Source organism: Gouania willdenowi, chromosome 11 (assembly GCF_900634775.1).
Source record: "Gouania willdenowi chromosome 11, fGouWil2.1, whole genome shotgun sequence".
NCBI classification, from domain to species: domain Eukaryota; kingdom Metazoa; phylum Chordata; class Actinopteri; order Blenniiformes; family Gobiesocidae; genus Gouania; species Gouania willdenowi.
This window is the reverse complement of record NC_041054.1, coordinates 14,133,199-14,276,096: the sequence shown is the minus strand read 5'-3', so window position 1 is coordinate 14,276,096 and position 142,898 is coordinate 14,133,199. Positions and strand designations below refer to the sequence as shown.

Sequence of the window (142,898 nt, the reverse complement as noted above, 5' to 3'; positions counted from 1 at the left end):
CACTCAGCCCCTTAAAACCAGTCAAGGTAGCCAAGTAGTGGATTTGGCTATTTCACTGTATACTGATTACAGCTACAAAAACGCATCGCCAGAGAAGACATAAGATATGACGTGGATTGATAGTGTGATTCTGCATCTTTCTGTTTAGAGTAATGTTTATATTTTGTTTCAATCGTCTAATTGTAATATCACTGCATATATAATCATTTAGAACCATCAAAGTGCAAAAATCTTGTTTTTTTAATTACAGTAAAGACTGATTTACCCGACAAGAATCCTTCAAGATTGAAAGATAAGATGTATATTCATGTAATGCTCTTTGTTGTTAGTACTTTGTAGTTCAGGGTGCTCAGTGTGTTCATTTGCCAGTGTTGTGGTTGAATGAGCTTCTCTTGAGACGTGTATGAAGTGTTTTGTTGGTGAGAAACACTAATGTTATGTTGATAGGAGTAACTGTTGATGCATGATAGACATGAAGGCTGTGTTAAGAGTTTTGAACATGTGACCAGTTTGGACCAATGCTTGTTAGCAATGGAATGGTCAATGGTTTGGGTGAAAAACGAGAATTGAAGAGAAAACACACGGCAACATTTAATTGTGACAAGTTACTTTATATTTCAAATTGTTTGAGAGAAAAAAAAAACATTGGTTACATGAATGTTTACGTATAGATCCAAAGCCTAATTGAACTAAAAGCAGGAGTTAAGCAGCTGTTGAAGCTTTATACATCCATCTATGACACTTAAATGCTCAGTGTCTTTATGGACAGGCTGTGCGAGAAGCGCAGACAAAGGGAAGCAAGTTAAAACACATAGAGTGCTTCCATTTCCACTCTGAGCCCCAGTTGGTGTGGACACAGTGCTGTAGTCCATCATCATCGTTCCTTGGCTCCACGGTTTCCCAGTACACAAAATTGACCTTGGATCCATCGGACCACATCCATCTCTCGTCCTTGTGATTGTCACTGAGCCCAATCCAGGTGTGTTCCTGAGCTGGGTCTAAGTTCTTAATCAGTGAGTTGACGAATGCATGCTCCTCCAGGCTGTGGATGGACGCCAGGTTGGCTCCTTCTGACAAACACTGGAGCTCCGCATCCGCCCAGCTCATAGCTGTAGCGATGTACTTGTAGCACCGACTCCTGAAAGCGAACCAATACATGGAACATTTCCCACGTCGCAGCTGCACCTCCTGCTCGTGTTCCGAGGGCGACACGTCAGCCAGACAGAGGCTAAAGAGGAGGAGAAACAAGACGGCCATGCTGGACGAAGTCCCTCAATCTTACGATGGGTTGATGTCACGTTGAAGTTGACCTGCTCAGGTGGAGGTTTGAAAGAAAAGTGGCACCTGTTTGAGGGAGCTGGTTTTTTATAGACGTTAGTATTACCACCTTTTCATGAACCTTCTGCTTGATAAAAGCCTCTTTTGTGTTTCAGATAACAGTGGAAAGGCTTGAGTTTGACCCCTCGACTTAAATACCACAAATTTCACACCTGCATTCTTCACATAATGTTTGCGTTTCTATTTACAATGGGGTCTATTCTCCCATGTGAGTAAGTCAAAAAAGCCACCCAGCGGCGCGGTTTTGGGTTGCGTGCTGTTCTCCCCCTGTACTTAAGTCAGTCGCTGCGCGCCTCAAATCCCAGTTACGCGCGATGGGCGCGTCAGGAACCTGGACCGGAGAATACGCGCAGTAGAGGAGTGCATAAAAAGCGCTTAAAGCTGATATCCGGAGTCTCTGAGAAATCTATGTCTATGCATGATTCTTTTGAAACGTTTGCATGTTGTGCTTTGAAAGAGTTGCACACTTTCATGCTTTAATGCAAACGTTAATGGGTTTAGATACGCTGATAATAATATTAATATTCAATATGATTATCTAAACGGACCAGTGGAGTGAACGGAATAGTCGCAGCTCTCTCTCTAAACGACTCTGGTTTAGGTCAAGATAATATGTGGGCGGGGCCATTACATACATTTTGATTAGCTAAAAACCGACATGTTATGTAACTGAGATTATGAAGTTGCACCTTGTAGAGGTGGTGTGGTTCAAGGGTAGAGTCAGAGAAGGGGCAGATGTGTTTTAATTCAGGAAATAACAAATTCAGGTAGTTATTAATTACAAATGAACACTGATTCAGTGGCATTCCCAGATTTGCCTAAAAGTGGATCAAGTTTAGCACAAAGACAGCAGGACTAATTCAATCATAAACCTCAGAACCAAAAAAAAAAAAAAAAAAAAAAAGTTTGGATTGTCCGTGAGATTTCTGCTGATACACATTATGTATTAAATCAAGATACCACACTTCTGGACATATCACAGAAAACCTATCATTTATTCGTTTTCAGTAAAATTTAGACATAGGAAAAAGTCGTTTAAAAAAGACTGGTGGAGGTTACACATCGAAATACGTATTGCTTTTTGGCTGACATTTTTCCATTTACAATAGATAAATAACAACATAACAAATTTAGGCAGAAATTTACACACCAACAATATTGTAACCATACAAATCCTCCCTGTCTCGCATTGTCAACTTTGTGTACTTTTTTTTTCTTTTTAGCTTCATCATGCAAACAGGTTTTTAAACAACATTGTTAAGTTAAAAATAAAAACTTTCATGAACTCAAAAAACACTGAGAAAAAGCCTCCTCTTGGGGGGTTTTCTTCTTCTTCTATGGCAAAAAAAAACAAGAAACGTCATCACCTGGATCATTTATATGCTGCCATTACGTGGTTGCAAAACAATATTGCAAGGACTTTTACATTCCTGCCGAGCAGCTCTAAAACTGCTTTTTCTCAAGTGTGAACGTCTACATTGTTCAATCTCTGAGCAGCATGGCACAAAAACTGAGACAAACTACCTCTGAAGCACTCCAGTAAACTATATTGTACAATAAATAACTTGTATAACAGCTATTCTGCTCCTGGAGCATTGTGAACAGGTGTGTGTGTGTGTGTGTGTGCGTGACTGTGCGTGTGTGTATGCGTGACCACGACATGGCCTTCCTGTGACACTGAAAATAACAAATCACAGCTCTGCTCTATGAACTCTGACAGTCAACAAATAACCACTGACTTCAATAAAAAGATGATAAGTTAAAGGAGCTAAAAATATAATGCAATAGGGTCACCATTTACATCTTGTATTCTTTTTTGGCTACTTTATCAATTAGAACGTTAAAAATTTCAGATTTCGCAGTCATATAAAATCAATGTTGTCTGAAAAGTCAGCTGAAGAAAACAGAGAGTGACTCATCAATGCACAACTTCACACTTGTTGTTTAACGCTAACAAGTCACTATAGACTTATATGTACCTTTAGGGACATTTTTGCTCTCTTTATGGAACACTTGCAGGTGAAAACAATTTCTCTCTCAACTTATTAAAACACGGTATACATTGATAATAACATTTCAGATTGAATCTCATAAAACAAAAGTTAGGAGTTTAACAGTTAAGATGCAAGTTTAAAGACTTAACATCACCAATGTTAAAATGAATGCTTCAGAAAGCAAAAAAAAAAAAAAAGACTTTGATGGAGAATGGAGACTAGATTAATTTATTACCATTATTTCACAAGCGTCCCATATATTGTTTTAATTAGACTGCATTTAAAAATTATTTAAATTCAATTTAGATTCATGTTAATCTGAGAGTGAAAACAACAGTTTAAAAATGAAAAGTAACTGGCATGTTTGTTGGTTTTAAGCAGGGCAAAATGGTTTAAGAGAAAATAAAAATATTGGTTATTTGACTTATCCACGCCAACATGTATTTCAAAATATAAACAATACAGGGACTTTATGTTTTTAAATGTTGTTCCTTTATGTCATGATGAAAAAGCAGCTCAGTGGTTTGAGAATCTTATTGACGTTTTTCACTGCATTGCCCTTCCCTCGTTTTCTTTTGCACACAACTAAGCAGAAATGTACCTCTAAATTGACCTGATGGGAGGCATTACAAAATCAAACACTAAAAGGTTTACAAACACAAAAGAGTACTTCTAGTAAGCATCATAATTGCTGGATTTCCTAAACGCTTCCTTTCCTCTGAAATTGTACTTTTCTGGTCTGATCCCTCAGATACAATAGATGCTTTCCCCAAGTTTTTGGGATGATGCCATGATTTCAGAAATGCTCGAGAACCCATAGAAGATTACTTTAAGCAACGTGTCGTGCAGTGAAAGTTAAGAATTATTAATGCAAATACTAAAGTTGATATTAAACTCACAACAGATCATTGACTTCCTTGTGCTTCTCGGTCTCTCCCAGTTGTGTTTCAGTTCTGAGTTTGAGTTTCCATACAATCCCACTTCAGTCACTCGTCATCACAAATCAGTCCCTGTCTGAGAGACCGCTCAGTGAATCCCTCGCTTTGAGTCCAACTCTGGAAAAACAACTACAAACAGTAGATCTACGCCGCAGAATCTCTACTCTACTTTGGCACTGAAGAATGTATAGGTCCATTATATACAATGTAAAACTGTGAGCATCTATTTACACAAGCATGAGGCCAAAATATTCACATGGACTTCAAAATGAAATGAGAGACCAATAACCTTCAACGTTCCACTGATTTTTTTTTTTAAAAACTCCGACATGATCAGACGAGTTCAGGTCAGTCAGTGCAACTCATACCTTCATAAAAGCTATCAATCCTGAGCCTTTTATGGCAACGCAGGAGAAGTTTCAGAAATGTTCAAAGTAATCCAAATTACTCCACGTCTCTCGTTTGCTTGTGAGTAAAAGCTATCGAGATCTGCTGTGGTTCGATCCTTTAGCAAAACGAAAAACAACAAAAAACAGCAGATGTATTCATCTTGGCAAATGAAATGATGAAGAGGTAATCAAGTTTTGGATGACCTTCAGCAGGCGTGATAAAAGATAACAAAACACATAAATAACTAAAAATCAACAAAAAAAAAAAAAAAAAAAAAAGGACAAACTCTGTCCAATAGATACTATACAAACTAATTACAATCTCTTATCAAACTCTCGTTTTGCCTCAAATCTGCTCCAGCAGAAGCTTGACGAGTCTTTCTGAACGCTGAGCGTTCCACCATGAACATCCCAGCGCTTTTAGTCCTTGTGCCACTCTGTTGGTCCCTCATCCAGTTGCCATATAAGCACACCACACATATTTCCATTGTGAAGTGTCCTGTGCATGTTTTGTCCTTGTGCACGTGTGTGTGCGCCTGTGTGTGTGTGTGGGCTCAAGCACGGGGCTCCAGTTTGTGCGACAGTTCAAAAAGTGTCTGTTGATTGTCGATGATGTGCAGATGTTGGACACTCGCCCTCACTTCTGCACTGTCGACTCCAATCACCTCGTTGCCTGCAGACAACACACACACACACACACACACACACACATTAGCCAAACAGCTAACTGGGTCACACAAGGACACACACATCATAGGCCGTTATGAATCAAAGAGTGTCTGCAGACGGTTGCTTGGAAACTAGGAAGGGTAAAAAAAAATGTACGTTTGGTTTTTAGCTGTGCAGGTGCAGTGTAGCAACTCAGCTGTGGAGAGCCTTAGTTCACCCTTTTCTACACACATTTGTTGTTTTTAAACTCAGTTTGAACTCAAACGACCTGGATTAAAAAAACATTTATTTAAAGGTTTTTTGGAGTAAAAACAAAAAACTAAATAAAAAAATAAAAAATGGAGAGACTCACCGGGTTGGTCACTTTGACAGTGACGAATCATTCTCACCGTGTCTGCTATCATATGCTGTAGGATTAAAGGAAAACATCCTGCATCAGGCATCAGGGTGAGGTTTTCATTAGTCTCTACAGCAGTGTAACAGTCTTGCATGTTTTGAATACAATCCTGCTACAAAAATGCACAAAAACTGTTGTATTTGGAAGATCTACAGTGTAGATATTAGGTAGCTCCATGGCACAGTGAAAACAATAACTTTTTAATTGAATGCATTGTGTTTGATCAACACTCATATATACACAAAATCTCCATCTAACTCTTAATAATTTCTTAATAACTGGAAAATCAATCAACCATGGGCAGAATGGGCTTTTTAATTTTTGTTATTATATTAGTACATTTTTATTATTTCTATTTTAGTATTTTTTTTTATCTATTTTTCTACTGTAATGTGTGCACTTTTATTTAATTAACTTTCTTTTACTTAATTATGTACGTTTTCTGTTTTTTTTTCTGTCTTTGTTCAGTGTTTAAGTAATTTCCCCCTGGGATAAATAAAGTATTTCTGATTCTGATCATTCATCAAATGTCCAAGAATCCAGTACCTAATACTTTAGTTAAACACATTTATTTATTTTTAAACTGAAGTCAAGGTAAGTATTTCTTGTTTAGGTTTGTTGTGCATGAACATATAACAGATGTTTTACAGATGTTATCTCACAATGGACTATTTGTTACCCTTGATCATGTTTTTCTACACAGACTTCAAAGGTTTGAACTAAAAAAAAAAAAAAAAACACTTAAAAAAGGTTTTAAGGGAAAGATTCAGTTCCTGAGGGACACAGAGCGCGCTCGACTCACCAGCTTCTCAAAGTTGACCAGATTATCATGGAAGGTCTTATTTCCCTCATGGATGAAAGTGATGTCTAAAAGCAGGAGACACACATCAAAATATTAGCTCCTGTTCATGAGAAATGAATAGTCTTTCTACAAATCCATGTGTCTGAAAATGATACCTTTAAGAAGAAGAGGCATGAATGGGATCTTGGGAGGTTTCATCCTCTTGAAAGCTTCTCTGTAGGCTTTGTGATTCAGAGAGGGATCCTGGTAGAACAAAGACCCACAGGGACATGTAACAGTCTGACTGCAAAAAGCTAGAAAAGAGCCGACTTTAAAGCCAGCCTCTCTGTCTCTGCTCAGCAGTTCCTACCGTGATGAGCTCCAGCTCTGAAAAAAGCTTTTTGAACTTTCCTGGACATTTCTGCGAGAAAGAAAAAAAAAAAAAAAAAGGATTTCAATAAGAGCTTTGAGTTAATAACATATACTGAATCCAACACACACACACACACACACACACACACACACACACACACACACCTCCCAAGTTTGATTGAGCCGGCTGACAGCTGCTGTGTTTAGACCCATGATGATGGCAAAAGCAGAGTTCAGGTTCCTTTGAGCTTTACAGCTAAACACAAACAAATTAAGGTTACACAATGGAAAGAAATCTTAACCAGGGTTGGGGTCAATTACATTTTTTCCAGTTACAGTTACATTTCTAATTACAATCCAATTACAATCATTTTTTTATCCTCAAAAATTACTACTAATCACAATTACTGAGCCTTTAATAAATAACTTAATAAAAGTGAACCTCTCTCTCGTGTCATAAATCATCTGTAAAATACACTAAAAACAAATGTCTATAATCTAATTTATTTCCAATCTATTGGTCACCTTGTTAGGCTTCCTAATCAATGAAAATATAGGTTTTAATATTTTTGGTGTTGACATCTGAGCCTTTTTTGAGTCAGTATACCCCTCGATTTACCATTTTTTATATGGTAAAATGTGGGAAAGCTTGATATGAAACATATTAATAATTGTTAACTACATGTGTAGAACTGTACATAGAACTGTAACGTTATTCCCCAGTTTTGCGTTAAGTTATAATTGACAATTTTCATAGAATTTTCATGGCAATTACAATTAAACTACGATTACAACAGCAAAATATCATTTCTTACTGAGCGGCGATCTTGATGAACTTCTTGAGCAGCTGCACCCTCTTGTTGAGAGAGACACACATGAGTACTTCGGACATGACCCACTGCTGGACCTCGTTGCAGCGCTGCAGCAGCACCGAGAGCGCAGCTCTGTGGCTGGTGCCAGGAATGCGGCTTAGTGTGTAGTAGACCAGCTCATGCTGTGTGGAAACAACACATTTATGTCTTTGCATGTTCTGCTACTCCTAACGTGTACAGCCAATACTTTGCAATCATTTAAGTGTAGAATATGTTAAGGTGTCATCTCAACGTGTCAGACTAATATCTCAGCCTCGTAGGATGCAGCTAGTGCCCGACACTGCAGCTCATCCTAAAAGCGGCTCAGCTGCAGACTCAGCTCTTACTTTGGTCTTGCGGAGCATTTGCATCTTTAATGCTGAACATTTCAGCCTGTCATGAATTTATTAAAGACGAGCTGTGCAGATGTGTGTGTGTGTGTGTGTGTGTGTGTATGTGCATGTGTGTGTACCTCGTGAATGGATTTAAAGAGGCTCCAATCCAAGTGTGTGAGAGCAGCTGCCACATCCCAGGTGTTGATGCCCAGGAGTCGTACGGTCCTCCTGCTGAGCTCAGCGTTGTCCGTTAAAGGAGGCTGCAAATGGAAACACAGGTAAAGAATATTAATAGCATGCATACAAAGAGGGATACAATGTTTCAGTGTATTCGAAAAAGGTATTTGTGCATATATAACATTTAGTTTTTATGAGTCAGTTAAGTTTTAGGTTATTATTTACTCATTGTAAGCATTTTTAAATAAACGCTCAAGATGTTTGTCTTCCTTACATCCTGATTGAAAAGTGAAGGAACCAGAACACCCAAAAATAACCCACAGATCATCTTGTTTTCTTTATGACAAATGTAATGTATTACAAAGTGTAATATAATAAGCCTCAGCAATAACAATCTACCTCACTTTTGTAAATATCTTTTTTTATGGCAGCTTTTGCACTCAACCTGATTTTTTCTTTTGCACTCTTATCTTTGTTTCTTATTTATTCTATTTAAAATGCTTGTTGTTTGCACTGACTGAAGGGCTTTTGCAATTTTGTTGTAACAAATGTTCTATTCTATTCTAACTGATGCATTCCTCATGAATGTGATGCTTAACGGGAAAATTGGAAGTCAATTAAAGTCAGCCAGCCATTCACCATCCAGAGGCTTTTAGTCATCAAATTGATGATAATGACACTTAAAAACAAAAATGGACGTAGTTGGGGCACTAAGAGCTCTGATTTAAGCCTTTTACTACTGATAAAACCAAACATTAATATTTGGTATTTGGTTGTATTTTCATCTCAAGTTAAATTACCCACAAAAAAAGCTCCCAAAATAAACACGAATGTTACTTTTACTTAGTTGCCTTTAACAGCGCATTGAAATATAACCTGACATTCAGGATTAGCTGGAGGTTAAACATTTCCTATGTTAAGTCCAGAAAACGTAATAATAATAAAATCAAAAATACAACTAAGCTCCACTTGGGAAAGCTTGCCATTACAATTTGTTGCTCTTGTCCTTTCACAGCTGGTAAATTAAATCAACTGATTTACTCTTGAGCAAGCATTTACATCAAGCACCTGGTGAACAGCCTGTTTATGCTGTGGCACACAGGCAAAAAACACTCTTGCTGATAATGATAACGCAGGAGCGTCAAACTCATTTTAGTTCAGGGGCCAAATATGGACCAGTTTTAACTCAATTGGGCCACTGATTTTAGGTGGGGGGGCAATTTTAACATCATTGTATATCAGACATTCACTTTATAAATTCTTCAATTTATAACCAATTTTTGTGTAGTTTAAAGGAATTTTGTGGAAAAATGTAGACATATATATATATATATTTTCATTTGCTTACATATATATAAGCAAATGAAAACGGCAAGCCCATAAAAATATTGTGCAGTTTCATTTTATTTGTGAATTTAAGAAACAGTATCTACAAACTGGATAATCTGGTAATTTACACAATAATTTCTCTGTAATTTTTACCGTCCCCCGTGGGGCGAATTTGATGCTCTAAAGGGCCAGATTTGGCACCCGGATCTTTGTTTGACACGTGTGATAAGGAGAAAGGAGGAAAACACTTTAGCGTACCAAGATCTCTGTGAGATCCCTGCGACAGGCCACGAGCTTTCCCTGTGGGGTCAGAGACTCTGAATACACGCAGTCGCTTGGTTGCAGCATTCGTCGCTCTGCAGGAAGGAACACATACAGGAAAACAGGATATTCATTTCCAACCTCATCGTTCATTTAAATCAGCTAAACAGAATATCTAAGATAACTTGAAACACAAACATCTACTGATTTCTTATGGCTGTGTTTTCTCGTTACCTCCGGTCTGCAACACCACAGCCAGGATCATGTCTTCATCTGCTTTGTCCATTTTTAGTCCCACAATCCGCAGCAGCTCGTGGGCCTCCAGTGACGGGTGAGTTTGGACACTCAGGTAAGAGTCAGCACTCACATACACACAGCAAATGACTGAAAGAGAGATGAAAAATGCCATCATACCAACAAATCATAGGGAAAAAAACCACAAGATGCAGAACAACGCTGGTTAATCTTTGTCGAGTACAAAACGACTGGGGAAAAAAAAGGCATGTGCACAATTTGCATGCACTCACTGAAATTAGACTTCACAGATTGTCTTTAATGCAGATTTTTTACAGCTTCCAGCAATCTGCTGTGATGCATGCATCAATGTGTGACTCACCCTGCCGTGTTTCAGTCGGTGGACTGCGAAGTTGTAAAGAGCTTTCTTTCAAACTCAACTGCTGATACATTGGTTTGCTCTGGCAGAACGAGCGAGAAAAGAGGAAATTAGAAAACAAACTCTGGATATAATGGGTCACTGAAAGCAACTATAACAACCAGGTTAAAATGTTATATTCTAACTTATTTATCTTTTATGCAAATTATTCTGATTCAACCATCATTGGACACTCAACAAGACATACACTCATTTGCTAATATATTAACACATCTTAAAATAACAGGAAAACAGGAATCACTGGTTCTTTTGTCATACCTTTTGGTTTGGAGGGCAGTCATCCACAGTGCTGCAATTAGAAAACCCCCACAGCATTTTACATCAGACAGAAATATCCCTTCTCCTAAAGTCAACTTCATCATTAATTTAGAACATGTGCTTACTGTCTGCGGCGGAGAAGCTTCTGAAACTCCTTCAAATCTTTCTCCAGCGTTGGAAACTCATACAGATCCTCCAAAACACATCTGTACAGAGTCTAACAGGGAGAGAGAAAGAGAACATCAGCGTGTATTAATCCTCAACACTTTTTTAAAAATCAAAAGATAGTAAATGACAGCAGCAGCTCCAATTATCGTGGGTTAATTTTAGACACACAGACCTTTTATTTAGCCTCATGCGTCATCATCTACTTTGTTTATTAGCACATGTGTCAAGCCCAATCGAGCCCACATTTTCGTGCTATAGTAGCAGGAAAGCCTCCATAAAAATGCAGCAAAGCGGTGTCAGATCCATAACATGATTTGATTAGAGGGAGGACTCCTGTGTAGCCCATTCACAAAACATGATCAGGAAGAAATGATCCAGTGTTAGTTTGTTCAAAAGCATGTGCCTCCCTTCCCAAGGTTCGTCTCATCTCTCTGTTACTAGGCAACCGTCACCAGGGTTACACACTATGAGATTATACTCATGCCAACCCTACCATTTTGGTATCCATGGAAACCCTGCACCGATCATGAGATGGGAGACAATTCTGTGTGTGTGTGTGAGAGCTTTATCTGTTTGGCGTCATGGTGTTATGGTCCTTATCCTGATCTTCATGTGAAGATAAAGGAGTAGAATGCGTATGTATGATCAATTAAATATCTGACAGTGATGCAAACGTTAGGAATCTGTGCATCATTGCCTGTGTAGTATGTTGTCTAAAGAAGATACAAATGCCAGTTGTTTAATTTACACAGATTTACCATTATTTACTGTGAAAGAATTCACTCAAATGTAATCATACTTAAAAACAGCTGGTGGGGGGGAAATTGTTATATACAAATTTGATGCCAGGCCAGCACTGCTGTACCTTCATGAAACTCCTAACGTGCTCCTCGTCTTTGAGATGGTCCCTGTAGAGCCTGCTCCAGTGGGACACCAGCTGCAGTACTTTACGTTTCCTGAAGAGGGCGTCTTTGCCTTCTTCTTGGCCTCTGCAGCGGGCACTGCTATAGGTGGCTGTGGTCAAGGACAGCACACAGGAGAACATTGGGCCTAAAGGCTACGTGCGTGTGCCTCTGTGTGCTGTGCGTGTCTATAAGGATATTGTCCCAGCAGGGCTTGACAGAGGTCGTGGGTGGACATGAACACCAGGTAAGTCAACAGGAAGTCATCCAGGAGCATTTCTAAAACAGAGAAAACATATTGTTCAATTCTCACTTTATTTACAGCTCCGAAGCTTTCACTGTGAAAATAACTCTTTTAAAAGCAGTATGTGGCACTCAGCATTGAATCACAGTGGGAACGACATATGAATGGCACAAATACATTAAACAGTTACTGATAATTACTCAAACTTATTAAACTTGCACATTCAGGAGAAATATTGAATCTAAAAAAGAAAACTTTTCCTGCCCGGGTCGATCCTCCTAAAACAATGATAGGTTCATAATCAATCAGTGATTGGGATCATTGAGGAGAATTGAGTCGATTGATTACAGCTCAACACTTAGTGTCAGAGAACGTACAATTCTAGTCTTGTGTCAGAGCAGGTTGATTCATAAAATCACATTAATGAATAAACTAAATCCAGCAGCTATAGGTAGTACCCAGAGATGTGTAGTGGTGCCAATCGGGCACGTTCTAAAGATATGTTGGCTTTACTTCGAGGCAGTGCTGGTAACCAGCTCATCCTCTTTATTTGAACTGGTAGATCATAATACAGTGCAGTGGTACCTCTTAGTCTTCTCCTAATGGCTGCATGGTCAATTAAACACAGAAGCAACTGAAAATGTGACCAAAGGGGTCGGTTAGTTATGCTCTGGATCTCAGATACACAGACTGGGGATTGTGTACCCCTAGGGGTATGTGAGCCCATTGCACTCAATGAAGTACTCTTACAACAAAAAGCTCATTTTTCCTCAGTTTCTGTCAGTCAATTTTCAGCAAAGTAACTGTAAGAAATCCCTCAATTTCTGTTCCGTGTTGTAGGATTTTTGTCAGCAGGCTTGCCCGAATCCTCTCCTCTTCACGGATTATGCACCTATTCATGGCAATTTCATATTTTAGACTTTGTAGTGCAACGCTTTAACGTCGTTTCCAAAATGCCATTTATATTTTCCCATTAGTACCACTAAGCTCCCGTACCACTGGTTGCCTCTGCCTAATTCAAATATTATAAAATGTTCTTTAGCTGCCACAAGCCTAAGACATTTAGTCTGATTAAAACACAAGATTAAGAGAACCAGCACTGCTCAGCTTAATCTGTATTAGTAGTATGCTAAATCAATGTATTGCAAGTTAAAATCTCTCTTTCTCTATACTGCTTATGATTGGGAGGGAGATTTATATTCATTTTATTGTTAATTTCAAACTAATGTTTTTAATGTTTATATTGTTAATTTCAATCTATGTTTAGTATATTTAATGATTTTATTGATGATTTTTAAACTCTGTTTATTATTTTCTGCTTTGAATGCATTGAAACACACCACATTTCAACATTATTGCACTACATACTGCCTCCTATTAACACAGAATAATGAACTGAAGTCTCATGCAAAGTAATGTAAGTAAAGTATCACTACTAATTTCAGGAAGTACATTGTTAAGGCATGTTGCTCTGCCTAATAAAGACAACAGACGTACAGCTGAACAGCTTAAGTGCTGTTGCGGCATTATTTAATGTGGTATTACAGTTGGTCGTAGCGTGAGCCGGTTAAGAACAAGACTCAGCAGGTAACGTAACAATAACAGCTACTTCAAATATCTTTAGTGGTAATTAACGGTGTAATTGAAATGCGTGTGGGAAAGCATGTGATGTCAAAGTCTTTCCCCTGGGAAAATATTTGACCTAAATATGAGTCCGCAAGGCAGAGAGAAAATAAATCATTTATAAAGAAGTGCATGGGTCGTGTTATCAATATTTGATTGAATGTCATCTATTTAAAAAGGAAAACTTTCTGCAGGAATATTTTTAGGCAGCGCTGGCGGTGCTTATCACTTTTTCAAAAGTCCATTAACTCCCTTTCCTGTCCATGTCTCTTTTATGTCCCTCTTTTCTGTTCAGCCGTTTTCAGGAGGTTGCAGATGTTTGGTGAAATGTTCTAAATGTAGAGAGTGAATACTGTATATATACATCTAACAATAGGTGGCAGTAATTTGGTATTAGCGCTTCATTAACTTCATTAATTTAATTTGTGCGTTTTTTTCAGGTAAACCATCATACTTGGACTTCTGTGATGAACAACTGTGAAATAAACAATGAGTTAGGTCAAAATACAACATGGTTTCAATTAAAAGCATTTACAAATACAAAATAACTCCTACATTTGTGTGTCAGCTCTCTATTTAGAAACCTACTACTACTACTACTACTTCACTATCTTCGTCTGCCCTTTTCTCCTTCACCTCCATCTTTCATTTTCTGCTTGTAGGCGGTCATGTTTTTGGCCAAATACGTTTCCTTTCTAGTCCTTTCTCAGCTAACTGTGATGATAAATATCCATTTTCAACTTCAACATACACCCTCTGTATTTGCCTGCTGGCACAAACAAAGTCAAGCGCATACCACAATAGACACACTGCTGTGCGTACAAAGGCAACACACATACACTCACAGCCCCCTGATGAATAAGTCGGTGCGTACTGACCTTGGGGAACATTATCTGTAGCAAAAAGAGGAGGTTAATGTGTGTGTGCTGAACTAATCGCTGTAAACTGCTGCTGTGTGTGTCTACATGTACTGTATATGTGTGGAGGAGCGGATGGAGTAATCACTTTCTCCCTGTGAACGCATGTTTGAGCCTGTTCAACATGCTGCTCGGCTTAGCTGGCTGATGCCACACTGGTGCTCACACTATACCAGAGGGCCTAAGATGCACCCACACACATGCAATCCGTAACACAAATCCCTCTGACGCACAAACGCACAACTATGCAAACCTTGCACACCCAATGCTTGTCACTTCTTCTAAAAATGAATATCCCATGGCATATATCTGAGTAAATATCAGGCACGTTTTTCTTTCCTACAAAAGGCCATCTCAGTCCTCTCTCTTTCTACCACATTTATCTCTCCTCCTTCATTTGGTTACTTTCTGAAATTCAGAGAAATGGCTCCCAGAGGACTGCTGTGAGCTTGTTGTACTGGGACGTTACCGCATAAAAGAGCCTTGTCTTAAAGCAGAATAAAAAAAAAAAAAAAACTGTATCGCATTATAAAAGCATCACTGTGTTGTACCTGGGTTTTGTCATGACCGCAAGTCTAAAACAAGTTTTAAAAGGAGAAAAAGAACAAAACATCACATTGTTGTTGTTGTTGGCCTCTTTTGCTGACAAAGAAATCATGCTTTATTATCCATTAATAAACATATTTGCAGATGTGAAAATGTATAATGCACAAAGCATGTGTATTATATGGGAGAATTCTAGGTATATTATTAACTCCTACATATAAAATATGTAATATAATTACACAAATTTTAACATCTTATCACCGTAGCCAGTAGTCTATCAGTTAAAACAAGCACAAAATGAATGTACAGTAACACAGTAAGAAGAACCTGACTTCGACTGTGTGGAGTTTGCATGTTTTCCTAGTTCTTGTGTAGATAATCTCCTGGGATGGTCTCTAAATATCATCTCTGCTTCCTTTACTACTAAAGTGAACATATATAACAGAAGACTCGGTTGTTATTCCGTAACTAGTGAGTTTTTCCAAGAACGCCTCTGCCATCATGAAGAGAGGACTGTGGAAATGAGAAATGACAGTTCACAGCCCACTGAAATCATTTGCAGCAGAAATTGCTCAGAGCACCCCGTGGCAATCATTTTACCAACTCATTAGATCAGTTAACCCCCCTGAATGTTTTCCCACATCCAGAGGCAATGACATGGCTGAATGAATACACATTCACACCTGCAAGTGTTATGGAGGGGCTTACTCATGCAGCTGCATGCTCACACACACATTCACTTGCAGACACTGGAATACAGAGGGGAAGTGCCCATCTATGGGTTTCATCCCACTTTGAGAAGAAAAAAAAAACCAGAATGGTCCAGACTGGGCTGTGCAGTAACTTGTTATGGTGCGATGATAACAACATTCCCCAGAAAGGAGGTGCACACTACTTTATATTTCAATAAAGACAATTTTTACCCCGTTTCTTCATGCAAAAACATTAGATGTATCAATATGTAATGTATCAATACGCAAAATTTACTTCCTTCTGGATACAGCTCAGGAACAGTATAGAGAAAGCTATTGGTGTGGCCGTACCATATGACTTTTTGACTTTATATTTAGGGAAGAGAGAAGTTCAGATGAGGGGAAATGTGAATAAATATTTGTGCAATATTCCAATGGTGGTTGCAAAGAAATCGATTGCTAGAAAATGGCTTTGTGATAGAATTCCCACTATTGATTAATTAATCTGCATTGTTCAATATATATATATGTAATGGAAAAGCCGATATTGGCTGTAAGATTAGACCACAGAGAAGGTTTACATCAGCACCACAGATGTAACTGCACCGACGTATCACTACTGAAGAATTGGAACAATGTTTATTTCTTTACTTTATCATACAACTACGTATGCATATTTGTTGTTTTTCTTGATACTGTATACATATTTAAAAACGTGGGACTGAAAGATGTAAAGTCATATTATATTTGTACTGTTTCCAATAAAAAAAAATTTAATTACAAAAAAGAAAAAGTATCAATACGTACCACTCTCTCTGTTCTCTGGTGCCCCTCTTTGGTCATCCAGCTGGAGGTCACTCAGCAGATGCTCCAGGATCTTCAGGGGTGTTCCCGACACGACCACATATCTGGAACATGAAAAGTCAGCACAATGTTCCTCACTAGAGCCAAAGCACAAAGTACGACCACTACCACGTCCCCATTCCTGGTTGCACCTATTTTCCTCCTCGATATTATCATCATCAATGTAGCGAAAGTAGGGAACGTCAAATGCACGGATTTCATCATCAGGATAGCTACTCCCATCAAAGTCTTTGTCATATTCTTCCAATTCCTCCTCCGCCTCTGCGAGTGTAGCTAGCTCAGATGCCATCTTCATTTCCAAACGCCTCCGAGGAATCAGCACTTGGCAGACTAAGGACAGGTGCTCCTCTGCAGGCTAAACTGATGTCCCATCTGCCTCTGTTAGCTGAGAGTTCTACAGATTAAACCTATCTCTGCGACTGCTCTTTGAGCACCGAGAGGAAAGTGAAAGCTACAAAATAAGGTAAACTCCAGACACAAACACATACCCACTTAACCTGCTCGTCACTGACACTCCCTGCACATTACACAAAGAGATTCTTCATGCAAGCTGCAAAAACATACCAACTCTGGAAGAAGTTTTTTTCTTTCCTTTCTGCAGTCAAATAACACATATTACAATTTCAACAACATGCGCTGACATGCTCAAAGAAAAGAAACCCAAACTAGTGTAAGGTCATTTGCCTTTTCAGCTAAAAACAAAGGCTTTTCTGCCTTTTCTTCTGCTGAGAGCAGGAAGTTAAAGAATAAACATCTTAGACCAGCATACACACACACATATCCTAGTGCACCAACTTTGACCACATTGCTCAAACAATGCATGTGTGTGCAGAATTAAAATTAAAAGCAAAACTATGATTGTGGTTGTTATGCGCTGTCAAATTAGGGAAGATTTTTTTTTATTAAAGGAGGAGGAACTCACCTCTTATCGCAATCCTCTCCCCTGGACCCGCCCACTGACGATGTGGGCGACGGCCTGTCGGACGGTGATGTGACCGATGACGTCACTCTTTGTAAAACCAATACATCCCGTCCTCTTTCTTTGAGACAAACCCTCCCGAGCGCCTCCTAAAAAAAGGACACAGAAACAGAGACTTTCAAACACACAGGTGAGGGGATTCTTAGTGGGAAACAAACGAGAGAGATCTTCACATGGTTCTTTAAAACCATTAACAAATTCAGCTAAAAAAAAAAAAATATTTAATAATGCAAACCATCTGTACTTTACACTCTCTTTAATATACACATTTTTACATAATATTTTAAACTTCAAAAATTGCAGTTTCATTCCTTTTTTATTGCATTTTTTACTACATTGTCCCAGAACCAAAAATGAGAGCCACTCGTTTCATATAAAACCCCAGATTACAATACACGTTTTTCACCTTTACTTGTCTTTCTGACACAGAATATGTTCAAACAAACAAAGGGAAGCACCATGTACACCTTTAGAAAAACAAAAAACAATACCGTACTGTATGACACAATACGCCCACATACCGAGACAGATGGTCTCATGTTAGACACGCAGTTTCAGATTAACAAAGGTGCATCATAAGATGCTGCCAGAGTGGCAGAGCGAAAGATCAAAGGTGGAGGAATGTAGCCGAAGAAGGAAAATAATTATTACCAACGATGCAACAAGGACCATCTTTCAACTGTGTTTCGAAACAACAATTTCGGTGCACACTTGTCAAAAACGTATGTTGATTATTATGTGAAGAAGCCTAAACTGAACAAGAGCTGATGTTTATAACACTGGCAACAGAAAGGTCATCAGTAACAGTGATCAAAACGTTTTTTGTAGCCACTCCACAGACAACAGTCAGACATTCTAGTGTGTATATGTATATATTCTGTTTTATTGTTTTTGTTGTGAAATTTCCTTTCTTGCAACATGTCTTCCCCCTTTCTATCTGTACTGTGTACAGGCCCATGTTTATATATATTCCTATACATCTGCTGCTGAAACTCTGCAAATTTTAATGGGACAAATAAAGGTTATCTTTATCTTTTTATAATAACGACATGTAGAAAACACAGAGGAATCCTTTCTAGTCCGTACCAGTGACCTGAAAGTACTCAAGGCCCCATGTCAGGTGACACAAATCATCCAGAAACTTTGGTTTCATCCTGCAGCCATCTAAAAATCATAATATAAACAGAAGTGTGGATCTACTACATTTCGGCTATTTTTGACATGCAAAATTAATTGTTCTTATAGATGGATTTTTCTTTGTTGTGTAGAACAAACACTTTGCCCAGTAGTCCTGTTAAAATATTCCAGGGGACGTTAATTAAAAAATAACTGAGAGCATCACAGAGGAACAAATTAAGGATGCCGAGTTAGGTCAAGTACTTCCATCTTGTGCTTTTAATTTTATTCAGATACTTCTGCCTAAATTCTTTGAAGTAGATTAAACAAAAACCTGTGCATTGGTAGTATGATATCAGTGTTCTGGGGATCTTGTGTAGGGTATGTTATACTATGACAGAACAAATATTTTTGCACAAATCAAAACATTAAATTTATGACCGATTTTAGGAAAAAAACATTTGAGCTTTTCGTGAGCAATTTCCAAGCAAATATTATCTCTTATTTTTTTGTAAAGTGTAGGCAACACCAAGATACAACAAAATAAACTCAACAGTGCTGGGTGAATCAAGGAGATCTGATGCATGTTGCCATTATTTACACTTTGGACCACACCCCGCTGCTCAGATGTGGAGATAAGTTTGCAAAGCGATCAAAGGGTGAAATGTGATCACATGGTTAATGTTTTGAAAACAAAACAGGAGCAGCCTTAAGCCCAGTCTAAACCTCTCCATCTCCTCAGGGTTTTTTAGAAAATCTTAAAATTAGACATATTCGGTAACCAGGCACAAATACTAAACACAAATGGCAAAGGTTATTTTTACATTACCAAAATAACAACCAACCTGAGGTTTTCAACAATTTAGGCAGTGTTTACACTGAGGCCAAGATAAACAGCCGAGCCCAGCAGGGAAGGAGTGTTTGAAAAAAACAAAACAAATCTACAATACATAGATCAAAAAGCCTAAAATGTACACAAAACATTACTATTATGCAAATACAACTAACAGTGCATGTTCACTTTTATTCCCCTGTCATGTCTGTGCTTGAATTTGTTCTTGTCAGAGAGGATAACTTAACAGATTGTGGTAGTAAGTGGGGGTCTGAGGTGTTATGTAATAACAAAAGAAACAAACTGAGAAAGGAAGTGTAAAGGACTGAGACGTAGGAGTGCAAGAACACCAAGAAGTACAACAAGTAGAGACTGACAGCCGATCGAACTGCTGTAGGACTTTAATCCAAGCTGTTCCAAGTTGCCAACATCTTAATGTAACCACTTCAGACAATCTTACTTACTCTTCAATGACTGACTGTCGTTAAAAGGGCAGTTTCAACAAATTTTACTCCATTATGAAGTAAAAACCATTGTCATTTTTCCTTGTAAGATTATAGACAATCCTCTTGGTGCCAACATTGAATCACTAAAAACTTACATAACCTCAAATATTTCCCATCCTCCTTGCATTCAGTCTCTGTTTCAGACTTTTAATAGGCACACTTAATACCCAGGAGGGGTGAGATTTGGGAACTGAAAACAAACTGAAGGACAAGGGAACGCTGTGATACACAGAGGGTCAAGTTATTTCAGTGCAAAGCAAAGATTGTGTTCCTTTTTTGAACAGTTTAGTATAAGACACCGATTTTTTTTTTTTCTGCATCCATCCCTCATTCTGTCTGTCTTGTTTGTTTCTCATACATACAGAGTGTGATATAATACTGTTCAGAGGAAAGGAGGGTCTCGTGGAAAGCCTAAAGGAAGCACTCTCTGTTCCTTTCCTGTTCCAAACAGTCTGTGTGCGTGTATCGCCGTCTGTGCCGATGGTGCCGAAGCCATATCTGTGTTGTCATAGCTCTGGCCGTGATTCCCGGAAATAACGGATAAGAACTTAAAAACACAATGCCTTCAGGTCAGCAGCACACGTACTTCATGTACAACCACACACCCCATGATGTGGTTCCCACAGTTAGACCCTGAAACAAAAAGACATTCCTGTGTGTGTGTATGTGCATCCTATGACCTTCTAGAATCTACTCTGCTTGGTTGACCTCTGGCCATACTTGACAGATTGATTCAATGTAAACCAGTACAAATGCAAGTCAGAAGTGACTTGCAACCACAGCTGTGACACACGCTGTATATGTCACTATGGAAACAATCCGCAGAGCTAATCTGTCATGGAAAGAAGATTAAATGAAGGGAAAAAAAAATCACTATGGTTACTCAGTATAAAGAGAATGGTCTCTGGGGTGGATGTGGATGATACTTGATTTGGGTTTTGTGAGTTGAACAGTAGGTCATTTCTATTTTCTTGATAAGACCTGTTCAAATACAAGGAAAGTTTAGCTTAATGTGTCACATGTTCAATTTAATAAATAAATGTACTTAGACGGATACTTCGACTAAACTCATGCCATTCACCAACATGATCTCGAATTGTTTTCATAACTCACATTAAGAGGAGAGCGTGTCAGTTTAGTTTAATTTTTATAACCCATAATGATGCATTTCTTATAATATTTCTATATCTACACTAAAGTTATTTATGTTAAGCCCATTCACATGTCTGTGTGACATTCCTAGTCTTGTACTTTACTTTTCAAGTGTATTCTAAAGGCAATACCTTGACATTTGCTTGTATATTGGCGTGTTTTTCTTGTGTTATTTTAATTTAGATATTCACAAAAAGCGTTTAACATGAATGGGAATGTAATGTCGTTCGGATGAGCACGACTGACAATTAAAAATCCTTCAACTAATATGCTGTGGAATAACATTCAGTTTGATTCATACTCAACATTTACAAAAGTAGTTTAACCATCCAATCAGCAACCAGTCAGTGGTTCCCCGGGTTCTTTTAGAAGACATTAATCTTTATAAGTGTAGTGAAGACAGTATGAGAGTAAACCATATTAACTATCTATTACACAAAGATCCATGTCATTTAATAATTAACACTAGGCTACTCAAGATATGTCGCATGGCATCAAATTAGACTTAAATACAGTGGAAATTGTAATGCTGTTAAATGCAATAGGCAACATTTGTTAGGTGTGTGTGCATTTCAATCCAACGTCCCTATTTTAACAATTCTGTATGCACATTATTCCATTTGCAGGAATAGGGCAGTGACTTTGTAATTTTGCATGCATACAAAGAATGCAAGTCAAATTATGCAAAATTCCCAAGGCTGATTTTTAAACTCCTGAAACTGAGCAGACAACAATAAATCTCACTGACACACTGTTCTTGAAGATGTAGGGTGAAATTAAAACTGCCGCCTTACTTGGCTTCGTCCCCCTTAGGTCTACAGAGGAGCAGGATTATAGAGTATGTACAGCGTTTCACTAACACAGCTCATTATGAGCGCACACCAACTCTGTGTCAGCAGTGCATTAGCCCGCACACACCAGCACAACAAGCTCCTACAAATTATACAGCAACTTAACAGACTCTTCAAAAAAAAGTGTGAAATCACGTTGCACTAAGCCAATATTAACACCCACATTAGAGGAGCTAAAGAACTGCTGATTGTTAATCTGCAGTGATCTCTGTGGAGCTAAAATCAGTGCTTTTGCCAATTGCAGTTAATGTCGATGCCAACTTTCCAAAGATGTGCCCTTGTGCTCCAAGACAGTGGTTCTCAACCTTTTCAGCCCACGACCCCCAAAATAAAGGTGCCAGAAACCGGGGACCCCCACTGTACCTGAAGGTGGTTGAACACAGACATGAACATTGAAGAACAGGGCCATCGATAAGGGGGGATAAAGGGGAGAGCTTTTTAGGGCCCATCCATAAAGTCAGCCTTTATCTGAATAATATTCACTGTTAACCAGGAAGTGTATTATTTGCATCATAGTATATAGCCATCTTAAAGATGTAAATACGTGTTTTAAACAAAAATAAAACGGGTTAAAAAAAATTGACCAAAAATGGTGGGAAAGGTGAAGAAATGGGATTTTAAAAACACAGGAAATTAATGAAAAGTTGCAAACAAAAAAACTGGTAAAAAGGGTTTAAAGCGTCATTATTGGAACAATTACTTTAAACTGGCAAATAATGGGGGTGACAAATCATGAATGTGGTTAAATTGGCAAAAATAAGTATGACATATGGTGAAAAGACCATAATACCCCATATACCCTAAAATTCGCAGAAAAGGCATTGAAATTTGATGGAAAAGTGGCAGAAATGGGAGTAATGTAGAAAACATGTATTAAAAAGAGCAAACATACTGCAAGAAAAAGTGATGTTGTGAAGTTTAGTGTGGTTGCATGATGGGCAATTTTTAAAAAAAATATTCTTAGTTTCATGAAGGCATCTGGCGACCCCCTATCAGTGTCTCCCGACCCCAAGGTCGAGAACCCCTGCTCTAAGATGATGAATAAACAGTAGAACTGGAAAAGTTCAGAAAGTCATAGTTGTGAACTCTGTAAATTAACACACACCTGTGATGACTGTGCATGAGGAGTCAGACGTATGATCCCTCGCCAAGTGTGGCTTTACACAGAAATTACAGTCGTGACAACAGACACCTCATGACGTCTGTTACTTTCTACTCACGCTGACCAGAAAACCACAGCTGGCTTTACAGATTACATGGCAACATCTTACAGAGCATCATCATCAACCCCAGTGATGTCCTGCATGACTTTAGTGAGACTCCATGATAAAACAATGATGATAAAATGTCTACTCACTGCTGGGCTTCTGTCAGGGAGTCGATAATTGTGGTTCTGAAGCAGCCGACAGCCGTCCTTTGCCAGCCGCTGAACAGCCTCGAGTCCGAGTCGGCTTGTTAGCTCCTCGCGTCCACACACCGACCCCATCCCTCCGCTGCCGCTGCCCCTGCTGTCCCGCAAGGCACACACACTACCCAGCTGCAACACAGGAGGCATGAAGATGTATCTCAATCCGCAGCCCCAAGACATGACATTAAAAAAATGGGGAAGAAAGTTTGTTGCAGAAACTTTATGTCCATCTGAAGAGTACAAAAAAAATCCTTGAAATCCTCGTGCTCTCCTTTTTATCTCTTCTCTGCGTTATTCTTCCTCTTCTGTCATTTGTTCTGTAAAAGCTGTTAATTCCTTTTACCTGCTGAACTTCTCTCATTGTCCTGGTCTAGATGCTTACTGTCAGAGACTCTGGCAGAGACGGAGTGAGAGCGGATGAGATTAGTAGTGGAAGTGGGCGGGCGTGGGTGTCTATGTGAGAAAACAGTGTGCGCCGAGTCTGTCTCCTCCCCTTCACAAACCACACTTAGAAACCTGTGACCATCAGGCAGGCAAGTGAGCTAAAGATGACAGGGGATGGCAACAACTATAAAACGAGTCTAAAAATGTAAAAGTAGAGATGTTAAACAAAAAGTGTTTGGGGACTGTGCTACTGAAGTGACATGATGCTAACATAGAGGTGTTGCATCCATTTGAGAGTTGGGCAACTATTCCTGTGGGCTTAACTTTCCTGCAGTCTCATGCAGCACTTGCACCCATGCAGTACGTCATTATTTTGTCTCTTTCTTCATGTCAACTTTTACTCTGGCAAAGGCAAACATCGACACGTCACACACAGCCTGCTTTTCTTGCTGTTTTCTGTGTATCTGACTCCAGCTTCTATTCTGAGATACAAAGCACACCATGAGGAATCTGTCTGTTCTCTGCATGTGTTTGCTTGTATTGTTACTTGTCCTTGACAATATCAAAACCCCATTGTTTGTTTTTTCAGATTATTTTTAAACAGCTTGTGTAGGGAGCTTGCATAATGCATGTGATATTGCATACTGATGTAAAGCTGGAATCTAATGCCACAAAAGGTTATTTTCTAAAACTATGAAATGAGCAAAGACTTTTTTGGTAAATTACAAAATTGCCTAAAATCAAAACCTTAAAGGGAAGGTATGATTAAAAAAAATCACTTTCTAATGGTTTTTCTACAGTAATGTACATCCCTTTAACCTCATTCAGAGGGCCAAAGTTGAAAAAGTTGTGTTTCCTCCCTCCTTTGTTATTCCACATTTTGTAAAAAGTCAGCTCCAAAATGGCGAGTTCAATTTTGGCCGGCAGTTGACGTCACCTGCCGAAACTCCTCCTACTGACAATCCTCTCTCCTCCTAACACGGACACAATACACGCCTCCTAGAATGTGAGCAGTTTTTTGGCTGAAAACAATAACAAGAGTGTGTGGATAGCAAAAGATAATTGCTAGTGATAGCGGTTGTGTGTGGAGTCAGAGTCTACAGACACGCACATTCATGAATATACATAAGTAGGCCACGAATCAGCCCATTTTAAGGAATTGCTCAGAATGTGGCTTTTCAAAAGGCTGAAACTCCAGACACTGGAACTCCATTAAAAACAAAAAAAAAGTGCCTTCATTGTGTGTGTTTTGGTGTGTGTCTTACAGGACTGCTCTCTTCACTTGGCGTACAAGGTTCCTGGAAGTTTGTTGTCGTCTCAGATTCCTGCTCTGACACTACAACCAATGAAAAACAGCAGCATATTACAGCATACACGTTGGTCACATACAATTTAAAAAATAAATAATCTTGTTAATTGAGGTACAGAAATGGCAGTGAAATGTAAATGCTACTGAATGGAAAAACAATAAAACACTTACAAGCTTTGCGAGTTTTTCGGGCGAGCGCTGCAGCCAGCTCATTTTGTACCTGTTAGAAAAATCATAAACATGTTACAATGTCACACTAAGATTATATAAGACTTTTACTTTACTAGTTTACATTGACAAACTTTCCCATTGTGTGATGCTACTTTAATAAATCCTTGGTTTAATGGGCAAACACTGACCGTAGAAGTGAGCCTCTCCAGTGCTTTCATTTGAAGCATTTCACTGCAAATGTCCCTGTTGCCTTCAGCATCTTCCCCTGAACTTATAGAGAAAAAAAAGAAAAAGTTTGCAAGTTAGTGAAGCACCTTTCCTACAAACAAGTGCAGTCCAAAGTGCTTTGACATTTAAAGAAAGGAAACATTTAAAACAGAATATTTAGAGCAACAAGTCACAGAAATAAAAAAATATGGTTTAAAAGATACAACAAGAACAGAAATATTGTACACATAACCCTAATGATCACAAGGAGATTAAAAAATAAAAAAAAAATTTACCTTTAACTCACTCAGTGCCATTGACGAGATAACTCGTCATTTCAAATCCAAACGCTCAGTGCCATTGACGTGATAACTCGTCATTTGCGTTTTTTTGGGGGCGGTACAAAATACCCCCAGCCTGTGAGCCAGATAGCAAAACAATAGGTGACACGTAGGAAATAGCAGTGCACCTTTGGATGAGAGATCATCCATGCTCAGCAGAGCAAAAAACGGGGAACACAGTGAAACTCTGCATGTCCAGGAGGAAGAGGAAGTTGTGTACAGACTGATGGGAGAGAAACTTAGAGGAATGCCAAAATACAGTAAGAAATCCATTCAATTTTGACCCAGATAGCAAAATAATAATAATAATTTTGCCATCAAAAGCCCTGTCTCAGTGTTTCTTTTTTGTTTTATATAAGGAAACACTGTTCAGATGTTAGAGTTGTCACTAAAGCAAAAAAAAAAAAAAAAAAAATAGCTTTAAAGTCACTGACAGGGTTTTTTTTTAGAAAAAGGCTGTTTTCTCACCTTTTTGCTCTGACAACTGAAGATATGTGTAAATCTTGCTCTATTCAACGGCTGATTACAAAAGAACGAAACAAGCCAGAAACAAATTATTTTTGATCAAAGTAGAGGCTTCAATCTTTCAGAATCTGGTGTCAGATTTCAGATAGTCACAGTAGAAAATATTCTGTGGGTCTTTAAAATCAGGCAAAATGCTCAAAAACGGCTGGCACTGAGGGGGGTAGAAAATCTGGCTGGCACTGAATGAGTTAATAATAAAATGGCATAAAATTAGGAAATTAAAGCAAATTTGAGATTTAAAAGCATTTTCAAAGAGACCTAATTCAATTGCACAGATGTGGCTTTCTTCGCTGCCCCCTGGGAAAAAAGAAAAGTATCGCAGCCTACAGCTGAAATCTTTTACATAGACTATTACATGTTGAGGGAAAGTGGCCCTTAAACTTTAATACAAATTTGTGACAAATGTTTTTTATGTGAATAGCCCAATTTATTAAGTCACTGTGTGTTTTCATGCAAAACAGCTTGGAGAAACATTTGGCTGAGGATGGCTTGGTACCCACTACATGTATGTATATTATTAATATTGTTTATGACAAAATGAACTACAATATATTATTGGTCTTTGTGGATGCAGTGTATTAACTATACATATTTTACTGATGCTCTTTTTTTCTGATTTATATTTCTTATTTATATAGTTACAAATGTCTAATTGTGTTAAAATACACTTGTATAATTGGCTATTTGTAACTCAATAATTATTATCTATTTTACTATTGAGAAGTAGATAAATTGGTACAAACTGGAATAGTTCTCCATAAAGTGCTGTTGTTTTTCTCTCATTTTATCACGTCTGCTGGAGGAAATGTTCAGACTAGACTGTCAATGAATGTTGAATCACATTTTCTCATTTCATCTTACTTGAACTTCTGAAATAAAATGAAAACAAACTTTTGACAGACGTCACTGTATCCTCTGAACAACATCATCACAAATGTCACAGTTCATTTGGAGATTAAGATATTTCATTCTGAGCCATCGCGCTGAATTTATTCACATCGGGGTCATTAATTTCCACTGGAGTCTAGATGGTAATTTGGTGACTCACCCACAGCCTGAATATTCCCCCCATTGAAAGCGAGGCTCTGTTGGTGGTTCGTCACCAGTCATTAGGCAACACAGAGTGCTATCAGAGAATTATAGTGATTGGTGGCTTCATTGACTCCAAGTTCAAACCATTAAAGGTGTAGGCTGGGAGCATTAGTCATGGGTGCCAATAATTTGTGTGTCCACCCTAAAATACTATTGACACATTGCCAAAGTAAGCTACATTTTAAATTTTTTCCAATTAGGGCCACTTGGGATGTACATGTTCCTCAAAAATTTAGGACAATTAGCACTTAAGTAATTTTAAAGCAAATGATGGTTATTAAAAGCCTTTGACAGCAGTGAAATGTCAGGATTTGAGCACTATGCGAAGCAAGCAATGCTTTCTTTTTAATATAACGTTTCATTGTTTAGCTCTGGGCAATTGTGATCTTGCTGCAGAGAACTGTTTTTTCTAAAGGGTAAAAAAACAACTTAACTGCAATTGACTGGCCGTTTATTTACACCAAATAACAAGTTCATGACATCCTTCCGTACATAATGTAGCGTTTAAAGAGGTAACAAAGAGGGAAATTGGAGTGAGGAAGCGAAAGAGTCATGTAATAAAACTCAGTCAGAAGCCTTCAGGAATATTTCCAACAATGTGGTTTGTGTTGTTCTGTGAATACAAACAGCACAATGACCCTGGGTAATATTTACCCCACACCCTCCAATGTTTTTGTTGCACAGCCTATTGATTTGAATGACATGATAGGGAAAATGTGCTCGTGTTACTTTCTCTCAACCTTATGCTCCATGTGTATGTGGAAGTGGCATGTAATCGATATACAGTTAGACGAAAGGCTTAGTGCATACACTCATTGAATATTATTTCCTTTATTATGGGCGAACATTGAAAATGTGAGTTCTGTTAAGTGCAGCTTCCTGTCAGCAGAGTTAAGAGAAACATCCTGGGCATTTGGAGGTAAACATTAGTCTCTTCATGATTTGTTCAGTGTGACAGGAAACAAACTGTAAATGAGTAAATATAAAGACTTCCACAGTAGCTAGCAAATAACCACAGTTAAAGTTCAAAGGTTTTTCTCACAAAGGTTTTCCAACGTTTTTTGTTTTGGTTGTTTTTTTTGTTTTTTTTTGTTTTTTTAAATAAAGTTATTTTGCAAGTTTTGCCTGACACACCTGACCTTCACGGTTTGTGAAACAAGGCAAAGTTGAAATGAGATTCTCATGTAAATTAAACTGCATTCAAGAGAGTGCGATCTTCAGTTATTTGTTCTATTAGTTTATGTGTGACGAACCGTGTACAATATGGTCACAGTACTAAAATGCTCCGTACTGAGCAAACCCAGAGCTGATGTGTTTGAGCGTTCACTCATCCATTCTTTACACATGCAAACCCACATAGAAGGCCGCCAATTCACAAAGCTTATCTTAAAATACGGAGCTACGTTTAAAGCAGAACTAAGTAACTTACGCTTAGCACGCCCCCTAAAAGTCCCACCCCACAGCTACATGCACACCTTTGCTCTCCCAAGACGGTAGCAACTGATCACTGAAAAATCCTAATACAACAGTGACACTAAGGGTGCTTCCACACATATAGTCCCATGTGACCATGTGAACAGTATGAGGATGAGAGACAAGTTAAACAAATGAATGATGTGGGAGTAATACGAAAGGGAGTGTGGAAATGTGTGTGTTGTGTTTGTTTGTGTGCTGACAAAGTGGCTCTGAAAATGGATGGATGGATGGATGGATATTTGTGTGTGTGCTGCCTGATGACGCGCTGGGTTGCAAGTGTGCGTGCGTGCCTGTTTCCACGACGACAGTGTGTGATTGCTGTGTGTTGCTGCCTAGCTGTCACTGCATGAAGTTGCAACATTCCTCGGACAAAGGTTTTCTCTGCCTTTTTTTTTGCTGGCTCCGCTGGTCATAATCTAGCAATAGTTTATATTGGGCTGCCGCAAAGCAGTACGTCATGTCACCGGGTCGGAGGCAGGCAAGAAAATAATAATAATAAATAAATAATATAAAATGTGCCGATTTTCAACTTTATTATCTGCAAAGAATTAGGAGAGTGTTTTTATATGGATACTCCATTATGCCAACAGAGCCTTTGCTTCCAATGAGTAAATGACAAACAGCAATCAAACCCAGCATTTTCAAGCTTTCCACTTTCAAAAATGAACCAACTCTGGAAACCAGTGGAGGATGAACATGCTCTGAGCAGAACATGTTAAAAATTGATTTTCTTGGCAAAAACACATCCCTGTCTTCTCTACTCATTTTCCACCCTAAGCCTTTTAGCTAGTGCAGACATCATGGTTCAGTACCCCTGAGTATATGTGTTAGCACCTGTTATATATGGTATGTATAATGTAATTGATGGATATCATAAAAGCACAAACCATATGATACATGAGATTTACATTAGTACAACACTAAACTCCACTTGCTGTCAAATGCTTTCCATGGTCTCTGTGAAAACTTCGTTTGAAGCTGATATACAGACAAATGTACTGACGTGTGCTCTCGTTCCTTCGCTTTATTATTTTATTTATTTATTTTATTTATTCAGTTTATTTCCGACATGGTTACATTCACTTTTTTTTTTTTTTTTTTTTTTTTTTTTTCTTTCCATACTTTCACTTCATTTTGTTTTAGCACCTCACACCAAGAGTCTTATAGTGACAGAATGAGTTCAATCACATCATATATGATATAGCTGAAGAGTAGGGAACTCTGGCCAACACTGTCCTGCATGCTGCTGTGCATGTGTGTGCATGCGTCAAATCCCGTACCACGCATGCGTCTGTGCATCAGTTTTTAAGCACGAATGACGTGGTGTGTAGGTGTCTGTAAATGGATGCATCTGCAACAAAGGACACTATTTTAAACAACAAAGCTTGATGGGATTTTGAGAGGAACATTTCACAAGAATGTGTGATGAATACAATCTTGCAAGGACAGAGAGTGCCACTCAACTCAGTTACACTAAACCCTCAGACAATGACCTTGATTCTAATGTAAGGGCATGGCAGTGTAGCTATGATGTTCCACTGAAGATGTGAGCATTTGTTTTGGCCAGACTTGGAGTGTTTCCAATCAAATTAACACCTCCAAATTTTATTGAAAACAAGTCGGCCAAAGCAATCACTCTCTAGCAGCTCTAGACTTTGTTTGCGTGTTTACATTGGCCAAACAAAGAAGGGCAAATGAATCCTAGAGCGCCTTAAATGTCTACTAAATCTTAATCAAACACAGTCACACATTTTGTAAGGGTGGAGTTTTTTGTTGTAAACACTGGCTTTAGCTGAACTTTCACTAGAGCAGTTTTTTACTGCCTTTAAATAAAAGATGCATTAAGATTACTTAATGGCGTTGCACTAATAATCTTGCATTTACTGTGCAATGAAATATATAAACTGCTAACTGACAGCTCCTTGACAGCCATATATCACTGGAGCAATGTTGGTTGGCACTTACGGGCTATTGGCTCCTCCTCCAGAGCGAAACTGGACATATGGTGCGAGTTGTAGGAGGAGCTTAACTGCTTCTGGCCACTCCCCCTCATTGCAGCGGAACTCACAGGACGGAGAGTCGCACTCCTCAAAACTGAACTGGTAATAAGAGTTGGAGTCTGAAAACACCACGCGCTGATCCACTGAAAATGAAGGAAAATGTGTAATGGTTAAAAATATCATCACCATGCTAACTTACTGTATTAACAGTAATTTCAAAATAGGATCTTTCACTGATCAATTCATTCATATGGTTGGACAGTGCAATAATATTCAGCCCGACAAGAAGTACCCTTTAAATCATCACCTACTTTCCTAAAACCCAGTTAATCTTATCATGATTGCAATGTTTCATTTATGAATGAAATGATGCTTAATTGTAAAAAAAACTTTAATACAGACACAATTGAAGAAAAAAAACTACACCAAACATTTGTTTAAAGTGCCTTCATTGTGTCTCCAAAAATATGTCTAGTCTTTATTCTACACATATTTGTTACTGTAATGAAATCTGCTTTGTTGTGAAGGACACTGCTATATTAAGATCCAATAGACCCTGAGTAAACTTAATGTAGAAGCTTTTTGGGACTGCCAGCTAAAATGGAATTTCTAATAACTCTATACTTATCAATAGCATGAAGACAAGTTTAACTCAACAGCCACTCCCAATGACAAAATGTTTAATTTAAACCCAGTGACACGCAGAATGTAGGCTCAGATTGTAATTTGCAGCAACATTATTCATTGACCTTGAATATCACTGATAACTCACTAATCAGGTTGATTCAACACCATTGTTGATAGCCAGGTAACATTTTATTAGATGTGCCTCTTCTTCTATATGTATATAACATGTGCTCGTCAATCATTATGGCTTTTTACTGTATTTGGCATGTTGCCATGGTCAACATTACCAGCCTCACACAGTGGGAATTCTCAGATGTTTTACTTTTTTTTTCAGAATTTTGCATAGGATCCATCCTGTATTAACAGTTCAGTGTAGGAGATAGTTTGTTGAAACTCAATATCAACCAAGTATCTTTAAATGTTCCACTCCTCCTAAAGTGGAAAGTGTATTCTAATCATTAGCATATTGGATTTGTAGCAAACAAATCTAGAGTTAAACTTATTATAACTTAGTTAAGTTACAAAAACATTGGATTCAATTGGCGGTCGTCAGACCAAGTATATATTTGGATTAATTTGAGCCCATTTTTGCTTATTTTTACTTTTTTTTTTTCTGCAACTACACCAAACTTATTATATTTTCATCACATTCTTGCTACATTACTCCCATTTCTGACACTTTTCCATCATATTTCAATGCCTTTTCCAAACATTTTTTCCCACTTTCAAGACATTTTTGCACTTATAAACCCTTTCCACCACTTTTCCCACCTAATGTTGCCCCATTATTGTAACTTTTAACCTCTTTTCACCATATTTCATGCTTATTTTTTGCCAATTTCTGTCACTGCTTCAGGACAGACAATAAAGTCTACAGTATCTATTTATTTATCCACATTCACAATTTGTCATGCCTATTATTTGCCAGTTTAAACTAACTGTTTCTACTTTTTACACATTACCACATTTTATTCAGATAAATAATTAACATATTTTCACCGATTCATATAACAATGGACCATTATTTTGTTGACTTTATGGATGGCCTTATTGATGGCCCTGTCTCCACATGTCTGTGTTCAACCACCTTCAGGTACAGTGGGGGTCCCCACTCTATCTTTATTTTGGGGGTCATTCTAATGCATGATAATCATGAAAAAAAAGCCAGATTCAAAATGTTTTGTAGAGAAACCTCACTTTTTATTAAAAACCTGAATGAACCTCCCTAAACTTTACCTGTTTGTATCTGTAAACATGTGGGCATTGCTGTGGACATCGTTGGAAAGTGTTTAATTGTAGAATCGACTAAACTCCAGTCATGCTTGTATTCATGGGCTCTTACCAGACAGCAGGACTCCCAGCTCCAGCAGAACCTGCCAGACACGCACAGCGGCCGTCCGGCAGCGCACATACACACACTGCTCACAGAGCCACTGCACCAGCTCCACTCCAACATAGCTACGCCTGTACACAATACACACACAGGCCTGTGATGCATGATGCACTACCTACCACACAGAAGCGGGCACATCCCCAGTCTTCTTATTTAATCAATATCTATTGATTATTCATTAGGTCTCTGTAAGCCTTTTCCTGAGAAACATGAATACTTTCCGTCTGCCTTTCCCAAGTGTAAACAGTGTGTGTGTGTGTAGTTCTTTGAGTGTACAATTACAATGAGAGTATCTATTTATATCCGTATCCAGATGTTCAAATGATTATGCATGCATATAAAGTGGACTGTATGTTCAGAACACTGCATTGAAGAACATGTATTTCCAAACCACTTTGTGTTCTACTATGTAACATTCCTCGTCCCACTTTGCCCATCTCACTGCAAAAACAGCTTTACTGGCCAATGAAGAACAGACCCCACAACGACTGGTGAGTCATTGAACATGCTTCACTGGAATCATTGATTCACTGAGACACACAAACAGGCAAAAGCAAGTGTACCGTATGATCCTGGCTAGGTGTATCTTGTCTTTAGCTGGGTATGGTCCGTGAGAGAGAAAGGCATTCCTCACGGTTCGACCCGCACATGGAAAACTCTGGGAGCAAGACTGACAGAGACAAAAAATAAAGGTGCAAACATTAGTGGAGGCTTTGACTTCCAAATGAGCGCAAAACAATTATTTTAGCTAAAAAGGAAATCTCAGGAATAAAAGCCTTGATTCCATTTTATTGAAATATTCCTACACATTCCTGTTTATGCAATATCAGTTTGGCACCAAACACATTAGGTTACAACATAAGCCCAGGCATTACACAGTGTTTGCTGAGCCTTGATTAGGATACCTTTCAATGGATCCTTTACAAATGAAGAGCAAATCCCACTTTTGAGTTGGGAGTTTTGCTTCAAGATTTCATGACATTTGCTACATGCTTGACTTACTGGGGCAGGAGTTAAGTCATTTTAAATATTGTTATTCTATTACCATTGATCATGATCTGAAATAGCTATAAGGTATATATACTGTAATTCAACACAGTACTTTAACTGATACAAACCTTGTAGTCATTACTTATTGTATGATGCAGCATTTAAGAACAATATTCATTGTGTAATCAGAAAATAGGGTTTTTCCTTGTTTAGAATTTGAGGTAAAGTTTAAATATGTCTGAGCTAAATGTGCACAAGAGAGTAAATTAAAAAATAATTTGTCACACTAACAGCTTCTTTGGTCTTTGATTAAATGTTAATGCATTTCTTTTTATGTCTTTCTCTCATGGTTTTAGTTTTGAATTTAAGAATCCTTTTTTTCAAAAATGTAGGCCATTCAGCCTTTTCAGAGTGCAGCCCTTAACCATTTACCAAAGCCCATTACAGTAATGCCCAGCAAAAACGACAATTCCTAAAGTGTGTGTTTGTACAAACCATCAGACTATCGCAGACAAAGCTGGAGGTTATATTCCAAAATTACATCATGTGTGTTCGGGATAAACAAGTGCTCGCACTTTACAGCAAAGCTAAACAGATGACATCACCCGAATGCTGCATTTCCTCACCTTGTGTACTGTGGGACCAGTGCTGGGTCCAGGGATGGTGTCAGGTGATTGCTGTTGAAACGAAAAGCACACAAGCCATCAGAGCCAAGGCACACAAAATGACACAAAGTGCAAATACACTGAACAAACTCCGCTCAAGTAAGACGGACCAGTTTTCCCGATTACAAAAGGGTTGTGTTTGCACTAATACAATAATGCACACACTGCTGAGATGAATATATTTACATTACAATCAGCTAAGCAAAGTGGCAACACAAAAATGGGCTGGAGGCACAAAATGCACAGGCATTTATTTATTATTTTTAACCCTGATGAGTTGCTACTGTCACACCATCGTGGTTGAACCTCTGCCCTTGATGTGTCCACTCCACCTAGATTTCCTTATCAACCTTTAATCTTTATGGATTACTGTATTACCAGGGGAGCAAGATGACAATGCTGTTGACATTGAGGTAACACGCTGGTGATAAAATAGATTAAAAATGATATTGTTGGATCAAGTGAAGCGGAAGGGTGCGATACGAAGTGATGTTATTTGCTCACACCTTTTCCTGTTTTTTATTAAATCAATGTATGACTGAAATGTCATAAATTGATTGTTTTAAAGCTTTAATACAAAGATTTTCTTGATTGCAAAATGTTTTAGAAAAAAAAAAATCCAGATTCAGCCCAAACAACAAAGAAAGCAAACAAAGAAATTATTACACCCCAGTGGTGGGAGTCAGGCGTCAAATAGGTTTGAATGTTGCAGATTTTACATCTCGCACTCCCCCCATCAGTGATATATCTTGTGACATTTTAATCTCTCAATATGTTGTCACACGATTCATTGTCCCGTCCTTAAGGTTTATCACACATTGGAACACAAACTAATTAAAAGATTGCATGTGTTTAGGAAAAAAGGGAGAAGTGAGGTATTGCAATCCAAGTGCAACTTATCTGTGGTATCAGTCGCTGTCATCAGTCTCTATTGCAGTTTGATTCTCTCGAATCCTCCTTAGAAGCCTCAGATTGTAACTGTTGCTAACCTACTTCTTTCACAGGCTGGCAGAAAAAAACCCACTGGATGATGACAGCTTGATAGAATCACAGCTATTGAATGAACAAATGAGAAGCCTCCGAGCAGCCATCAAAGGACAGTAGTGCAAATACAAAAAGAATAGAGAAAGACTGAGTAATTCAGTAAATGACTATATGACCATGGATAAGAGCATGACAGATGGAGGGAAGAGATGAGGCAGGAAAATAATTTGAACAATAACAATTGAGGAGTTTTGACAAAGACAAAGATGGAGAGGAACAAAAATTATTGGGCGCAAATTAGAAGTAAGAAGATGAAATGGGTGATGATTTGAGTGATGTGAGGCAGGGTGTGTGATCCTTTTTAAAGCTGTGATACTCATTACTATCTGTGATCCACATACGCTTTTTTTTTTTTTAAAGAAGAAGAATAAGAATTTAATTTGCCGCCAACGACTCATTATTTGAATGGATTCCCATTTAAGTCAACTAATACAGTGCCCGTCGGAAGTATGTATTCATGTGGGAGCTTAAGTAGAGTTGTCAATTATGGCCAAATGAGTTTGTGTTTGAAGAAGGAATGCAGAAAGAGGTGTATATACTCTGTAGTCTTATAAAGGGGTATATATGCAGGTGCAAAGTAAAATAGCATGTGCAATTTCCCTGAGTTAATTCTATGGGACATGCGCATGATAAAAGACACATGAATTCGTCCAAATAAAACTATTTATTTAGCATTTAACATTTTTTAGCGCAGGGGTGCTTATCATCAAAGATTAGTAATTAATAACAAACAGATGTATCTTAGCGAGCAGACTGAGAATAACTTCATCTATAAATCATGTGGGTGGCGTGGCTCACACTTCCAGAGGAATCATGGTGTGTGTGTGTGTCGCTACCTGTCCAACTCTCTTCCGTGGGCTCCACCCACGCGCATCAGCCGCGCACATGCATGCACTCAGCGACTCACATCAGGTTGAATAACGTGTGTCTCACGCCCAATGCGTGAGACTTGAGAGCTTTGCTAATATATGTGTGAGTGCGGCTGCTCAGATGACCCTCCCCCCTCTCCGGTCTAACCCTCCGTGCGGTGTAATCAGCATTCATTTCGTGGTGAAATGAACGTTATGTGCAAGCTTTTAAAAAAGTTTCAGGTGGAACAGACATCGTGTCAGGGAGATATGCGTTCCACAGACAGACGGTCCATGCTTTAATAGATAGATATGCTTCTTTGCTTACTTACTGGTTATTAGATAATGGAAAATCAATAGCTCCTAATTTTATGAAGCTAGAACCACAAACTAGCTCACTTGGTAACATTCTCCGAGCTTTACCTTTGAAATTGAATAATTTAATTTTAAACTCTGTTCATTATATTTAAGACCCATTGTTATTGTAGGCGCTACTCTGACATTGATCAAAGAGAAAAGCCTGCACAGAGCATTTGGCTGTAAACTTTACGCCCTCACCAAGACCCACTCCTAGATATCAGTGCAGATAGAGCTAGGACCTTTATCTGGAGAGTGATTGAACTGGTGGTTAAGTAGAGCACACTGACCAATCGCGTACAGTTGCCAAATAAATTGCTTCCTTCTCCTGCTTCTTCTGTCTCACTATCTTCTATCTCAATCTCTTTGTCTCCTTGTCTGGTGAACACATATTTCTCAAGAGGGCTTTGTTTCTCTGCGTACACCTCTTCTCATAAACACACTTCAGACACACAGTAGCACCAGAGGCAGAGGTAATTCATTGTCACCGTATCACACAATGTGAAGACTCCCGTCATGTCTGTTTGATCCTCTTTGTCTATGCTTTGGTTCTCTTTCAGAGAAGCATAGCATACGTTCCCGTTACCCAATCTTTAAATTGCATGTTGCACCAAATGAAAGTCAGAAAACTGGAAGAAGAGACGAGAAGAGCAGATGAATCAATGCTGTATAGAGAGAGGGCATGCTGACACGCTCATCTGTGTGATGACTTCAAAGTGCGCGGGCAGAGGGAGAGAGAGGGAGCAGGAGAGAGCGAGGTCATTATCTGCAAGAAATGGATTACTCTCAGATTAGATTGCTGAGCACAGTGAAGAGCTGCGGCACAATGTGCTTGGCAAGCCCCCCTGTCACACTCACACACACGTACAAGCTCCTGTCGACTCCTCCACACCTTCTTTTTTCAGAAATGGAATTCAAAAATCACACTAACAACCTAATGTAGTGTTACACCCGTGCTCACAAATCCAGGATGTAACCTTGGACAAAGACAATGGTAAAAAACTAATTCAGAAACATTAATTCTGGATTTTTCTAGAAAAAACTACAGTTCACTTGTTGTACTTGCTTTCGGTATAGATTTACTGTTAACACACTGAATCTGGAAAGCTATATCATTAGGACTAGGGCTGAACAATTTTGGAAAATAATCTAATTGCGATTTTTTTTCCTCAATATTGCGATTGCGATTTAATATGCGATTTTTTTTCAAGAGCCTCTTGTCATGTTTTTTTCAATTTGTTACATAATAAACAATTTCAGATTTATTTAAACTTTAAATAAATATAAAATACACATTTTAAAGCACAGATTACAACAACAAAGCAAACAAATCTGTGGCTTTACCTCTTCAACATATCAACTCACTTCACATTTCATGAAACATGTCGACTGCACTTCCTAAACACTCTCTGAACTTAACTGGACAGTACAAGACAGGACAAGAAAGAAAAAAAAATGCAGTCTTTGCAATTAGAAAATTGCATTTTATGATATTGCAATAATATCACAAATGCAATGAATCGTTCAGCCCTAATTAGGACAACACATTTTAGTTTACCACCACGATGTTTTCCTAACTGAGCAGTTTTGCTTGATCTACGTCAGTGGTTGGCAACCTTCCACAGACGGGATCACTTTTTCGTCACAGATACTAGTGTCATTCATAAATGAGACGGCTACCTATGCTTGGTCGTCTCAGACATATGTCTAGGTATAAACTAAAGCATTGTTCTAAAGATTATCCCATGTGCGAAATCTAATACCTGGTTGAGCATGAATGGTACAGATATGTAAAAGCAGGGACGTTGCAGAAATGACTGCGTAGCACTGACATAACTGGAAGGGAAATACTCTGGAAACCTCATGTAAAAAAGATAACTAGCAAGCTAAGTGATAGTCAAACTACAAAACATACTATTTTTTGAAGTAGACTTAATTTGGAGCACGTTGTGCAACAACTGCTGACGGTGAAGGACAAAATTTAGAAAAAAATACAATTCACATCAACCAATCAAAGGCTGATGCCTGCAGGACACAGTTGTATACAACATTGCAAAGCAGCATTAACAGTTTACTTATTTCTCGATTTTTTTTTACAATAAATAGTTTTGCTCTGAAGCCAAGTAATATAACCTGGTCAGGAACAAAAAAAAAGGTCACACTAATATTTCATTGGACCGCCTTTAGCTTTGATTGAGGCATCGTTTCCACAAGCTTCTGCAATGTAACATTTATATCTGTCCAGAGTTGTATTAATTATTCACTTAGAACCACTCCTCAAAGTCTTCTCCAGCACGCCCAAAGGTTCTCAATGGGGTTCAGGTCCGGACTCTGTGGTGACACACAAATGGCCACGTTTACATGATGTTTTTTTTAATTCCGAATTAGTAACTCCGAATTAAATCATACGGAATTAAAATGCTCTGATTCGTGTTGACATGGAAATAGTAATTCCCGAATTGAGGTTTACATGGAAAACCAGTTTATTCGCCTTTATTCAATTCTGCTTTCGGTCTGGGGTTGGGAAGGCTCTGGTTGGACAGGGGGAGAACGTGACGTCTTCAAGTCTATTGGGAAAAACGACCGGAATTAACTTAAAGAGGAATTAAGTGTTTACAAGATAGAGGCATTATTTAATTTGGAATTAAAATCGGAATAAACCAGCCACCTAATTCAGATTTAAGTTTAAAATCGGAATTAAATTACCATTAGGAATTAAGTGTTTACAAGGCCAGTTTATAGAGGAATCCACTTTTATTCTGCTTTAAAGAGGAATTAAAGCTCCCATGTAAACGTGGCCAATGCTGCTCCCTGAAGCACTCTTTGAGAATTTTACTCCTTTTAAATAGATTAACATATTTTCCACAACCACAGGATGCCTCTTTCAACATGGCTCTTTGACAAATGAGAAACTAGTCACTGCATCAGTTTAGATTAGACAAGTTGTTGCAACTGAAACATCATCACCCATGCAGTATTATTCAAATGGGTTAGTTTTACCCGACCTTTTCTTTATTTTGGCCAGCCAGTGTATATTATATTGAAAAAGAAATATTTTATATTACATTTTAGATTTTTTGTTGTGCTGCAAAAAAAAAGAATAAAAAGTTAAAAAATGATCTATAATGTAAATGCACTAAAATATTGCTCGTAGAAAAATAAACACAAGGTGCTTGATGACTCAAATATATTTTCTGCAATATGTCTGCAGAATAGATATGAGTCATCATATTTAGCCCTCAACGGGAATGAGAATGTCTACATTTTTACTCAACTTTATAGTTTTTTAAATGAACCTCTATGAAATCAAAGTGTTATATAATATGTATTGTTTAAAACTAATTCCAAAGCTCTAGAAACTTGCTGTAAAATAGCAAACCTCAGCACAATTAAATTTTCCCTCTCATTGAACACACTATAATGCTAACTGAAAACATTCTCAAACACATGGCAGTGCTCCATCTACACTAGTATCAAGACATAATGCTTTGCTATGATTTGAAACCTTGCACTACATACATAAAGAAACTTGACTATAGCCTGAGATTATAATTTACTATGAACAAGCCACTCATAGTTCACAAAAAGATCTGCGACAGTAAGAAGACAGTGTTGTTCCTTCGCCTCCATGCTTTTATTTTGGTGGCACAGCAGTCTAACATTCAGGTTCTACTTTAAAAAATTATACATATTCTATGCTTCATGGTTAGACTGGTTGCACAACATTAAACTGTGCCTCGAAGGCAGTGTTTGATCATTTAACGGACATTTTCATTCAGCAGGACCAGCGGGATCCATTTTTGTGCGAGTGTGTGCGTTTCCTGTGTTTCTTTGGTAACATTTTCTCAACAGTGGACAAATGCGAGTGGGTTTTACCTCGCAAACCAACAATGCTCTTTGTGCAAATAATGCAATACTTTGATCGTAGCAGACCATTAGGCAGCTTCAAGGAGCATGACAGGCGAGGGTCAACTCTTTGAGGGGAGAGGAAGAAGAGAGCAAACGAGCCAAGTAGTATTCTTTGCCGTTAAATTAAAAACCAAAGCAAATGGGAATCGGGACAAAAGCTGAAGAGTCAGCAGAATGTCTGCACCTTTTGTACTGATGCCAATATGAGCCAAATAATTGCAAACAAAAACAAGTCACAACTGGTAATTGAGTCAGACTGAATCCTCAGAGGTGAGGCTGGAACCAAAGAGGACAGATGGCTCTGAGCAATAAAGCCATTCCAACGCTGTCAGCAAACATCAGTGCAGCATATTACATCTGAGGGAAAACTTATGCCTGACGTTTTACACCTTTATTTTTTATAAGTTCTTCAATCCCATGTGACGTCTCACAGAGCAAACCATTCTGACAATATTCTCACAATCTAACGCCATCAGTGAAGCATTTTCTAGGGAGAGGATTAGAGTAATGTACTCATAACAGGCACACCTTAACATCAATGGTTCATGACACACCCCAAAACAGGAAGTCCCATTGGAAATCAGCTGGTTTAATATATGAGCACTTACAGAGAAAGAAAAATATTTCTTTTTAAAAGACTTAGAAAGCTAATTACTAATAGTCCACTTATATAGAAAAGTAAATGTATTCATTTCAAAACAATCATGTGGTCCCCATAATTCCCGTGATGTTGACATATGTTTTACACACGATATCCCATGGGGAAAAAAACATGTCAACAGTTGAACAATAGCATTATTGTATTTAAAACAAACAAAGCATATAGATCAGGGGTCACCAACCTTTCTGAAACTGTGAGGTACTGTATAGTCCAAAGGGCTACCAGTTTAGAAAGAGCTTCTTAAATACTACATTTTCACAGTTTTACTTTAACTAGAGGGTAAGATAATAAGGAAGGCTAGCAGACACTTAAAAACGTCGGAAAAGTTGAAGTTTCAACATGCAACACTTTATTTCTCGTAAGTTTTTCAACTGTTTCATTCTCTACATTTAATAGAACATCCCCATGTTGTCATTTTACTAGCTACAAACAAACAACTTTTACATGTGAAATACTATATATATATATATATATACATACCACTACCCATACACCATATTTGTAGCATTTAAAAACATTTGTTATAAACATAAACATTTAAAGACAGTTTTTTTTTTTTTTTTTTAATTCAGCCAGTGGCCGATCTCTAAAGCCGATTTTGGAAACCAATATACTTTTCTTTTTTTTTTTTTAAAGCACATTGATTATGAAAGACAATTGAAACACTCATTTGATATAAATGTATATATTAGAAATTAGATTAAACACACCAATAGAACTCTTAACATTTATTGAACTTCAAATATACCTGTACACAACAAATAAAACAAAAAATCCTTATCCTATTAAGATATTTGATCAGGCACTATTATCATATATCCTTATCCTATTATATCAGCTTTTTTTTATTTGTAAGCCTATTGGTTTCTATCTCTCCCATGCACATGCTGTTATATTACTACATTTTTTCCGAATGGATGTTATTTTATGTTCTTTCTTTTTTCTTTTAATGGCTACTCTAACGTGCTAAAAAATAATAATAATATTAACAAATAAAAATGATCGGCCAATATCCGATATTGAAAAAGTCCATATATCAGTCGTCCTCTAGGGGCCCGCGAGCACCGTGTTTGTGACCCCTGGTGTAGATAATAACATAGTGTATGTTAAAAAATGTCAACCCAACAATTTTTTTTTTTTGTTTTTTTTTTTTTTAAATCAATTAACACATGGCTCCCTTATTTAAGATTGATACTCCTCCAATATTATAGCATGTTTGAGAGAGTAACGTCATCGTTTTTGTCTTTCTATAACATTCATAGGTACTAGGAAACCTTGCCTAAAATAACCAGACATAATTAACACGGCACATAGCGATGGTCTTCTTTGTCTTGCTCGTCTTTGTACTGCCAATGATATTTTTAGCACATCTGGCTCCAGAGAAAAAAGAAAGTCCTTCCACTCCCACAGAGGGAGACTGTGACCGCCACCGATAATGAAGACGAACAGAGCCGACGCTCGTCAGGTATGTCTGATCAACAATGGTTTACGCTGAAGAAGACAAATTCACTAATGCACTACTAAGTCGTGTAGTTAGTGTGGAAAAACACCCAGATCACCAACATCCATCCCCTAAATCTAATAGAGAAAAGGTGCTGCAATTAAAAATAATAATCAGGAATTCAGTACTAATACTAAATACTAATAATTATTCAGAGGTAAAAAAAAAAATGTAAACGTGTTCTATTTAACCATCTGAAAGTGAACATTTAGCGGAAATAGAATCCAAGCTCACAGGAAGATTTTAACACAGGATAGAGAATATATCAATATAATGAACAGAATGTTTAGCTTAAAATCAACAATTTGAGTTTATTAAAGTGCACCGGTTCTATTCACGTTTACAACATCAACTATCTATTATGCATTACTAGTAAACAAATGACAAGCACATTTACACATATATAAAGAGGAAAAACACATTTAAAAGTGTTCTACTGAAGGTAACAGATTGCGTGTTATCTGCTGCAGGTACACAAGTCAAACAGTGTTCTGAAAATTTACAAAACAAAAAAAATACAAACTATAGCAGAATTTGAATACCTTGGATTGTTACTCCAAAAATGCAACTTAATAAGCTTTGAAAGCGTTATTGATTTACGTTTTCTCATATTAATTTTCCAGAGTATAAAAAAAAAACTTAACACCTGAGCCACTTGGTTCAATTATTATTATTATCATTATGGTGTCAAGTGAATCCCTGTTCTCCTTGTCTGGAGACAAAAAAAAACAAGAATCACGTAATTAAAGGCACACTGTGTAACTTTTGGCCACTAGACTGGTAACTTTCACGCAAGCGCCCCTAGTGGCCACAAGCGCCACAGCATTGTCGCAGAAATCAACAAACAATTGGGCCAGCCTCCCTTGTCTTTTGATTGTGTAAGCAGCCCCACCCCAACCAGGTTGCCCGTCCCCTCCGACCCCCCGGCGAAGGGGGCCGACAACGGCGGAGAGGCGCCACAGATGGCGGGGAGAAGAGTGCGGCGGTGGCGGCTGCTCCTCCAGCCCATAGACTGCAGCCACAGCGCGAGCACAGCCCCGCATCACACCCCAGCCCTTAGAGCCAATCCTTATCCCGAAGTTACGGATCTGACTTGTCGACTTCCCTTACTAAATAATCCACGTTTAACTCATCTATCGCGGTGATTAGTGCACCATTAACCAAACACGAAACTACCATATTGTGCTCTTTTGGCTGTAAACAGAGGCTGTCGTTTCAGCTGCCCACAGCAATGGCGCCGGGTCGGGAAATGCCCGTATGTTGTGACGTCACGTGGGAACTTCATATATCCGAGCCTTTGGTCACGTGACTGCCGTAAAGTGAAACATTCTCCAGGCATTCTCCAGGTCACATGACCTGGTGAAAGACGGTCCTTCTCCTCCAAACTTACATAGTCAGTATTTCATGATTGAAGCCTCGCTCGGAGCATTGATACTGTCTAGTGCTGTATATTGGCCTGAGGAATCATTGAAAATAACTCATATGGGTCAATTCTTTAGGTCAAAAAGTCTGCGGTGTGCCTTTAAAAAAAAAAAAAAACAGTTCAATGCATCTGTTAACGCGACTCCACATCCCACAATGCAATGTGCAACAAACAGAATGTTCAGGATGGAGATGAACACAAACTTTCAAGTGGAATTTCAACCTTTTTAATTTCTTTTTGGAGTAAAGAATGTTCGATTCATTGCTCTGAGGCCATGATTTTAATTCAGGCCTTTACATCCAACATCAGTGCCTGATCCTCTCAAGAATATGATAGCAGAAATCCTCATAAACACTTGTATGATAGGGCAGCTCAGTAGCACAGCGATTATTAGCTTTGCTGCCTCTCAGTATAGAGATTAATAGTTTGAGTAATGGAGATTGGTGTCCCATCTATAGGAGGGGTTACACTGCCTTGCACCAAAAGCAGCAGGGACATGCTCCAACAACCCCATGACTGTCCATGATATGCAGGTAAAGAAGATGAGATGAGACACTGAAAGCTTTAATTGTGAGTATAAGAAAGACTTGATCATATTTATAATTAGAGAGAGAAGGGGAATATAATTTAAGAGGAAAACTACATTATTTCAAGATACAATATGCGAGAACAACACTGAAAAGTATGAGTATAATAATAGCAGAGGTTAAATTATGGAACTGCCTTTTATTAAGGATGAAATAAAACATGGCACCAACATAAACCAGTTTACAAAGCTTTTTACAGCATATCATTAGTAAGTATAAGAAAGAACAGCAACAATTTTACCTAGGACAGCAATAATATATAATATGTGTATAATGGTGTGAAATATATTACTACTTAACATGATAAAATGTAATTAAATTATTTATTGCCACACTAAATTTAATTGATGAAAATTGTGTCATAGATATGAAATAGTATAATATTAATATTATGTACATGTCATGTGTATGTATGTATGTATATATATATATATATATATATTTGATGTGCATGTATAAACTGACCCATTTATTATTAATACACATTTTTTTTTATAATTCACCCAAAAAAAATATTTTTTTTTTTTTTTAAATAGCTGTTGAAAAAAAACAGAACCACATATTTTCCTGTGCAACTTGCCTGTCAAAGGAAAAGTGTATTTCAAAATAAAAGACAAGTCCAACATGAGAGACATTAAGTAGTTGTTTTTTTGCCCAGCTACTATATCTTATTTGTGAGGACTTTGTGTGTCTGCGTGAATGTGATATGCTGCATAATAAATAAATGTATCCAATTAAACTGATGCTACAGCTCTCTGGTATAGGAGAGTGTGTAAAAACGTGTAACCCAGTGTGTGTGTGTGTGTGTGTGTGGGGTGAATCTGATGTTGGGGGGAGGGGGAGGGGGGTTGCCTTGACTACCAAAGCGTAAAGGTATGATCTTCACCAGTAGTTCTGGTTATGATGGATGTAAGAACCCATGCCTGTGTAGTAGTTGAACACCATGCTCTCCTACACACGCACGCGCGCGCGCCACACGCACGCCCTCAGCCTCTGCGACAGCAGCGCTCGAGGCACAATGAAAACACCTGAGTCGTGACGGGGTTATGAAACGGCCTCAGAGCGCGGAGAAGGTGTGAATCCCCCGTCAGTAGACGTTAAACACGCAGCAAACATTCACACAGACAGACAGACAGTCAGTCAGTCAGTCAGCCCCTCGGGGCCAGTAGGATATACTCACGCTCTTCTTCCGCAGGTGCAGCCCGTGTTTGAGGAGTCCGGGCAGGTCCCGGATTTTGTGTTTGAGCTGAGCCTGGTCCCGCGTGCTCCTGTTCCACCGCATACCCGCGAGCAAGCCGTCCTCCGCGGGCTCCGAGTCCTCCATGTCTCACCCGGTGTGTCCTCCAGCTGCCGCCCGCCTACCGTGTCCTGCTGGCGGGGAGCTCCGCTGCCTCCTGCACCATTGCCCCCACCTCGCACCCACACTCCGCGAGCTGCATCTGCAACTAAACCGCGCGCGCTGTTACCGACAGTCGGTACACCGCAGCACGCGACGCTGCTACTGCTGCTGCTGCTGCGTGAAAGGAGGAGGGGGTGTTACAGGTGCACAGGAACATTGCATCACTTCCACCTTTTCTTTTATTCTTTCACATCCACTGTAGAGACCGACTGCTGCACGAGGGAGGGAGTTTACTTTGTTATTGTGTGAAGCTAAAACAGCATTAATGATAAAAGCCCACGGGATTAAAGGACAGGCGAGGCTACGTCATCACTTCACCTGCCTCTGATTTCCATAGGTAAACAAAGAGTAGCCGTGTTATGTCCCTTTCTGTTATGGAACAAACCAAAGATGGGCTTAGTCCTGACACCTGAGGTACTCCTTACTTACTGCCGCTCTATGATGACCAGAAAGTATACAGCCTAAATCCCTGCAACCTTTTGCACAGATCAGTGTTTCTCAAATGGAGGTACGTGTACCTCAAGAGGTACTCAATGGCGCCACAGGGGGGTCCGAGAGAGAGAGTGGAAAATGAACAAATAAAGTGTGAGTCTTGGTCCCACCCCAGACATGCAATTACTGGAAATTATAAAAGCTATAGAGATAAATCTATTCAGGAGCCACCAAATCAGTTTTTTGTTTTTCAATATTGGAGTCGGCACCCCATGTAGGGTCGCCTGGAGTTTGAATGGGGTCGCCTGAAATGTCTGGAAAATTCAAATAGATTTTTGAAATTTTTAAATTATTCTTTTGAAAAAATAAATAAATAAAACAACACATATTGTTAAACAACTGTATTTCTATACTTTCACTTTGTGAAATATAAATCTAGTTACACTAAAATGCAGTAAAAAAAATAAAAATAAAATAAAAGTCTGATCTCAAACATGATAAAAAAAAAATGTCTTTGGGGTCACTCGTTCACTCGTTCATTCCATTATTATGTTCTATAGTTGTTTTTAAATAGTTTTCTAAGCAAAATGTTGTAGTCGGACAAAGGGGGTACTTAGATTCAGCAATGTGGGTACTTGAGCCAAAAAAAAGTTATATTTGGTATTTATTTTTGTTCTTACTGTCTGGTCTTCTATTGTGCTGCTGCAACGTACACATTTTCCCACTGGGGATCAATACAGGTCATTCTATTCTATTCTATTCTAAATTGCCAAATAATTCAGTTGTAGGTATATCAGTCCCACCAAATGTATACATTCATTGAAACTCCAGAATATGTGCAGGACCTTGCTAATTTTCCCACCCGTATATCGCATGATTGCGGTCACAAATTGTCAAAAGAACTCCCAATTTTATTAAAATCCTGCAAGTTCCCACAAACAAAATGCCCTAAATTACAGAAAAAATTGTCACAGAATCAAGAATTGTCATTTATTGCTCGGATATAGTCGGCGCCTTAAAAAACTGTTTACATCAGTGATACATGGAAGTGTAAAATAGGGAACAATAGGGAAATTGATGGGGGTTTTTTTTCCCAAATCTGTGGCCCACTTAACATCAAACTATATTTGGCCCTTGAGCAAAAATTATTTTGACAGCCCTGATCTAGATAAAAGCTTTTAGACCTAATTGTGCCTTATGAAATATTGTAATTCTCTAAAAATGTAAACAAACTGTAAACTTTCTTCTGTCTGGGGGATCTGATGATCTTTTTTTACATTACAACACCAGAAAATGTATTTTTCTACAGGTGACTATATTAAACAAAACTAGGTATAGAGTGCGTGCAAACGTCATATCAGGGGGTTCACACTGATACATACGGTAAACCTTCATCTTGTATGAGGAAGAATAAGCAGAGCTTTTGAAATGATTTGAAAAAAAGTTGTGACGTTCTCTTTCTTCTTCTTAGTAAGATTTGAATTCAATTTCCCCAAGCAACCTAGAGGAGATACGGAAAAAAAGGACAGTGAGGAGGAGTAACAACAGGAACAATGACTGTAGACGAGAACGCATCACATAAAAAAGGACAAAAACAAAAAAAAAACGTTAATGATGAAATTATGTTTGACAAGGGAAGAAACGAGGTTTGATGTAAAATTATCTGTGTTCAAATCAGGGGACGGATCTGGATAAGCATAATGCTTTTTTCCGTCGCCCTTTCCGGCATGCAAAAGGACAAAAAACAAAACAAAAAAAACAAAAAAACAATGATGTGATTTTGCTCTGAATGTCAAAATGAATTTCTGTGATTGCAACCATGTCGGAAATGAACTGAATAAATAAAAATAAATAAAACCTACAGTATGTGTAATCAATAAAAAAAAAAAAAAAATGAATTACTTGTTGTGGCTTTGAAAACTGAAGATTAATGAGACTAAGAAGATAAAAGCTAAAGAACACAACCTCCTCTGGAACTGGAAGTATACATCCACTAATTTGATATTCAAATAAATATGAAAAGGAATTCATTTGAATTCAGAGCTCCAAGCAGATCTGAGCCTGGTGCTCCTCTTTGACACCCAGCTGAGCCGAGTTCAGCTCCAGTGCAGAGGGTTCAGTTGAATAAATCAGATGTTGAGTCGGCATCTCGATAAGACTTGTAATCTCGTATAATTGCCTTCATTCAGGGCCTGGGATTATGCCAACGCTATCGCAGTCAGAGATAATAGGGCAGCTGAAAAACACAATGCATACACTCAAGAGTTTCCACACAACACTGCTTTATTATGAGGGTTTTATTTGTCATCTCTTATGACGAGGAGGCTCCTTATTAAGTGACCGTAAAGATAACTTTGTTTAGTTTATTCACGATGTTTGAGTATTTGGTTGTGGATGACAGAGATTAGAGCTTTAAATGAATGAGGTTTAATCTCATGTACAGTTTGTGTGATGCACATAATCAAATAGAACTTAATTTGCTATGATATTATTTTGTATATATATTGTATCTATTGAGACAAAAAAGGCCAATATCAGTGTTTCTTAACCCAAGAAACAAATATTAACAGACCATATGAGCAGCCAGTTCAAAAAAAGTGAATTTTTATATGTTTATTAGGGGTGTCCCGATCCGATATTGATATTGATATCGGTCCGATATCAGCCAGAAAACAAATATCGGATTTTATCGGACTGCATCTAAAATCTCCGATATCATAACCGATATGATCAAGTATTTTATTCAATTGTAGAATACTGTAGATATTGTGTTGAAGGTAAAAATGTATGAAACCAATTGTTTAATAATAAATGGGTCAGTTTTTCCTCGTACCTACTAGGGATGTTGCGATACAACTTTTTCGCTTCCGATATGATACCTGCCTGGCGTATCGGCCGATACCGATATTGTTCCGATATCAGCACAAATCATACTTTTATGACTTATTTTATAGTGTGGAACGTTAGAAAAGGCTTGATTAAGTGATGTTACTCAAACATGGAACAATAGTCAGCAACAATAGGTTACATTGTTGGAGTGTGAACCACAATCACCTATGGATAGATGTGTTGGAGCTGAAATTTATCGGAGAGCTTATATCGGTGATTTTAAATGCAGTCCGATAAAATCCGATATTTGTTTTCTGGCTGATATCGAATCAATGTCCAATATCAATATCGGATCGGGACACCCCTAATAAACATATAAAAATTCACTTTTTTTCACATCTAATACCTTGCTGACTATTGTTCTCTGTTTGAGTAACATCACTTGATCGAGCCTTTTCTAACACTCCACACTATAAAATAAGTCATAAAAGTATGTATGATTCGTGCTGTTATCGTATCGGATTCATATCAGTATCGGTCAATGCACAAGGCTGCAATATTGTTATCGGATCGGAAGTGAAAAAGTTGTCTCGGGACATCCCAATGTTTACAATATTTAGTATTTTAAAATCTAAAACTAGTACATTTAATTTACTGTTAGTTAAAAAAAAATAAATAAAAAAATAACCTTTAGACAAGTGCACATGCACGCAAGCACCAAAATAAGCACCGCCTTTTTTTTTTAATAAATCTTGATGAAATGCACAATCTGGATCAGATCGAAAAGACATAACTGAGTAAAATTTCATAAAGATCGATCAATTACAAACAGAGGTACACATTATTGAATGACATTTTTTGAAAGTGATCCAGAATCATATTGATACAGATTCTCTCCAAAATGTAATGGAATCTTAATTGTGTAACGTCTACCTTTGGTTAACATTTCATTAGAATCATTAAATGTTTTTTGACGTAATCCTGCTAACAAACAAACAAACACTGGTGAGAATAAGAGGTAATAAATGTAATATCACCTCACGGACCACTAGGGGGAGCTTACTGACCCCTTGTGGTCCGCAACCCACACTTTGATAAAAGCAGAATAGAATGCCTTTATTGTCATTATATAAGTGTACAACAAAATGATTTGGCTTCACCTTAAAGTGCTCACAGAAGAATATAAAACGTAACTCTAAGATGGGCTATGTTATGTTATGTTATGTTATGTTATGTTATGTTATGTTATGTTATGTTATGTTATGTTATGTTATGTTATGTTATGTTATGTTATGTTATGTTATGTTATGTTATGTTATGTTATGTTATTTGCAGGTATAGCAGCATAGTAAATTATGAATAGATTTAGCAGAAATACAAGATAAATACTTGCACAGTATGAAATGTAAACTATTACAAAAATATGAAAATAGAACACAGTATGAAGTAAACTATAGCAGAAATATAGATATTGGCACTGTATGAAATGTAAAACTATTGCAGAAATATAATTATTTTTTAAGTTTTATATACTGTACATTAATCATTGTGTCTATTTATGTTCTCTTGATGATCCCCAATGACAGTCAACATTGAGATAAACTATGACCCTGTAGCTGAATAATGTATGATGTTTCTTTTTAATATGATTTAATGCATTTATTCGTCTACAGGCAATTTCCAGACTCCATTAACCATGACATACGTATATTTGAAGACTATAGGAGATAACACGCAAACTCCTCAGTTCACCTCAGGATTCCCAACAAGTGCAGAGATGCAAACACCGCTGTGCTGCCTGCCACACATTTTATGTCGTTAGAAAATGAGGAGAATTTGAGGCAAATTTCTGACAATGAGAATAACAAGAACTTTTTTTTTTTTTTTTTAAAAGAAGAAAACCCTGCACCTGAATTTCTGATGAAGAAAAACAACAGAAGGACTTTGGGCTTTTTAGTGCAGAGTCTGGAAGATGATAAAATGTCCTGATGTGTTGTCCTTGGAGGAGGAGGTGGGGGTACACTGGGACCTGTCACTGATACATGCACACAGAGACACGTGTGCACACACAGCAAAAAATAAAACAAGCCTGATCACAAAGCAGCTGAATAAAAAAAAAAACACACACACACTTGTGTACATTACATTACAACGTGATGAATATGTGATGATGCAGGGGGAAAGGAAGCAGGGGGAGGGTATAAGACTAAAAGAGAGGGTTGAAGGAAGAGAGGAGGGAGAGAATGAAGAAGGTCAAAGCGGGAAAGGATAGATAGTGAACCAATTACCATAGGACTGGAGAGAGAACCAAAACTCTCCCTATATGCACATGGAGCCACAGGCCTCTATCTTCATCCCCAACCATCCCCTGAATACAAATACAGTGCTGTGCACACACACACACACACACACACACACACACACACACACACACACACACACACACACACAGACATCTCTCTTTATCACCCATACACATAGTCTGAGCTTGTTTCAAACAAATGTGCTCTTGATTAAATATTGAACTAGAGCCTGTGGCAAACCAAGCAAAGATACAATTCCTTCCATTTTATATGGCGTTCTTCATTCAAGGAAAATAAAACAAAAAGAACAGCAGAAGTAAAAACAGAATAAAGGGAGGAGGGAGCACTGGATTCTGTTTGATGTAAAGACTGAAAAGAAGAAGGATATATGACAAGCCGCTATGTTGGAGAGAAAACTTCTCCTTATTCTTCTTTTTTTTTTTGTTGTTTGGTTGGATTTATTGTAGAATTTTAGAACAACTCTTACATTAAATACTTTCTATAGGTGGCTGCACACTAACCAGGTATATTGTCATGATAAAGGGCCAAATTCCTGCAGCAGAGCACATAGTGTTCTTCTAAACGTCTCCATTTGGTCACCTCAACAAAACAACAGGGACATTGTTTATAAAGTTCTATTAATATTAATTATTATTATAATGAAAAGCTGCTTAGTGAGTTAAGGTCTCATAGGTAGTTTAAAATGCAGAATTAAACGTGTGTAGAGATTTCTCCGCCTGTAAAATTTTAAATGTCCTCAAATTCAGTGAAATGTGCAACAATCGCACAACTTATATATCCTACTTTTTCCCCTTGCAGAATTTCCTTACATTTTAAGTGATAATTCCTCTTTTTTCAAAGTGTAGACTCCATCATTTTACTTCACGCAAGCCAAATTTATATATATATATATAAAAAAAAATTTTTTAAAAAAGTATATATTTTTAAACTTAATCCCTCAACTAAACATGAACTTATTTTCAAACATAGCCTAAAGCTAAATTTAAACCCTGTCAGTTTTTCTATTTAATTATAATTATTTTGGCGTAAATGCTTCAGGGTTTCTTTTAGGCGGTAAAACCGTGTCAAAAACCAAGTGTGGGTGCCCTCTAGTGGCAGCTTTATTAAACTGCAACATGACAAGTTCTACATAAATATGATTTATCTTATATCCATCCATCCATCCATCCATCCATCCATCCATCCATCCATCCATCATTTTATACTTTTTTTAAACCCTCGGGGCACCTTTAAAAAAAAGTTACACTCTTTGAGTTACGGTAGCCTCCATAAAACTGTCATAAAAATGTCATATACAAATATTTTTCCCCCACTTTTTTTTCATCAGATCTTTTCAACAACTTCAGACCTAATTATGGATATAAAGTTTTCATTATATTTCTGTATTTCTTTTAATTTTTTAATTTTTTTGCTCTTTCTGTCATAAAAACACCATTTGATTGAAAATGTATCTTTTGATTAAATAATAAAGACACCTCCATATGTATGCTGTTAGGTCATGATCAGTATTTGTCAGAGTGACTGTCCTTCCCCTTATTAATAAATTGTGGAATTTAACTGTTGTAGATAATCAGGTTTTTTTTTATTTGGGATAGTTCTGAATTTCACCAAAATCATGACGCAAGCACTTTAGTTTGGTTTGTTTTTTTGTTTTTTTTTTGTTTTTTTTTTGTTGTTTTTTTTAGTCAAAAACAGACATTCCCACTCTGTCCTTAATTTAAAATGATTGATTTTATTTTAAAAAAAATGTTTAAAAATTGCATGGTGTCCTTTTCGCCTATAGGAGCATAGTATTGCATAAATTGTTTAGTCATTTTTAATTGAAGTACCAACATATAAATTGAGTTTGTGCATTTTATTTCAAAACTTCATTCATCATTGATCAACCTGATATGGGATGATATTAAATACACAGACATATTTGATGTGATCAATGCCTAAGAGTTTTGAATCTGATTAGATTCCGTTCCATCCATGTGACAACATGATAGTTAAGTTTTTATTAGTCGATGAAAATATAAATATGTTTTGAAATGGTTTTCGTCAGCATGTGATTTTTTTTTTGTCAGAATCTAGTTATTATCACTTTTTTTTTTTTTTTTTTAAATGTCGTCAATAGATTTAACATTCTCAGTGACCATTTCCTGTGCTGCTTAATCAGGGATTGTTGGTAAAAATTTTGTGGTCTGCAACATTTTTTAAAAAAAAAGCAGAAATAAAAGCCAAAATAAAAGGAACTGAGCAGGATATTTACAACCAAGCCTAACTAAGATTCTGAAAACCTGAATAATTAAAACATTTCAATGGATGTATTCTCCTAAATCTTTGGATTGTACCAAAGTGAAACTGTCCCATGAGGCAACACCTCCAGAGACCCTCAAATGTATAGAAATGTATTTGCCCGGCAAGACGAGAAGAAGAAGAAGAAGAAGAAGGATAGAGGAAAGGAAACAAAGGGGATTTGACAAAGATATTCTACTGTGGCATCCCCTAGAGAGAGAAAAAAGAACAAAGAAGTATTTTTAAAAGCTGAAACATTTCAGTGTAACGTTAAAAAGAAGCACATGAGACTATAATCAGGATGTTGCAAGAAAAAAGGAGAGAAAATCTGTTGAAACCGAACTGATTGAGTGAGATAATGCTTCTAAAATGGAACGAAAACTCCAGAATTCAGTTTTCTCTGACGCACTGAAACAATTTATGTTAATTTGAGTGAGATGTCGGGTGTGTTTGTGTGAGTTTGGCCTGAGATGGTGTGATGATCAATGTTGATTTATAGATATCAAGAAAGTTTTCTCAGAAAGCATCTGCATCATGGGCAGTGCTGCCACAGTTACCATGACAACTTATTACTCCTTTAAAAAGTAGCTCAATTACTTTACGGATTACTTGATTCTGAAAGTAAGTTAGATTACAAGTTACTTTATTAGTTACATTCAGCAGCTGCCAACAACACCCTCCACCGCCTCAAACTACAAATGTTTTTCCAATGTTCATTTCATAGGACAGTGGTTCTCAAACTTTTTGGCTCAAGTACCCAATTTCTCTTATTTCTGTATCCAAGTGCCCCCTTTGTCCATCTGCAACATTTTGCTCAGAATACTATTAAAAAAGCAACTCTAGAGCATAATAATGGAATGAACGAGTGATAAGATAACACACATTTTAATTAGTCTCATTTTGTAAATAAGTAAAAAAAACTGCTTTTTAGTTGAACTAGATGTATATTTCACAAAGTGAAAGTATAGAAATACAGTTGTTTGAGATAGTGTATTGTTTTAATTGAAAAAAAACAAAACAATAATTTAAAAAATTCAATTTTATTTTACATTTTCAGGAATTTCAGGCGACCCCAGGCTTGAAAAACACAGATTTAGTGGCTCCTGAAAAGATTGATTACTTGTAGTTTTTTTTTTAAAATCATTCCGGTCATCTCACGCCTGGGGTGGGACCAAGATTGTCCCTTTATTTGTTAATTTTCTACTTTTTCTCACTTTTTCTCCTGTAGTGCCATCGCGTACCCCCATTTGAGAAACACTGTTATAGGAAGTGCATCTTAAGTAGAAAGAAAAAACCCAACAAGATCCAGACTGTTCCAGACTAGCTGAGTCATGAACCAATGATCAGTCTATCCTCCAACATCAAGACACCTGAAACAGAAAAGAGAGCCCTCGGAGGGCGAGGAGAAGGCACAGACTGCTGGAAAAACATGATACACTATGATGCACTTGTTCCTCCTCCATGCTCTGAAATGCTACCACTACAGACAAGGTTTCATCTTGTACTGGTTGTACGTAATGATATATGGGGTGGACATCAATGTAAATGATGTGAAACATTATTTTTTTTAAATATTAAAGACAATGTTTTTTTACTTGTCAATTTTTTGTCTAAAAACCGTAAATAGTGGTGATTTGGAGAACTTTAAACTGATTACTGGTTTGGGAATAGTAAGACGTTAGATTACATTAGAGTAACACACAACACACACACACACACACACACACACCACACACCACACACACGTGTCTGTGATTCACTGCATTGCAAGCCTACGTTTGTTGTCATTGTGAAATTAAAAAAAAATGCTGATGAAGACAGAATACTGGAAGGTGATTACTTCCACTTTTACTGCACTGGCATACAGTGGTCATGTGAATTTTTGCTCTTGTGTAAATGATGTAAACCCTATCATCGTCATCATCATCATCATCATCATCATCATCATCATCATCATCATCATCATCATCATCATCATCATCATCATCATCATCAGTGTTGTTTGCGTTTTGATCTCAGTGCTGAGTCTAGTCCTGCCTCTAAACTCTTCCTGTCCAAACAAGAGTTTACACGTTACATTTTTAGTCAGCTATCTAACTTGTGACTAACACAGAATATTTACCTATCCTAGCTACCAGGAATGTTCACTGTAACAATATCACTTTCTCTTCTTCAATCGATTTATAAATCCATTATTTGTACCTTTTTATACTGATTTAAGATCAGTATGAAGGAAACGTGTCATGATGTATAGACAAACATGTCCTTTTTATAGATATGACACTGGTGTTTCCCCAACTTTGCTTTAAGCAAATGAGCTTTTTTGCAAGATTTTTTTAATCTCTGGACTAATAATATCACAGGGAAATCCCTGTGATATTATTGGATGTTGTTAGATCTGCTTTTGTCCCAGTAAGAGTGATCACCTGCCTTTAGGGGTTAAAAAGAAAGGGCTTAGTGGACTTTACGTTTTAGATACCAGCGTTCCAAAAGGGAGAAATAATGTAGTGTTACCATTAAGGATAAGGATAAACTTTATTGGGAGACATTTGGATGCTGCAGCAGCTCCAAAAAACAGGAAACAGGAAATATAAACAGCATCAATAGCAAAAAAAAAACAAAAAAAAAAAAACGCTATTAGCAAGTATACATTAATTAAAGAAAGGAAGAAGAAATACAATAGAAATAAATAATACTAAGCATTAACACTATGTACACAAATTGTGTATCAATGAATTCAAGCTTGACCAATAAAGCATTATAAACCAACATAAAGAATACAATATGGGATAAATCAAAGACATCAAAGACCTAAAAAGACACAAAAATATGAATATAATAAATACAAATATATGCAATGTGTATGAAACACCACTTTTTACAAATTGTAAAGGACTAATCCAATACAATAAGTATAATACAACTGGCATTAGAAAGGTAAAACTAAAAACTTGTAATACAGTAGTACTACAGTATCTGTCTTTATTATCTAGCAGGAAATGCAAGACCGGATGAATCATGCAAATCAGAAATTTTGTGCAAGTGAAAGGGAGGGTTTAGGAAATCCCTCGTTCTAATATGACTATTTAAAGGAGGGCCCAAAACAAAGTAAAACTAACAAGCTTTGGCTCTGACAGCCTTCGGAATCACAGGAAACTGCCCCCAACATGATCTCTAAACTCAGTAAGTGACTTCCTCTTTAACTACTTCTTAACTTTTACTCAACTATTCATTCATGTTGGTTTTCTTTCTGTGAGCAGACCTTCTCCTCTGCACAGCAGTGCTGGCTGCTCTGCTGCTGTGCACACCTGGAGCTCCTGTCCACGGTCTGGAAGGTGAGGAGGAGGGGGAGGTGAAGACCTCTGACCTGCTCAAAACCTGGAAGGCTCTGGCTGATGTAGCCCACCTGCACAAGGCACAGGTATGAGCTTCACTGTCTTCATATGGAAAAGTTTAGCACAAGAGGCATTGCTGTTTTACTTGTCTTAGAGCCATGTTTCTCAAATGGGGGCACGTGTACCTCTTAGGGACACGCGATGGCACTACAGGGAGTACTTGAGTGGAAACAACAAATAAGGTGGCAATCTTGGTGACAGGAAATGATAAAAACTATAAAAATGAATCTATTCAGGAGCCACTAAATCAGTTTTTTTTCCAACCTCGGTGTCGGGACCTCGATGGGGTCGCCTGAAGTTTAAAAAAAAATGTCAAATAGATTTTTTAATTTTTAAATTATTATAGTTTTTTTTTTAAAACATTAAAACAACACCCAATCATAGAACAACTATATTTCTATACTTTCCCTTTGTGAAATATAAAATTTCACAATTTCACATTTTTCAAATAAAATGCAGTAAAAAAAAAAAAAAAAAATATATATATATATATATATATATATATATATGAGCTAATTCTAGTTGCCAGAAATTTCTGACATCAAAATGATCCAAAAAAGGTTGGAAACCACAAAATGAGATTATTTAAAATGTGCGTTATCACTTGTTCATTCCATCATTATGCTCTATAGTTGTTTTTCAATAGTTTTCTAAGCAAAATATTGTAGTCGGACAAAGCTTGTATACTTGGATTCCAAAATAAGAGAAAAGGGGGTATTTGAGCCAAAAAACAGTTTGAGTATATGGTTCATTCCCACTATGGACTGGTTGATAGTGGTCTAACCCAACTTACTGTATCATCACGGTGATTGTGGGATGTACTGTGCTGCATAAACAGAACCCACACATGCACCTATAGACCTTATATCTCTGCTATCATTTTTCTTCTGCAGTTTGAAGATGAATTCAAACAAGACGCAATCATCCTGGAGAGCTTCAAATCCCCATCGTTCCCCGTGAAGTGCCCTGAATCCAATTTAAGCAAGGTGACATATTGCATTTCTTTCCATCTTCTTACACACACACACACAATAAAGCAAGTGTATAGAACAATGATGACGACGATGTTTTTGAAGCCCTGATAGAATGTCCACTCTGCTCTGTGCAGGAGGCTTGTTTCCAAAGACTGGCTGAGGGCCTCATGGTCTACATGGTTTTCCTAAAGCATGTGGAAAAGGAATATCCCAACAACAGTCTGCTGTCTGCAGCCAAATCCTACAGCAAAGTCCTCATTCCGCTGATCAAAGAGCACGTAAGGCCAATAGAAGTGAAATGAATGACATTCTGATGATCATTGTTTCTGCTTGTACCACGATGTGAGCTAAAGGCGCTCCTTTCCCCTCTGACTGCAGATGACACACAGCGATCAGGTCACGGCCCCGACCAGCAACCAGGAGGAACAGCTACTGAAGGACTACGACAAACCTGCTGATGTTTTCTACAGAAAGATGGCCGCACACGGCATCCTGCACCACCTCAGGAAGTTTCTCGCTGACGGAAAGAGGGCCATCCACAAACGGGAGAAGGTCTAGTGCCAGTGCGTTGGAATTGTGATCGTAGTGTGCCATTTCTATCCATATTTAATAAGTTATTTATTGTTTGTATTTAAGTATTTCTATATTTATAACTTATTTATAGTGTGATGGGTTTGTAACTGAATACTGACCTGCACTGTTTACACAATAAATATATTATTTTTTACGGAGCAATAACCCTGTGTGTGTTTTTCTAGTTTGATCAAAGGGACATAAATATATCCAACAATCTTTATATAATTAGAAGTTCTCAGCCCGTGGGTTGGGATGCAAGAGTAAAATGTGTCGTTAATATCATTTTAGACACAATCCTTTTCCAATCAAGACTCAGAAATCCTGACCTCTGTGTTATTCTCAACCAAGAATGGAAAATTTACAAAACTTCATGTAGATAATGAATCAATATACAGTGCCTATCATAAGTATTCACCCCCTTGGATGATTTACCTTTTTATTGCTTTAATAAATAAATCAAGTTAAAAGAAAATGTGCTTTTTTCACACAAAAATGTATTAGAAATAACAGTTTAATCTCAAAACAGAAACAGACCTCTACAAAGTAACGTCAACTACGTAGACGTAGTTCTCTTGCAAACTGTAAGATTTTCCCGCAAGATTTCAGTGTATTTTGCAGCATTCATTTTACCATCTACCTTTACGAGCCTTCCAGGGCCAGCGGCTGAGAAACATCCCCACAGCATGATGCTGCCACGCCCATGCTTCACAGTGGGGATGGTGTGTTTTTGGTGACATACAGTAACGTCTTGTCTGATGGCCAAAAACCTCAATTTTGGTCCCATCAGACCAAAGATCTTTCTTCCATTTGGCCATGGAGTCTTCCAAATGCCTGTTAGTGAACTTAAAATCTAATGAGTATTATTCAACAGTGGCTTCCTCATTGCCACTCTACCATAAAGCTTTAATCAGTGAAGAACCAGGGCAAGTCGCTATATGCACAGACTCTCCCCTCTTCTGATTTGGCAGCTGAAACTTGTAACTCCTTTTTATTTAGAGTAGTCATAGGTGTCTTCTCTCACTACTCTCCTACTTGCACAGTCACTCAGCTTACGAGGACGTCCTGATCTTGACAGATTTACACGTGTCATTTTCCTTCCACTTCTTGATAATTGATTTCACTGAACTCCAGAGGATGTTCAGTACCTTGCTTTTTTTTTTGTATCCATATATATACTTTTCAATAACATTTTCCCTGAGCTGCTTGGGGTGTTCTTTTGTCTTCATGGTGTAATGTTAGCCTCATTTCAATAATTGTGAGACCTTTCAACAATGAGATTGACCGTCATTAATTTAGACCAGTACATTTAAAAGGGGGTGAATAATTATGCAAACAATTATTTTTCTTATGTTTTTTATTAATTGACATTACTTTATAGAAGCCTGTTTCTGTTTTGACATTGAACAGTTGTTTCCAATACATTTTTGTTTTGAAAAAAGCATATTTTATTTTACCTTGATTTATTTATTAAAGCAATAATTGAGTGAATACTTGTGATAGGCACTGTGTGACCTCATGGTTATGTTTTGAGGAATTTCAAAACTTTTAATCCATTCCTTGCCAGACCAAGAAAAAACAAATGTTTGGTTTTTTGAACATTTATTCTCGTCTTACAAATAAAAAAGGACTAACAAACATCAGCGTCACATGTAACAAAAACACCGTCATTGCTCCATGCTCCAGTCCTTACTACACATCATTAACAGCAACGTACAATTCCTGTGAGTGACTCGCTCCAGACACTGATGAAGATCTCATTGGGTTACATGGACAGCTTGGTTTTCTGCCTGGCCTTCTGATGACTTGGTCGCATGGATTGGATGAGGCTGATGGATCGACTTCTTCAGCCCCAAAGTAAACTACAACATATGAACACTTTGTTAACACAAAACACTTTGAGATAGAACTGATAATCATGTTGTTTTTAATGTATTTTCAATTTAAATCAAGTTCTATCAAAATAAAAGGATCACGACTACAATTACGTTCTCAATTACTAAATTTCCAATCAATTCAATCACAATTACTGTGTCCTTAATAAATGAGCCCATAAAACGTAAGCTTCCTCTTGCGATAGCGTAGCATCTCTAATGATAAACAGGTCAGTTTGACCCATGTCTTAAATCAGCTGTAAAATACTTTAAAAAATATTATCCATCATCTAATCTTTAATATCTGAACTCAATTACAATTACTATTAATTTTTACTTTTCTTTTCTTTTTCTTCCTCCCCCCCTTTCAATTACAATTATAACAGCAAGGAATTTTTTCAATTACAATTACGTCATAATTGTAATTCATTACGTGACTACAATTATAAGTGACCCCAACTCTGCTCCACACACACTCCCAGTCTCAGAGTTTGACAGATGCAGTTGTGCTTTCATCCCAGAATTCTCTCTTTACACACCCATTTCCCAAAACAGCCATAAGGATGTGACGATATGTGAATCCTCTGACGGCATCGGTGCTCACCTTAAAACTGTGGGTTCAGGCATTCCTGGATCCGCTCCCCGTTTGAAACCTGTAAATCAAACCACGAAATGAAAGTAAATGCATAAGTCAGCAAAAATAGATTGTTGCTTGTTCATTCATGTCGAGTCGGCGCCTGACACAACCAACACTGCATGTGCAAAAAAGCCCATTTCATCTATCGGTTGTGTAATTTTCTGAAAATGAAATCTTGTGACGCAATTCTGCATCCGTTTCACACAGTCTGCTTGTGTAAGAGATATCTACAGTGACTCAGCAGGTTGAGATATTACCAGGAAAATTTATTTCCACGTTTTCCAGGCAGCAGATTCATTTCTTTGGTATTTTTAAGCTTCATTCATAACCTCGTGAAGTCTGGCATGAGGAAATGATGTGTTGTGAAAATCCAGTTCAATATGACCTCAATGGAGAATTTACAGCTCAAGGCTCTCTAAACAAAACCAACTGGGATTATCTCTTGGTTTTATCACAACGTGCTTCTATAATTTCAGTTGTTGTCTTTTCCCTCTAAAACACTTTAAAGTTATACAAATTATAGATCCCCAAGATAACTTATTGTAGCTTATTCTGACCAGGATTCGTTGGGTTTTTTCTTAAGAATTCTATATTTTGATAGCACTTCCAGATGACTATTGTTGTTAATTTGTGCTATATAAATGAATTGGAACTGAATATTTGTTTTAATTTAAAACCATCCAATGGGTAAGAACAAATCGTCCGATGGACCAAATTTGGCTCCTCAGCCTCATGTTTGAAATACCCAACATTGAACAGTGTCTGGTTACACTCAAGCATAAATTTGGGAGTTTCTTCTAAAGAGAAAATTAACGTCAATGCCAAGCTAGAGAATATTTTGTCAAGCCAACAATTAAACTAAATAAACGCATGTATGAAGTCGCCCCATTAACAGAAAAAGAAGCTTTGTATTAACTGTGCTGTTCTTACAAATGGCTAGAAAATAAATAAATGACAGCAACACAAGTCTTATTAAAAGAGTGAGCTGAATAAGGAGGCCTGAAAGCAGAATCTGGGCTCAGGAGAAACCACAGTGGTGAAAGTAGGACTTCAGTAAACGCTGATGTCACTGAACATTCCCTTGAAGAGGACAAGTCCGGCTGTGGACAAACTTACGCAAGTTTAAACTTCCCTATCAACACTTCTAAGGGCGGCGTCATTTGAAGCCTGAACTTACTCAACTTTAACACATCTATGGAGTTTTTGTCAAAATATCCCAATAGTGGGTAGGTCCACATTTAGCTGAAATCAAGCCTTGAACTAAATGTGCACTGGCCAATGAAATGCTGTGGTAACTATTGTATCTTCTGGAACCAAGATTTAATTATGCAGCAGAGCAAGACTTGATCAAAAACGAGGACGTTTGTCATAAAAAGCAAATGTAGCAGCAGGAGCTACACGTCAAGCACCACACCGCCACTGATAGCGTTCTAATCTAGATCCTTTAGTTCTAAAGTGCTCCATTAGTCTGACTTTGGGACCCACCAACCACCCATGAAAACAAGCTGTAACCCAAATCAAGGTTTTTTTTTTAAATTTACATAAATAAAAGATGAAGTTTAAAAATGAAATAAAAGCAGTTTAAAAAAAAGTTTACAATACTATTTGTTTTGTAGTATCTCAATCAAAATCTTAAGAACACAAGGAAGGCATTTATCATAATTTGGAAAAATCTAAGATGAAAACTGCAATCCATTTGAAAAAGGAAGTATTTCACACTCGCTCTGGTCCAGTTGTTCTGCATTAGGTCAAAGGTCAAGAGGGATAAACTCGCTATGGCTGACGGTGTAGGAAATTAATCTGACAGAGATTTTCATTATTTTTTGCCGTTGGAGCAATGATTCCTTTAAAGATGTTTCACGCAAACGTGGCATCAGTCTCCAAGGCAGAAAGACCGAGTTAGCTGCGAAAGCTAATGCTGCACATGAGCAGAAAATTCCGGTTTTGCCTGACGTTTCAACAATGACTCATGGTTATAGTCACATTTTGTAAACAATGTGAAAATTGGCCGATCAGTGCTGCTTCACTTAATCAGAATCAGAAAATACTTTATTTAAATAAACGGCCAATTGACAAATTTAATTAAGTTTACAGAGTACGGTATACTAATTAATCCATTTCATTTGTCAAAATAAGTAAATGGAGGTTGTTTCGACAAATGTATGGTCCTGGCTGCACTGCTTAGGCTCCATAAATTGTTCTAGGTATATTAATTTGCACTGGTATGATATCCAGTACTAAGCATGATAAAAGGCCAAAATAATGGTCAGATTCTAGTCATTAGAAAAAGGCGATACATTATATTCTGTTCTTGTCTGTGTATTTTCACCATCTCACAGTACCACGACCATTAATTCACATTTATTTATAATATTAAACAATATACTATAATGTATATTCATCAATTTTATTCACACATTCAGCTAACAATAGAATATGCCAGGCACATTATTTTTTGCGACTCCTCGTCCAAATTGAAAATCGGGCTCAGAGCGTCGATGCGTACACATCCATAGATTATAGCGACCAAATTACAGCGCGATCGGTTCATGAATAACAGAGGAGTAGTGATTTTAACTAGTGTACACAAGAAGAAGAAGAAAGTGAGTGCCGTTTTGAGTCCGGTAGTCCGGTGTCATGGTCTGAGTTTACCTCGTACTGAGATCGATTATGAGCATGCCTAGTACCGGAAAATGATTTTTTTGCTTGTTCCGCTGTGAGTTTTGCTAATTTCAAAGCTAATGCTGAATGGATCATTTTCTTGGAGAATATACTTTTTAAGAATGTATTCTTCCTTTCACTAATTTCCCATGGCACGCTCAGTGTGGCAATGACTAACAATCTCAGTCAGTAACTTGAATAAGTAATAGTGTCTCATGTAGCAATCTCAATACAAATAGGAATAGTTTATTCTCCAAAAATAAACTTGATTATAATAAAACTCAACGCGAAAAGTAACCAATTCATTTTCCAAAAAAACATGATTATAATGTACATTGCAATAAATAACAGTTAACCTAATGTAACTTTACAATAATAACGTCATCTCTGTCCATGGCTAATCGAGCACGGGTACATCTCAGTACGTAGCAGTCACGTACTGAGTTTGTAACAGAATGACACCGTGACACAGGCCTAATAAAAGCGCAAATATTCAATGAAACGTGTTCGTTGAAAGCCGGTATAAGAGAGTGAATGCAGTCTGAGTGTTGCACTCGCAATATAGTGGAATGTTAGATAGATTAGGTCAACCTTTATCGTACAAAAAGTCCGCTGAAATACTCAGCGCATAGCACAAAAAGCGTCGTGTTTACATGTCTATACCTCTTGACCTTTGACCCCGCAGATCGCGCATGCACACAGAGTATGAAAGTGTTTATTGGCCTTTGAATGAATAATGTTTCTAAATATAGGTGTACAGAAGTTAAAATTAAAAATAGCTCATCCAGCAGCTTTATTAACTAGTAATCATGAATGACTAAATCATGTTGAAGTCTAGAATAACACAAACGCATCCGGGGCTGCATGTGTTTAGTCTGACATGCTAATGCTAACATGATAACACACCATCATACCACTGTAATGTAGAGACTCCTGTTTAGGATACTGACCAAGGTAAAGCACAGTGGGGATAAAACCCCACCGGATGACAAACTGTCCGCACTGGAACATCTGCTGGAGCCGCTGTTTGGTTTCTTTACTCAACTTCGCCATGTTTCACTGCAGCAGGAGCGATGAAGGACAGAGAGGAGGAAGTGACGAAACCGGAAACAGGATAAATGAAACTTCATCCTTTCAGAGCTGTAGATGGCGTGCCCTCTCGTGGACACTTTATGTAACTGCAAGACTTAAGATTTTTGTTTTTTCATTACCTCGTATAAATTAAACTATATTTATCTGTACAGTAGGAGTTCCAGAATTAATTATTTGTAATATAAACTTGAACTTTGAAATTAATTAAATAAATTAAAAAAAATCCTGAATTAATATACAAGTGTATTTTAATTCGGGAAACAAAAATACAAATGTTATTTTTTTGCAACGTTGCTTAGCTGTCTATTCAAAATATCCGTCGAATATATATATATATTTTTAAAGTAGTTCTTAAATATATGTGACTTGTTTTTAGGTGCTGAGATGTCACCAAATGTCTGTTTTGAACTAATTCACTGGACGACATACTACCTTAATACTTCTTTGCATGTCCCAATGTGCAGTAATAATAATCCAGCATTCAGAATGCTTCTACAGTCAGTTAAACATGGATTGCTTTCAACAGCTCAGTGAATAAGTTATTGGTAATAAGTTGCTACCCATGTAACAAATTCTTATCGTGTCCTTTACGCATCTCTTGGTCAATTGTTTATTACAATAAAGAAAGCAAAATAAATGGTCAGCAAAAAGGCAAATATCTGTAGCTGCAATGATATTTCTAATTAATTTTGTGTAATCTTTAGTTATATTCAATAATAATATCAGGTACAGAGAAAAATCATGCATATGCTAATATTTTTTTATGAAATACAAAACTATAAACACCAAAATCAATACAATAATCATTTAAACTGGCCCTCCATTCAAATGCCAGCCATTCCAGAAGCTGTTTACACAGCATTACGGCTTATGGGACAAAAGGCTCAGGCATGACATAACTAAAACAAAATCTAAACCTGCAAATGCCCATTGATATTCTTTATAGTAGAATGTAGATGATAGGAACTTCCTTATAAATCCATTGAAAAAGGAGTTGTGTGGTGTGAAAAAAACACATGTGCAAACTCAAATATAGAAACACTTTATTACCAGAAGTTGTAGTGGTGAGTTATTTTCAGACAACAAAAGGCCAATATAACCAACTTTAGTTCAACAGTAAGATGAACAACAACATCTGTCCATTACATTTTCTGTAAACATACAAAGAAAAATGATTGTTATTGTCCCACCAAATGACGGACACTCAACAGCTTTAGTACACAAACAACATAGTACATACTGGTAATTTGATCAAGGGCAGAGCAGCACGAACATTTGATTTAGGATGCCGAGAGAAGCTGATGCTTGGAGTGGTTGGAGCAAGTTGTGAAAATTGATTGAAAAACAAGAACGGAGGAGGAAAGGAAAGAAAAAAGAAAAAAAATCACAGTGCTAAAAATACATCAGGTGGGTTAGAAGACAGGGAAGACACCTGGCTGTTACCGATGTGCTGCCAAAGACCGAGATGGGTTCACTTTACAGTATTACACGTTATATGCGACATACAGAAACGACAAAGTGATGTCTCTGAAAATACCACAGGAGAGAGTGAAGCCCCTTTACTTCATAGGAAAATACCAAAGTTAAAAATACAACTATGTGCAATGGTAAACATGTAGCAAATCGTACCCATGACCACCCTCTAAAATCATCTCTGAAAAGTCTTGGCTGCTTTTACATTTCTGTGAATGACTCTACAGCGATCAGGAAAGTGCACGAGAGAGAGAGAGAGAATAGTACAACTATTGCTACTCAACCATGAAAAACAAAACAAAAACCCAATAACCCACTGATTGTGAACACCAACACCTAAATCTTTCTTATGCCGTTGGTTTCCGTTTAGATATTTTGTTTCTTGGAAAAAACTGTTGTATTTAAAGAAGCACCAAAGTATGTGTTGTGGCTAAATCAAGATAAACACTGAGTGGGAGAGATTTGTATTGCTGTGGGGGAAAAAAATAATCAAACATTTCTTTTAAAAACCAGTAGAAACACTTTTTTTGAACTAAGATTCAAACCTTTTTCAATGAATCAAGCGGTTCTTTAAAAATACCACGCTCACTCACTCACACACGCACAGAATCACACGCTCGCACTAAACATGTGCCCTTGGACAAACACAGGCGAGGTAAAAATAGAGATATGGAAAACCACTCTAAAGCAATTGTTGTCGATTATTCTCCAAACGCCTCCACACAGTTTAAAACGCTCCCGTTTGGCAAAAATGCCCTGCCAAGATATTCTGCCACCTCAGCGCAACAGTGCTCGGATAAAAACCAGTGATGCTGGAGGAAACACTGGGAGCAAAGCAAAGGAAGCGAGCTGCACTGAGAGATATGCCATGAAGCGAGGCAGCACAGGAAGTTGAAGACACCTTGAATGGAGCGATGCTGACCATTGGAAATTTCCATCCGTTTCAGCTTGTATGGCTTGGAGTTCCAAGTCACAGGTAAGGGGTCACAGGAACAGAGATGAGAGGTCACACAGCTGGGGTCAGAGCGCTCAAAGGTCAGAGCCGAGGTGCACGCTGATGCTGGGGGAGCGCTGTGTGTGGTTTGGAGTGGGACTCAGGTAGCCCATGCTTTCCTCCTGCAGGCTGCAGGAGTAGCGACTGGCCTCTGAGGCAGCAGTGTGGTTGCTGGGGACAGGGACGCTGTTACCGCTGGTCACCTGCTCGAAGGAGCGCGAAAACACAGCGCTGGCTGTGCGCGTCAGGCTGGTGAGCGCTCCTGCCTTGGGGACGGATTGACTGGAAGTGAGTGCAAGTCGCTTGATGGACAGCTCTACGCTCTCACTGGCAGAACGACCGGTGGTCAGCGGGCCCACCTCCTTGTCCTTGTCCTTGCTGGTGCGCACACCCAGTCGATACTTCTTTATGGCTTTGGCCCCTAAGTTCAGTGTTGTGACGCTGTTGCTGATGGTGATGGTGGGTGGGGTCACGTCAGATCCCACCCCTGTAGGCCACACCCCCTCATCTACCTCAGATATATCCATCAGCTCATCCGGGGAACCCAGATCGACTGCATCTGTGACACAGGGGGGGCAAACAAAGTGCAGGCGTGAACACCACTGTAAATATGTCACAAATCCCATCTGTCATCCAGCCACTCCAAACCAAATCAATTCAGAAAAACCACATAGAGAAAAAATAAAATCAATGTTGAATTTTTTTTTTGATCAAGATTCCTGGCTGGATGACAAAGGAGGTCTGTCCTGTAGATGGCGCCATCAACCAAGCAAAAGAAGTGATTCTCCACCATCAGAGTGAAACTTGTAGGAAAAGGTGCGTTGAGACACGAGTCAGTATTTTAGTGGCAGAGGAGTGCATGTTTCACCCCGAAGGCAGGAGAAGGCAGCAGCTAAGATTACAAGCCTAGGAGAAACCACGAAGGGTAAGGGAGAGGGAAGCAAATCAAAGCAGAGAAGTTAACCCTGAACTGTCAGCAGTTCAACTCTAGCACACACACCTCTATGCTGATGCTTTTAAGACCACACAAGGCCATTTAGGTGACCATTCTACCTGATGCAATCTGATAATACTGCATGAAATCAGCTGACAGGCAGGTCCACAATTTTATAATCAAATAAAGCAAAGTCCACACCCATCAGATCCAGATCTCAATTCATCAACACCCGCTTATATTTCCTCAGCTGGTGGTAAGCAGGCAGGAGGAAATCTGTGAAGCCAGAAAGTGCATGTCATAAAAGTCTGCTGGTTCTTCATGTTAGAAGAAGCAGTGGGTATGACTGGAGTAACTACACGAGATTAATGTTTGTGCTAAAAAAATAAATACTGAATGCTTACATTTGTCAGCAAATTCTGACTGATCAGCACGTAACATCATGGTGTGTGCAAAGATATGAACAAACAACCCTAAATCTTTTCTGGACAATCACTGCCATAAAGCTTCGTAGGATGATTGCCCATTACCGTGATGTATTGTCAATAACAGCCTCAAGCTGTTTAGTGATGTGTTGGCCTATTGACCCTGTACTGACCCACAGCTCATTCACGCCAAAGCATCAGTTTCCTTATATTCATGTTTGAATTTAAAGGTTTTTAATAGTGTCTTCTCATTAAAGGAGGTTTAATATGTTCTGTGCACCACTTTGTTTTAAAACAATAAGAAATACGAGAAACTTAAATGATCTTAAACAGTAGGAGCGTCTTGACGTTCAGTGTACCGGTAGTCCTGTATATCTCAACCTGTTGCACTGTTTTAAATGAATCCTTTTAATTGGCTCAGCGTTAACTTGACAGCATGATTCCGTCTAGCTTGTTTTTAATCATACATTTTTAATTAAGGTTATTGATCTGTTATTCAGGAGCACTTGAATTATTGATTTGAGCTTAGGGAGTAGCAGCCAGAGATCATCATGAGGAAGTTTTAGCCACAAATGAGAGTAATTGAACCAGTGACGAAGGAGAGGCAGATGAGAGGAACATTACAATTAGGGCAAGAGGAGAATGGTGGTGCCCAGCGCCAAGGATAAAGTGGGAAGGTCATCATGCATGTTTCAGACTTGGCTTTAACACACGGTTACCTAGGTTACCCCGGAGCGGGGCAGGGGTAGAGTGGGTCTGGACCTTAGTACTGACTCCTCCCTGTGGAGGATGTCCCAGAACCCTCGTTCTCCACCATTCGCCTCACAGACTTCTGCCTCCTGACCTCCTGACCTCGTGTGCTGGAGTCATGACCTCGGTGGTCCATGCTGACCTCAGAAGATAAGCCCGATGTATCGCTGTCAGGGCGTGGCCGCAGGGAGTCTCCGTTGGGCATTCGATCGCCGCTCACGCCTGTCACACTGATTTCTGGGACGGCCGCACCCCCCAGTGCAGCCTCACTGTCTACACTCACCTCCTGGGTCTCTGGTGGAGGAGGGGAGTATGGGGGAGGTGGATGGAACAGAACACATGTATATGTATAGACGCACAAACACCGAGATGGACAGGCAGTTCATGCACAAAACAAAAAAAGACGACCATGTGCACAGACACACACAGCCACACGATCATGAGACACAGAGGAAATCAATGTCATGGCAGAAAAAATAAAAACAGAAATCATAGTAATCAGAAAACAACACGCGGGCAGTGTACGTGCTATGTAGAAATGAATCCATCCACAGCCAATGAATGAAGGAAACGTTGGAGATGGCGAAACAATCTTACAAACAACCTTCTCCTCCATGATGTGCTCATGTAAAAAGCTTTCTGCATAAAAGGCAAAATTCAATTAATGACTCACTCAACCCAGCAGGAGAGGATGGAAGTTAGCATTGAGATTAAACCCTCCAATTAAACCTTGAATGCGATTATTTAAAGTACCAGGCTGCACGGCAGCATTTGAAAAGAGAGCATTTAGATCTTAGTACAGACTGATCATTTACTATAAATGAGCACAAATTAGCTTTTGTAACTTTTGTTCTCAAGTCGTCTAAAAAAACGATATAGCTACAGTCGAAGGAGCAAAGAGCATTTAAAGGCAAAGTCTATAAATCAGTTTCTGCACCACATCTCTTCGTTTCCATGGTTAGGGGTCACCCAGATCACAGATCATGTTCAATGTTAAGTCAAAAAACAAACAAATCAGATGAAAATGAGCTGATGCCAAAATGTAGGAGGAAAGTACCAAACGGCATGAAGAAATAACATTTGCACTCTGAGGTCAGAAATCGATGGAAATAACATGAAGACGACATGATTAAATGAACAATGGAGATTATTGAGGGTTTTTTCTAACTTATTTGACAATAATGTTTTTAGAATAGTTTTATGATGTTTTTATTTCTAAAAACTAACTGATATCTAATGAGTTTAGTTTGGGTTTAAAGTGGTTTTTAGGGTGAGAACGTGTGGACAGTATATCGAGTTGGTCGTGGGTGGCAGTTTCCAGATGCCTGCGTCTTACCGTGTCTCTTCCAGCGGTGTCCCCTGATAGACAGAGAAGTGACGGCGTTGCGGGAGATTCTGGATGAGGTGGGCGTGATCTCCACCTGGATGCTCCGAGCACCCTCTTTGTTGTTACTCTTTAATGCAGCTCCGTGTAATGACGACTTAATGGCATTACCAACCTGTGGGTCAAGAAGAATTTCCAGAGAGACATGCTGACTCAGAAAAATGTTGCACCCTTTACATCTTTCATGTTTCGACTAATTTGAAACGTCTCCTTTCTGTTCCTTTAAGTACTGACATCACAACTCAACCAACATATAATAAAAGCTTCATATGGAAACAGAAAAATCATAATCAATTCATGGAATTAATCATCCTCTTACCTTAACCCTCATGTCATTTACTCAGTCACTGATGACTTTCAAAGTCACACCTCAATCAAAAGCAAATTGCTTTCATGCATTGAATCTAATTATTACGATCCCCCATTTCTATCCATGCAGGTCTTAAGAGGTCAGCTTTGATTAAAAACTAAACTATCATTTCTATTTCAACTTATTTGTGACTATTACAAATCCAAGATTTGATTACTACTCTAGAATAAAATGATATAGATTCTGACATTATCATTTAGTAAATCTGGTTAGTTTTATTTCCTCAATCTCCAGCATGTAGCAATTCTAACCCAGGGTTTCCACTGGATACGTCTCCGAACCGGTTTTGCCCCGCTGTCCGCCATCCGGTAATCCCCACCGGTTGCGTTTTGAGTACTCCATGGTGCACTCCGGTTGGATGACTGTGACGTCACGAGACAAAGGAGTTCTCGTGATTAAATACTAATAAATAAAAAAAATGAAACAAAAATGTATATAAAAAATAAAGCAAGATTCAATTAAAAGGTAGATAAAAGTTGTAGTGACATGGATTATTCTGACTGCTCCTTTTTAATTATTTATATATAAAGATGTATGAGAACTGCATTATTGTCACCCAATTTCTCTCAGCGATCAATGGTTTACTGAATCTGAGCAGGATTAATGATTAAGTTTTGATCACTTAGTTTGCATTAACCTATTTTAAATTATACTATCTTCTGTAGCTCTGATGAGATGTTGTTAGAATGTAACTTTCTAATAACGTTGCTTCAACTGACTTTTATTTTGTAAACCGGAAGTTCCTACTATAACTGTTGTACTTGAGGTAGCTTGCTGAATGTGAACCTACGAGACATGGACAAAAGGCTGGAATAAAAAGAACTAAAAGACAACACGGACTGAGTTATTCTTAGTTAACCAGGCACAACAGTTCTAACACTGAGCAGGTGAAGATGATTAAAGCTGATCACGTTTTCACGGAGCACCGCTGTGCTACACAAAAATCGGATGGAGCTTCACAGGCACAGCAAAGTTAAACGGGCACTGATGGCTCTGTATTTAGGAGTCAGTGATGATTTGAATGGTTTTTAGACAGTGTTTGTGGTGATTTAAGATGAGTTTAATGCAGCCAGGACAGAAGGGGAAAGGTGATGTACCTAATAAGCGGTCCCCGGAAACATTTCCCCATGAAAAATGTTCTTTGCCCCACGGTGACGGCGTTTCATTCCGATTTTGTCCATTTCCGCGTTTAACCGTTTTCATTGGTCGATTCCGTGAGTCCGTCCACGATTCTGTGCTGATTGATGCGTCGTGCACCGGTGTCCACCACAAATAGAAGTCCCGCGTATATCTGGCGGAGGGCACCGGACTGTCGGAACTGGGAAGGAGCAGACACGCAGTGCAGCGGACCCGGTGGAAATAAACACATAGATTAAAGTGGAAACCTATCAGCTCCGGTGGCGCGGTGGAGATGCAACGGAGCGGAGCCGCATCCAGTGGAAATTGGGGGTAACTGCTATTGTAAAAGAGAAAAATAAGTATGTGCTTCTTGCTCTTTAAAGTGTAAAATTTACACTTATTTATGTCATGAAAAAAAAAAAAGCCCTGACAATAAAAAAAAAACAAACTGCCACACCATAACGTGCTCAGAAAAGTATCCAAAAAGTCAGTAAGACACAGCAGTTTGGTTCCTGTGACTAATGATATCGCTGATGCTTAGTTATGAAGATACTGCGAGATGAGAGTGAAATCTAACAACATAGCCCAGAGTGACAAAGCGCAGTGATGAAAAAAAGATTTGTTTTTCTCTCCTTGGAACACTATTTCACAAGTTGTTATGCAAGTCTGCTGGTAATTCTCAAACGACACTTCTTGCACCAACACGAGGCAAAAGGCTTCATAATTACAAAACAGCATGCCTTTTGTCTGAGATTACAGCACACTAGTCCCATGAGAAACACGTCATTAAGTTATGCTAAGCTAGAAACAGCGGACTTTAGTCCACCAGAAGGAATGTGCAGCAGAAATGCAAGTGTGTAAGGAATCAACACTTTCTCGATATACACTAAAAACAAAGCTCAAAGCATTCATATGACAAATAAACGTGCATTTTGACTGCTTGACACAAGTCAAGGAGCACACCTTGACTTGGGTAGTGATACATTGAGCTTAGGTTCAATCCTTTACTCCCTGGGCCTCAAGGATTACAGCTTAACGGGGCAGAGTGGAAAGCATGTAAATAATCTAGTGGGATTAAAATCTACTCGCAGTCTAGAACAGACACCCAACAAATGCGCGCATGCACACAATACAGCATACTATGATGAGCCTAAATCCTAATGACAGACATGCCCCACCTTAAATAAAAACAGAGAGTAAAGGGAAACACCATAGGCACACTCACCAGGAGAGCTTCAGGAAACAACTCTAGCTGGGCACGGTACAGAACGTCATCCAGCGCTTTGGAGCCCACTTCTACTTCACCATTACATCTAAACAGAGTGACAGACAGCACATCAATGGAATGATAAAACACTACCACAGTGATGATTGTCATCTTTAAATGGGGAATGTCAGTTTCAAACTATTGGATGACAATTAAAGGGAACAGATTATGAAAAATGTACTTTTGCAGTTTTTTTGATCACATATGAGGTAACTTGAGTGTCCACTAGCACACAAAATATGAAAGAAAACCATTAAGTCGTTTGTTTGTGGCCTGTGTAAGTCTTATAACACAGAGAAAATTGCTCCGTTTCAAACTTTCTAAATTTGTGACATCACAAAAAAAATTAAGAATCAGTGTTGCTAGATCAGATTAACAATTTCCTGCCCAATCACATTTTAGAACCTGCTCATTCCAATAAAAACAGCCCAAACACGAACCACGAATCTGGAAACATTGTGACACAATGCGAAGCAGCGGTCAGACAAAATAGTGGACTATCACCTTGAATGGACTATTCCTGTAATCGCTACATGAGATGTTGACAAGAAAGCAATGTAGCCCACAAGTCCCCAACGTAGCCCCTAAGTCCCAAAACACAACCAGCATCAATAAATGCACATCCTTGGAGAACCATCTGTGTATTGTGGGTATAACCTTCTGCACACAGTGGGAGCAGGTGTGTATATGTGTGTGCACTTACAAAGCATAGTGAATTCCTGTGATGAGCTGAACCAAGAACTCCGACGTGACCGTCAGCCGTGCGTTAATGCCTTTGTAGCGCCGCATCTGTTGCCGTGGGTAACCACATATGCACACCCTGGAGGATAACCAATGAAAAACAAAAACAATGGCTTTACAAGACGCCACAGAAACCAATTTACTCAGATGCTTGGTTGCACTTCCAATAAGACACTTGTACTCCGCTTGGTGAGTCGTTATAAAACTCAATAACACACAAAGCCCTCCTGGATTTCCACTTTCCTTGTCAAGATTACACACACGCGCACACATGAACACACGCACACGCACACGCACACACCTTAAAACTAAATCACAGTGTCATGACTGTTTAAAATAAACTGAAAGGTGATTTTCCAAAAATGTCCTTGACAGTGTTTTCTCAAATATCTCCTCAAGAGGAAACTGATGCCTCTCCATTTAGTGCTTTGCTAATCAGATCAATGCTTAACTGCCGTTGTCAGATTACACAAAATCACTGAGCTGCGTGAGGATGCTTTCAGCGACTACAGTTCGTATGTGTATCTGAGCAAAAAGCATCCATACAATCAGCAACCAACACTGGAGATTTCTTTTGCGTGTGTGTGTTTGTAAGAAGCTCTTGGGTCCGCGCATTATCTGACCTACACATTGTACAGCGTGCAAAGTGATGATGTGTTTGAGTTTCTTTTTACCGGGAGCTGAGCTGGCAGAGGGACTGCAGGGAGGTGGAGGTCATGTAGCTGAGAACAGCATTGTAGCACAGCAGCAGGAAGGTCAGCACTTCAAACCTCAATGACAAACAAATATTGCAAATAAACAGATTTTCCCAAATAATAATAAAGTGTCATGAATTACAACATTCAAGGTGGAGAACTTGAATTCAAAACCATGCTGAGATACAGAGCTCTGTCACAATTAATTTAATCTAAAAAAGCCTTAAAGCAAAGACATCAAATGCAGCAAAGCACAAACAACAGCCACGGGCTAAATCTGAAACAAGGGAGCCATAAATAATACGACTGGCCATGGCAGCATTTAATCTTAGCCACCATCAGTTTTGGAAAATTAATTGTAGAACGTGTATTGCATTACAAGCCATAAAATTATGACGACTGTCACATAATACTAAGAAGTGCATATGTCAGTTGGATGATAACATACTAAGCACAGATTTTTATCTCTGACTTAATGTGTGAAAATATGGACAAGCGTGAGTTTGAGTGTAACCATACACCCTGGTACCTGTTCTGTGCTGTAAAGGTTTCTCTCTGTAGGTGAGGCCCACTGTACACAACCCTGCTAAGACCGTGATTGGAAAGAGCTCCTTCTGTAAGAGCCATAGAGCCGAAGGTTGAGGGCTGGGGACGAAAAGATGCCATCAATTTTTTCACCTTTGTTATAATTTTGACTTTTCCTGGTACATTGTACATATACGCACCTCATGGTACACTGAGGGCTTGGACAGGGAAGGGACTGTAAAAGACAAAATTTTACTTTGTCCATCTTTGTCGACTATTTCCTGTGAGACACACAATGGAAGATGAGGAGATGTATTTTACTTTGCAGAAAATATACAATTACAATCCTTTTCAATGTGTGTGCCCTTAACCTCCAAGCTGCACGTGGTGCTCAGATGCAGTGCAATCATCTGCCATGTGTAGGCATGTATGTGCACCTCATTCATTCACTGGCTGTTGTTGTGAGCTAGAGTGTGTATTTAACACACATACAAACACAAAACCCATACAACCCAGGGTTCTAGTGTTCCTACTGTGTGAGTTAATGTCAAAATGTTAAAAGGGAAGAGTCAGCAGGTTAACAGACAGCTGACCTATACTGGTATTCAGACAGGTAGTTAAGAGCGGATGCACCTTGAGAGGAGGGACATTTTAGGTGAAAATGGATTAAAAAAAGCACACGTTATTTATCACTGAAGATGGCCTCTGTCTGTGAAGCTTAAGGGCATTTTAAAGCTGTCATTTATAATGTATGTCCAACTTCACTGTGTTGAAGTACTCCAGCTATCAAGCTAAGCAGTCTGACAAGGAAAAAGGTCACGAGGAAAACTTACAAAACTCATGATGCAGATCCCAGAAATAGAGAACCTTGTAAATCCTTAACTGTAGAACTGCATTCTTATGCTACTTGTGAGGAGTGAAGGATTTTTTTCCCCTGACATTGGACCACCAAGGTCCCTTCTCTTACATGATTGAAAATAACTATGAAGGACGTTAACATTTCAATGTGCAAAACTACTGCAGATCAACAGACACCACTCCCTAATCCCCTCACTCACCAGGTTGTAAATGCCCAGCAGCAGGGCTTCAATGCAGCCGGATGTGTGAGGGTCTCTGGCTGCGCTGACTGACAGAAGGCTCCACAGAAGCTCTGGCAGGAACTGTAGCGTGAAACGCTGCAGCTGTGGTTCACCACTTCGGTAGAATTCAAACAGCTGGTGACACACAGGCTCCAACAACTGGGGGGGGGAAAGAAAGACACTCATGAAAAGCTTCAGCATAACAAATTAAAAATCAAATCTGTGCAACCATTATAGATACAACATCTAAGGTTATACATTCTTCAAGAAGGTTAAAATGATATGTAAACCAAATATATGGTAACATATAAGAAAAAATATTTACACACTGGGGTTAATAGATATAATGACAGTTAATTGTTATGGCTACATACATCACTGTAGTTTTCTCGGATGACTTTGTAGAGGGCAGGCACCAGGGAACCTTTGTCTTTTAGTGAAGCAGCATAGTTGGAGACCGCATTGTCTGGCAAGGTCTGAAACACATGCACACAGTCTTATGTACCGACCAACTTTGGATGCTCAGAAGTCCAAAAAGTAGCTCACACGGCACGGAATTACTTTGCAATAAGTTATGCCATTTGCGTAACACGCAAGTGTCCATTTACTACACGGTGACAGAAATGATTAACAAGAACCCTCACAGAGAGCTAATTGTCCTCCTTGCCAGATATTGGCAGTTATCTGAATCAGTGATGCTGAACATGGTACCATGATCATTCACATTATTCCTATTAATAACTATACAGAAGGTCCAAATGTTTGGGCTTGGTCACCCCCATTTTTTTTAATGATCTGGATGAAAGTCAGTGAAGTAACAAACCTGACATAGCCGAGTCAGATTTCATAAAGATCGGTCAATTATGAACCAGGATGTGAATTTTGGAACAGACAAACAAATAAATTAACGCAGGTGACAATAATAGCTCCTTAACAGAGCTAAGAGCACACATCCTATGATAACAGAGAAGCCTCATTCATGCCGGGAACCTCAATGTGAGTTCCCGGTATTCCAGTTAAACCTGTTAACATTTTCCTTGTTGACTGTTAAATTAACTTCACTGCAGGAAGGAAGCTTCAGTGCTTTTTCCAACCTCTAAACAAATTAATGTATATCCACACGTTAGGGATGCACCGAATATTCGGTAACTGAATATATTTGGCCAAATATTGCAAAAAAAAGCAACATTCCGCGTTCGGTTTAGTGAGTTAAAAGCAAGGCCGAATAGTAGCGTATGACGCAATCAAACAACGTGCAGTGATTTAGCTCACATTCAAGGAGACGTGTTAGGTGACATCACCTGCCAACGTGGGCAAAATCCAACTGTCTTGTTTGGAGCTGACTTTTTACAAAATGTGAAATAACTAGGGAGGGAGGAAACAGAACTTTTTCAACTTTGTCCCTCTGAATGAGGCTAAAGGGATGTATATCTCTGTAGCAAAACCATTATAAAGTAATTTTTTTTTCATCATACCTCCCCTTTAATGCACTTTAGATTTTTTTTGGAATGCATGTTTTGTTTTATTTGAAGGGCTGATAAAAATGAAAAACTTTGTTGTGCTTTTTTTTGAAAAGCAAATTTTATAAAATTGTCAGAATATTCAATAAACATTTACTTTCTCTAGTCTGTTTATGCACTATTAAAAATAACAGTGAAAAAGTTAACCGCATTCGGTATTCGGCCAAGCGTTTATATTTTATTCGGCTTCAGCCACAAATTTTCATTTCGGTGCACAACTGCTATCATATAAACTACTATCTTTAATACACACTCAGAAAAACAAGCCTTAAGGTGAGCTTTGGAATTTGTCAGTCAGAACAACCCGGTCATCTTGAAACAAACGAGCCCTCACAGCATTAGACAGACCATAATCTCATCTACTTCGTTTTTATTATTCCAAAACCGCAGCTTTGCTAGCAGTCACGCATCAGCAAATGCTGGAGTCTGAGTGGGAGCAGGCAGTTTTCTGGGCACGTAGCCCTTTGGAGAGTGTGGTTATTTAGGTGTTGGAAATAAACTTTGTCAATAGCAGAAAGCAGCAGTGAGGGGAACACATACAGATCATCATTAGCTTCCACACAGAGAAATGCCTTACCTTAAATTCTGACAGCCATTCCTCCACCACTCCTTGGTCCATAGCCAACATATTCCCTCATTAGCAGTGGAGTCACCTCTACCTATGAGAGGAAAAACACGGATTTGGTAAACACATTAATGACCATCAACAGACATTAAATATTGTGCATCCATACAAGGGCAAACGCACTGGTACCAGCAATTAAAAGCTCTCCATGTTTGCTAGGCATTCATTATTAGTTATCGGTAAGTTGAACATAAATCATGGTCTGTGTGTGAATGTGTACAGTCTGAGCTCCGAGTCAGTGCTCCTAAAAATGTGCAGTTTGTTCCTTTCCTTTTTAATCTCATTTCTCTTTAGACGCACACCACCCCAACTCTGTCTCACAAATTTATCACCCACACAGAGGAGCCTGGCAGCCTTCACTTCTGAGAAAAATTAAATATGGCACAGGTCGAATCCCTATAAGCAGTGTTATGGCAATTTTTATATTCATCATCATATCGTCAAATGTATGTTCATGTGTACGATTTGTCATGTTTTAATACATGATGACTCCATTACTCTTTGCACTTTTGAACAGCTGAATCATGTTAGATTAAACAGTACAGATCGTATTGTACTCAGTGCAACACAGCTGAAGGCCAAAACTCAAACTCACATGCAGATATACACGAACGCACACACTATCAAGATAGATAAGAGTGACGCCCAATCTTCCTCATAATATACACGTCTTCATCATCCTCAAATGTTTCCACTGTGGGCATCTGACTCCCCCTTCTCCTTACCTCAGGGTGGAACTTCTTATGTTATCTGTATAAAAGCTTAAGCTGTGAAACTGTTAGACAGAGCGGGTCTCCGTCTTCGGATCGCCTGGCCAGGGCGGTCACCAATTTTTGTCCATCTTTGTACTCCTTTTTTACTTAGTTTTATAATAAACCTTTTTTATAAAATCATCAATGCATCGCCTGGACTCCATCACTCAACCAGAGCAATAAATCATGTCTCCAAATGAGGTCAACCGCAAATTTGCCGTAACAGCAGGAACAGACAAACGGGGGTACCTCTTCTTTAGTTCAGTGCAAATTCCTAATGATCAAACACACTTTACACTCTCCTGCGTGTTTTGTTTTTTTTAATATCTCAAGCTATCCCCCACAAAACTCACTGTCTGCTTGTTAGTGTCGTTTTTCATTTTCAAGGCACTCAAACTGCTTGACCTTGTTATTTTTTTCCCTCTCTGTACACAGTTTATTTTCATCTCAGTTTATTTCTATTTTCACTTTGTGTTCGTAAAGCATTTGATGGTGCTGCCTGACGCATTTGGTCTGCCGTCACAAAAAAAAAAAAAAAAAGAGTCGTAGTCAAAGTCAGGATAAAAAAAAATAAGAAAAGAACGTTCAAAACATCTTCCGCAATATGGAAGAAAATATATTTAGATTGTTTAGAAGCACAGAAAAGTTCAAATTAATCTCTTCAGGTGCTCCGTTGATATCTTTATATTCTGTTTTGGTCATATTTTTCAATCTGTTTCGATTTTTCGATTCTCTATTACGTTTTTTGAACAATAACGTCAGCGGAACTGCCAAATTAGTACATCAACTCCAAGTCCAACACTTCCGCCATTTTTATTTCTCGCTTTTATTTTGTAGTCCAAGCTCCAGGATGCAGAAGTTACGAGAGGAGAAATCAAAATGTTTGGTTGTTGGATGTAATAACCCACACGCTTCATTACAACGTCTCCCAGCATCAGAACCTTTTCAAAGTGCCTGGTTGAGTTTTATTTTTCACGGAAATGTACCCACATCTGTGGGTAAGATCATTTTTGTGTGCGTGCAGAACTCCAAGGATGACTGCTTCTGCAACCTCCGCCAGTATAAAGAAGGATTTGCCGAGAGACTTTGTCTGATTTAGGGTTCAATTCCTTCTATCTTTGGAGACGACGAACAGAGCACTTCGGTAAGCTGTAAATAACGCTAAAAAGTGTGATGATAAGACGTCCCTGTCATTGTTTTGTTAGCATTAGCAGTTGCACCGTCTTCATATGTTAGCGCTGTGTGCTCGTTTTAGATCCTTGATGATATGGCCTACGTGGTTTAATTCAAGTCTAAAGTTTTCATTAGTCATTTCATTTTGCCGTTTTTGTCTCCGAAAAGACTGTGTTAAAATGCATTTCGTGACGTTAGCTTGGCGCTAGCTCGGTGCTTGTGTTAGCTCACTTGTTAGGGTTCTGCAGGTTCATCATCTTCATTTTCATCTCGCTCCGCCGGGTCAGACTCTGGCTCAAACATGTAAGGCTGGATGGACTAGTATTCCCTTGTTGACATTGTGTAAATAACGTGTGAATAAACTTTTTCTGCGCCGCTACATAGCCATATCTCTTCTATCAAACTACAAAAATGGCCGAGCAGGGTGGAGTTGAACCTGGAGAGGGGGCGGGGTATGAAGTGTCTCATTTGCATTTAAAGAGACCGCACCAAAACGAGTTGCTCTTAGAAGCACATCAGAAAAGGGGTAGAAAAGGGGTCTGTGGAGCTATAATAATGAGGAATTCAGACCCAAGCAGTGCAGTTCCGCTTTATATAGACCACAACTGTATGATTTATATCTAAAAAGGAAGGATTTAAAACCATGATATGTCCCCTTTAAATGAGTTGCCCCATAGCTAGAATAGCTCTCTGCACTCACATACTTTCACCAACAGCAGTGGTGAGTGATTGATTGGATAATGTCCTGTTAAGTTTTAATTGTGCTGTCATATTTTATCCTTCTAATGTTTTCATGTCTGCTTGTTGGCATAACAATTTTACCTCTCTGTGAAAAATAAAGAAACCTAACCTAGTCTCTGTTGTTTTCCCCAAAAACCCAATAATCAACAAGACCACATCCTTATCATCCCAATGTATCAGGTATGCATAAATCTGCTCTGTCCACTGAAATCACAAGTGGTTGAGTAAGAAACATTTGGCAAAAATAAAAAAGGAGGAGGTACCGTTATCTAGAAACACAGGTGAATTCAAAGTTTTAGGGTTAATGCATGTTCCAGGACTTTGTTAGTTATACAGTATAACATGTATAAATACACTCTTTAAATGTATGAGCACAGACTCAGCTGTACTCTGAAAGCATAGAGAAAATATTAATAATAATCTAAACAAATAATAAAACCCATTCAAATGTTTACAAAACCACATATGTACGTATTACATATATGGACGTTTTTCAAATTCATCCATGGCTGCACACACAGGAACACCTTATTCGTTTTTTAATGATAAAATGCTTGCTCCCTCTAGATGTCTATTTATGGACTGTTCCAACAACGGGAATGATGGGTGGGTGGGGTCTGATGACTCATGAACCATTAAAAGGGGGGAAGGATTGAAAAAGCAAAATAGCCTCCATTAAGTGAAATTAGTCACGACTCCCGACTGGAAATACAAGGCCGACAGTGATCTCTGACGGAAGTTTTTCTTTTAACAGTAGACAAAATAAAAGCTGTGATTGCAGATGAGTGGACCATAAGTTTTCCATGATGCAGCATGCAGTTAATTAAAATATCTGCAAAATCTCTTTTAAACACCACAGTGTGACACTAAACCATGATTGTTCAACAACAGTCATGGTTAGGGGGAAGAATGAAACATGGCATTGACACCACGACTCGACATTTTGCATTCCCTTAAGAGGATTAAACAGAACAAAATGTTAAGAAAAACAGTAGTTTAGTTTCAAACCTTTATGTGTGTGCAACCAGGCACAGTCAACCTGCAGAGGAAAATGGAAATCTAATCGCCTTGGAAGTAAACACAACATAATTATCTAATTAGGCAGATGTTTATCTAACCTGAAAACTGTATAGACTGAAGACGAATAATGATGTAGAGGTCGAGCAGGCTTTCTGAGCCGATGCAACAAATCAATGAGAAGAACGGGTAGATGCAAGACAAATGAAGCGGCATTAATCAATAGCAACACAAATGAGAAGACAGTTAAATAGATGGAGAGACGGAGGTTGAAAGAGATGTAAAAGAGCCCCAAGAGGCGGACAACTCAATAAAAGTGAGATGGCAGCGTCAATAAGAGCGTTCATTAGGTTTCAACAAGCTGCCTCCTGGAAGCTTCCCAGCAACACATTTTATTCACCTGCAAGTAACGGAAACTAAAGTTCCCTCAACTTGACATGTGGAGTTCCCAATCCGTTCCGTTACTTGCGAATTGCCAAAATGTGACATAAAAAGTGTTGGATTGCACAAAAATATGTGCACGTGCAAGTGTGTTCAATTAATGTTGGCTTGGACAAAAACTTGTTTCTGTGAGCAAACAGAATTTCACAACTCATTCCCTCAACATTCACACCTATAGTACTAATACACACACACACATACACACTAAGGCATGCCCATGTAAATGAGCTTACTTTCGTCTCCTCCTCCTGAAGGCTTTTCCCAAACACAAACAGGCCTCCTTCAGGTTTACATTCCTAATCCTTGCATGTGCTGACAGTCCCTGAAAAACACCTGAGTCAGATAAACACCACTGGAACTCACGCTTTCTTACAGCCAACTCCATAAAAATTTGGCATTTTTGATACTATTCCACAACCCTGGATTCTATACGAAACAATTACAATGTCTGTTAAAATAAGATAAAGTATAAGAAAGGATAAATTGAGTTGCACAGTACTAGTCCCTCTCTCTGCTGATTTCCATTACCGTTTGCTTAGAAAGCTAGTTTGTGAGGAAGTGAGAAAACCACCAATCAGAGTGAAGGCTTAACCGGAGGGAAGAGACAGGGAGAATGAATAAGTGCGTGGTTTTTGAGAGTGACAGAGCAGCTTTTTCCTGTTGTGCAGCTTTCAGCTTCACAAAGTTACATTAGAGTGATTGACTGACAAAAAAGACTTCCAAGAGTTACAATGAGAAAACTGTAAAAGGTCAAGGGAATGGGATTCTGACTAAACTGAAGCTAGAGGATTAGTGCACAGACTCATACCCACGCACACACAAACCATTAATTGTATTTAACGTTGCCTACTCATCTCAGAACCAGTGTCTGAAGCTACATGCCGACACCTGAAAGCTCAATATGGGCAAAACATTAGTTTGCCAACAATGTTGTTGGGATTATGAGCACAAGTTTATGGTAACCCAAGCCGATATAGTCAGAGAAAAAGCCTATCTAAGGATGGACTGGACCCCATTTTATTAGTGGTCTAACATGGGGAAACTAACAAATTAGGGGTTTCACATATACCGAGTGACTGTTCTTTTTAACCTACCCTAAATTTAGGTCATCAGATTTTCCATGATCGTAGAAAACAAACCAACAAAATGGAATTCACGTTCTGAAACAAGAAAAAGCAATCTGACTCGTTTTTTTTTCTCTCTTTATTTAAAATTGTGCCCCAGCATAACACAGAAATGCCTCAAATGCAAGTTTTGGGACCATAAGGCACATCTGAAGCACATAAATTGTCAAATTAATAAATGTAGCTCACTCAATTTACCTTATTTAGCTTGTTTTGGTGCAAAAATGGAAGTTTAATATCCAGTAAAGCCATCTAAATAAGAAAAGACAATGAAACGAAATAGAAATAGAAACGTGTACAGTGACGCATTCGTGGGAAAACCATTAAAAGATTTTGGGAAATTTTGAAATGGAAAATCGGAGCCCATATAAATTCTCTTGTGGGTTTATTTTCAAATTTTCTTTAACGCAGTTTGATACTGAAACTCTATAACTGTTTTTTGTTAAACCAAAAAATTCTTTGATTTTCGTTATCATTGTCTTGAAAAAATAAATGAAATAAATGAGATTGACGGTGTTGTGTAAACACTGTTTGGGAAGTACTTTGAGGAACTGAGAGGTGCTTCCTTTAAAAGGTGGATGCAGGGTTATAACTATGGTCAAACACCTGATAGCTGCCCTTAACTCCTGTTGCTTAGAGTAGTTTAGAGCTCCAGTTGCTTTATGACACCATTTTGATATCTGTTTTTATAGAATGTATTTTTTAATGCTGTATTTCCCCATTTACTCTGTTGACTAAAAGCCTGTTGCATCACTGCCTCCCACCTTGTTTTGCACACAGGTATCTCACGCTTCTAGGGTGAAGCAAGAGGTCAGTAGTTTCTGCTTCACTGCTGTCGCTTTCCTCCTTGCTCACCATCATGTGTACGCCAAAGTGTGGCCCGCAGTGAAGTAGACAAAACAACGGAGTGGTTTTTATTCTGTGCAAGTGTTTTTAGGACAAATACATCTCACAGGTAAAGCAATCCTCTTATGGCAGCCTACACACTCTCCATTTTGTGCCAGTAGTGATGGATTTTCACTCTTCTTTAACAACTGAGGGACTGCAATAACCATAATTGATTTTCTCAATTTTCACACATTTTCCTCTCACATTTTCTCAACAGCTCTTGTCACAGTGAGATGGACTTATTCAGAGCTCGGAATTATGAAGCACTTTATTAAAAGAGATACTTGGCAGAGAGTATAAGCCAGTTTCACATGAGCTGTGCGTTCAAAGGCAATGTCAGCAACTGATTTTGTGAAGCCTCAGGGATACCAGACTGAATTGTAATAATTCTATATGACAGTATGGCCTGCACCATTCCTCCTCGTGAGTGTCTGACTGTGTTTATTATGTCAAAACACATTAACAAGCCTGAGACACTTGAAGCCACAGACAACACACAAGCCTGGGTGTTGGTTCTATACATCTACACGATCAAACACATTTCATCATCATCATCATCACACCTCTACTCAGGGCAAATCAAGGAACTTCTCTAAAGTCAGAAAATAAAAGATGTAAGTAAAACTCATTTTAGTTCAAGGGCCAAATACAAATATGATGGATCACAAGTATGCCACAGATGTTAGGCAGGAAAACACACACTAAGTTTGCACTTTCAGTTATAAATTAGATGGAAGTCATCAACAACATCAAAGCAATAAGTGACGGGTACTTAAATGTCCTTTGATTGATTTATTTTTGAACATTTTTTAGTCAATTTGGGGAGATTTTGTGGAATAATTTGTATATTTAATTTATAATTGTATTATTGGGTAATTTACACAATGATTCAGTTTTTCCTCTGTCATTTTCACTTCCTCCAGCAGGCCAAATCGGATGTTCTGAAGGGCCAGATTATGGTCCCCGGGCCTTGAGTTGGACATATGTTACGGACATGGAAAAAGAACCCCGGAAAACTGTGGTTTTTTGCACTGTATATGAAATGACAGAAGATGAATTTTCCACGAGGACAAAGTGTGCATGATCAACACATTTTTAAAATTTCTTATCTTGTTGTCATGAAGCTTTCATGGAGAAGAGCTGCGTCATATGACAGCTTTGATAAAAGTCATAAACAGCGGTTGCTGGATCTCTTTCAACTGTAATGCTGTATTTAAAACAGGAATAATTTGACAACATAAGCTTCTTATTGGGTACATAATGCAAAAATAAATCTACATTTAGCGGTTATTAAATAATAATAATAACGCATTACAATTTAGTAAACAGGCACATCATTTGAGTATCTTATTTCATTGTCACTCATTCACAAGGCACAGCTAATTCTTATTGCTCTAAACCCGGGTACAAAGTCTGTGTCTGAGATAGGTGTTATGTTATTCATGGCACCACTACAAATGCAGAATGGAAATGGTGAAACATTAAGGAAGTCTTGCCACATTTACCCGCAGTTTTCTTAGATTACTGCTTGTATAACTATGTGTCCTTAAGTCACTCACAGCTTTGTGTTTCCCAACGGATACCAAGAAACACCGGGTCTTGGCAGAATGGAAAAAAACCTCAACCCAACTCGCACGAAAACACCAGCCTCCAAACTCATCAGAGACTGTAAAATAATCCCGCCGTCACACGCAGCGACTGTGTCGGCTCGCTGAATGACTCCGAGCTGTCATCGCGGCTGCTCACAGATTAGCTACTCGGCTAGCTCGACAACAGACGAACACCAGGCAAAGCAAATTGAGCAGAGTTTACTTACGGTCATGCTATCAGTCAGCGTCCCGGTGTCACTGTCTTCTATCTTCCCAACGCGACGAGTGAACAGCTACACTTTTCTACTCCATAAATATCCTCAATAATTCAACAACCACCGCTCCGTCCATCCTCATTACTTTCTCTACTCTGTCCAGAGGAGACCCGGGGTTGAGTTGTGACAGGCAATTGAGCCAATGAGAAGCTGTATTCAAAAATAAAGCCACGCCTGTAAATATATCTTGCAATCTTATTGGCTCGTCCTTCACGGTTTGACACTTTCCACGATCAAGGTAGGTTGATACTCCTGTCAACGATCTTTAGAGCCACCCAAAATCAACATAAATTAATTACATCTTGCAACACACACACACACACACACACACACACACACACACACACACACACACATATATATATATATATATATATATATAAATTATTTTTTAATCTAGAAAATTATTATTATTAAATTGGTATTGGACACATAGTAGTTATATTTAGGTCATATTTATATTTTATATTTACATTTAATTTTCTTGTAAAAAAATAAAATAAATACATAGCCAAGTTTCTCAATACTAGGGTTTCCTAAATATACGTCATAAGAGCTCATAATGACGACTGTGATGTTATTCAATAACAGTTCAGTGAATGGATGAATTTGTACAGGATTGCAACAAAACGGATATCTTCAAGTATTATTCTATTGAACTTGTTATAAACGTTTATCTCAATTAATGACTAAACAACCTGCCATTCGGAATAAATGTGTCGCTTTCTTTTGGATAGTAACATGTTTAACATCTTTTAACACACAGCAACTCAGAATATAATCAGAATTTTTACTTCAATATCTATTTATTTTTTTAAAGTTTTATATATATGTTCTTTAACTTAAAAATCTATTCTCATAATTAATAATCAATCACATACGCTTCTAAAAATGTTTTACATTCAAACTGATCACGTCTGTGTGCGTCTCCCTTTGTTAATGTTTACCCAATGACACATGATGGTGACCTTTTGAAATAATTTGTTTTCCAGAATTAATTATGAAAATTGCACCTGGCCTCCTGTTTATCTGCTCGAACAACAGCAGACACTTCATCAGGCAGTAAATCTAATGAGATTTATGTGCCCAGTAAACGGTGAAACAGCTCATGCATCGGGAAATATGAACTCCGCATTCCCCGATTTATTGATTAATATTTTTGACTGATATAGTTGTTTCCAATATTTATATTTTAGCCTGTGTCAAAAACGCTCGTCCACAAAACTATGTAGACATCCTATAATAAGGATACATTTAGTTTTTATTTTGGGTTTTAGAGATCATCAAGAGTGTAATTTAAGTTATATTCAAGCAAAAGCAGCGTAAAGACGGTCCAACTGTTCCTATTCGTAAAGAAGGATTACAAAAACCAGTCAACACTGCCACCTTGTGTTTGTTGATAAAGTTACACTAATACAAAACAACTACTCACCAAGATAAAAATGTTATAGTGCCTGGAATGTTTTTTATTATTATTATTATTATTTATTTATTTTTAATCACAATAACAAGGAATTAATTATTAACATAAAAATGTTTGTAATTCTATTATTATGTATGAGTGCAGTTTAAATAATAGGAGATTTCTACAACGTATGAGGTTGTTTTTGATTAAACAAAAAATTATTGGTAATGACCATTACCAGTTGATCAACAGTGCAGTCGTGATGATTAGGAATAAAAGAACTAAATGAAAAGTACCTTTTTGACATGATTGTGTTCTAATTGTTGTGTTTCTGTTTTAATTAGTAGTGTTTGTATATAATGAATAAACAGCACTTATTTATCTGCCTAATCAGAGCCACACAATCTTGTAATTTTCATGTCTCCAGTTGAAAAAGCATTATCAGGTGAGGTATGTTATACATGACTACATATTCATGTCCATCTGAATTTTCTTTCCTATAAGGAGAGGAAAATAAATCAACGCTAGAACACTAAGAACACTTTTTCCTGATGTTGATGATAGAAGTCCTCACTCATCCTCTCTTTTTAAATAGTCCTTATTGCCTTTTTTTTGTTAAATTGGACTAGACAAATCATAAAATAATACAATATGAATAATTCAAGGTGTTTCCTTATGATCTGTGCAGTTTGAATCCTCTAACGGCTTATTATTTTTGTCCACAGCCTATGCATGTGATGGAATCTGTGCATAAACTACATATGGTCCCCTGCAATCTCTGCAGCTTCAGTGAAAACTCCAGCAGCCTGTTTTCTGTATTCCTGCGTGAGCTCCTTCGCTCTCTGCAACTCCTTCACATTCTCCTTCAGGTTTTCCAGCAGTCTTCCCTGCTCTTGGTAAGTTTCTGCTGCTTCCTTCACTTGCTCCATCATTCTCTCCTGGCTCCTAAGCAACCAGCCAATCAGCTCCTGAAGTGCGGTTCCCTTAGAGATGGTGATTTTGGCACATTCAGATACGCATTTAAGTTCATTCTGAGCAAACTGCAGACCTGGCGGGAGCAGACGGTGTCCACTTTTGCCCTTTGACCCCACAGGAACCACGGTGAGGGAGAAGTCATAACCTTTGATTTGAACAGAAACCCGGTATGTTGACTCTGAGGGAGGAACGCTTATGGTTAGAGGACGCACACAATCAGAGCAAACTGCAGTCACAGCTCTCCCTGTGAATGCACACCACCCACCTTGCTCTGCTCGAATCTTCCTCACACATCCAGCAAAACTCAGGCTGTCATCCTGGCTGCAGTCGCAACTCTCACGTAGATTTTTGATGTGTCGGACCATGGCCTCGTATCGTTCTTGTTGCTCATTGAAAGTCTCAGCCATATCCACGAACCTCTGATCTACTTCTGCCACACACACTCTCCTCACCATCAGTTTACCAATTCTTTTGACCACATCTGACCCAAAAAGAGAATGAAATACAATTATTCCAGTAACTGCACATACACTCACAAACAAAAGAATATCCAAAGGTTTTAAATGATACATGACAGTGAAGGTGGGGCAATAGTAGAGAGAGAAGTTAGCATCAGAATAATTCTAGTGTCAATGTTTTGACAGTGTTATGGCAGGTTATATAGAATCATTCATCCATTATTTAATAATTGTTTACTATATAAAAACAAATGATTTCATATGAATGCAGTTTCCTCTTGATTTGGAAGAAATCTAGGTAGTAATTAGATTTTTAAAAAAAATGTATTTAAAGGCTAATATATGTTTAAAATAAGAGCTACTAACCTTAGCCTTTATTAAAGTGTACAATAGCTTTAAATCCCAAGGAATTTTTTGTTATATAACTCAGTGATCCAATTGTCAAAGAGGCGATGCAAAAATAAAAAATAAAAATAAGAATAAAGGAAGAACGAAAGAAAGAAATGAATGGCTGTTCGTGAAGGTTTGACAGTCAGAAAATAAGTTGCCTACCACTGTGGGCTGGACGGCTCAGTCTGGCTGATTCTGCTCCATTCACCTCTGATGGTCTAGAGTGGAGGAGAGGTTGCCTCTAAAATGGAAAAGTTAAACAAAAATAGAAAAGTAGCTAAATCATTAATGCCGGAGATGATCAAATCAGTTCAATTCAGACAGTCCTGTTTGAGTATAAAGCTCAACTCTAAAAACCTTGCAAATTTTTCCTATGAATTATATAAGACATTTATATAAGACATTTTAAAAAACAGCGTTCAAATATTTCCAATTACATCAAGAAATTCATATTTTATTAAACACAAAACCTAGCCTAATAAATCGTAATAAATCCACTAACAATGATTTTGAATTAGCCTATTGCAATAATATGAAACCAGATGAAAAGAAGAATAAAGCACACACATGAAATAAATATGCAGCTCAGTGGTCGTGACCCCATTCAGATATCACACATTTCTGACAACTCAAAGACATTTTTATCTCGAGAATTGTATTTTATTTTATTTTTTGACCATGTTTGTTATACTGTGTTACAATCCCCCCCCCCCCCCCCCCCCCCCCCCCCCCCGACCGACGTGTAATTTCAACATTTGTTTTTTCTAATTTATGTATAGTATGTTTGCTAGTATTTTTTTTTTTTTTTTCTTACTCTGTTGTTATATCATGTAGCTGCAAATGTGAATTTCCCTCTGTGGATCAATAAAGGTGTATTCTATTCTATTCTAGAAAGTGAAAGTATAGAATACAGTTATTGAATAGTGTGTGTGTTGTTTTAATTTAAAAAAAGTAATTCTAATCAGTTTTCTTTAATCAATGACTAAACATTTTTCAAGCGACCCCATTTTAATTCCGGGCGACCCCACATGGGATTACGACCCCTATGTTGCAACACAATGTATTTTCTGTTTCTTTATGGGGTTTGTATTATGTTGAGGTCGTTTGGCCTGTGTTAGGCTTTGTAAGCGCCGAATTTACAAATCAAATTGTATTCAAATGACTCCTGGGCTGAAAGTGTGTACCTGAACTCATCACGTACCTCGTCGCTGTTGTCGTGGCTGGAGACAAAGCAGCAGCAGCAGCAGCAGCGGTGGTGGAGAAAACGCAGCATTTTGAAGCTGCTTTTATGGTTTCACTCATTACTTTTCAGCTCACTTAATTCTGACAATAGTGCGCATTGATAGTCAGCATTCCTCATTGCGTCAGTGTCATGCGACTGTGAAATATTTCCTGGTTGTATATTTTTGACGTGACGTCTGTGCTGATAGGTAAGACAGTCAGGTGAATTATTAATTTTTTTTTCTTTTCTGCTGCGTGTTGTAACATGTTGGCGGTTGAGCAGCCTGCTGAGATTTTTTTTTTTTTTTTTTTTTTTTAGTTACATTGCGACAGGACCGTGAACTCAGCACACTGACACGGTGGGAGTAGTTTGATCAGCACGGAAGTTTCACTTGCTCGTGCTCGTGCCCAGTTCCAGCTTCCGTGAAGACTGCGTTTGGACTAACTGTTGAAATTAAAACAGAAGAAGAAGCAGAAGAAGAAGAAAGGGTGCGTTTGTCAAGAAGGGAAACATGGCTGTCTTCAAGCCAGAGAATGTACAGGACTTCTATGAAATCGGTGAGGTACTGGGTAGTGGCCATTTTGGACAGGTGAGACGCGTTCAGGAGCGCACATCTGGAACGTGTTGGGCCGCCAAGTTCGTGAAACTCCGAAAGAGTGTGGGCTGTCTAATGGGCTTGGACAGGAGCAGTGTGGAGCGTGAGGTGGAGATCCTCCAGGTCGCCAAGCATCCAAACATTGTGAACCTCAAAGATGTTTTCCAGAGCCGGGCAGAGGTGGTGTTGATCCTGGAGCTGATGAGTGGAGGAGAGCTGTTTGACTTCATCGCTGAGAAGGAGAACTTGACTGAGAGTGAGGCCATTGCCTTTCTGAAGCAGATCCTGGAAGGACTGAGATTCATTCACAGCAAGAACATCGCTCACTTTGACTTGAAGCCAGAAAACATCATGCTCTCTGATAAAGCTTCACCGCACCCCAACATCAAACTCATCGACTTTGGCCTGGCTCGTCATTTTTGTGAAGGGGAGGCTTACAGGAGCACTAGTGGGACGCCTCAGTACATCGCTCCTGAAGTGATCAACTATGAGCCTCTCGGCACTGCAGCAGACATGTGGAGCATTGGAGTCATCACCTACATCCTACTGAGTGGCATGTCACCATTCCAGGGGGAGACTGACGAAGAGACCCTCAGCAACGTCATCGCACTCAAATACGATTTTGACGAAAGATATTTCCCAATGACCAGCTCGTTGGCCAAAGATTTCATCCAGAGGCTCTTGTTAAAGAATCCCAGTGAAAGAATGACAGCAGAGGAATGTCTGCTGGATCCTTGGATAAAGCCAATCACGCGACAGCAGTTGGCCAAAAGAAACCGGTCGTCAATCAACATGAGGAGCTTTAAGAAGTTTAACGCCAGAAGAAAATGGAAGATGTCGTACAACATTGTGAGGATATGTAACCGGTTGGTAAAAATGAAAGTGTTGTGCAAGATCAGCTCTGAAGGAGATTCACTGGAAAGACACTGTGAGAGTGACACAGAGGACAGGGAGAGCCAACCGGCCTCTCTGCTGCGCCGCAGACTCAGCAGCACTTCATAGATTCAACCTGGGAGACGACAAACATTCAACAAAACATAGAAAATGAGAAACAATATGAAAACTGCAGGGCTGTACCTACAGTATTACTCTTTAAGTTGCATTACCTGTGCCAAAAAAAAAAAAAAATCAATGAAACTTCTGGACCTTTGTGTAGTTTTAAACTTTGATAAACTTACATATTCCTTATGAAACATGATTGCTTAGTATTTAAACATTTGAAGTTAAGTTAGATCTTGTTTTTTTATATTAGATTTGTCAAAACTGTTCCTATAATGTCACAATGTTTGCTTGATGATGGCTTTACCTTCTCATATTTAACTCAAATATATGGTTTAACAATGACAAGGGTTTATTACAGTTGTATCAGGGGAGTCTATGCAGTTATGATAGGAAACTACTGTTCCTGTTTTGTCACAGTGTTTAGTGTAAGAGTCATTGTTCACCCCCCCTCCCAACCTTTTTTTCTTTTTAATCAAATATTAGGCAAATGAATAATTAACTTTGCATGAAAACCTGAACAGAGAACCAATAAATACCATGATAAAATGTATTCTGCTTATAGAGGAAATACAAAACATTTATAAAATAATGACATTTACTTTTTTAAACACTATTGTGAAAATATGGAACATTAAGGTCAATGAAGTCTTCCTGCTTAGAGAAAGAAGGATGCTTTTTGTTTGTAAATAATATATTTGTAGTGAGTGTGGTGTATTCTTTTATATGTTTTTGTTTTTTTTTCACTATGTGTTTTAACTGGGTTTCTCATGTATGTCTACATTATTGTGGTCATTGTGGCTTTTTTGAGAGGTGAGATAATTCCCCTGAACTGAAGGCCCAGCTGCCAAATATACGGGCTGCCACTGGTGCTAAGGTTAAATAGCTATAGAATGTTTATATTTACCTGTATGTACTCAGCTTACGAAGAATATGATCATTTCAGTTGGAGATAACATAACACACACTGCCAGTGGCTTATCATTATAGACAAGCCAGCAGTAGATGTAGCTCAGCATGAAAAACACTATAAAGGGTGGAGTCAGAATGCTTAGATGTGTATTGCCATGGAAACGGCTCGCTGTGATGGAAGCGGGAGTAACCCCATCGATCATGCCGCCTGAGAGAACCCTGACCAACCGTGCTATTTGTACTGTTTTTATGCAACTACTGTACATGTATCTGCTTTTATTTAATAATAAATCTGTTCACCTGGATGAGGTGATGAAAGAAACCATTGAGTGTTTTAGTCATTGGAAACACCAGCTTTAAAGTTGGCTGTACTTTCCAGTGCTATTATTTATGAATAAAATATATTAATTTTTATTTCTATTTAATATTGAGTCCAATATACATTTAAACCACCAACAGGCATGTCGATGTTTCCTAGATTTAAACACAAATTAATGTGTTATCTCAGGGAAGCGGGACATTAAATAGCCACTGGACCAGTTTATAATACATCGACACAAACAGGTAAAAATAGCCTGCGTTTATATTTCAACTTTATTTTGAATTTGAAGCAGGCTACAAACTAAGGGTGAGAAAAGTAGAGTAGACTATGTCACAAAACAAGTTTAAAAGGTGAACATTCAACCGATAAAACGCTTTAGTTTTATTAGGAAGTCTAGGAGTCAATTATGGTTGTTATAGTGGTGCATCACTGATAGTTGTAAGCCAATAAACATCAGCAGAGCACAGTTAGTACTATAATGTACAATTATTCAAGATATTCAATCAAACATCATTTATAGCACCTTTCTTATACATGCAACTGTAGACCAAGGTTCTGCTACACAGAAATATGCTAATGTAATTGACAAAAGTTAAAAATAAGTGATTTAATAGAATAATTAAATGGATGACAAATAAGAAAGAGTCAGAGATAAAAACAAAGCAGTGAAGGGAACATTTTTAAAAATATAAATAATGAAAATTAGCAAAGAAAAACATTAAATATTAAGAACTATAAAAATACATTAAAAAAAATCAGAAAGTACTACATGAAAGCCATACTGAATAAATAGGCTTTAGCTTGTGTTTGAAAAATAAGATATGCATTTAACGCAGCCGCTAAACACTCCAGTCGGTCGTAATAGTTGAATAGATGTTTTTGGTTTTTTTTGTTGGTTTTTCGATCTGTGGACACTGTGTTGCAGAAACTTTTAGGTTGAAGAAAATACAAATGTTGAAGGTCCTATCAGCAGGGTTGGGGTCAATTACATTTTTCAGTTACCATTACGTTTTCAATTACCCATGTTCAATTACAATTCAATTACTATTACAGTGACCAGACTTTTTTCCAATTACAATTAAATTACAATTATTTTTTATCCTCAGAAAGTCAATTACAATTACGTCCTAAATTACTAAAGGTCAATTACAATTAATTGCAATTACTGAGCTTGAAGTTAACCTTCCTCTTGCGTTAGCTTTCTGTTAGCATCTCTAATGATAACGAGTCCTAAATCAGCTGTATAATACACTAAAAAATATCATCGAATTTCTTTCCTTTTTATTGGTTTCCTTGTTAAGCTTCATAATTAATAAAAATAAAAAGTTTTAATATTTTTTCTATGGGCATGTGAGCCTTTTTTTGGTGTCAGTTTAGCCCTCGATTTTTTCAATTTTTCTAAATGTGGGAGATATTTTAATAATTGTTAACTACATACAGTAAGTGCAGAAATGTACATAGAACTGTAACGTGGGTCCCCAGTTTTGCGTTAAATTATAATTGACATTTATTTTTTTTTTATAGAATTTTCATGGCAATTACAATGTAAATTTTCAAAACTCAATTACTTTTTTTCAAACTAAACCCAATTACAATTTAATTACAATTACAACAACATATTGTTAAAATTTCAACTTTAACTATGCCATAATTGTAATTAATCATCAATTTTTGAAGAAGAAGAAGCGACGCTGTGCATTCCATAGGGGGCAGTGTTGCGCCGATACATTATTTTGCAAAAACGCCAGAAGAAGAAGAAGAAAAAAGAAGAAGAAGCTAAACGAGGTACTAGATTTTTAAAGATTAATTTAAAAATAATTACGTTTATATATAGTTTCAATTTAAATACTTTGAGATATTTATTTTAATTTTAAGCTACATCCGGACTGCAGTCCGAAACGTGTCTGCTCACAACAAGCGAATAGCCCCAGTGTTTCTAACTCGGCTGTGCACAAAGAGGAGGCTGCAGCTGCTCTTCAGTGTTTTGATCAGTTTGATCAGGTCGACATGGCGGGGGTGGCCTCTCCAGAGAAGGCGACCAGTGTTAAGAAGAAGGGCGAGAGGAAATGTGCAATCAAAGAGGAGTCCAGACAACTATCCAGCATCATGGCAGTGATGAATAACCTAAGGAAACAGGTATAGAAAGGAGTGGGGACACCGTGGTTGCTCTGTGCGCACTGAATGAGGGATATACATTTCTTTCTCTCTCTCTCTCTCTGTGTGTGTGTGTGTGTGTGTGTGTGTGTGTGTGTGTTCAGGGTACCCTCTGTGATGTGACCCTGCTGGTTCAGGGCAGACACATTCCTGCACACAGAGTTGTTCTCGCTGCTGCAAGCCACTTCTTCCACCTGATGTTCACAAGTAAGTGTTACACTAAAGGCAAAGCTTCATTCGACTGTTATTACCTGCTTTTCCCTTAAAAAAAGAAAAGGAAAGAAAAAAAGGCAGTGGCTATCCATACGGTTACCGTATGCATATACTTACATTCTATCCGTACGCAGCGCCCCTCATTGGTCAGTTTAGGTCACGTTACTAAGACTAAACCTTACCCTAAACCTAACCCTAAAAATTGTTGCGATATTGGGTTATAACCTAACCCTCAACCCTAACACGCTATACGTACTTGTACTGTACTTCGGTAACCGTACCAATAGCACCTGGGGTTGTCTGCACGGCAACCATAGAAATAGACACTTTGAAAGAAAAGGAAGTGTCTATTGATACAGAAACGTATCAATAGCCCCTGGGACTATGGGTGCGTCTTCCAAACCTTTTATACATAAGCGTAATGTTTTTTTACTGCGTCTGACTCAAGAATTCCTCCTTCCGCTGACGTGGGTTCGAATCCCGTTTTGTCATTTATATTTTTTTTCATTTTAACATATTTAACAGGGCAAATTCCACCTTTAAAAATACATATACGAAAAAAATTTGGGGTATTTCCTGGGATAGGGTTAGGGCTAAAGTAAAAGGGTTAGCGGGGTAGCTAAAGATAAATATGAGCTACAATAAAACTGACGGAACTTTAAGTCATGTGGTGCACCAATCACATCACCTAAACTGGCCAATGAGGGGCGCTGCCAGTCTATTCATACATTTCCGTATCAATAGCCACAGCCATTTATTGAGCAAACATTTAAAACAAGGGCCCAAACCCACAAACCTGTGAGGCAGGACGAGAGAAGTGTGTTTACACAAATTTGTCGTTTTGGGTGAATTTTGTGTGTTTTTAAAAATATATATACATTTGTTGTCTGAACATTCTATTATCTTGTTTAGAATCACCTTTTTTCCACCCATATCTCTCCCTGCACAGAAACATTTGGGATTTATTTATTTATTTTAATACTTAATTCCATATCTCAGTAACATAACCAGGTCTTATAGACCAATTGTTTCAATCAGGACTTTTGGTAAAAAAAAATGTGTAGTATTCGCAATTTGCAAATAAAGAAGACATGGTTTATATGAATAAAGAGTGCAAGAGAAAAACATTTAACAGTTTAAAAATCAATATGAACATTAAAATCAGCAGTAAAAACTCTAAATCAACAATAATAAGAAGGTTCATATTTCTCTGTTGGTTTTCTCCACCATTAGCTAGAATGATGGAGTCGATGTCTCACGAGGTGGAGCTGAGAAACGCAGATCCGGAGATCATAGAGCTGTTAATTGAGTTCATTTACACAGCACGGTGAGCTTTTTGTCCCATGTGTGGTTATATGAGTATTATTATTACACATTTTAAAACCTGTGCTTAAAACTGGCTTTTTTTTTCTTACATGTAAAGGAATATTGTTATGTGTCTGCCAGAATCTCTGTGAACAGCGGGAATGTGCAGTCACTGCTGGATGCAGCCAACCAGTATCAGATAGAACCCGTGAAGAAGATGTGCGTGGAGTTCCTCAAAGGACAGATCGATGCCACAAATTGCCTGGGTAACGAGAGAAATGCATAAACACCACAAGCCTTGGCATTTATTATGACGCTAACAGATTCTTTTTTTCTGTCCTGGAGGCATTTCAGCTCTAGCAGACTGCATGGATTGTCCTGAGCTGAGAGCAGCAGCTGCAGACTTTTTCCAGCTTCATTTCACAGAAGTCTACAAGCTGGAGGAGTTTTTGCACCTGAATGTCCAACAGCTGACTTATCTACTGCACCAAGACAAACTGACTGTCCGTGCAGAGGCACAGGTGCATATATTATGTACTACTTCTTTTTTTAGGAAAACGCCGTGAGAGGCTGCAGGGACAAAAGGATCAGTTTTAGTTTTTAATTCTTTATTTATAAAACACACGGTTTTCTTTTTTATGTTGCATTTGTGTTCAGATCTACGACGCTGCAGTGCGATGGCTAAAGTACGACGTTTGTACCCGCAAGCAGTACATGGTGGAGGTGTTGGGGTGTGTTCGCTTTCCTCTGGTCTCCAAAACCTTCCTCTCCAAGACGGTGCAGGCTGAGCCTCTAATCCAGGACAACCCCGAGTGCCTGAAGATGGTCATTGGTGAGAAGGAGGGTGGAGATGCACATCCACACGGTGCTAGATCCAAGTGTTGTAAAACATTCAAGTCCCTTAAAGCAGGGGTTCTCAACCTCTGGGTCATGACCCCATTTGGGGTCGCAAGACACTGGGAGGGGATCACCAGGTGCCTTCAAGAAACTAGGAATATATTTTTTGAACAATTTGAGCCCATTTTTGCTTATTTTTTATCCTTTTTCTGCAAAGGCAATAACTTGCCATGTTTTTACCTATTTTCTTCACTTTTTCTTGCCATATTTTTGCTCTTTTAATGCATTTTGCTACATTACTACAATTTCCATCAAATTTCAATGCCTTTTCTGCACACTTTTTCCACTTTCCAGACATTTTCGGCACTTGTAAACCCTTTCCACCTAATGTCGTATATGTTGACCTAATTTGTTTATTTTTTGCCAATTTAACCACATCCACGATTTGTCATGCCCATTTAAACGAATTGTTCCTACTTTTTAAATTATATTACCCCAACCCACCCTCCCCATTTCTGCCACATTAAAGCTCAGATTAACACTTTGAATTCTTTTTACAACTTTTTCTGTCTGTTTTTTTGCCATTTTTAACCAATTTCTGTGGTTTTTAAAGTCCCATTTCACCACCTTTCCCACCATTTTTAGTCACTTTCAGCCCCTTTTTTTTCCTGATTAAAACAAGGGTTTACATCTTTGAGATGGCTATATACTATAACACTAACAATAATAATCTTCCTGGATAACTGGATGTTAGTTAGATAAATAAATAAATGTGGACTGGTAATCACATATTCATATAACAATGGACCATCATTTTGCTGAGTTATTGGATGGGCCCCAGTCTCTGGCTCCTTTATTTTGGGGAAAAGGTTGAGAACCACTGCCTTAAAGTATACATATTCTCAAAAGATGCAAAACAAATTGTAATACGTTACAAAAATCCTAAGGTTAGTGTGTGAGCACGGCCTAACACATGCAGGTGTGAAACAAGATTTGTTTTCATAGGTGGAATGCGCTATCACCTGCTGTCCCTGGAGGATCGAGAGGACCTGGGGGAGAACAGCAGACCACGACGCAAGAAGCACGACTACCGTATCGCTCTGTTTGGAGGCTCACAACCTCAGTCCTGCCGCTACTTTAACCCCAAGGTGCGTGCAGTTAACAGAATACTTGCATGCAGCTGTTTTTTTAAATTAATGTTTTAAATAATTTTTTTAAAAGCCTAAATGGGTCCAAACTTCTGACTTCAGCTGGGGCGGCTTACCCAGTAGTGCACCATCTGCGTCCGCCAAAAATTTAATAAAAAAAAAAAAAATTTGATTTCAGCACCTTTGGATCGATTTTTATAAATGTTAATGAAATCCATCCAAAATCGATATTTTTACTCAGCTATACTAATCATAATCTATTATCTGGCTTCTGATGCAGGACTCCAGTTGGACAGACTTCCGTTGCCCCTTTGAGAAACGCCGGGATGCCACTGCTGTCTTCTGGGACAATGTCGTCTACATCCTGGGTGGCTCACAGCTTTTTCCTATTAAGCGTATGGACTGCTACAATGTCCTGAAGGATAGTTGGTATTCCAAACTGGGACCGCCCACACCTCGTGACAGCATGGCTGCTTGCGCCGCTCAGGGAAAGATCTACACATCCGGGGGCTCGGAAGTTGGTGAGCATGAGGAAGTACAAAAACAAAAAGGGCTGATAGCAGGATTGGGGTGAATTATAATAAGTACAATTGTAATTGGAAAAAAATCTGTTACTGTTGTAATCATGATTGAAGTGTAATTGAGTTCAGATAAATTACTTTGTAATTGTAATTGGCATGGAAATTCTGTATAAATTTGTATGTTACAGCTCTATGGCATACACATACATAGTTAACAATTATTAAAACATGCTTCATATTAAGTTTTCCCACTATTTGTCCTCTTCAGGATCATTTTACCATTTAGAAAAAAAAAATAAATCGGGGGGGGGGGAGGGGGGTATACTGACAGAAAAATGGCTCAGATGCTTACACCAAAATATTAATATCAATATTTTCATGGATCTAACAAAGTAACCAAGAGATGAAAAACAAATTAGATGATAGATCATATTTTTTAGTGTATTTTACCGCTGATTAAGACGTGGGTCAAAACTGACCTGTTATTATAAGAGATGCTAACAGAAAGCTATCACAAGAGGAAGGCTACAGTTTATGGCGTTATTTATTAAAAGCTCAGAGTCAGTAATTGTGATTAATTGTAACTTGAACTTTAGTAATTGAGAACATAATTGTAATTGAGTTTCAGGGGAAAAATAATAATTGTATTTTTAATTGTAATTGGGGAAAAAATGCTGGTCAACGTCATCATAAATGAGTTGTAATTGAACATGGATAATTGTAATTTAAAAATGTAACCCCAACCCTGGCTGGAGGCTGAAAAAGAGATTTGGCGAAGGTTCCAATGTATCATCGTCTTGTGAAAGCTGAGAATCATTAACGTGCTGTAGCTGATGGGTTATTATTCTATGTATTTACAGGTAGCTCAGCTCTGGACCTTTTCGAATGCTATGATACAAGGACTGAGTCGTGGAAGGTCAAACCCAGCATGCTGATGGCACGCTGCAGCCACGGCTCAGTCGAAGCCAACGGGCTCATCTACGTGTGCGGAGGAACGTTGGGAAACGTCGTCTCCGGCAGGGTTCTCAACAACTGTGAGGTCTACGACCCAAACACACAACAGTAAGTCAGTCACAACGCTCAGGGTATCGTCTAATAAATGCATAGCACGTAAACACCTGGTCACTAAGTGTCAGTGAACCACATTAGAACTTGTTAAACTGCCTCACTCCTCAATGCATTTTAGCTTGGAAGTTGACTGCACTTTATTTAAATAAAACATACTGGGCACTTTTATAGATGTATGTGGTAACTTTTTTTTAATAATTTAACAACTTAAAGCAGAACTAAGTAACTTGCGCTTAGCGCTCCCCCTAAAGGTCATTTTGGTTATGTCACTGTTGTAAACACTGCACCCCCCGCCGCCTGCCCCACCCCACAGCTACATGCGCACCTTCGCTCTCCCAAGACAGTAGCAACCGATCACTGAAAAATCCTAATACAACAGTGACACTAAGGGTGCTTTCACACATATAGTCCCACGTGACCATGTGAACAGTATGAGTAAGAGAGACAAGTAAAATAAATGAATAATGTGGGAGTAATACGGAAGAGTGTGTGGAAATGTGTGTGATGTGTTTGTTTGTGTGCTGACAAAGCGGCTCTGAAAATGGATGAATGGATGTTTGTGTGTGTGCTGCCTGATGGAGCACTGGGTTGTGTGTGTGCATGCCTGTTGCCACGACGACAGTGTGTGTGATTGCTGTGTGTTGCTGCTGAGCTGTCACTGCATGGAGTTGCTCCGTTCCCGGACAAAAGTCTTCTCTGCCTTTTTTTTTGCTTGCTCCACCATGATATAAGTTTGAGAAAAGTTAATTTGTAGAAAACCGTGTGCATAATCTAACATTAGTTTGTATTGGGCTGCCGTAAAGCAGTACGTCTTGTCACCGGGTCGGAAGCAGGGAAAGTTGCAAGTGTGATTTTCTGGCCAGAGACAGCAGGGAGAGACAAAAGACCCCCAATCACCTCATAAACACTTGTATTACCCTCACAGGGACTACGAGAAGGATTTATTAAGGTGAAAAAGTTACTTAGTTCTGCTTATCAAAATCTGTTGTAGAAGAAAAAGTATTTGTAAAGGTGAAATTTGTAATTATTGATATCACAATATATTGAGATGTACATGTATATCGTACCGTTTAGTATCGGGACATATTGTATTGTGACATGCAAAATGTGAATCATATTGTCAGATTCATGGCAATGCACAGCCCTAGTGTGCACACACTGCTTTATTTATCCGCTTTGTAACTTTGTGTCCACAGATGGAGAGAACTGAGTGGGATGAGAGAGGCGAGGAAGAACCACGGGTTGGTGACCGTGAACAATAGGATTTATGCTTTTGGAGGGCAGGGAGCTTTGGGTAATAAAACCTCCATCACTCCAGATAAGATCCACAGCATTGTTTGCTCCAAATATAACTGACAGATTGAAGTTTTTAATCCTGATTTGTATGATCTGTTTTTCCCAAGGCGGACTCGACTCAGTGGAATACTATGACATCGCAGCTAACGAGTGGCGTGCAGTCTCTCCGATGCCATGGAGGGTGGTAACGGTGAAATGTGCAGCAGTTGGCGAGGTCATCTACGTGCTGGCTGCTGGTTTTCAAGGAGTGGGGCAACTTGGACACGCTCTAAAATACAACACTGACACTGATCGGTGGGTCCAAAGCCTTAATATTGTCGAAATAACAAAACATGAGATCATTGCTAGCTTCAAAATCTCATTATTTGTATTTATTTAATTTTATCCTGACATTAAATTCTATCATTTAACATTTAAAATCAAAAGATAAATCAATGCCATGAAAAAAGTGTGATTAGGATTTTCTGCGTTGCCAGGTGGATTACCTGCAACAAGGTGCGAGCATTTCCTGTCACTAGCTGTCTGATCTGCGTAGTGGACATATGCGGGGTCAATGAAGATGAAGACATGGACCTCATTGAGTCTCAAGCTCAGGCTACGAACGCTGCTTCTTCATCTGCCTCAACCTCTCCTTCCTCATAGGATCAGAAAAAGCTTTTACTATCTCGGCACAATTCTGAGTGGCCATACCAGCTACTTTGAAAAAGGTTAGTTACCCATAATGTGTTTACGTCATTAACTTAACCTAATGCTGCTAAAGCATTGATCTACTAAAGCTTTATGTAAGCTTTGATATGTTGGATCAGTGACTAATAGGAAATAAGCAGATGTTAAACACTGCTTTGGATTGACTTTGTCTAACTCTTACACTTTTCTCTTTTTGATACACAAATGTACAGCCTGACTGTCTTAAAAACATTGCATTTCCTAGAAGATCAATTAAGTTTTTTGTGAGCCATTTTTTTGAAAATTAATCAAATTTTATACTAAATCTTACGATAACAAAAATACTTCCAAAATACAATGTGTACTATATTAAATTAGTATTGACACGGGTATTTGTATTTTTTTTTAAATTTTCACAGAATTCTCATGTCAAAATTGGTGTTCCAGGGGTTATTGTTAATACATGTGGTGTAGTAGGCAGAAAAGGATATTTAATTTCTCTTTTATCTAGCTGTTCAGTTTAAAACATTTCTTCATCCAGTCTCTAGTGTACTAATAAGACAATATCTAAGTTTAAATTGGTTGAAATTTGATTTATTTAATAAACCATGTTTTTTGGAAATTAGACATCATTACAAAAATAAATATACAATTCATTTATTATGTATTTGGATATTGTGTGTGTATGTAATAAAAATGGGTAAATAATGCACTTTCTTTGTGATGTTCCATTTATTTTTTTTTAAGCAGAATGTTGTTACAGTATCAAAAACCTGTTAATTACAAACATGTTTCATAACATTAAATAGCAACAAAACACATTTTCTTCACAATTATTAGCATCAAGAATCATTAAAAATTCATAGCTGCAGCAAAAAAATTGCAATCGTGGTTACATTATCTGCCATTTCTTTTTGTTCCGCAAAATGATTATGGGCTCTATTCTCCCATGTGCGTAAGTTCAAAAAGCCGTGCAGGGGCGCTGTTATTGGCTGTGTGCTATTCTCCCCCTGTACTTTAGTCAGTTGCTGCATGCCTTCATCCCAGTTACGCACTGTGGGTGGAGCGCCCTGAAATGTGGGTGGTCCCATTCAAATCTGGCTTTACGCACATTCTACAGTGTGCGCAAGTCGTTTTCCTCTTACGCGCTTCTAACCCTGGAATAAGTGCAGTGCCCCGATAAGGTGAAACATTATATTGCACTAGAAATATGGACTTAGTTACATTTGAAGCCACACGGACTCGGGTGTTGCACGTCTGCGTGATTAATTCAAACTGACAGACGTAGACTTCTGTCCACGTTGGTCACAGTGATTCAACTATTTTCATACTGTGTCCAACGTAAAGTCACAGTTTGATCCACTACAGAGTGAAACAAGCTGTCATATGCGGATGAGGAAGGACCACAAACTGTTCGCACATATATTTTAATGAGGCTCAGGTCACTTTAAACAATTGATATTTAAAACTGCGTATTATGGAAGCCTATAGTTCTGTTTCACTGCAAACATCCCTCTGTATTAAAGCAGGACGCTCTGCGGTCGGGTTATTTCCTCATATCTCTAGCGCATCTAACTCGGTCATGCTTTACAGCGATGATGATGATCAAGGAGAGAGATTTTAACTGTGATTCAGTCACACAGCAATAATCTGATCAATGATCTGATCAAATCAACCTATGTTGTTTAAAAATGAAGGCGTTTCAAATTAAAAGTGAACGTTTATAATTTTCACGGATTTCAATGAAATTTACAAGCGTTGGGAAAACTCCATGTTCCGTGATTTCTAAACAGCCCAAAAAAAATGACATCACCGTCTCCTTTTCTTCAGCCCGCCTTCATTCACACACAGCACTTTTTGGCTCCTTACGTGCGGTGGGCGTGTCAGCAGCCTGGACCGAAGAATACGCGGAGGAGAGAAGTGCGTAACTGCAGGCACGCACAAAAGCGCTTTAGTCCAGATGGGAGAATAGACCCCTATAGAAGTACTGTTATCATGTAATAATTTCAACTGATCTAAAAATGCAAAGTAACTGGTATAAATCGTTATAAAGCACATTGTAAGAGTGTACTTGAGCTGTTTTATTATATATGTCTTAATTTTAAATGATTAAATGGTCTGAAACGCTGAATACATATATGTGATTATAAAAGTACCCATTGAAGATGCAGGTTGTGGTGTTGATAGTAATTCATTTTAATAACCCGATGCTTTGTGGTAAACATTAGACACCCACATAAAGTGTTTTATATCAGTCCAACACGTCATCTGTGTTCAGAAAAGCAAATCTGTTGCTTAACTCATTAACGCCTCTCGCTCCACCCGCCACTCGTCTCCCACCTCGCTGCCTTCCTCTCCCTCCCTGGCCTCTACTTCTCCTCTGACTCGCTGAAGAAGGGTTGGGCCTCCTGCCATTCTTTGCAGCATTCAGCAGAGAGGAATAGAGCTGTGAAGACAGGGATCCGCTTGCAAGTAATGACTCCGCTGCTTGGCCTCCTTTAAGACTTCTGAAGAGTCCATGGACCAAAGTGCCACTGAAAATGCTAGAAAACAGAAAAAATGGTCACTACTTCTCACTTCTTCAGTCAATTTATTGCAGATTTAAGAAAAATGTAATTTGCATGACTATATAAAAAAGGAAAAGCCAAATCAACATCTGTGAATTGACATACAATTTTGCCCACAGAAAAGTCACAATCAAATTGGTACCGGTAATTGAAACTCTTGGTCTGACAGGGTAAAAAAAGTTGCTTTAGTAAAACTTTGGTCTAATTTATTGAGGCCCCTGAAATAAACACACAAAGAGACTGAGAAAATACACAAAATGACAAAAAAAACACACAAGATGACTCCAAAAATACACAAAATGACAATAAAGCACACTTAAAGACTCCAAAAATACATAAATTAACAAAAACGCACTAAAGTAAAACAAAAACAGACTAGACAATGACATGAAACAACAAAAACTATTGTTCTCTTGTGTATTATTTATCATTTTTCAAAATCCTGACATGAATTTTCATAATGTGGCCACACAACACTATTGTGAGGTTTTGACACAAAAATAAGGCTTTTTAAAGTTAGTTTTTCTTACTATGACAGATGAGGTGCAGGCAATGGTTGCAGCAGCAGCTCATTAAGACACAGTGTAATCCAAAGGCACGACTGCCATTGGCTAAAACTGTGCGCCAATCCAATGTCCAAGCCCCGCCTCCCTCCTGGTCTCACACGATGTCGGTCTAACTTTGCTTGCACTTTACATTCAGCAGCCCAGTTGATCTGTGTGACTTTAACAATAATGAACAGAACCATTTATGAGAACAGTTGTTTTTTTAAACACTGAAGAACAAAATGAGAGCAGAACCAAACTGACCACCGTACGACACGTGGGTGAGTCCAGGCTGGGTGCTCCAGGATAGCTCTCCATACACCAAGCCAAGCACCATCGCCTGCAGGTGGAGCTCTGAGGGGGTTGGTGTGGTCTTTCTCAGCCAGAAGTTTGTGACTGCTACCACCAACTGCAGGTTGGGGGGGACAGGAGCCAGTGTCGGCTCCATTACTTCCAGGACATTGAGTAGAACCCCAAGCCGTTTTGCCACAGGAGTCTGGATTAAGTCAGAAGATAAAACTTAAATTGGACGCTTGTTTTTGCAAAGCACACACTTAATGAAACAAAGAAAAACATGTTGGTTATGTTCACCTGAGCAAGTCTCTCAGGATGTATGTTAGTGGGGGGCAGTGCCTCCACTTGGTTTACCTTCAGGTTTAAATCCAAACGGTCATATTCCTCCACAAAAATAGATCTAGAGCTGTGATCCGGCACTGCTGCAGCACTGGCTACTTCCCCCCTACCAAACCCTACAGTCACACCGTGTGGATCTGGTAAAACATCGCCCCGACCTCTGCCTCCTCGTCCTCTCCCTCCCCGCCTCCTCCTCTGTTGGACTCCACCCTGTGGTGCATTGGGAAACGGTTGAATATCCTCGTATTCTTGAGTTGTGTTGCCATTTGTTTCCTGCAGTAATATCCCATATACGGCCTGGCGGATTAGTTTAGAAGCACAGTGGCTGCTGGCGAGCTTACTGTTTTCCACCTGGGGGGTGAGAAAGGCCCTGTGCATGAGTAAAGCATCAACAACTAAAGGAGGCAGAAGACCCCGTGCAGCTGTGCAAGACAAGTACTCTGGCAGCGATGGAGTTTGACCCAACAAAGATCCCTTACCACCTTCGGAGAACCATCGAGCCAGACTGCTTTGAGGCTTGATGAAGTAATCCTGCATGCCTGCCCTCAGTTGAGAAATGATTTTATCCTTCTGTGCTCTGCCTTGTCCTGCCATTATCTGACTTATTTCCTCTAACGCCTCGGTTACATTTGACATAGAGAAGAGCCAAAGAAAAAGAACATCAATACGGGTTGAGGAAGTCCCACTTCTGCCTCTGCCACCACTTCCCCTCGGCACATGCTGTGAATCTATCACAGCAAAGATTTTTTCAACTGCTTTTGGAGTACCATAATCATTCCCAAGCAGGACCGCACCAAGGGCCAGCATCTCACAGTTGTTACTGCCAAACCATTGACAAAGACTGTGAGCAGTGTAGCGACGAGCTGAGATGTAGCGTTGGGAAGGATTTCCATTAAGATTGGCCCACTGGAAATTTTGGAATGGCAAATAACCACCTGGGTTGAAAACAAACACAAAGGAAAGCAGCTGTGAGAATTTTGTGAAAAATAAATAAGAAATCCAATTTATTAAACACTGTGAGAGCAAAGACAAATATGAAGTTACTACCCACACCTGGAAGGTCAAAAATGTAAAAGTCACTGTCACTGGTGAGGACTGGGCATTTCCACTGGTGTGCCAAGCATGCAATATCCCAGTCGGCCTCAGCTGGACACTGCACAAGTGGAACTCCTCTCTGGGTGAGGACCTGGATGAAGACATGTCTCACGAGGATAGGGAGAACGCTTCCACTGCGCCCATGAGCGAGTGTGTCCGCCTCCCTTATCTTGGACTGGATTCGCTGCTTAAGAGTACCAAACTTCTTCTCACTGGGGTCCATACCTTCAAAAAAAAAAACACAAGAAAAAATAGATAATCTTGATTTTCATGATTCATACTTGTATCTGATAGTACAGCAGGAGATGCAGACAAAAGATGAACATGCATGCAAAGTAGTGCTGCAATCTGGTGTTGTTTTTTTATGAAACGTAGCCCCCAGGACTATAGGTACATTTCCGGAGTTTTTCTACATAAGCGCAATGTGCCTGTGTTTATCACTGCTAATATAGGTTTCGTTAACGTTGGTTCGAATCCCACATTTGGCACATTTTTTTCATTTTAACATATTTAACACGGCAAATTCCACCTTTAAAAATAAACATTTTAGGTTTACGGTTACGGTTAGGTTTAGGGTTAGGGATAGAGTTACAGTTAGGGATAGGTCTAAAATAAAAGGGTGAGTGGAGTAGCTAAAAACAAATATGAGCTAAAATACAAATTACGGAACTTCAAGTCACGTGACCTAAACTGGCCAATGATGGGCGCTGCGTATCCATTGAGTTGCAGTTTACGGATACGTTTAACGTGCCCGTAGCTACGGCCTTTTTTTTTAATACCAAATTTAAAAAAGTGACAATATTCAAGACACATTTAATCAACTAGAACAAGGGTTCTGAACTGGTCTCACCCTGGGACCCAAGTTTTGCCACGGTCATTAAATCGCGTCCAAATTATTTTTTTTAGAATTCAAAAAACCAAATTTAGGTTTTCAAAAATAGCTGTTGAAAACACACACATATATACTAAATCTATATATTTTCCTGTGCAACATGCATTTCACAACATGCCTATCAAAAAAAAAAAAAGTTTCTTTCAAAATTAAAGACAAGTCCAACATGAGAGACATTGAGTATTTATTTATTCATTTTAGACCAGCTGGCCGCGACCCACCCAGTACAGATCCGTGACCCACTTTTGGGTCCCGACCCACCAGTTGAGAATCACTGAACTAGAAAATGAGAATCAAACAGACCTCCATCCAGTACCACATATGGCTGGATCCTACAGGCTTCCAGGGCAGAGATGAACTGGTGAAGCAGAGCAGCAAAAGCATCGTAGTCCCCTCCACGCTGTTGATCCAATCCAGAGGTAAAGTAGAGACGATAATAAAGACCACAGCCATCAATGACCAGCCGACTGTCACGGAACTTAACATTCTGTAGAAGATTTCTGTGGTTTTCTACGAAGGTGGTCAGACCGTGGACACCCATGAGATCTCAGATCCTGAGAGACAGAAAAGTACAGTGTTGGTAAATAAATGCACCACATGGGATATACTGTATCTGTAAATAACAGTGCAATGTAGACAAGCCTATGTGGGTAAACAACAGAAATGTGAAGCTTTAACCAAAGCATGTGGCAAATATGACGAGGTCAACACTTTATCAGCTTTAAGATGACTTTATAATAGTTTTCTTTGCTTTTAAAGCTTAATTTGTAAAACACAATCAAGAAAAATGTTAGAAAATGTAAACGAACCCCGTAAAGAGGAACTAGGATTCCTGTTGACGTTTGGAAACGCGGTAGTGGTCCTTTACTCTTTAACTTCAGAGTAAAATCATTACTTTAATATAGTGACACGATTAATTGGTGTTTTCTATTACTTTATATCCACTGTATCTTAACTTTGAAGTATAAATGTTTTTATTACTTTAAATGTTTTATGAAGATGAATTGCGAAATAATATATTGTCAAATTACTCTTGTTTTGAAAGGCAACTTACCGGTAAGATCTCGCGAGATGACGCAAACGTTAGCAGAGCCGCTAGCCAGTTTGGGTTTGGATTCACACATCGTAATGGCAACAATGTCTGGCGGAACAAACCCCGGGGGTCCCGGGATGAAACAGTGCGGGTCGGGACCGTTTGCACACTTTAAGAAAGAAAGTATCCCGTCCACCTGGTTCTGGGAGAGCCCGGACTCTTTAGCCCAGCTGGAGGTGGTGCGACAGTGGATCGGAAAGCACTACAAAAAGGTAATTAGCTTCAAGGCGCTAACCGCCCCCTGCTAACACACCCAAGCGACTGACAATGTAAACAAACGTGACACGTCTGTCAACATTTGCAGGTTTAATTAGGAGCTATTGTGTCTCATTTGGGATACAATAGAAATCATCACAGTTATTATCTTGTCTGTAGGCCATCTCTTGCAGCAGCTGAGTGAGGTATAAAAGGTTTTAAATCTCAAACTATTCTCAATCTAATCTCTCTCATTCGCTCTCTCTCTCTCTCTGTGTATGTGTGCGTGTGTGTGTGTGTGTGTCAGTACCTGTTAGTAGATGCTCCATCGTGCCAGGCTCTGTCTGCAGTTATTCTGCAGCTTCTGCAGTTCCAAGAGGATGTTTTTGGACGACAGGCCACCAGTCCTGTTCTCACCAAGATACCAGTAAGATAGTGTTGGTCTTTATGTACCTCTGTTTTGTTGTAACATTACCAATGCATGCAAGGGGTGGTGGGGGAAAAAAAACAAAACAAGTGTTGATTTGTTGCAATTACAATATTGACAATTATGAATAAATAGATTATTTAAGTTGATCAAATTGTAATGCAAACCAGGTGAGTCCTCCTGATCTGGATATTTCAATTACACTGTGCAATATTGTAGGTGCTGTGAGGTGTTAGTCAAAGGAGAAGTCAAATAATTCAGCAGCTTACGGATGTTAAATAGAAGATCAATAATCAGCAATGTTTAAAGGTTTGAGCTCAAATTGATAATCGGATCCAGACTTCAGTCATTGGAATCGAATCGTGAAATCGGGCTGATTAAAACCGGCCCGTGTGTTGTGAATAGATGTTAGTGTCTTACCTTTGCTATTCACTTACTAACGTTCTGTTAATGCATTTTCAGTGTATCATAGGTTTATTGGAGTCTCTAACTTGACTAGTAGTGGAGGTGTGTTTGTATTGCCCAGTGATTAACTCCAGTGCCCTGCAGCAATGGTTAGGATAAGCAGATAGAACAAATGAATGGCTGGTTAATGGTAAAAGCATTCTGAATAAATGGGTTCAACCTGGATGATAAGATGCATCAGAAAGAATCAGCGTAGTATCTCTCTGCAGGCACAATGCTTCCTGGACATGCGACCTGGTGGTGGTCTTTGCTACATTCTTGGAACTGCCTACAAGTTCAAGGTTGAACAAGGATGGTGGGTATCAAGTCTTACATGTCTTATTGTTTCACATCTAAATGCTGAGCAGTATTATAAATTGTTTTTCCTTATTTGTATATAGGCGTAGGTTTGACTTACAGAATCCCTCAAGAACTGAGAGGAATGTTGATATGTTTGTCACAATCGAGAAAGCATTGATTCAGGTGGGTAACTATGCCACAATAGAAATGAAGCATTCATAGGGGAATGTTTTCTGATAGACTGACACCATTGTGTTTTTTTCTTCTTTTTTCAACAGAATAATTGCATGTCTCTGCCTTTGGTATATCTGGACCCCACGTTGGATCCTGAGCTGACCAGCAGAGTGACTGGTATCATTGCCAAACACCAGGTAAATGGCTTTGGTTAAGGTGGTAGGGAAAAAACGACTACAGCAGACTTTTTAAGATTCTGTTTTCCCTCCACAGGGCACGCTCACAGACGACAGAACGGTTGCCAGTCATCACATCTGTACATCACTTGTTCCTGCAGAGGAGGGTGTGTTAAAGTGTTTTTATGTGTGTCTGCTAAGGTTAAAATGTTTCATACTAACACGTTCTGTATACTTGTTTTCATTCAGATGATTGGTTGCGTCCTGTCATGCGCAGAGACAAGCACGTCTTGGTGCACTGGGGCTTGCACCCTGACAGGTAATGCCAAACACATATGAAAATACAGATGCTCAGTGATGGAGCTTAAAGTTTTTAATGATGACCTGTTTAATCGTATTCTTAGTTATGACAGCTGGCTGCCCTCTGGTGAAGTTGAAGGTGAAGTCGAGGAGCTCCCACATGTGGAAAAGCCGTGGAGGGTCAGTACAGAGACACAATTGTTTAACAACCAAACTCGGTCTCTTATGTGATTAATTTCTCAGCAGTTTTCCTTCTCATTCTGGCACAAAGTAGTGTGGAAAATAGATTTAGTACGTGGAAGAATTTGAACTTGTTTGAAACAGGACATATTGTGATTATTCAGTCTGAGCATTTTCAACACTTTAAAAGGTGGTTGTGACTGATTGAATATTTGTCTCCTGTGCATGTCCATTGGCGTGCACAGCTCATTGATATTTATTTGTATTTGACTACTGAACTCTAATGGAGCTCCACTATTGTTCTTTTACTCTATTTATTCTTTAAGGGCTAAACAGGGAACTTGGGAATGTTATTTTGTTATGTATTGTACGTACATTATATGCACACAAAGACAATCAAAAATCCTTGTATTTCAGGTTCATGCTGGTTGGGTTTTGGACTCGGATATTTTCAATGAGTGGATGAATGAGGAAGACTATTGCGTAACTGAGAGAAACGTAACTGTCATGCTCCGACGGCGTATTTATTCCCAGGAAAAGCAGGTTTGTCGGAGAAATTACTTTTTTCTGTCGTTACGGTTGTGTTATTTATTGTTACATCTAAGAAGTCTCCCATTAGGATGGACAATAAAGGTTAATCTGAAAATTGCACACTTCAAGCCATTTAGTTTTTTTTCCCCCATTGGATTTGAATCTTTCTTACAGGACCAAAAGTCCACACCCCTGAAAAAAAGAAGACGCTCCCCCTCTCCTCCGTCATCTGACAGCAGAAAGAAAGGAAAAAAGGGGTGAGGTGGAAAAAAAAGCTACTCTTTTTAATTGGCCGCACTTCAACGTGTCTAAAACAGTTGTTTTTTCTCCCAGGAGAAGGCGCGGCCAACAAGATGAAGAGCTTGAAGAGGACCTGACCAAAGACATGGAGGAGCCTACTCCTGTGCCCAACATGGAGGAGGTTATACTACCTAAGAATGGTAAAGCATTAATAGGCAGCATGTATGACACTCTGATCCTGTGTAACAGTTGTATAGGGATGTTAAAGTGTGTTTTATAGTTTTTAAGTACAGTCTTTTATCTTTATTTTTAAGTAAACCTGAAGAAAGACAGTGAGAATACTCCTGTAAAAGGAGGGATCATGGCTGACCTTGGTAAGAGGAACTTTGAAACACTATATTCTGTCTTTTTGTCATGTAAGTAGTATTTTTCTCAATATTTTTCATTGTTTCTCAGACGATCAAGATGATGACTTTCCTGGGAGAGTAAGACTTTTTTTTCCTTTTTTTTTTTTAGCTCAATCATGTTCTTTCTTGCTGCTAGATAGTTGTCTTCATATTTTTGTGTTTTAAAAGGAATAATACAATCCTTCTGTATGTGCAGGAAGATGAAGAAGGAAGAGGTGATATCCCACGCTTTTCAGAAGGAGAGGAAAATATCACAGAACAAACCCATCATATCATAATACCAAGCTACACGTCTTGGTTCAACAACAACAGGTAGATTAATGCACATTTTTCTGCTTAGTCTGACATGGATGTTGAACCTTTTCTTGTTTTTTGCTTGTTATCAGCATTCACTCCATAGAGAAACGCTCCCTGCCAGAGTTCTTTAATGGGAAGAATAAATCAAAGTCCCCTGAAATGTGAGTAGGGCTTCATGTGTACGTTTCCTTACACAAGGAACAATAACAGATTATGACTTTGCCTGTACGTTCTAGCTACCTGGCGTATCGTAACTTCATGATTGACACGTACCGGCTCAACCCTCAGGAGTATCTCAGCTCTACGTCCTGCAGACGCAACCTTACCGGAGATGTCTGTGCAGTCATAAGGTATAATAGTGACAAAATGCAAATGCTTGATTTCCTAATGCAGGATGGGGGGGGGACAACCCTAGGGCCACATTATTAACATTTAAGTCAGCATGTAGAATAATGACCAATCTGAGCATTAATACAGGAGAGAACAAAGGGTTTTGTCTGTTTCCATTTTGTGTGTTTTGGAGTCCTTTTGTGTATTTTTGTCATTTTGAGAATTTTTGTTTTCATTTTAAATGTTTATTCGAGTCTTTGTGTTTTTGTTGTCATTTTGTTTTTGTTTTTCTGATTTTTTCTTTTTCTGTGTAATTTTGTACATATGTTGTACGTCCTTGGAGTCATTTTGCATTTGCGTTGTTGTTTTGTGTGTCTTTGTTTTCATTTTGTGAGTTTTTTTGGTGAAATTTTGTGTGTGTTTGTGTACATTTGTGTACATTTGTTGACATTTTCACATTTAGCGGTAGTTTTGTGTTTTTGTTGGTTTCTTTTTTTTTTTTTTTGTATTATGTTGGGCTTCATTCCTTCCAACTTCTTGAGGATCTGTTTTGGAGGCCGCACAAAATGATACCAAGAGTCACATGTAGCCCCCTGGGCCACCATTTGCCCGTGTCTGCCCTAATGTGTGTTTCAAAAAGGCAGTTTTGCATTCATTTGTAAAATGTCGATTTGTCTAATGTGAAAGCAGTTTTGCCATTAATCGATGATTATATATGAAATAACTACTACGTTGTGATTGTGTTTAGGGTTCATGCGTTTTTGGAGCAGTGGGGTTTGATTAACTACCAGGTGGATGCAGAGAGCAGACCTCTCCCAATGGGACCCCCACCCACACCACATTTCAACGTGCTGGCAGACACGCCCTCTGGGTTGGCCCCACTACAGCATAAACCCCTACAGGTTAGAGCTACTGAGTTTACTACATCAGTTGCTTCATTCATTCATTAGTTTACTACAATATACCCCACGATCTGGGCTGTAACTTGCTGGAGCTCATTTTGTTCATCTAAGGCACAAGACAAGTGTCGAATCACTGGATCACTATTTTTGTTTGTCATGCTTCGAATCTTGATTTATTCTGGTCCTTTCCCTCATTCTTTTCAGGTATCAGCCTCGCAGCATATGTTGTACTTCCCAGAAAGAGGTCGAGAGAAGCCATCGGACTGCCAGAACTTTGGTCTACGCAGTGACATCTACGCCAGGAAACACCCAAAGGTCTCACTCACTTTAAAACACGATGGAAATGTCTTTATTTTAGCTATTTAAACTGGTATTATCCAAAAAGTCTAATAATAGGCTTTGTGTCTTGCTTAGGTTGTAGGTGTTTTTTCTCCACTAGTTGCTTGTTATAGGGAGTTGATTGCATTTTCTCTGATTATTTGTTTAATATCTCATATTTCTCTTCCTGTTACCTTTGTATCAGACCAAAGGGGCAAGTGCAGGAAGGGAATGGACTGAGCAGGAGACACTGTTGCTTTTGGAGGTGAGGATAACCTTCATATTTTTGCCTTTCAAAGTGACACATTATGGCAAGAAAAAAGGTTTGATTCTGGAGTTTATTTGTACTGTTTTTTGTGCCTTTTATGACTCGTACCTTTTTTGTTTCTTTTTATCTGTCCCGGTCAGGCCTTGGAGGTCTACAGAGATGACTGGAATAAAGTATCGGAGCACGTTGGCTCCAGAACACAAGACGAATGCATCCTCCACTTTCTGCGGCTGCCAATAGAAGACCCTTACCTGGAAGACTCATCGGCTTCTCTGGGTCCGTTGGCGTATCAGCCTGTGCCCTTCAGCCAATCAGAAAACCCCGTGATGAGCACAGTGGCCTTCCTAGCATCTGTGGTAGATCCACGTGTGGCATCGGCTGCAGCCAAAGCAGCGCTAGGTGAAATAAAAAGACAGACTTACTGTGTATTGATTTAGACGTTAAATAAATAATTATGTATTACTGTCTCCAGAGGAGTTTTCCCAAGCACAAGAGGAATTTGTGGATAAACCTTCTGATTCATCAAACATGTTAGAAAAAACAGGTGTGATATTGGTTGTTTCCTACATTATTGTGTGGTATATACTGTAGTTTGAAACCTTCTTCATCCATTCAACAGAACTGATGGATGTGGGAAAACTGGACACGATATCCACACCACATCAGGTTATAGATCACCTCAGATAGTGTTTCTACTGGGACTGTTTGTTTACTTGACATAATCTCATCTGTGTTTGTGTCTGCTGGTTATTATTTCAGCTTTCTTTGAGAGCAGATGGGCTTAAAGTGGAGGGCGATGGCGTCAAAAGAGAACAACCAGATAGTATTCTTGCAGAGGAGAAAGAAGGTATGTAAAGATGGTGTCTGTTAAAGTAGATATGTTCACCACCTGTGTATATTTCTCTTTTTTATTTTTTCTTCCTGTCACAGGAAGGGGAGATGACGATGATGATGGCACAGGCCAGCGTGAGGGAGACGGGGACGAGGGAAGGAGGGTAATGGAGCTTGACCTGGTGGAGAGCAGCGTTTCCACGGCAGCAGCTGCTGCTCTGGCCTCGGCTGCCACAAAGGCAAAGGTAGAGCATGAAAAACTGTCCAATCAGATCAACACACAGTCAAGTGGTTCTTAGTACTCAGGTCAGGGTTGGGGCCAATTAGAATTCTAATTGTAATCACGTAATTGATAATTAATTACAATTATGGCATAATTGTGATTGTAACTAATTGAAAACATCTGTTGTTACTGTAATAATAATTGAATTGTAATTGAGTTTAGATCATTCACTTTGTAATTGTAATTGGCATGGAAATTCTAGAAAAACTGTAACTGAATTAAAACGCAAAACTGGGCAACCATGTGAGAGTTCTATGGCTTACACGTATGTAGTTAACATTTATTAAAATATGTTTCATATCAACTTTTCCCATATTTTACCATTTAAAAAACTTTAAATCTAGGGGTATACTGACACAAAAAAGGCTCAGACGCCCATATCAAAGACCTTAATACCTATATTATCATTTATAAGGAAACGTAACAAGGTTACTAAAAGATGAAAAACAGATTGGATGAAAGATAATATTTTTTAGTGTATTTTAAAACATGGGTCAAAACCAACCACTAATCATAAAAGATGCAAACAGAAAGCTTAGACAAGAGGAAGGTTAAGTTTTATGGTGTTATTTATTATAAGCTCAGTAATTGAGATTAATTGAATTTGAACTTTAGTAATTGAGATTGTAATTGACTTTCAGTGGACAAATAATAATTATAATTTTAATTGTAATTGGAAAAAATGCTGGCCACCGGAATCATAATTGAGATGTATTTGAACATGGATAATTGAAGACGTCATTGTAATTGAAAAATGTAATTGACCCTGACTCAACGTTAAAGCTTTCTCCGACCTGCAAACACACCAGGAACTCAAATGTACTTTACATATAAATATAAATAATTAAATCTCCAAAAAGATTAAATGGGAGCAGTACTTCAGATTTTTATGTAATAGTGGATTTATTTTATTTTTTAAATTAGTGAACAGTTAGTGACAACAAACTGTTACATAACAATTTAGCTTCTCTTCTTTTTCACCTGCTGGTATGGAGAATCATCACAGCCATTACCATCTACCCCGTACGACTTTGATCTAGCAACTACATTTACATAGTGGTTTGTTTAATTAAAATATGTTTTAGGATTTTCCCTTTTTACAGTTTTAAAACAAAATAAAAACACATGAGCACCTTTTTTTCCCATTAAGTTTTATTTATTGTTTTGATTTTTTACCCAAATACATCCAAAGAAGACAATTGCAGACAAATGTGATTTCAGCAAAAAGTAACATAAGGCAAAAAGCCTTAAAAGGCATTAAATTCATAAATCTGGAAGAAAAAAAAAGGCCTTAATTGTTGTAATAACATCTTAAATCAATGTTTCAAAAGGCTTACATTTGAACACATAAGTATGATTTTATGATTGTAATTTATCTCACATTTCAAAATATGGTAGCATTCATTTAAATATATATTTATATATCTTGTAATTTACCTTAATATTGCACAATCACAACAGTGGAACAAACTACAAAACAGTGACGTGTTTGCAGCGAGACTCTGTGCAGATGCGCATCATAATTGTGGCAACTTTCAGCAACATGGGGAAATGTAGCTTTAATAAAACTGCCTGTCCAATTAAGATTTGTTTTAATGGCTTTTGTTAATGGTTTTGTTTTTTGTATTTTTGTTGTTGTTTCATAGATTTCTGGCTATTTTTGTCATCATCTTGTGTGTTTTGAGTGATTTTGATTATTTTTGTCTGTTTTTTTTGTGTGTATTTTACTGTAATTTTGTGTTTACTTTGGGGACAGCCAGTTGCACGTCTGCACGAGACACTGAAAAAAATTGTATTCTACCCATATGTAATTGATGTGGCATTTTTTTGTCCATAATTCTGTTAACTTTGAATTTAATTTCAAATGGCTTTAAAAAATCTTAAAAAGTCTTGAATTTAATTTGACTGAAGCTGTAGGAACCCTGCTTGTATAACTTTAGTTTTCTCCCCCCTCATTCAACCTGATTTTACCCACATAGACTCAAAAGACCGTTGAGTTCCAGTGGAACTCACAAACAAGGATTATAATAACAGTGCTTGTAATTTCAGCACTTGGCAGCAGTAGAAGAAAGGAAGATCAAGTCCTTGGTGGCTCTGCTGGTGGAGACACAAATGAAGAAATTGGAGATCAAACTGAGACACTTTGAAGAGCTGGAGACTATTATGGACAGAGAAAAAGAGGCTGTGAGTGGATATTTTCTGCTTTTTCTCTGTAGTGAAGCTACAGTAGAAGTTTAAGTGTAGCTGTAGTGTTTGATAATCCTTCATTGATGTTTTGCTGTGTTGTGCAGTTGGAGCAGCAGAGGCAACAGCTTCTGACTGAGAGACAGACTTTCCACACGGAGCAGTTGAAACAGGCTGAGATGAAGGTTCGCCAGCAGAGGGAGCAACAGGGCCAGCCTGGGTTTACACCGCAGCATTCAGGTGTGAGCACCAGCACCAGCACCAGCAAACCCCAATGATATCCCACAGGCATAAAAACAACATGTTTGTCATCAGCACAGGCAGTGTGATTAAACCATAAACACGTTTCCTTCGTTCCATGAAATTCCGGCCTTCTTCTGCAGGTCAGGCTGTGACCAATCGAATGACGCCTAGTGGTGGAAACACCCCGACAGTGGCTAATAGGCACCCTGGAGCTCCCAATGGCATGTGTGCGTACACTTTACTTTTTAACAAGTTTAATATTAAGTTGTTTTTTTTCTTTTTTGTTTTTGTTTGTACTGACATTATCTTTTTGTCTCAGACCCGTCCTCCCAGTCTGATGGAATAGCAGCCCCCCAGACCGCCCCCCCATCATCCAGTCACAGCTAAACTCATCAGGAAGAAAAAGAGCCACCGACACCAGAGCCACTTCTCTCATCCACCATGCAATGTCAAATTAGAAAGTAAATATATAGAATCAGTTGCCAATGTGTTGTCTTTATAATCTTCCAACAGTAGATTATATAAACTTGTCACAAAACAATAAGCTCTGTGTTTAGTCAGTTGTTACGTCTGCCTTCTGTACAACGTTGTTACTGTTATTAAGTTGTCAATGCAGCTTAATACATTGTTTTACACAAATGGTTGTTTTGCTTTCATTTTGTTTGTGCATTTTTCAAAGTTCACATGAACTGTGGATTTTCCGTACTGAACCAGAAGAACGTGTTTTACAAAAGCACTGATGCAGGTATTTACTTTCACTTTGAGGTTTCGGTATATTTATCAAAAGAGGCAAACAGTAATTTTATATTTTTTTGAATATTTCCTTTGGGAACACTTTACTTGAAGTTTTATACATAAAGGCTGTCATTATTATAATGTGACACCTGTCATTAGCATGAATAAGGTGTCAGGAAGGCTGTCATTAAGTGTCGTTTGTTACCCTAACCCCTAACCTTAATCCTAACCCCACTAGATCCCTCCATATAATCCAAAAAATGCCAACATAGCTGTCATAAGGTGTCATAATTTAGTGAACAACACTTCAAAGACAGCCTTCATGACACCGTTTTCATGCTAATGACAGCGTAATGTCAGCCTTATGTATAAAACTTAAAGTAAAGTGTTGCCTTAACTTTTATGTTGTAGCCCAAAGACCACCCAACTGAAAGCATCGTTGCAGATAAGCTCCATCAGTGACTCTGGGGGGTAAAAAAAATAATAATAAAGAAATAATTGGATTTAAAAACCAGACTATACATGTATTTGATTAAAAAGGGTGCAGGGTGGTATAGTGGTTGGCATATCCACCTCACAGTGCAAAGGTTCTGGGTTAAAGCCCTGGGTTGGACACTTGGGTCCTTTCTGTGTGGGGTTTGCATGTTCTCCACATGCTTGCATAGGTTTTCTCTGGGTTCCTTCCACAATCCTGACACATGACAGTTAGATTGGAGACTCTAGATTACCCAAAGGTTTGAACAGGAGTGGTTGTCTGTGTGTGTGTTGCCCTGTGATGGACTGGCACCCTGTCCAGGGTGTACCCCCACCTAATGCCCAATGAGAGCTGGAGATAGTAGAACAACGCGACTCTAAAAAAAAAAAAGCCAGCGGGTTGCTAAATGGATCGATGGATATTAAATACATTTGTACAGCAGGATAGAAAGGTAGAAGAAAATAATATTACAAAACAGGAAGGGAAGAAAAGAAAATATGCAGGTTTTAATATGTGTGTTTTGTTAGAATATTAGTCCTCTGCCTTTAGCAATGCACTCAGTGAGAAATAGAAAAAAAAGATGAACTCAGTCTAAGGTTATGGAGCGCTGTTGTAAAAGAGAAAAATTAGCAGTGGAAAAATGGACAGAATTAGAAAATGACATTTATGCTGAGCTAGTGTCAGAGGGTACAGACTGAATGGATGGATAGGGATGCCCGTGTAATTGTTGCATCACAATGCAGCGTACTGCATAAAAACTATAACTTCTGCCTATAAGTGTGATTCCTGCCAGCGACACTGATTTATGGACTGTCAGTGAAAAACTCACCTGATTGTCATTGTGCAGTAAGTTAATAGGTTACTTCTAGTTGTGATGCTTGGACTGGGATCCTAAAAGCATAAAATACAGAAAATTGTATTCAGTGAAAGTATTAAAATAACTTTAAGTGATTTTTGATTTGGAATGCATAATAATAGTTATTGAAAAGCAAACATCTTTTCACAATCTTTCTTTTTAGAAGTGTTGTATCTTGGTAATGATTCAGGGGCCACATGCAGAACTTGGTTCATTTGTCTTTACTGAACTCTCATACAATGGTCAACTTTTGAATGGTCAACATTTCTATCAGTGTCATGTTGGTCCATCCTCTGCTAGACTCCTACATTACGTACTGCAGGGAATATCAATCATAAGCAAGAAAATACTGTATTAACACAAATGATAATCTGCTATACTACCAATAAGGAAGAGGTGTTAAAAAAAGATTTGACAAACAAATAAACTTAGCCTTCACAGTTTGTAAATACATTTATTTTAGTTAATTTTCAAAAAAAATCTTGGTTTTAAGCTTGTATTTAGGCTCAAAAGTTGTTTTGTGCTAAAAATATTTTCTATAGGCACTTTTCAGGATAAAAAAAAAGCTTCATGAGGCTTACTAGTGATTATATTTAATAGATTATTGATTCAAAGAATTATTGTTATGGTAGGCTGTTGTATAGGGGCGGGACGATACACTGAGTTCACGATATAATTTGATAAATGATAATACTGGATTGTGATAACGGTACGATACGGCATATTCGGAAAGGAAAAAAGACCCAGAAAAATTGCAGTTGAAAAAACAACCATGCTTTTATTTTTACTTTAACTCTGTACATATTTATATACTAAATTTGGGTATGACTTTTCATCTCAATAGGTGTATAAATACCACTTGTACCCTTGATGTTACATTTTGTGAGGTTTTGATATTGCTATATCTTGTCCCTATACTTTACTGTGGTAATCGTAATCATAAGGGATGATCGTATAGGAGAGTCAGAATTTGAAACCCTTTTTTTTCAATTTTTTTTTTTAACCCTTACCATTTTGGCTCATTCCATAGGCAACAGCTCCTGTTACTGCAATGGTAGCCAAAGCTACAGTGGTTGACACTGACAAATCCTTCATACCCACATTCACTACAGGTGTAGATATATTCACCTCTCTCCTGAAATAAAGATATCACAAACACAAAGGTAAAGTCATCATAGAGCCTACGACAAAAACCTGTTTTGTAGAACACCTCAAAAACAAAATGAAAATACAAATGAGAAAATTTAAATGTAACACTTACACATGCACACCCCAATTTGAAGTAACATTCCTTTCTGGTGTAGATATACCCCTGGTTTGGAGGCTTTTACTTTTTCTAATTTCAAAATGTGTTACACACACGCACACACACACACACACACACACACACACACACACACACACACACACACACACACACACACACACACACACACACACACACACACACACACACACACACACACACACACACACACACACACACACACACACACACACAATTGTTAACATCTCCTATTTTAATGCTATTATTTGTATTATTATAAATGAGGTCAACCCACCAGCAATTTAACTTACCCTGTCTCCATGTCTGAGATGATATGTTTCCTGGAATACTAGTCTTCTGGTTTTGTTGAACTTATTTGTTTAAGGCAGTGCACACACACCCAGATGTGACCTAATGGAGGAAGTGACCTTATTCCTGAAAGTGACCCCCATTTATTGTAAGTGGACATCATATTTTACCTTTAGATACGTTTGATCTTAAACTTTGGATTTGTAAGAATTGAATTGAACCCAGACTGGTGGTTTTCTAGAAGGTTAATAAAACATATCTAACATTACAATAACATATGTTTTAAAATGAAATGTTTCCTGGACATGAAAATAAACTATGCAGCTCTCAACAGTGGTTACTCAATTTTATATAAACCAAGTAAATTAATTAAATTAAAGGCAGCACATACCAAGTGCTTGGGCTTGTTAAAGCTAATGTACATTTTACATTTTAGATTTGGAAAAGTACAGTTTTTCTGGCTGTTTCTCACTCAAAAAAAAAGAAAAGAAGCATAGTAACAGGACAGGTTTGTCTGCATATCTTTCATTTACTTCTGTTTTGTCATTCATGATGTTTTGTTATTGCTACAGTTTTGTTTCTGTGTGCACTGCTGGCATCACTACTATGGCCATTATGTCCTATTTCTGTTTATTTGACAAGTCTACACCATCACTCAGGCTGAGGAAGATAAAGGAGTTCCATGTTCCTGTCTGATATTAATTCACTATATTTGTATAGCCTACATTCAGTCTTCATCAAAGTTATTATAGCAAACGTGCACATGCATTAAAATTGGTGCAAATTGAGTTGGTGACCTTGGCAGACTTAAAAAAGATTTTATATTTAATTAGCTGTTAAGTCTACATTCTTGTACAATGTCAATGTTATTAAGCTGAGAACTTTTCTTAATAAAACTTTTTAAATACATTTTGTGCAGTTGCTTTCAGTTTCAATATTACTATTATAAAAGCATGATTGGAATGTGGAGTGACCACATTGAACAACAACACAATCAAGTGTATAAGGCTTATAAGGTCATGATATAAAACATTATCTTCAGAAATACAAATATTAATTTCCTATCTTCTTTTTGAAAACTCTCCTGTAAATCCTCATCTAGACAACATAACTGCACTTTAGTCAGTTAAAAATATGGTAAAAAGGGTGTTGTTTACACAACATTTACTACCTAAAGTTACTATGGGCTGAAATTCAGTTTGACCTCTTAACACAATAGTAATAACAACAGCTATAGCAACAGTAATACCAACACATTTTGTAATAACTTGACAAAATACAATATGTTGTCCTTCATGGTGTTTTAACACACATTTTATAATATGTGTATTTTATAAACTCTGCCATATGCTAATACATGTAGTGCATTTAGATTTTTTTTTCTTCAAAAAAATTATTTGTAGTCATTAGAAAACAAATGTAAGGGATACTTGAAATAAAAGAGTATTGATTGTTTTTTAATCTGTAATCACCCCAATTTGTCAGACAAAATGTGTGAAAATGTATTACACATTGTGTTCAGGATATCCATTATTATAGAAGTTGTTAAAAAAATCATGTAAAAAAACATAATAATAATAATTAGGTAGCACTTTATAATACAGCCCATGTCTTACAGGATAACTCCCTTACATGATGGAAAGTTGTTATATAATTACAGACCAAAGTGGTTTTCAAAGCCTCAATGAAAATATCCAGCAGAAAAGTCTTTGGTAAGTATTTTCTTTATGTTTGGGCTAAAAACAAAAAGAATATTAAATGTTATCAGCTCTTAATATATTACTTTAATACACTCTCATGGCTTGTTTTCTTATAACAAAACACTTTTGGTTTCATTTTTACCCATGAATGAAATGAACCTATAATTAAGTAAGTTTTAGCTGATGGGGGAAGGATTCTATTGTGTTCATGCACGTATGCATAGTCAGGGTTTAGCAATTTAAGAGATCCAACTTAGTCCTCATAATTCTCCTTCTGTATTAATGGATAAGACGTCACTGTTTTTATCTTGTTAATGAAATCTGTGCTAAAAAGCAGTTCCTGGTAAAAGCAATGAGCAAGATGATCTTTAGGTATCAGAACTAAGGTGAACTAAAATGTATTCCTGCAAATATTTAATCACTTTTAGAGCACACTGGATGAGACAAACTGAAACACTGTGTTACTCCTCCCCATGTTACTAAATGTAGTTTTAAACGTATGTGTTGCATTAAACAAAAACACTTGTTCTATTAGAAAGACAATAAAAACACATTTTCCATGATTTTTATTTAATCAGTACCAAACATGGTTTCAATCATAGAGGAACACCTTTGAAAAAAGTGATAGAATTTTTGCAATATTTTCTTGATTATTCTACTTTTTGGGGATTTATGATTATGAAAGAAAAAATCCACATATTATGACTGCAGTAAATCAGAGAATAATAAAACGTGTGGCATTAATAAACTTAAGAGCTAGAAACAAGATTGACCACAAGCAAGGCAAGACAAATGTATTTGTACAGCACATTTCATAGGCAATTCAATGTGCTTTACATGATTAAAAAGTACAACAGAAAACATTTAACAGTTTATAAATCAGCAGTAAAAACATTAAATCATCAATAATATGATTAAAAATCTCCCTCTCAGTCATACAGAGAAAAAGAGAGCCTTTAACTTGGATTTAAAAATGTTCATAGTTTTTTTTTTTTTTTTTTTTTCAATATCAGATGTACACATAACGCTTCAATAGTAGAACGTTCCCTTTTGGTGGAGTAGGCTAACAGCATCATAATCAATACACCACACCATAGATCTTGCTTTTGCCACGTCGTGCAGGGACCAGGACACACAGGGCGTCTAATCCTGGTGGATTTTTGACCACAACCCTGGTGGAATACAGGTGATTTATTAAATGTATTATAATCAGTAAATTGGGTATGTTTTATTAAGCGTATCATTAGACTAGGATGACTTTACTATGGTGAAACTGATAGCTATATATGTGGGAAGTTAGGACATGCCATTTTAATGATATAGCAGCAGCATATAGCAGTAGTATATTCATGATATGGAGTGTGTTTTATGTCTATGCTTTTTAATCGTCACAGAAAATGTTTTACTAAAACTCTTCATCATCCTGTAGATACAGTATATGTTATGTTGGATTCTTCCATATAACCAGCCTTTGAATTAATATGCACAGTGTTCTAATCCAACAACTTTAAAAAGACGTTCCATGTCATAATGTTTGATGAGGTTGTTCAAATACTTACAGCTGACGAAGCTTGTGATACCAGAGACGATCCAACCAATTGCAGCTGTCAACCAATTAAATAGGAAGCAAAAGCCAGTCATAATGCCATCCCAAACCTTTTGAATAAAGGCTATAAAACCAAAGGATTTAGTAGTTCCTTCATAGTAATGCAAAGCACTTCTCCTGAAACAAAAAAGGGGAGACAATTTACAAATGTACTTAGTGTATACCATATCATAGGTAAATAAAGCTCACAGTCCTTAATGATACATAACATTCACAGGAAAGATATATTTCCTTTGTAAAATGTACCTCAGTCACATGCACCATGACTGATTTCACTCAATAATTATCAACCATTGTCTTCTTTCATAATTCATACACCTGAAATCTATTTTATAGAACAGAGCAATCAATGTAAAGTCACTTACATTGCTGTCTTTATTTCCTCTCCCTTATTGACATCAATACCACGGGATGCAGTATACTCCTCACAGAAATCGAACATTTTTTTCCTGAAACAAAAAAGGGGAGACAATTTACAAATGTACTTAGTGTATACCATATCATAGGTAAATAAAGCTCACAGTCCTTAATGATACATAACATTCACAGGAAACATACATTTCCCTTATAAAATGTACCTCAGTCACATGGACCATGACTGATTTCACTCAATAATAATCAACCTTTGTCTTCTTTCATAATTCATACACCTGAAATCTATTTTGTAGAACAGAGCAATTAATGTAAAGTCACTTACGTTGTAGTCTCCATCATGTCTTCAGAAATCTGTACCACCTGCTGTCACTGATGCCACTGCTGATGTTTAAGCTTGTGTTCTCACGACACAATTTAATACAATAGTTTATCGGGGCGGATGATTCTTTTGCTTTTGTTTTCATACACACACACACACACACACACACACACACACACACACACACACACACACACACACACACACACACACACACACACACACACACACACACACACACGCACGCACACGCACACGCACACGCACACACACACACACAGAGCCCAAGTTTTGAATCTGTGTTGACTGCTGGCATCACTACTATGGCCATTATGTCCTAAGTCTACACCATCACTCAGGCTGAGGAAGATAAAGGAGTTCCATGTTCCTGTCTGATATTATTTCACTATTTTTGTATTGCCTACATTTAGTCTTTATCAAAGTTATTATAGCAAACGTGCACAGGCGTTAATATTGGTGCAAATTGAGTTAACAATTGTGAGATGGTGACCTTGACAGACTTTAAAAAGTATTGATATTTAATTAAACATAGTCCTACATTATATACAGTGACATGAGAAAGAGGGGGGAAGCTTAGGATGAAAAACATACTCTGTTGTGTTCATTCATTCATTCATTCATCTTCTGATGCAGGGGGGGCTGGTGCCCATCTCCAGCTCTCATTGGGCGTTAGGCTACAGATGTTCATTGCTCAGTGGGTTCTGTTATTGGTCAGCTGTTAAGTCTACATTCTTGTACAATGTCAATGTTATTAAGCTGAGAACTTTTCTTAATAAAACTTTTTAAATACATTTTGTGCAGTTGCTTTCAGTTTCAATATTACTATTATAAAAGCATGATTGAAATGTGGAGTGACCACATTGAACAACAACACAATCAGGTGTATAAGGCTTATAAGGTCATGATATAAAACATTATCTACAGAAATACAAATATTTATTTCATATCTTCTTTTTGGAAACTCTCCTGTAAAGCCTGAGCTGTAAATCCTCATCTAGACAACATAACTGCACTTTAGTCAGTTAAAAATATGGTAAAAAGGGTGTTGTTTACACAACATTTACTACCTAAAGTTACTATGGGCTGAAATTCAGTTTGACCTCTTAACACAATAGTAATAACAACAGCTATAGCAACAGTAATACCAACACATTTTGTAATAACTTGACAAAATACAATATTTTGTCCTTCATGGTGTTTTAAAACACACATTTTATAATATGTGTATTTTATTAACTCTGCAATTTGCTAATACATGTAGTGCATTTAGATTTTTTTCTTCAAAAAAATTATTTGTAGTCATTAGAAAACAAATGTAAGGGATACTTGAAATAAAAGAGTATTGATTGTTTTTTATTCTGTAATCACCCCAATTTGTCAGACAAAATGTGTGAAAATGTATTACACATTGTGTTCAGGATATCCATTATTATAGAAGTTGTTAAAAAATCATGTAAAAAAACTTTATAATACAGCCCATGTCTTACGTGATAACTCCCTTACATGATGGAAAGTTGTTATATAATTACGGACCAAAGTGGTTTTCAAAGCCTCAATGAAAATATCCAGCAGAAAAGTCTCTGGTAAGTATTTTTTTATGTTTGGGCTAAAAACAAAAAGAATATTAAATGTTATCAGCTCTTAATATATTACAATAATACACTCTCATGGCTTGTTTTCTTATAACAAAACACTTTTGGTTTCATTTTTACCCATTAATTAAATAAACCTATAATTAAGTAAGTAAACTTTCCTGTTTTAGCTGATGGGGGGGAATGATTCTATTGTGTTCATGCACGTATGCATAGTCAGGGTTTAGCATAACAACTCGATTATCAGATTAGGTGCATTTATTCTCAAAATAGATAGGCCGCACGTCTGATCATCATTGATCATCAGATCATTTCAATGGACGTCAGAGTTCCCAATCCCTAAAGTAGTATGTGTAAGTGATATTACTGTATACTAAAGAAAACTGGAGAGAAAAAAAGCAGAATTCTCAGAGATGTGGATAAACTTTCAGTACTAGATCAAACTCTGTAGCAATTTTAAGAGATCCAACGTAGTCCTCATAATTCTCCTTCTGTATTAATGGATAAGACTTCACTGTTTTTATCTTGTTAATGAAATCTGTGCTAAAAAGCAGTTTCTTGTAAAAGCAATGAGCAAGATGATCTTTAGGTATCAGAACTAAGGCAAACTAAAATGTATTCCTGCAAATATTTAATTACTTTTAGAGCACACTGGATGAGACAAACTGAAACACTGTGTTACTCCTCCCCATGTTAGTAAATGTAGTTTTAAACGTATGTGTTGCATTAAACAAAAACACTTGTTCTAGACAATAATAACACATTTTCTATGATTTTATTTAATCAGTAGCCATCATGGTATAAATTAAACTATAAAATAAACTATGCAGCTCTCAACAGTGGGTTTTCAATTTTATATAAACCAAGTAAATTAATGAAATTAAAGGCAGCACATACCAAGTGCTTGGGCTTGTTAAAGCTAATGTACATCTTACGTTTTAGATTTAGAAAGGTACAGTTTTTCTGGCTGTTTCTCACTCAAAATAAAGTTTAGTAACAGGACAGGTTTGTCTGCATATCTTTAATTTACATCTGTTTTATCATTCATGATGATTTGTTTTTGCTACTGTAAGGTTTTTATTACTTCTACCTTTCCAGTTATTTAATGATCAGCTTCAATGACGGATGACAGGATTATTTCTATTTATCTTGTATTCTAAGTTAGTCACAAGTAAAGTCTTACAACCAACCAGTCCCTACACACACACAGGCAGTAGGAAGCTGGGAGGATTCTGGGCCGAGGACAGAATGCTACTCTCCATGCTACCAGTTAACAGGCTGTAGGAAGACTCAATACCAACTTCAAGCAGTACAAATAACTTCTTGGGTTTTTCACCTCCAAACCCCAGCATGTTGCTGGTGATTGGCTGACTGATGTTTACTCATGCCCTTTGGCTTATCATCATGTAACTCAAGGTGTCAATACAGGGGAACGATGGAATATCACATTTCTCATGTGATACTCAGGAGTCAGGACTGGGACCTAATGTCCCTAAAAATCCCTCACTACAGTTTGGCTCTGTGTTGACTGCTGGCATCACTACTATGGCCATTATGTCCTAAGTCTACACCATCACTCAGGCTGAGGAAGATAAAGGAGTTCCATGTTCCTGCCTGATATTATTTCACTATTTTTGTATTGCCTACATTTAGTCTTTATCAAAGTTATTATAGCAAACGTGCACAGGCGTTAATATTGGTGCAAATTGAGTTAACAATTGTGAGATGGTGACCTTGGCAGACTTAAAAAAGTATTCATTTTTAATTAAACATAGGCCTACTTGATAATACAGTGCCATGAGAGAGAGAGAGAGAGAAGCTTAGGATGAAAAACATACTCTGTTGTGTTCATTCATTCATTTATTCATCTTCTGATGCAGGGGGGGCTGGTGCCCATCTCCAGCTCTCATTGGGCGTTAGGCTACAGATGTTCATTGCTCAGTGGGTTCTGTTATTGGTCAGCTGTTAAGTCTACATTCTTGTACAATGTCAATGTTATTAAGCTGAGAACTTTTCTTAATAAAACTTTTTAAATACATTTTGTGCAGTTGCTTTCAGTTTCAATATTACTATTATAAAAGCATGATTGAAATGTGGAGTGACCACATTGAACAACAACACAATCAGGTGTATAAGGCTTATAAGGTCATGATATAAAACATTATCTACAGAAATACAAATATTTATTTCATATCTTCTTTTTGGAAACTCTCCTGTAAAGCCTGAGCTGTAAATCCTCATCTAGACAACATAACTGCACTTTAGTCAGTTAAAAATATGGTAAAAAGGGTGTTGTTTACACAACATTTACTACCTAAAGTTACTATGGGCTGAAATTCAGTTTGACCTCTTAACACAATAGTAATAACAACAGCTATAGCAACAGTAATACCAACACATTTTGTAATAACTTGACAAAATACAATATTTTGTCCTTCATGGTGTTTTAAAACACACATTTTATAATATGTGTATTTTATTAACTCTGCAATTTGCTAATACATGTAGTGCATTTAGATTTTTTTTTTCTTCAAAAAAATTATTTGTAGTCATTAGAAAACAAATGTAAGAGATACTTGAAATAAAAGAGTATTGATTGTTTTTTATTCTGTAATCACCCCAATTTGTCAGACAAAATGTGTGAAAATGTATTACACATTGTGTTCAGGATATCCATTATTATACAAGTTGTTAAAAAATCATGTAAAAAAAAAAAAAAAATTAGGTAGCACTTTATAATACAGCCCATGTCTTACAGGATAACTCCCTTACATGATGGAAAGTTGTTATATAATTACGGACCAAAGTGGTTTTCAAAGCCTCAATGAAAATATCCAGCAGAAAAGTCTCTGGTAAGTATTTTCTTTATGTTTGGGCTAAAAACAAAAATAATATTAAATGTTATCAGCTCTTAATATATTACTATAATACACTCTCATGGCTTGTTTTCTTATAACAAAACACTTTTGGTTTCATTTTTACCCATGAATTAAATGAACCTATAATTAAGTAAGTTTTAGCTGATGGGGGAAGGATTCTATTGTGTTCATGCACGTATGCATAGTCAGGGTTTAGCAATTTAAGAGATCCAACTTAGTCCTCATAATTCTCCTTCTGTATTAATGGATAAGACGTCACTGTTTTTATCTTGTTAATGAAATCTGTGCTAAAAAGCAGTTCCTGGTAAAAGCAATGAGCAAGATGATCTTTAGGTATCAGAACTAAGGCAAACTAAAATGTGTTCCTGCAAATATTTAATTACTTTTAGAGCACACTGGATGAGACAAACTGAAACACTGTGTTACTCCTCCCCATGTTAGTAAATGTAGTTTTAAATGTATGTGTTGCATTAAACAAAAACACTTGTTCTATTAGAAAGACAATAATAACACATTTTCCATGATTTTTATTTAATCAGTAGCCAACATGGTTTCAATCATAGAGGAACAACTTTGAAAAAAGTGATACATTTTTGCAATATTTTCTTGATTATTCTACTTTTTGGGGATTTATGATTATGAAAGAAAAAATCCACATATTATGACTGCAGTAAATCAGAGAATAATAAAACGTGTATGGTAGCATTCATAAACTTAATAGCACATTTCATAGGCAATTCAATATGCTTTACATGATTAAAAAGTACAACAGAAAACATTTAACAGTTTATAAATCAGCATTAAAAACATTAAATCATCAATAATATGATTAAAAATCATATTATTATAATAATCATACAGAGAAAAAGAGGGCCTTTAACTTGGATTTAAAAATGTTCACATGGGGGTATTTCCACAGTTTTTAGTTTTTTTTTTTTTCAATATCAGATGTACACATAACGCTTCAATAGTAGAACGTTCCCTTTTGGTGGAGTAGGCTAACAGCATCATAATCAATACACCACACCATAGATCTTGCTTTTGCCACGTCGTGCAGGAACCAGGACACACAGGGCGTCTAATCCTGGTGGATATTTGGCCTCCACCCTGGTGTAATACAGATGATTTATTAAATGTATTATAATCAGTAAATTGGGTATGTTTTATTAAGCGTATCATTAGACTAGGATGACTTTACTATGATGAAACTGATAGCTATATATGTGGGAAGTTAGGACATGTCATTTTAATGATATAGCAGCAGTAGTATAATGAGACAAATTTTAATATCAGAGTCGTCAGGAACTAGAAAAAAAACTAAAATGATTCTGATGATTGAAATATAACTTGAACTAAATTAAATCTTAAAAGAAAATAAGAATAAAAATAACACTAAATTGAACAAGTGTAAATAATAAGTAGTAGGTTATGTATTTCTTAAGTCAAGTTTTTAAAAATCTATTATTCAATTGATAAACTTCAGTTTTGAATATGATCTGGGGTGTGTTTTATGTCTATGCTTTTTAATTGTCACAGAAAATGATTTACTAAAACTCTTGTAGATATACAGTATGTTATGTTGGATTCTTCCATATAACCAACCTTTGAATTAATATGCACAGTGTTCTAATCCAACAACTTTAAAAAGACGTTCCATGTCATAATGTTTGATGAGGTTGTTCAAATACTTACAGCTGAAGAGGCTTGTGATACCAGAGAAGATCTTGCGTAAGCCAGTCTTTATGCCATCCCAAACCGTTTTAATAAAGGCTTTAAAACTGAAGGATATAGTAGTTTCTTCACAACTAAGCAAAGGCTCTTTCCTGAAAAAAAAGGGGAGACAATTTACAATTTGTACTTAGTGTATACCATATCATAGGTAAATAAAGCTCAAAAGCCTTAATGATACATAACACTCACAGGAAAGATACATTTCCTTTGTAAAATGTACCTCAGTCACATGGACCATGACTGATTTCACTCAATATTTATCAACCATTGTCTTCTTTCATAATTCATACACCTGAAATCTATTTTATAGAACAGAGTAATCAATGTAAAGTCACTTACATAGTCATCTTTTTTTCCTCTCCGTTAGGGACATCAGAACCAAGTTTTACAGTGATTTTTTCAGAACTAAATTGAACATTTTTCCTGTAACAAAAAAGGGGAGACAATTTACAAATGTACTTAGTGTATACCATATCATAGGTAAACATAGCTCACAGTCCTTAATGATACATAACATTCACAGGAAAGATACATTTCCCTTATAAAATGTACCTCAGTCACATGGACCATGACTGATTTCAAGCAATAATTATCAACCTTTGTCTTATTTCATAATTCATACACCTGAAATCTATTTTGTAGAACAGAGCAATCAATGTAAAGTGACTTACAGTATAATCTCTATCATGTCTTCAGAAATCTGTACCACCTGCTGTCACTGATGCCACTGCTGATGTTTAAGCTTGTGTTCTCACAACACAATTTAAGACAATAGTTTATAGGGGCGGAAGATTCTTTTGCTTTTGTTTTCATACATACACACACACACACACACACACACACACACACACACACACACACACACACACACACACAATTGTTAAAACCACCTATTTTAATGCTATTATTTCAGAATCAGAATCAGAATCATCTTTATTGTGTTCTCACGACACAATTTAAAACAATAGTTTTTAAGGGCGAATGATTCTTTTGCTTTTTTTTTTCACACACGCACACACACAGCCAAAGTTTTGAATCTGTGTGCACTGCAGGCATCACCATGTATGCCATTAGGCGGTCGGATTGAGGGCGGACGTGGTAACCATGCTGTCGTGTTCCTATATTTGTAAATCTGATTATGAAAAAGTCCCTCATTACTGCAAGTCTTTTGACTGTGGAAAACCCCTAGTGTAAAATAGCCATTGGATGGAAAAGAGCAACTCTCCTGTTGTCAGACTATGGCACCAATCAATCACATGTTGATTTTGTATATTCAAAAGATTTCAGGTTATTCACCTATATCTGCCCTGGTGCTGCATAGTTTCAGTTTCACCTTAATTTACATAGACACATATTATTCTCCTACCAGCAGAGAACCAACAATATAGTTACTCAAACAATGGCTACAATATAAACATTATATGACAATAATTTATCATTTATGATGGCAGGGACCTTAAGTTTCTCTCTTCTAACACAGGAGTTATAAACAAAGTTCCTGGAGTTGTCCATCACAGGCAGATGTGCTCTTCACACACACCTGATGGCAACTAATCAGCAATCCAAGGTGCTAGTTTATTTAGTATATTTATCACTTGTCCAAGGCCTTAAGACAAAAAAAGTTTTATTCAAAGTTGGTTGTATTCAAATCCATTTTACTGCTGCCCCCAGTTATGCTGCATGTTTTTAACAATGGTGAACATATATGTTATATATACGCAAGTTCCTTTTGCTTATGTTAAAGCACTAAGAAAAAACGTTTTTTATTTTTTGTTCAAGACAAAATTCAAATATATATAGGATAACATTATATAATAATTACATAATTTTGACAGTTTCATTCACTAAAGGGATCATGGACCTACGAGGCACCTTCTAGTTATTATATTGTCTAGTCACTTCCTCCCTGCAGTGTTCAACACAAAAATGCTGTAAAAAAAAAAAAACGTGACTTTAGCACAACATGCACAATCACATGCACAATCACATGCACACGCACAGCTTGGCCTGGACCAAGGTCTGCTTTCCTTTCATTCTGCTCCTCGCTAAGAACCATCTGTTCACCCTGCAGGGAATATCTTGTACATCCTAGTGTCCAGTTTTCATGTAACTTGGGTTTTCTGTAGAGATTCACATAGTAGAAATAACACAGATCTATGAAAGTAGGAGATGGAATTAATGATATGATATAAGGTGTGTTTGTGTGATGGTGCGGACAAATTTGAATCCTGCCTGGTTTGGCAATGATCTCCAACAATCTCCAGCTCCCTCCCTTCATCTCCAATCATCCACACCCATCCTTTTCCTCTCAATTACCCTCTGTCTTACTGCAGCATCAGTGTCTCTGTGTGCCAAATCTCATTCTCTGGTTGTTGACAGCAGGATTTGAGATACAGACTTTAGCGAGACATTATAGGGCTTTGTAGGATAATTGATGAGGAGCAGTGGGAGGCTGCTCACAGCAGGAGCCTGGGTCAATTCACTCTGGATTCAGTGACTAATGAGTAAATGCTCATTTGTTCACTGGAAAGGAAGCTTTAGCCCTAAATGACTTCACAATGTATTTAAAAAAATCCCATTTAGGACATGAGTGGGTAGTTAGTCAGTCCTCTGCATGCCATTTCCTCACCTTTTTGGGGCAAAACCACTAGTGACTTCTAGTGACTGCCCTCACGTTTGTGTGTTCCAAAATTTAAAACTATAAGAATTTAATATTTGCTTCTACAAGATGTTGGGCAACTCTATATAACATTTGCATGATGGGAACACCCATGAGAGCTGCAATGAAAACGGTGTGTGGAGTGTACTGTGTAGATGTGGGGGTGTAAGATTCAAATGAGTAAGAAAGACATATTGCATGGACATCAAGCTTATTTTAGTTCAACGCCCAAATATGGAGCAGTTATATCTCATGGGCCACAGATTTTAGACGGGAAAGGTGTCATTTTAACATTATTGTGCCCTTGTTTGCCCTTCCACATATACGTACATGATATAGCAGTATATAGCAAGCATCAAGTGCAGGATCTTTACTGTAAATTCCTTGATTTTGTGACCAGTTTTTATTTAAAGGGGCACTATTATACATCCCTTTAGCCTCATTCAGAGGGCCAAAGTTGAGAACGTTCTGTTTCCTCCCTCCCTTGTTATTCCACATTTTGTAAAAAGTCAGCTCCAAATGGGGGAGTTGGTTTTTTCTCGCCAGGTGACGTCATGTATCGGAAATTGCTATGATGATAAATCTGTTGTGTGGAGTCAGCGTCTATATTCACTCCCACTCATGCATATTTATGAAGGCCCCCAAACAGCCCGTTTTTAGAAGCGTCATTAAAGGAGCATAGGGCAGGATTTGAGAAACAATGAACATTCATTTTGAGTTTTTTTTTATGCTAATGGGTGTTGAAACGCTCTTAACCAAAGAGAATGAGTCAACACATATTTATACCTGTTGCTTTGAAAAGATTGTGTGATACATTTTGTACTGCTGTTCCGGGTCCGATTTCCCCGCATGGTTCTATGGACGTGAAGTTAAATGGCTGATCGCTACTGGAAATAAAAAAGGATGAGAAGAAGACAACTTGGAACTGAAGACAAGCACGGTGGACTAAACTACTGTTTGGTTCCACTGATGCATGTGCACAGGTCTTGCATTAAACAGTCACATGCAGGGCCGGCCTTCCCGACAGGCAACACAGGCGGCCCCTAGGCGCCATCTGCTGGAGGGACAGCAAGGGCTAAAGCCAGCTCCTGTTGTTGAGATGTTCCATTTGTTATTTGAAAACATTTTTTCTTTAAATGTTTTTTTCATATTATACTGTTTTGATGTTCCAGATAAGTATTTATTGCTTGAAAATATATATTTTTTAACTTTAAATATTCTTCATACTACACAGTTTTTATGTTCCAGATTAGTATTTATTACTTGAAAACCTTGATATTTTTTTTTTTTATTATTTGAATATTATTCTTATTACACAGCTTGTTCCAGATTTATTCTATTCCATTTGTTTTTACGTATTCTTTTTTTTTTTCCGTACGTATTAAACTGTTGTGATTGTTTTACACAGCCTTGGATTTCCCGGGGGGGGGTTAATTAATTAAGTAATTTTGCCTAGGGCACCAAAAATGCTAGGGTCGGCCCTGCTCACATGAACGGCGAGAAAATAAATAACCATGTCACAGTTGGAATGTGGATCGAGCCATATTTTCTCGTCCGAGTCCGACAGTTAAAACCTCATTTTTTTCTCAAAGAAATGACATAATTACATTTGTTTTAGTGGTAAGCACTGATTTTCTTCATTTCCTGCACTCTGCAGCAGCCACAGCTGATGTAGCTGCTGCAGAATGCACTCACTGTATAGAGCAGGGGTATTCAACTCTAGTCCTTGAGGGCCGGATTCCTGAGACTTTGAGATGTGTCCCTGCTCCAACACACCTGAATCAAATGAATGACTCGTTATCATGCTTCTGCAGAGCTTGATGAGAACACATTAGTTTCAACCAGGTGTGTTGGAGCAGGGAGTTGAATACCCCTGCTCTATACAATGAGTGCACTCTGCAGCAGCCACAGCTGATGCAGCTGCTGCAGAGTGCAGGAAAGGAAGAACGCTGCACGCAAACAACACTATGTGACCCAACACGACCACCAGTTCTAAATATCTGTCCGAACCCGACCCGTCGGGTCCCGTCAGGGTTTGGTCGGGTATCCATCCTCTAGTATCAGCCGTAAACAGTTGATGCGTGCCCCCGGGGCAGCTTGGCTTATGGCTGCAGTTACCCTAACCACCATGGTGGTTAGGCTGATTTCTAGATCCTGCCATATGCTCCTTTAACTCACCCACTGCCACTGACGTAAATATACATAATTTCATGCTAGGAGACTCTGTTACGGACCTCTCCAAAGAATACCAGCCTTGTACTATGATGTAGTGACCAACTGGTGCAGTGTAGGTGGTAGCAGTGCACCTTTGGATGAAAGATTAGCCGTGATGTGCACCATCAGCGGTTAGGGAGAAACCATGGATGAGGGATAAAATGGCGCTACGAGAGAAGAAGGTGAAGCTCCCAGCAGCTCACAGCAGCGCACACTCAAGCAGAGCATGTGTTGACCTAAGTCCACTATTGAGAGTGTTGCGAGCGTGAGGGAGAACGTTCAACAACCTGGGCCAAACGGGTCGACTCGGCATGTCGAGGAGGAGGAGGAAGTTGCGTGTGTGGCGAAAGAAGGTCAAAATACGGTAAGGGAACCATACAACTCTGACCCAGATAAAAAAATTCTAATAATTTTGCCATCAAAAGCCTGATCCCACTGTTGTTTTAAGGAAGGAAAGCAATGTTGAGGTGTCACTAAATGAAAAAAAAAAAAAAAAAAATTGGCCTAAAAGTCACTGACAGTTTTTTTCAGAAAAAGCCTTTCGCGTGAAACCTCAAATACTATGTTTTTAGGGTTCTTAGAACAAATGAAAATGAGTGAAAAATAGCATAACACTGGCCTTTAATTTTGTGGGATAATTTGGGGCAAATTGTAGAATTTGGGAAAAATTAGGTTATAAAAATTTGAGATTTAAAATGGCTGCCAGAATGGGGTATTTGAATGGAAAAACTGTAAGCCCTGTATTAAGAGGTTCTATTGAATTTATGTATTTAGAGGGGCAGAGATTATATACAACTGGATTATTGGTATTTTACACAATGATTTATTTATGTTTCCCCTGTCATCTTTAATTTCTCCTGTGGACCAAATTGGAAGCTCTTAATGGCCGAATTTGGCCCCCGAGCCTGGAGTTGTACACTTTTGTAATGATTGGGTGTAACAATATTATCCAGTTAACAAACATACAAGTTCATCTGACCAAAAGCAGACATAGACTCTCTGACATGGATTAAATGGGTGGGGTGGGGGTGTTTACGCAGACCCTCAGACATATTGTTCACGCACAACATGCACACCCACCCTGGATGTGGTGTAAAATGGAGCATATTGATATCCAGTGACAACAAACGCTGTTTAAATCCCCCACTCGCCCTCTTTCTACACACGCTGACTGCAGCAGTGCCGGTCAGCGCGCGCGCGCGCTTGGTTGTGTGTGCGCGTGCATGTGTACCGGCACTTTGACGTCCAGCAGCGTCTGTGCCGTATCTGCGCACTGTGCAGCTCCGGAGCCAATGAGAATAAAGACTTAACAGATCTGCATGTGCAGGCTGCAGGCACCGTCTGCAGACCCTCCACGTCTCCACTCCTGCGCTGTCCACGGACACCGTGCGTAAAAGGTGTGGATGCGAGGACCCCCCGCCTGGGAGAGAAAAAAAAAAAAAAAATGGAGCCCACTCACACACACTGCAGCTGTTGAGAGGGAAATAATGACAACGGCAGGAAAGCTCTGAACTTTGAAGGATCTGCTGTGAGGATTTATTCTTGAATCCACTGCTTAAGCGGTGAGAAGAAGAGGATCAGAGCGCGTCTCCGGGTCTGAGATACACAGTAACCACACGATTATGGCGCGCATGGGAACCTGGCAAGTGATCCTGACCATCCTTATGGTCATCCTCCCCTTGTGTGCTCAAGGTAAGACCATTTACTGTGTGCACCCACCCTGTGTGCACTGCAAGCCAAAAAAAAAAAAAAAAAAAGCTGTTTGTGCTGATGGAGCACTTGTGTATCAAATTACACCTGCAGTGATTTAACATGAGAAAGTGACACATGTTCACCCGTGAATGACAGAGATGAATATGCTGCAAGAGTCTAATGATGGGCTCCTGTAAATGCATTGATTTATATTTTCACGTGTGGTCAATTTATTTTCATCAATAATGAGCTTCTTGGTGCAGCTTTAGAATACAACTTATCTCAAAATCTAAATAAATACAATATAATAAAAATGAAAATCACTGTTTTCTTGTACGTATTGTTGGAATTGAGTGATCATTTTTGGCAGTTGGCCGTAGGTTTTGTGCAAAATAAGGTTTCCATGTCAAGCTGCTGTGTGCACATCATTATATATAGTGGAATAAATGATAGGCCTGCATGTGTGTGTGTGTTATATGAGCGATCAGATCCTTGGAGTCGTTTGACAGCTCAGTCCCGCAGCGCCGGTGCGCATCCCCAGACAAAAGCAGGATTAAACGCACCGCGGCCGGGCTACAGCAGCTCCAAACGACCGCACTGCAAATCTCTCCTCCTCACCCTCCTGTTTTCATGTAAAAACAGCCATTATGTCAATTAAATCATGTATGAATATTTGTCAGAAATCCTTCTTTTTGTTCGGATTCGTGGAAGACAAAAAGAAGAAGAGAGAGCTATACCCAGCAACAGGGTGGGTCACTGGGGTTCACTTGGGTACGCGCAGCCACAGTGCCACCCCCACCAACCCCTCCCCTCCCGTCTCCCTGCATCCCTCGCCCTCTATGTGTAACCAGGCGTTAACACTGACATATTGACCAGATAATATATAGCATCCCCTTCAGAGTGTTTTAAATCCCAGACATCACGTGATTTCATTTGTGGGGTTAATTTTAGGCCAGCAGATGATTATTAATTAGTGCTTTTAGTCATAATATGGATGGTTTGAAATATTGATATCACGCCTGTGCTGTTCATGAAATCCTCGTGAGCCTTTGATCACCTGAATGTAAAGGAAACCAGTCTAAGAGAGCTGATCTTTACCCCTTTGTGGGAGGTTTGCATTTTCCATAGTAATGGATCTGTCAGACTGCTTCAGGAAATCTGTGGCTACAGCTGTAGCTGACCTCCACCAGGATGACTAAGGTGTGAAGTGGTTTAAATTGATCAAATATAAGAGTCTATTGTAGGTTATCCACATTCTTAGCTCGAATGACCACTCGTCTGTTTGATCTTATATTAGAACATAATTCATGCTCAACCATTGTTGTATTAAAATGAACCTTTTCATCCCGAACATTCAATAACGCACTTGCCTTTACAAAGGACACGGATCAGGTTTGGAATAAGGTGCTATCCTATCTGACAGCTATCCTGACCTTTGGTAGATCTACCATGCAGCCACAGAATTATCGTGATATGTCAAAAGTGGTCAGATCATCAGCAGCTCCAAGAATCTCATTGTTGCACCGACAGAGAACAGTTCATATATAGATTATATATATCTGAATATCCTACATGTGGAAGGATGAAAGGCAGCAAATCCAAAACATGGCTATACACCTGATCAGTTCATTTAATTAATGAAGGTGTACGTAACAGATTACAAGTACTCACTTTACTGTGCTTGAGCTGCTTTTATGGGTACTTGTACTTTTTTGAGTACATTTCTAAATCAGTCATTTTACTTGCACTGAAGTACATTTTAAAAGAGGTAAAGTCATTTGTCACATTTCTACACCCGACCGTTACTGATTTTTTATTTTTTGTTTTAAAATTATCAACAGACATTGTGAAACTACAAAAAAAAAAATTAAAAAAAAATGAAATGACCAGACAACAATCAAATGCATCACATTTTAGTCGACCAACCAGATTAAACATAATGCACCGCGCCAGAACAGCTTTGAATGGAGGTTATTTTACCAGTTTTAGAGTTCATAAATGTAGCTTTACTTGGAGCCTGTGAATTTTTTGGTATTTTGAATTTAATTCATTGGTATATATGCCTTTGTGGAAAATAAATCAAGTTCCAATTGTGCAAGATCTCGTCTCTTCCTTTTTAAGTTTATACATGAGATGTTTACTGTATGCAAGGAAACCGTGGCAAGATCTATTACCAACAATAAACGTGGGGGGTGAAAGTAACTATTAACTTTTACTTTGAGTACTTTTTACTTGTACTTGAGTATTTTATATATGACTTACTTGTACTCGAGTACAATTTCAATCAAGTAGCAGTTTACTTGAATAGGAAATACTTCTAAATGCATGTATCATATTAAGTACCCTTCATAATAATCTGTTAGGTCTACACCACTCCCAGTGTCGCCAAAGCTGCTATAATTTTGCAGTCCATCAATGACCTCAGGTGAAATTTGTTACCATGGTGACACACTCAATGAGGAGAAGGAGGTTAAGATGTGAGCAGCAGCAAAAAGCCACAGATCACAGTTTCTTTAAGACTGAAGTCAGATTGCCTTGTGCGCGCTTGTGAGTTCGGCTTGATCGTCGTTCTCTTGTAATCTCCACATGTTCTCTTTTGCTCTCGTAAACACCACCGAGCCTGCCAACTGCTATGCTACAACTAAGACTCAACACAGAACAAACTGGCAGATTGACCCTTTAGA

At 38.1% G+C, this 142,898-nt stretch overlaps 11 protein-coding genes and 3 long non-coding RNA genes across 22 annotated transcripts in view; 5 read left to right on the top strand and 9 right to left on the bottom strand.

Annotated features, from left to right (window-relative positions):
- Positions 1-759: 759 nt before the first annotated feature.
- LOC114472600 (lactose-binding lectin l-2-like) lies at positions 760-1,257 on the bottom strand. The gene has a single exon (XM_028461915.1). The coding sequence runs from the start codon at positions 1,255-1,257 to the stop codon at positions 760-762; it is 498 nt and encodes a 165-aa protein (XP_028317716.1).
- Positions 1,258-4,964: 3,707 nt separating this feature from the next.
- rapgef5a (Rap guanine nucleotide exchange factor (GEF) 5a) lies at positions 4,965-46,633 on the bottom strand. Of its 4 annotated transcripts, XM_028461623.1 has the most exons (26): positions 46,253-46,633; positions 34,704-34,754; positions 33,651-33,757; positions 33,037-33,158; positions 31,033-31,210; positions 25,615-25,696; positions 25,427-25,475; positions 25,212-25,282; positions 23,512-23,691; positions 17,641-17,786; positions 16,662-16,762; positions 12,033-12,111; positions 11,796-11,940; positions 10,888-10,979; positions 10,763-10,793; positions 10,448-10,526; positions 10,066-10,215; positions 9,829-9,926; positions 8,202-8,324; positions 7,694-7,872; positions 7,044-7,134; positions 6,877-6,927; positions 6,683-6,770; positions 6,528-6,592; positions 5,681-5,735; positions 4,965-5,332 (listed from the first exon to the last, which is right to left on the bottom strand). In XM_028461623.1, exons 1-26 carry the CDS (start codon positions 46,394-46,396, stop codon positions 5,214-5,216), a joined length of 2,676 nt encoding a protein of 891 aa, XP_028317424.1. In that variant the 5' UTR covers positions 46,397-46,633; the 3' UTR covers positions 4,965-5,213. The 4 variants fall into 4 exon arrangements, with proteins under 4 accessions (XP_028317424.1, XP_028317425.1, XP_028317426.1 ...); XM_028461624.1 differs by lacking the exon at positions 46,253-46,633 and having other exon boundaries at positions 25,615-25,691; positions 34,704-34,736; XM_028461625.1 differs by lacking the exons at positions 25,212-25,282; positions 33,037-33,158; positions 33,651-33,757; positions 34,704-34,754; positions 46,253-46,633 and having other exon boundaries at positions 31,033-31,088.
- Positions 46,634-57,503: 10,870 nt separating this feature from the next.
- LOC114472599 (interleukin-6-like) lies at positions 57,504-59,263 on the top strand. Its single transcript, XM_028461914.1, has 5 exons — positions 57,504-57,519; positions 57,597-57,757; positions 58,625-58,717; positions 58,840-58,983; positions 59,084-59,263. Exons 1-5 carry the CDS (start codon positions 57,504-57,506, stop codon positions 59,261-59,263), a joined length of 594 nt encoding a protein of 197 aa, XP_028317715.1.
- A 1,600-nt stretch (positions 59,264-60,863) lies between these two features.
- Positions 60,864-65,549, bottom strand: tomm7 (translocase of outer mitochondrial membrane 7 homolog (yeast)). The gene is made up of 3 exons (XM_028461455.1): positions 65,401-65,549; positions 61,757-61,805; positions 60,864-61,140 (listed from the first exon to the last, which is right to left on the bottom strand). The coding sequence occupies exons 1-3, from the start codon at positions 65,501-65,503 to the stop codon at positions 61,125-61,127; spliced, it is 168 nt and encodes a 55-aa protein (XP_028317256.1). The 5' UTR covers positions 65,504-65,549; the 3' UTR covers positions 60,864-61,124.
- A 1,021-nt stretch (positions 65,550-66,570) lies between these two features.
- hycc1 (hyccin PI4KA lipid kinase complex subunit 1) lies at positions 66,571-87,573 on the bottom strand. 2 transcript variants are annotated; one of them, XM_028461107.1, is made up of 12 exons: positions 87,396-87,573; positions 79,396-79,477; positions 77,673-77,774; positions 77,278-77,457; positions 76,420-76,500; positions 76,224-76,339; positions 75,674-75,769; positions 74,962-75,078; positions 74,217-74,304; positions 71,455-71,617; positions 70,088-70,412; positions 68,429-68,568 (listed from the first exon to the last, which is right to left on the bottom strand). In XM_028461107.1, exons 2-11 carry the CDS (start codon positions 79,444-79,446, stop codon positions 70,132-70,134), a joined length of 1,275 nt encoding a protein of 424 aa, XP_028316908.1. In that variant the 5' UTR covers positions 79,447-79,477; positions 87,396-87,573; the 3' UTR covers positions 68,429-68,568; positions 70,088-70,131. The 2 variants fall into 2 exon arrangements, with proteins under 2 accessions (XP_028316907.1, XP_028316908.1); XM_028461106.1 differs by lacking the exon at positions 70,088-70,412 and having other exon boundaries at positions 66,571-68,568; positions 87,396-87,572.
- A 1,309-nt stretch (positions 87,574-88,882) lies between these two features.
- LOC114471742 (uncharacterized) lies at positions 88,883-92,090 on the bottom strand. Of its 2 annotated transcripts, XM_028460604.1 has the most exons (5): positions 91,873-92,090; positions 90,834-90,912; positions 90,089-90,304; positions 89,897-90,001; positions 88,883-89,831 (listed from the first exon to the last, which is right to left on the bottom strand). In XM_028460604.1, exons 1-5 carry the CDS (start codon positions 91,942-91,944, stop codon positions 89,794-89,796), a joined length of 510 nt encoding a protein of 169 aa, XP_028316405.1. In that variant the 5' UTR covers positions 91,945-92,090; the 3' UTR covers positions 88,883-89,793. The 2 variants fall into 2 exon arrangements, with proteins under 2 accessions (XP_028316405.1, XP_028316404.1); XM_028460603.1 differs by having other exon boundaries at positions 88,883-90,001; positions 91,873-92,084.
- On the top strand, positions 91,886-94,721 carry LOC114471741 (death-associated protein kinase 2). Its single transcript, XM_074783820.1, has one exon. It carries the CDS (start codon positions 92,405-92,407, stop codon positions 93,488-93,490), a length of 1,086 nt encoding a protein of 361 aa, XP_074639921.1. The 5' UTR covers positions 91,886-92,404; the 3' UTR covers positions 93,491-94,721.
- Positions 94,722-96,465: 1,744 nt separating this feature from the next.
- On the top strand, positions 96,466-104,636 carry klhl7 (kelch-like family member 7). The gene is made up of 13 exons (XM_028460602.1): positions 96,466-96,506; positions 96,597-96,857; positions 96,980-97,082; positions 98,322-98,415; positions 98,535-98,659; positions 98,739-98,914; positions 99,051-99,225; positions 100,236-100,378; positions 100,659-100,899; positions 101,760-101,961; positions 103,164-103,261; positions 103,371-103,557; positions 103,740-104,636. Exons 2-13 carry the CDS (start codon positions 96,729-96,731, stop codon positions 103,903-103,905), a joined length of 1,839 nt encoding a protein of 612 aa, XP_028316403.1. The 5' UTR covers positions 96,466-96,506; positions 96,597-96,728; the 3' UTR covers positions 103,906-104,636.
- Positions 104,637-105,796: 1,160 nt separating this feature from the next.
- aste1b (asteroid homolog 1b) lies at positions 105,797-110,529 on the bottom strand. The gene is made up of 7 exons (XM_028460601.1): positions 110,471-110,529; positions 109,965-110,215; positions 108,728-108,994; positions 107,633-108,609; positions 107,306-107,537; positions 107,027-107,219; positions 105,797-106,472 (listed from the first exon to the last, which is right to left on the bottom strand). Exons 2-7 carry the CDS (start codon positions 110,200-110,202, stop codon positions 106,181-106,183), a joined length of 2,199 nt encoding a protein of 732 aa, XP_028316402.1. The 5' UTR covers positions 110,203-110,215; positions 110,471-110,529; the 3' UTR covers positions 105,797-106,180.
- Positions 110,530-110,721: 192 nt separating this feature from the next.
- On the top strand, positions 110,722-120,423 carry smarcc1b (SWI/SNF related BAF chromatin remodeling complex subunit C1b). The gene is made up of 28 exons (XM_028460600.1): positions 110,722-110,966; positions 111,257-111,376; positions 112,051-112,136; positions 112,222-112,303; positions 112,399-112,491; positions 112,568-112,637; positions 112,720-112,789; positions 112,875-112,950; positions 113,368-113,493; positions 113,656-113,738; positions 113,815-113,921; positions 114,036-114,095; positions 114,178-114,206; positions 114,325-114,440; positions 114,515-114,586; positions 114,662-114,775; positions 115,504-115,657; positions 115,862-115,972; positions 116,181-116,240; positions 116,384-116,642; positions 116,716-116,787; positions 116,863-116,909; positions 117,003-117,090; positions 117,174-117,319; positions 119,407-119,541; positions 119,649-119,781; positions 119,925-120,011; positions 120,104-120,423. Exons 1-28 carry the CDS (start codon positions 110,733-110,735, stop codon positions 120,169-120,171), a joined length of 2,898 nt encoding a protein of 965 aa, XP_028316401.1. The 5' UTR covers positions 110,722-110,732; the 3' UTR covers positions 120,172-120,423.
- A 1,216-nt stretch (positions 120,424-121,639) lies between these two features.
- LOC114471732 (uncharacterized) lies at positions 121,640-123,481 on the bottom strand. Its single transcript, XR_003675021.1, has 4 exons — positions 123,429-123,481; positions 123,112-123,186; positions 122,861-122,985; positions 121,640-121,885 (listed from the first exon to the last, which is right to left on the bottom strand). It is a non-coding gene; the product is annotated as an uncharacterized LOC114471732 (long non-coding RNA).
- Positions 123,482-126,128: 2,647 nt separating this feature from the next.
- LOC114472414 (uncharacterized) lies at positions 126,129-127,563 on the bottom strand. The gene is made up of 4 exons (XR_003675094.1): positions 127,430-127,563; positions 127,098-127,181; positions 126,686-126,849; positions 126,129-126,298 (listed from the first exon to the last, which is right to left on the bottom strand). It is a non-coding gene; the product is annotated as an uncharacterized LOC114472414 (long non-coding RNA).
- A 5,306-nt stretch (positions 127,564-132,869) lies between these two features.
- Positions 132,870-134,410, bottom strand: LOC114472655 (uncharacterized). Its single transcript, XR_003675166.1, has 4 exons — positions 134,321-134,410; positions 133,989-134,072; positions 133,611-133,741; positions 132,870-133,025 (listed from the first exon to the last, which is right to left on the bottom strand). It is a non-coding gene; the product is annotated as an uncharacterized LOC114472655 (long non-coding RNA).
- A 5,369-nt stretch (positions 134,411-139,779) lies between these two features.
- Positions 139,780-142,898, top strand: part of cspg5b (chondroitin sulfate proteoglycan 5b) — a 13,989-nt gene continuing 10,870 nt past the window's right edge. For all 4 annotated transcript variants that reach the window (XM_028461989.1, XM_028461988.1, XM_028461987.1 and 1 more), the window contains exon 1: positions 139,780-140,214. In XM_028461989.1, the coding sequence (XP_028317790.1) occupies positions 140,145-140,214 (70 nt within the window). In that variant the 5' untranslated portion in view covers positions 139,780-140,144. The remainder of the gene's footprint in view (positions 140,215-142,898) is intronic.

What these genes read in the sequence shown, in the direction of transcription:
- LOC114472600 (XM_028461915.1), bottom strand. Translation starts at nt 1,257, where the DNA reads ATGGCCGTCTTGTTTCTCCTCCTCTTTAGCCTCTGTCTGGCTGACGTG.
- rapgef5a (XM_028461623.1), bottom strand. Translation starts at nt 46,396, where the DNA reads ATGGAGGACTCGGAGCCCGCGGAGGACGGCTTGCTCGCGGGTATGCGG. An exon ending in TGGAGAGGCTCACTTCTACG is followed by an intron (nt 25,476 to 25,614) that starts GTCAGTGTTTGC and finishes TTTTTCTAACAG; the next exon opens with GTACAAAATGAGCTGGCTGC. An exon ending in CAGAGCTGGAGCTCATCACG is followed by an intron (nt 6,771 to 6,876) that starts GTAGGAACTGCT and finishes TTGTTCTACCAG; the next exon opens with GATCCCTCTCTGAATCACAA.
- LOC114472599 (XM_028461914.1), top strand. An exon ending in CCCACCTGCACAAGGCACAG is followed by an intron (nt 57,758 to 58,624) that starts GTATGAGCTTCA and finishes TTTCTTCTGCAG; the next exon opens with TTTGAAGATGAATTCAAACA. An exon ending in TTCCGCTGATCAAAGAGCAC is followed by an intron (nt 58,984 to 59,083) that starts GTAAGGCCAATA and finishes CTCTGACTGCAG; the next exon opens with ATGACACACAGCGATCAGGT.
- tomm7 (XM_028461455.1), bottom strand. Translation starts at nt 65,503, where the DNA reads ATGGCGAAGTTGAGTAAAGAAACCAAACAGCGGCTCCAGCAGATGTTC. An exon ending in CCCCACTGTGCTTTACCTTG is followed by an intron (nt 61,806 to 65,400) that starts GTCAGTATCCTA and finishes TTTGATTTACAG; the next exon opens with GTTTCAAACGGGGAGCGGAT.
- hycc1 (XM_028461106.1), bottom strand. Translation starts at nt 79,446, where the DNA reads ATGTTGGCTATGGACCAAGGAGTGGTGGAGGAATGGCTGTCAGAATTT. An exon ending in TGCTGGGCATTTACAACCTG is followed by an intron (nt 76,501 to 77,277) that starts GTGAGTGAGGGG and finishes TGTGTCTCACAG; the next exon opens with GAAATAGTCGACAAAGATGG. An exon ending in ACACCGCTGGAAGAGACACG is followed by an intron (nt 68,569 to 71,454) that starts GTAAGACGCAGG and finishes CCTGTGTCACAG; the next exon opens with ATGCAGTCGATCTGGGTTCC.
- LOC114471742 (XM_028460603.1), bottom strand. Translation starts at nt 91,944, where the DNA reads ATGCTGCGTTTTCTCCACCACCGCTGCTGCTGCTGCTGCTGCTTTGTC. An exon ending in GCCACGACAACAGCGACGAG is followed by an intron (nt 90,913 to 91,872) that starts GTACGTGATGAG and finishes TTTCCATTTTAG; the next exon opens with AGGCAACCTCTCCTCCACTC. An exon ending in GAAGATTCGAGCAGAGCAAG is followed by an intron (nt 90,002 to 90,088) that starts GTGGGTGGTGTG and finishes TTCCTCCCTCAG; the next exon opens with AGTCAACATACCGGGTTTCT.
- LOC114471741 (XM_074783820.1), top strand. Translation starts at nt 92,405, where the DNA reads ATGGCTGTCTTCAAGCCAGAGAATGTACAGGACTTCTATGAAATCGGT.
- klhl7 (XM_028460602.1), top strand. Translation starts at nt 96,729, where the DNA reads ATGGCGGGGGTGGCCTCTCCAGAGAAGGCGACCAGTGTTAAGAAGAAG. An exon ending in TGAATAACCTAAGGAAACAG is followed by an intron (nt 96,858 to 96,979) that starts GTATAGAAAGGA and finishes GTGTGTGTTCAG; the next exon opens with GGTACCCTCTGTGATGTGAC. An exon ending in CTGTCCGTGCAGAGGCACAG is followed by an intron (nt 98,915 to 99,050) that starts GTGCATATATTA and finishes ATTTGTGTTCAG; the next exon opens with ATCTACGACGCTGCAGTGCG.
- aste1b (XM_028460601.1), bottom strand. Translation starts at nt 110,202, where the DNA reads ATGGGTGTCCACGGTCTGACCACCTTCGTAGAAAACCACAGAAATCTT. An exon ending in ATATGTGGTACTGGATGGAG is followed by an intron (nt 108,995 to 109,964) that starts GTCTGTTTGATT and finishes TTTTTTTTGAAG; the next exon opens with GTATGGACCCCAGTGAGAAG. An exon ending in ATCCTGAGAGACTTGCTCAG is followed by an intron (nt 107,538 to 107,632) that starts GTGAACATAACC and finishes GACTTAATCCAG; the next exon opens with ACTCCTGTGGCAAAACGGCT.
- smarcc1b (XM_028460600.1), top strand. Translation starts at nt 110,733, where the DNA reads ATGACGCAAACGTTAGCAGAGCCGCTAGCCAGTTTGGGTTTGGATTCA. An exon ending in TGCAGCCAAAGCAGCGCTAG is followed by an intron (nt 116,643 to 116,715) that starts GTGAAATAAAAA and finishes TACTGTCTCCAG; the next exon opens with AGGAGTTTTCCCAAGCACAA. An exon ending in TGGACAGAGAAAAAGAGGCT is followed by an intron (nt 119,542 to 119,648) that starts GTGAGTGGATAT and finishes TGTGTTGTGCAG; the next exon opens with TTGGAGCAGCAGAGGCAACA.